General features: G+C 41.6%; 1 protein-coding gene across 1 annotated transcript; it reads right to left on the bottom strand.

Annotated features, from left to right (window-relative positions):
* Positions 1–28889: 28889 nt before the first annotated feature.
* On the bottom strand, positions 28890–102570 carry ARHGAP12 (Rho GTPase activating protein 12). Its single transcript, XM_059819137.1, has 17 exons — positions 101851–102570; positions 73351–73614; positions 66438–66578; positions 64736–64816; positions 56393–56518; positions 52666–52740; positions 49841–49902; positions 48138–48219; positions 41159–41260; positions 40710–40808; positions 38038–38140; positions 36946–37065; positions 34018–34116; positions 31842–31919; positions 30860–30994; positions 30474–30576; positions 28890–30045 (listed from the first exon to the last, which is right to left on the bottom strand). Exons 1-17 carry the CDS (start codon positions 102517–102519, stop codon positions 29871–29873), a joined length of 2514 nt encoding a protein of 837 aa, XP_059675120.1. The 5' UTR covers positions 102520–102570; the 3' UTR covers positions 28890–29870.
* Between the last annotated feature and the right edge of the window lie 38887 nt (positions 102571–141457).

The following is a 141457-nucleotide window of genomic DNA, read 5'->3' as shown; positions in this document are numbered from 1 at the left end:
TCGGGAGGCGATCTCACCCAGACCTCACTCACAGCAAATAATTTCCAACTTCCTAGCTAATTGGAACTTCCCATGTTCCAGCTTGCGTCCATTGCCCCTTGCTGTGCACCACTGAAAAGAGTCTGGCTCCCTCTTCCTTACTCCCTCCCACTAGGTAGTTGTAGACAGTGGTAGGAGCCCTGACAGCCATCCCTCACCAGGCTGAGCAAGCCCAGCCCTCTCAGCCTCTCTTGGTGCATCATGTGCACCAGCGTCCAACCAACTTGGTGGCCTCCACTGGGCATAATTCAGTATATCAGTGTCTGTTTTGTACTGCAGAGTCCAAAACTGACACGGTACTCCCAGTATGGCCTCACACATGCTGAATAAAGGGGAGTTACCACTTTCCTCAGTCTGTTGTTTCCTCAAAACTTGAAAACATACCTCAAATAGCGGGAGCAATAGCAGCCAGTGCTGTGTTTCTGGGAATGGGGACATCATAAACAGGAATTTTTAAAACAAAGTTACCTCTCCCTTTCCTGTCTCCAGCTGAGGCTTTCAGCTAAGCACCTGGGAGCTTCTCATTAGTGGTAGAAACCTGCTGGGAGCCACCTTTTCATGTCTAATTTCCCCTCCGACAGTTTAGGAGGGGATGCAGTACAAAGGGTAGAGCAAAGGAGCCACTTTTAACTTTCCTTTCTATACTTTATTTGTCCACAAAAGCCAAAGGAAAACTCTTGTTTAATGTCTTGGGAGCAAGGAATAGGAAGCCCAGGTGCTGTATTGTGTGTACATGATTTTAAAACACTTGCATTAATAACTTTATGATAATGAAGAGCAGTTTGTGCAAAGAGGAAATTCAGTCTGCTTTGCTCTCCCCTGAAGTGAAAGCATTTCTCTCTCTGCTGAGTGCACCTCCCAGCATCTCACAAACATATGGTCTCTTAGGTGTAAGTGATGCTCACCTGCTTTATTGTCTTTAGCAGAAAAGAACTAAATATATAACAGATGCTCAAGTACCTTGAAATTAATGTATTGTGCAAACAGAACTGTCATCGCACCCCTTGCAGTCACATTTTTCACCTGTTGTATGCTTGTTTACCTGTAGCTCGTTTTGACAATGTGTTACATGGTTCTTAATAGTTTGGAAAACTCCCAGTTTCAGAGCTGAGCTAGCATCTTATTTCCTCATAGGTGGCATTTTCAGATCTAGACTATTAAATCCATGCTTAAAAATCAGATAAATGCATTCCACTGCCCCCTTCTTTTTTTGGTTTTGTTTTTTTTTTTTTTAAATTGTGCTAAACTTATGCTTGGTAACAGACAGTTTGGCAGATGAAGGTGTTTAATCTTCAGACGGCAGAAGACTTGGTCCTTTTTGGTTTTACTTGGAATGGATCCAAATACAAAGTCTGGACCTGAATTTGAAGTCCTTGTGTTTCAGAAGCTCTCAAATCAGGCTTCAAGTTTAGACCATAACAAAACACAAACCGAAACATACATTCTGGGTCCTGACCCAGGTTTGTTTTTCTTTGTCCTTTCCCCATCACTTTCAGCAAGTAGGGTTTGAATAAGGATTTTTCCTGCTCTCATGTTCCTCTTTGCTGAACTAAAGCTGTGTCATGTCAGCAAGTGAGCAAGGTCCTCAGCACAGGGGCTTCAACAGGTCTTGCATGCAGTGAATTTTCCCTGTTTTATTAAATGTCCAATCTTCATAACAGAAGAAGAGGAAGGCTCACCCTGGCTTTATGGCCATGGCTTTTATGACCCTGTTTCCGATAGGTGATTTGTACTACAACCCTCTTCACACAGAGAAATAAGCAGGTGGCCCTTGGGTCCTTCTCCTGTGGATCGCTTTCCAAGGTCGCTACCATTGCTGAGATGGCAGTAAAAGTACTGGACCCATCCTCTCCTCCTCACCTGTTTCATGGCTGTCTCATGTTTAATAAGGCCAAGTACCAGATCCTGCACTTCGGTCACAACAACCCCATGCAATGCTACAGGCTTGGGGATGAGTGGCTGGAAAGCTGCCCGGCGGAAAAGGACCTGGGGGTGTTGATTGGCAGCCGGCTGAATATGAGCCAGCAGTGTGCCCAGGTGGCCAAGAAGGCCAACGGCATCCTGGCCTGTGTCAGAAACAGTGTGGTCAGCAGGAGAAGGGAAGTGATTGTGCCCCTGTACTCAGTGCTGGTGAGGACCACACCTCGAATCTTGTGTTCAGTTTTGGGCCCCTCACTACAGAAGGACATTGAGGTGCTGGAGTGTGTCCAGGGAAGGGCGATGAAGCTGGTGAGGGGTCTGGAGCACAAGTCCTATGAGGAGCGGCTGAGGGAACTGGGGTTGTTCAGTCTGGAGAAGAGGAGGCTGAGGGGAGACCTTATCGCTCTCTACAATTACCTGAAAGGGGGTTGCAGAGAGGTGGGTGCTGGTCTCTTCTCCCAAGTGACAAGTGATAGGACAAGAGGAAATAGCCTCAAGTTGCACCAGGGGAGGTTTAGACTGGATATTAGGAAAAATTTCTCGACTGAGATAGTGGTGAAGCACTGGAACAGGCTGCCCAGGGAGGTGGTGGAGTCACCATCACTGGAGGTATTCAAGGAATGTGTGGATGTGGCACTGCGGGACATGGTTTAGTGGGCATGGTGGTGTTAGTTGATGGTTGGACTTGATGATCTTACAGGTCTTTTTGAACCTTAATGATTCTGTGATTCTGTGTTCATGGCTGCGGGCTGTGCTGCACAGTGTGTGGCAGGTGTACTGCAGGGCTTACCTGCCCCAGAGCTTCTCTTGTGGAAACAAAGAGTTGGGAAGACTTTTTTCCTCCCTAGGTGTATAAAGCTATGATGGAAATGATGGGTTCATGGCTAGTGTGCTTGGTTTGAGGGTGTGCTTGTTGTATTATTGAATTTGAACACAAGGATGTGAGCATCCACATGGCAAAGCTATGGCCAAGTGATGAACTCCTGAGAGGTGCTGTGCTACTGAGGAATTCTAGGACATGTCAGGAGGGCTGCTGAGCTTCTCCACAGCTCTCACATAGGGCAAGACCTGCTAAGTGAGTTTCTCTGTCTCTCTGAACCTCTTTGGCTCCAGCTTTCCAGCTTGTTCTTGTATTGCAAAAGGAATGACTCCTGCTAGATGGACTAGAAAAGCCGCATTGCCCCCACCTTGGATGCTCACTGTGAGAGCACCTGGGGCTGGGACGGCCATGCCCAAAGCCATCAAGGCGTGGGAGAGCTGTACCTCTGCCTCCTGCCTCACAGACAATGTGCCATTACAGGATTTATAGAAGGGTACAGACAGCTGTGCCTGGAGAGATACAGACTGTTGCTCCAAGGCTGTGAATCTCAGCTGGAAATAAGCCATTGCTCTTACTGCAGGACTTCCACATCTTATTCTGGGTACATAGGGAGGCAGGCACCTGTCCTGGGTGTTTCCAAACTGATGTGCAGCATAACGCCACACCCTGCAGCTTGGTTTTCATCACTGCTTATTCATAGGTATTTGACTCTCCTCAGTCATACACTGTGTGGAGAGCTTAGGCATGTAACTCAGCGGGATGGGTTCTAGTTGGCAGATAAGGACTTAGAAACCTTTTTCTGTGAATCTAGTCCTATGTACCGAGTGCATGGTGTTGGCAGGAGTTCATTTCTCATGCCTACATGCTCCTGATCTGTAGCTGGCTAGCACTCTGCACTAACACACACTGGGGTCATTTTTAAGCTCTGCTGCAATTTTTTGAGAGCTGCTCCAAGGCACCAGTCCGACTCTGGGGCGCTCCTTCCAGGGATGGTGCAGAGGTTAGCTGTGTTAGCTGACTTGCCTCCTCTTGTACACTGTGATTGGGGCACTTAGTCCTCAGGACAAGAGGAGGTTGCCTGAGTCCTTCCCTGTTCTGCTCACAGGGGACACGGCACCTCGTCTACTTCTCTGTGCACCCAATGGATTGATCAGATCTCAGAAACGGTGCAGTCAAAGGCAGCTCTGCACCAGCTGAGTCAGCAGCTCAGTGACGAGCAGGTCACTGAGACAACACTCGGACGTAGTACCTTGAATGGGGAGCGGGAAAGATCTAACATTAGCGCACCCGTGGTCCAACTCCCTTCTCTTTACTTGCTCCAGTAGCTTCTTTGACTTCAGTGGGAGTATCTGGAAAGACAAAGTGAGCAGAGTCTGGCCTTTGACATAAGAGAAAGGGGTGGGTGTCTTAATCCCCAGCTTTCTCCTGCTGTTCTGTGTGTCGGCTGACAGGATTCATTTGCATGGCACGTAATTCCTCTTATTACTGGGTACCAAACTATGCTGATCTCATCTTAAAAAGCAGCAGCTTCCAGCATCAGTTCCTGCTGCCTCTGGCATGAGTTGTAAGGTGTCTAGTGGGCTCAGCAGTGTAGGTCCTGAGCACGGACTGCACAAGTACAGTTTGTGGGGGAGAAGGTGCAGATGATTGATTGTCTCCCTCCAAGCCTCCTCCTTTGGGGGCTCCTGCACTCAGGTGTGCCTGGGTGTCTCTTGAGGTATATTGGGCAGTGGACAAAGAGCCTGAAGTGAGACAAACAAATCGCAGCTTAGATACTGGAAGTTTCTCTGTTTAAACTAAATAAAATGGATTTATTCTTTTTTAATACTTCAAGAATACCTAGAAGTAACGCAGCAGCTGCCCAAGTCCTCATGCCTTGAAATACTTTGAGGATGAGATAAAGCAGAAAGTCTTGTATTGGTAATAGAATACTTTTAGAAGCCAGAAAAATCTGTGGGAGGAAAATGAGGATAATTCACTCTGTGTGTTTACTTTATGAAGGAGTTATCTAAGAACAACTCACCTTTGCAAAACTGTTATACTATATTACTGTCATGGGTAGTTAAGCTTCAGCCAATTTCTTTCAGGTCTGTAAGTTCCAGGCGTACATTAGGCCACAGAAACACCCACCTGTCTTGGCTCCTGAGCCTCACTCTATCTTTCAACTGCTTCAAGTTGCATCTCTCGTGGGTTTTTTGTGTACAGTTTCATTAAAGGCAGGAGACTCTGAATCCCTCTTGATTTTGAAGAACAGGTGACATCTTGCTGCCGTTTTGCAAGCAAGCAGAAATGTAATACCTCTTCACTATAAGAGCAGAACTGTAGAAAATTGGGAACATTCATAAAGCACGTTATATTCTGGCTGAACACAATTTTGATGGGTGTTTCTAAGTTCAAGTAACGAGGACATAAGTTAATTTGTCCCTCATTCTCACCTACAATCTTCTGCATTTTTCCAAATGTAGATCTCTCTGGCTTTAGTTTAACAATAAATTAAGGCCAACATTGGTCAGCTCAGGTTTGAACATCAGCAAAAATACACCTAAATGCAACTCTCTGCTAATTCTGAGGAGCTGCAGCTTGCAGGTGCTTTACTGTGTTGGCCTGATGTGATTTACTGGCCTGAAAACAATTTCATGAGCAAGAAATAATTAAGTCTGCTCTTACAGCATCAGCATGGGTTTAGTAGCAGAGCTTGGCCACTGAAATGCACAGCACCCTCTCATGGGAACTTGCACTGCTCCTCTACTCCCTTCAGACAGAGTAGTGCAATCATCATTTTCTTTGCAAACCTGGAGGCTGATTTTTCAACCATAGCATGTCTAATTTCCAAAATCCATTATGGTGCACCTGCAGATGTCAGTATAGCCTAAAAAATATATCCTTAAAAAGAGGGCTCCTAATTAGTGAAGGTTAAGCCATTCACACAAAGCTCGTGACTTTGCTGAAGACTTGGGGCTTTTGTAAAGGAAAAGGCTCTAGCAGTAAGTGACCATATGTTTCAGTCCACAAAATCAAAGCATCTGAAAGGAGATAAATGGGGTGGAGGCTGGAGAAAGTGGCTTGCACAGCACAGGTAGGAATGGGATGGGGCTTTTAAGTTTGTGCAGCAGTGGCTGTGGCTCTGGAAAGTGCAATCTTGACTTTCCTTAGAGGTGAAGCAGTTGTCAGTTGGTGACAGTTAGGATTTCTCTTTTGGACGTATTTCTAATAGGAACACATGCTGAAATAGTGTTTCAGGACATGTTACTTGCTTTTAGAATGCGTGCCCAACTGGGTCAGCCTGAACTGTTTCTGCCCAATACATTTGCAGATAAAATACGGGCATTTTGCATCGCCTTTGTATGCTTGTAGGAGGTTAAAAGTGGCCTTTAGGTGAAAAGCTGGCTCCTTTTCATTTCGTATGATTTCTGCGTTGGAGGAGAAGGCAATTACGGAGGTCAGGTTTCCTGCTCCACTCTGCATTTTTGGAAGAATAATGAAAATGGGATGGTTATTCTTATTTTGTAACTCAGAAAGTTAATCCACTGTGTTCAAGGCCGCTGCCTGCCTTGTGAGCTCATGGCTGTGTATCAAAAGTGCTTCTTTTATGACCAGCATGCAGATGATTGATAGATTATGGATGGGTGTGCAGCGGTATCACTAACCACAGCAGCTCAGGGGAGGACATGGGAAACAGGACTGCAAGGGAGCAGGTGGAGGGGAGGAAAGGGTGACTGCCTTGGCCACATGAAAAAGTAGTCAGGATGGCTTGATCATGCATCTTGCAGCAAGGAGATGGCTGTGGCACTGCACCAGCTGTGAAGCGTGAGGCATGGGGCTTGACGGTCTGCCAAAATAGCGGTCTTGCTTCTGCCGGGGAGGACAGAGTGCTTTGCAGGAGGGTTGCAGAGGCATTTGCTGGGTTTCCCCTGCAGCCTCAGCGATGGGTCCCCAGGCAGGGCTGAATTAGCTCTGTAATGTAAAGCTACATGTATTTACATAACTTTGCAGCCTATCCAAGGTAACCTTCCCCGGAACTGAGCAGCAGATGAATGTCAAATAACTTTCTTAAAAGGGACTTCACGCTAAGCTTTTTAGGAGCCAAGCTTATAGCAAATACCATGGGGATGTAACACAGCAACAAACAGCCTGTGCAAAGAGCCAGGACAGTTCAAGTGTGGTGTCTCTGGAGATTACTCAGAGGAAAAAGAAAGAGACCATATCTGGCTGAGCCCGTGCCTGGATAGGAAAATGCCTATGCGTGTACGTGTGTTACTCTTTCCATTCCCCCCCAAAAAAACAAGGGTTTTTTTTTTGTTTAAAGGTTGAGGGGTTGTAAAAATGAGTGTCAGTCAGCACCCCTGATACTGCCAGCAGCCTGCATGCTAGTACATGGTCTTCGTGCCCATGTAAATCAGTGCAGGAATGCCTGGTAAGGGTTTGCCTCATCTGTAAGCTCCATCCTGTGCCAATCATCTGGTTTTGGCTAAATAGGGCCCCACGAAAATGTGTGACTAACAAATGCCTGCGTGTCCTATTTATTTGTAGCATTTTGTGTCACAGGCCCTGGGCTGAGTTTGCCTGAGGCTTTTGCCAGGACAGACATTGCAAGTACCTGGTCGGGGTCTAAAATTATGCCAGGAGATCTCAAGACAGGTGCAGACACAGACCAAACGGGACCACACAGAGACCTAGAAGAAGGTGAGTCCAGGCGAATAGGCCATGGATGTGACTTCTCATCCGGGCATGGGCAGTGGTGCTCATCCATGAGTGTGATGCCCCAGAGATGGCTAAGGCAAACCCGTCTCTGCACCGACAGTGGCGTGCACGGGGGAGACCAATGCTCCCAGGTGTGGAGGCTGAGCTGGCAGAATGCACTGCCCCACCATCTGCTCTAGCCTTGAGGAGTTCAATGCCTGTTTGTTGATTAGCTTATCCCCTTAATCTGTGTGGTTTAATCCTATAAACGAGTACGTGCAGGAGCCAAAGACAGCAGAGAAGTGAAACAAAAGCTATTTATTCTACCCAAAACAGCAGTTTAAAGCTGACAGTGCAACAGTAAACAAGCAGTGTCTTTGACTCTGAGAGTTTGCCCTAAGCTGAACAGAGCTAACGGAAGTCGCCCAGGACCGGGTTTGTCTTCTGCTTTGGCCATCACCTGCTCATGGGACAGAGAGGAAACACTTTGTGGTTCCTTATGCTAACGTCTCTCCCCTTACATGGGAGGATACCAACGCCTGCTGCTCGCAGGCTGAGCTGAAGAATAAAGAAATGACTGTAGAAACAAGAATCTGAGTATGTCTTGTCTTGCTGATCTATTGCAGATGTCCTGGTTTTGCATATGAATAATATCGAGGTGTACATCAGACTCAGGTCATAACCCAAGCCTCAGGTCTAGGTAGGAAAGCAACACCTTTGCTCCCTCCTAGGACCCACTGCACCACCACTGCACTGCTCTTGTCAAGAGTTTCTGTGGTTGTGAGAAACTGGGGACCCACAGCATCCTTGTGCCTGAGGCTGGGGCAACAAAGGAGAAGATGTCAGGGGAAACTGAAACACCAGTTGCATAGTACTTCTTGAGCCCCAGGGGAGCAGCCAGGGCTGCGCTTGCAACTGAAATGATGGCTTTTCAGGAGCCATCTCAAATTCATCCCATAGGATAATCCCTGTCTGAGTTGCCCTGTTGCCTGTGGCTGATGGCCAATAATAGATGCTGAGAAGAAGAATATGATGAATATGTCTATATTGTAAGCACTCACCATTCATTCTTACCTGTCTGTCATTCCCTGTATTTGGAGTCCTCCTTGATGTCGTCAGTAAATTTCAGTTGAAGGACAGGCTCTGAAATCATCTTTTTTTCCCCTAAGCAACACAGTCTGATGGAGACTGGTGGTGCTTAACAGTCAGGTTTCTCTGGAAGTGCAGCAAATTAAGGAGGCAAAAGGATGCTAAGCTGCTGCATGGCCTTGCGTGCCTGGAAAGGGTTGTGTGATGCTGAGCTGCCTCACCCCAGCTGCTCTCTGGTGGTTCGGGTCCTGACTGAACCTCTAGCAGCTCTAGATCCTACCGCTCTTGCAAGCAAGCGTTCAACCCGCAAAGCTGCAGGCAGGCGAGAGTGAGAGTCCCAGAGGAGCACTTCCCAGCACGGGAAAAATGTGCAAAAGAGAAATTTCTAACTGGAGTGCTTTCCTCCTATTAGGTTTTCGAATAACAGATGTTTCCCTCTGACATCTCACAAAACCTCCTCTGTGAGGTTTTTGTTGCTTTCAAGACAGTTTCCAGTTAAAAGAAACTTATAAAATTGCCTACTGTTTAACACCTGTTTAATATCAAGGCGAGTGGAAACTCATGAAGCCTGTGCTAGCGCTAAATGACCACTCTCTAAACATGTCACTTCCAGTTTCAGTTCCTGCCGTGCTGTGAACCAGGACATGGCAGCGTCTTTGATCTCCGACAGGGATGGGGTGAGTGTAGGGATGTGTGCAAATACGGACCCTTGCAGGAGGGTGAATTTGCTGTACTGAGTGGTCTGGCTATGCCAGTATGTGTCTGTAGCAGCAGTCAGTCAGTCAGAAGCTTTAGAGGATTTTTCATAGTAGGTAATTATGGAATAACCTTACTAAGCCTTGTCACTCAAAACCTGTTTAGATGTTGAAATATATAGGCTTAAATACCATGAATGAAGTGGCCTCTTATTTCTTTAATGATATAAATATACAGCATGTTAACTTGAAGGCTTTTGGCACAGCAAGCCTGCGACTTTGTGGGTTATGCCGCAGGGAACAGAAAAACACTGTGTTTTCAAAATACAGTACTGGCATAGGAGCAAAATGACAATGTAATTGCTAATGTGTGCTTCGCTCTCCACTCATGCTTATTGACCCTTCCCAGCTCCATTTGGCTTTTGCCTTTTTCCTTCTTTGTAACTGGCTCTTGCTCACCTTGGTCTCCTTCTATTGCTGCATCTTAGGTACTGATTTCTAAGGCAAAATATGTCAAAACGTTTCTTTAAAACCCCATTTCAAGAGAATTCTTTTGCACCAATGTAGTTTCAAAGAGCACCAGCACATAGGAGAATACTAAATGCTTCCTAGCTAAGCAGTAGGGTGAATAGTTCAGTGTTAGTAGCCCTTTTCTTTGGATAAGTTTGTTTCAAAATTGTTGAATCCACAATCCATCTTCCCCCTCTCACCCAGTGTGATCTTCCTTCCTTGAGGGTGTTTTTTGTGTATGTGTAGGGGATTTGCAGTGTTAGATCATAGCCAGTGCAAAATTTCATGAGTTTTTGTATTGCCCTTATGCTGACACTTCACTGTCTTCCTTTTATAAATCAGCTAACAGGAGGCAGGATGCTCTGTGAAGGTCTCTCTAGCAAGAGACCCTTCCGAAATGCCCAGAAGAGGCAGTGAGAGAGTAGCAAAAGTCTCATGCCTTTCTGCATAAGACTTGTTATGTTGGTTTTGTTTTCAAATTGACCCTGTGCCTCGATACATCAGGAGACTGAAACATGCAGGCTTGAAATCCAGCTGTGCTTTGCCGAGGTTCCCAGTGAGCTCCAGTCTGCAAGCATCAGTCACGTCTTGCTCTGCTGGGAGCTGAAGAACTTGGTCTGCTGCATACCCGCTCCCAAGGTTCTTAGACAGTTCTCTGACAACCTGCCACGTCTAGACACAGTAAGGTGAGCTAAGGATAGCTTAAGATAAACTTCCATTTTCCTCTTCCCTTATTTGGACTTACAGCACAGTCTTAACTTGGTTAATTAATTTCTTTGGCTTGGCAGATTACTGTGAGCAGCACTGTGCTGGGATGACATTATAATATTAATCTCTCAGTGAAAGACCAATTTAGGGCTTTATGTATTTTTTGAGATGTTCCTAACATCTGTTAACAATTTGGGCACGACAGTTCATTTTGTTTTGGCAGTGGGTACAGCCACGATTCCAGTAATCAATAAACCTGTGATGGGAAGGGAGGAGGCCGGAGACTCACCACCGGCCAGCCACTGAGGAAACCCTGGCAGGTTGGGTTTTATTCCCCTCTGCTGCTGCTTCTTTGCAAGAACCTAAAGCCTAAGTGCTCAAAAAGTTTTGGGTGCTGCAATGCCACTCCTGGCAGCAGCCGGTCTTTAGCCATCTGTAATGTAAAGCACTTGTATAGCTCTGCTTTCCCTGTGATGGGCATGTGGTATCCATAGAAAAGGATAATCCAAGGGGGGGTTGCATGGCCTGGTACCCAGGAGGTGTATTGTTTAGGGCCATGGGTCCTGCCTTTTGGGGGGTTCATTGCCCAGACTTTTTCCTGAAGTAATCACCAAGGATGGGCTGAGAGAAAAGGCTTTTCTTTCCAGACCTGGCCAGAGGAAGACAGAATGTCTCCAGAGCCATGCTCCTGGTAGGAGTAGCACCAGTTGAAGAAGTGGGGTTTGAATGATAATTCCCCCTGTCCTGGGCAGCTATTGTTGCTCCCCTGAGCTCTGGTCCATCCCAGGCCAGTGGTGTGGCTGTGCTTTCCTGTCAAGGAGTCACAACCCCAGAGGAAGAGCTCCGTGGTTATCTAGAGGAGGGAGGAGGAACAAGCAGAGATGCTGGCTGTGTGGCCTGCGATAGAGGATGAGCACCATCCCTGCGGCTGTGGCCATCACATGATCAGCGAGTGGAGAGCATCCACAGCATGGAGGCCTCTGGTACCTTCTGAGACAAGCAAGGAGCTGAACGCTGGGCTCATCCGTGCTGCTTGAGTGCTCTGGTGGCGAAGCTGGAGGAAAGGGGAGGGAGGTACCAGCAGTACTGATACGGCCATGAAGTGATTCTTTGTTTGAAACTGATGTGTTTTCTGTAGGGTCTGAACTGAGTATAGAGCAAGCCTCCTAGATCGCATTTCTGAAGAGTAGCAGATGTAGAAGGGGAACGCCAGATTTGGGTCTTCAGGTCAGATTATGCAAGGCTACAGGTTCAGTTCAGGCCAGCCTAGGGTGTCATGAAGTTCAACAAGGAGAAGTGCAAAATCCTGCATCTGAGGAGGAATGACCCCATGCATCAGTATATGCTGGTGGCCATCCAGCCGGAAAGCAGCTTGGCAGAAAAGGACCTGGGGGTCCTGGGGGTCATCAAGTTGAACATGAGCCAGCAACATGCCCTTGTGGCAAAGAAGGCCAATGGTGTCCTCGGCTGCATAAGAAAAAGCATTGCCAGTGGGCCAAGAGAGGTGATCCTGCCCCTCTACTCAGCACTGGTGAGGACACACCTGGAGTGCTGCGTCCAGTTCTGGGCTCCCCACTACCAGACAGATACGGACATGCTGGAGAGAGTCCAACGAAGGGCCACAAAGATGATTAAGGGACTGGAGCATCTCTCCCGTGAAGAAAGACTGAGAGAACTGGGACTATTCAGGCCGGAGAAGAGAAGGCTTAGTGGGGATCTTAGCAATGTATGCAAATACCTGAAGGGAAGATGCAAAGAGGACGGAGCCAGGCTCTTTCCAGTGCTGCCCAGCAGCAGGACCAGAGGCAATGGGCACAGACTGAAACACAGGAGGTTCTCTCTGAACATCAGGAAAAACTTTTTCACTGTGAGGGTGACCGAGTACTGGCACAGGTTGCCCAGGAAGGTGGTGGAGTCTCCATCCTTGGAGATGTTCAAAAGCCATCTGGACATGGTGCTGGACAGCCTGCTTTAGGTGTCCCTGCTTGAGCAGAGGAGCGAAGCAGAAGACCTCCAGAGGTCCCTTCCCACCTCAACCCTTCAGTGACAGAGTCAGATTCTGACTCTGTTTCCAGCAGGGCAAAGCTCCAGTGACCCTAAAGCCATGGCTGCCAGTGCATCCAGGGGATGGTGGCACTGACCGTCCATTTGGACCACAGGACTCCTGTAACACTTCCGTGGCTCTTCACCTACCTGCTGCCCGAGTTACAGCTGTGGCAGGAAAGCTTCATGATGGTTGCTGGTGCAGCTTGAGTTAAATGTGCCAGCCCAGGGTTAGACGCAGGGTGGACGCTCAGGAATGTCCCTCTGGGTCTGTGTGTTTTGGTGCAGCCTGTAATTCTTCGTTCCTTTCTAATTTTTGTAACATGAAGAAAGCAAACATGGAAAATCTTGTTTCAATGCCCAGTTTGTTGTAAAAGATCAGGAATGTCAAGGCTGTGTAGCTGTAGTTGTTTGGAGGGCTGTAAAGGCCCTAGAGGACTCTGTGCTGGGTTAGACGTTTCTCCTCTTTCTTCTTAAAGCTTTTCCTTCTGCTTACTGTTGGAATTAAATAGAAATTAATTAGGAAGGGTGGCTTGCTAGCAAGAAGCACATCAGGAAATTTTTTAATTTGTAGGCTTTCTATAAGTAACCTTGTCTATAACGTTTCTTTGTGTTGCTTGTGGGCATTTCATTACCTGCCCCGGCCAGCTCCTGCCTGCCACATTGCACCTGGGGGCTGCGGGCCCACCTCAGCCAGCCACTCCTCAGATGACTTTTGCCGGTTCCGCTCAACGTGCATATGCCTAACATTGCAGACAACGTCTTTGGCAGAGTTTTGTGCATTTTTACTCTCTTTTGCAGGCCAATTTCTGCAGCAGCCATGGTCTCTATAAGCTGTAAAAGCAACACAGCGCCCTTCTTTCACCTTGGTTAGCTGTAGCTGACGTCATGGTAAATGCAATCCTCCCATGATCAATGCATGAGTTGCAGGGTGGAAGGATTGGGTTTTTTTTACTGAGCTGTCTTATCTGCAGAAACATTTCCTGAGTTACTCTTTCATCCTGCCTTGGAGATACATTCGTTTCCTGGTGTGGGTATTTTTGTTTTGTTTTCATTTTTTTTTTGCCTTGCTATTTTTATCCCTTGCTTCACTTTTACAAAGGTTTTTGCTGAGCTTTGTTTCCAGACTGCTCGCGGGGAAAAGCTCGCTTCTGCAGACGCTGTCTCTCACCCTTCTCAGCATTCCCCACCCCCAGTCTTAGCCTGCTGGGCTTATCTCCTTTTTACTCCATATCCCAGTAATTTAATATTATAGACAATCTATGATAGAGCCCAGCCAAGATAAGGTTATGCCAATTACGCAAGCTTTTTCTATAAATACATCATCTTGCTCTTTTAAGCAACTCTGTTATTTGAACAGGTGTGTAGATCTCGGCAATGCAGTGTGGAGCTATAAATAATTAAACAATTATTTTGACGAACAATAAAGACACACCTCTGACATTTTTGATGCCATGAACATGTTTCTCACAGGAGCCTTAATTTTTGCATACTTTAAATACAGTGAATATTAAATTCTCCAGCGGCCCAGTTACAGGAATCTTTATCTTGTCTATCCACACAGCTTCGAGTAGGGTTGTTGAGCACTAAAGGAAAAGGCACTCTAAAATTAAGGTTGCTAAAACGACTTTAATGTCTCCCTTACTGACAAATCCAGTCTTACTAACTGCACGGTGATGTCTCTTTTGTACAATCACCCATCCACCCTGGGCACCGACAAACGCTGCTGACGAATGAAAATGCTGTTGAGCAGATAGCTTCACCCCCAGCGCTCCGTAAGGCCCCGGCCGAGCACGGCTGCCCCCCTGTCCCCAGGCCCCCTTCCCGGGGCTGGCACCCCAGCCTTTGCCCCCCGCTGCCTGTGCCCCACGAGGGGAGGTGTGGGAAGTTGAGTTAGCGTCTCGCTGCCCCTCAGCTGGAGCACACTGAGATATTTTAGCTGGCAAACTCCAGACGGCATTTATTGCCTGTCTGCAGTCTGAGAGTTTTCAGAGGCTCAAGAATTGGCCAGATTTGGTCAGGCCTTGTGGAGATGGCAAAGGCCCATCACTAACATGAGGGTTATCTCTCAGCAGGTTTCTAAATTTCTGCCTCAAACAATAGACATGCTAATGCTCCCTAAGGAAGGGTCTGTCACCTCAGGGTCTTCCCCTGAGCTCCTTCTGAGGCCTCTCTGGGCTCCTCTTAAAGATTACGAACCAAAGCAGAAATCCCCCATAGCAAACCTTGCCAAACTTTTCCACTTTTGATGCTTTTATAATCCACCGGAAAATAGTCTTGTATTAAAGAATTTTGGACAGCCTGAACTGCTGATAGTTATAAATACTGCGATGCTTTGGGAAAGGGGTGGGGGGAGGTGAGTGGTACTTGCTGAAGGATGGGAAACACAAAATGAAGAGCAAGGGGAAAAAAATGGAAGGAGATGGGGCAAAATGAGAGCGATGAAAAAGGACTAAAGGCGAAGGCAGATTGTAGCTTTTTCCATGTATGGAAAAAACCCAGACCTGTGTCAAAGGTTGAGCTTGGCTGAAACACCCCTAAGCACCTCGCCTAACCGTGTCCTGCTCCCGGGTCCTGCAGCACACTCAGCCGGTACCAGGTGCTGTGATGTTAAAGCAGTATTCACCTCCTCTGGTGCAAAGCTCATTTTAAGCCTTGTCTTTCAGCAGAAGCTCCTTTCAACCGTCTTCTAACCAGGTAGCTGCTCCTTGGCCGAACCTGCGTACCTCCTTCTGTGGGGGTGAGCTGGGGTCCAGGAGGGATGCTCCCCTTCACAAGCATTTTCTGCATCTCTGTCATGCTCCTTTTTTCTTCCTTGCTCTTTTGGCTTATCATGTTCAATGGCAGACAGGTCTTATTTCCTCTTCTTCCCCTCCCTGCAAGCTGCTATTACTTTGGTGTCTCATCAAATACCCCTGTTAAGACTGGGCAGAACACGGTGGTGAGGTGTGTTTCTGACCGGAGCGGAGGGAGCTACGTGAACAAAGTATTTTCTGCCTGAAACAGTCCGAGCAGCACTGGTCAAGCCAGTGCCCACCTCTGCCTCACCACAGAAACCTCATCTGCTCAGCTCTGCACAGTGGCAGGGTGTCAGCAGAGACCTCTGTTAGGGACAAAGAAGAGGACCGAAAGCTCGTGGCAGCTGCGGGGAGAGGAAGTACCAGCCTCAAGTGATCCGTTTCAAACTTGATGCAGCATCTAAATGAAATGCCTCCCTACAAGAACCACTTTGTATTTCCGATCTGTGCTGATGCAGATATGGAGCTGATGCAGTACCATATTTCAAGCAGGTCTGCTCTCTTAGGCTGCCTTTCAAATATACCTTTCCTGCAAAGACAAAAGATGCTAAGAAGTAGGTCTTATGGCTGCCTTTCGGACTCCACTCTCTCCTGTATTAATGCAATAACGTCTAAGATGATAGACGGGAGTTCTCGGTAGATGTCATACAAAGTGTTCACTTTAAAACAAACAAAAACCAGTCCGGTTTTCAAACTGAAACTGTTATAGCTTGCACTGCCTCTGGCCCCAGGAGCTCTGGCAAGCCTAACTTCAGTGGGGATTTAAGACTAGACAGTGTTTAAATACAAACAGACAAGAGGTGCAAAATGTGGATCTGGATTGAGTGGCTGCCCAGACCTGAGACCCAGACTTGGGAGGGATGGAAAAATCAGAACTGGGTAGCTGCACTGATTTGTATGATCCTGAATCTGCTTTTCTTCCTTCATGACTTTTGGGGCCTTTTAAGTGTACAAGAATTTAAAAATAATGCTTTGGAATTGTCACGCTATTTTATTAGCTAACCATTTGGAACAGGTGGTGGTTATTTATGACCTTAATGAATCTCTACTTCAGAATGGGAGGACTGCATATGAAGCTTAATTAAAATTTGCAAAGAGCTTTCTGCCCCTGAGCCCCCCAAGCCGCTGGTGCAACGTAGGAGGGATGGTGCGGCATTGCTGCTGACCAGGGATGGTGGAGATGAGGTGTGGAGGGTCACACCCATCTGGGAGCAGTGGCAGCAGCAGCAGCACGCTCAAAAGCATCCCCATGGGGCTGCAAATGTGTTAACGTCAGAGCTGATGCTGCGTACGAGGGGGGAAGCTCCCAGGTAGCCAGTCCAACACAAACCTTCCAGCACCAGCCAAGAGCAACTTTTAAAAAACGCGGTGTTGTCCATGCACTGCTTTTATGCACTTACACATCATTGTGTGCCAAAAAGAGAAAGGGGCGAATTTTTAAAACATTCTCTATTTTCCATGTTTGCTCTGGGAATGGACAAATATTTCACATTAACTATGTTCTTCTGCCAATTTTTGTCATGAGAGCACGGTCTCCGAATTGTAGAGCCTGTGAATTATAGTGGTAAACGCTGTATTGCTTTGACCTTTTGAAATGTCTCTGGCATGATTGGCTGCCTGTCCTCCCCTTCCCCCAGAGGTCAGGCAGGTTGTAAATATAGGCGAAATGGAATAGCCAGATAATCAAATTGAACCTATTTCACTGCAGTGCGGTGCAATCACGGCACAGTGAAATTCCATCAGCATTGGAGGCTGCATTTCAAGTGCCATGGAAATCACTTTGTAACTGTCCACGCAACTTGAGGAGCAGTGTTTACCATCTGCGATGCTGTGGGCTCTGCTTTTTTAAGCCTCCTTTAGCAAAGAAAAAAAAAATCCCAAAGCCGCATAAAAAAGGAGGAATAGGCTGCCATTTGAAAAAAGCACATAATCTGAAAAAAAATTACCTTGACATATAGGATGATTGATAAGTTTTATTCGCCTTGGGGTTTTTTCCTTTAAAGACGCTAAACCGATTCCTCTGCTCCAGAGCAGATAACGGAATTGCTTGCTGCATCACCTGAGCTCACCTTCTTCAAAGAATAAAAGTACTTTAGTCATTATTTTAGCAACAGCATTGAAGTACAGTGCGTAAGCAGTGGTACAAAAAGCGCTATAATTCTCACTATGCATAAGGATGATATTTAGGAGCAATGTCCTCTGACCAAGTGAGATGAAAATCTGGACGTTGAAATCTGTATGGATGATTTTTCAGCAGTTGGAGCCAAGCGCAGCGCTGTGCTTCTGTTGCTTGCAAGCCCAGCGATGCTAGCAGTGGGGTAGAAGGGCATAATTAATGTTTACTTATAATCAGCATCTTTCTGTGCCAGCAATCATGGCAGACTGAAACTAAGCAGGGGAACCAGAAACCCTGCTGCTTTCAGCTGTCTGGAACAATAATTACACAGTGCCACGGCACCTCTGGGAGTCTGGCACCATTTATCCTCCCTGACTCTCGGCGTTGGTTACCTGCCACAGAGCAATCCCCAAAGCAACCAATCCCCAACATCATTTTCATACAAAAGGTGGAGAGAATGATAATGGCTATGCTATTGCTCTGCCTTCAGAAAGCTGGGCTGATGGCTTAATTGAGGTTAAAATAAGCTCCAATCAGAGAGGTAAAAACCTAACAGGGCTACTTAATCTTATATAAATACAAGAGAGATACAAGTGCATGAGGAGAGAATAATAACTGACTCTGGTAGGGTTTCTATGGAGAATAATCATTACCCAGGCAGTGAACAGATTGGACTAGGAGCAGGCTATTTAGCATTCATGCCCTGGTGGTAAAGGCTTTGAGCTGGAGGCTAATTTGAATTTTAGGATTGGGTTTAGAGAGAAAAAAAAGCCTCCTGTCTGGAGCAAAGCAGCATCATACTCATCTTTGCCCTAGACCGTGCCGAAGAAAATCGACTGACTTTTACTCTGTGACCTAAGTGTGGTTTGTCTAATATGAGGGAGAAGTAACTGCAGGACAGAAAGGTGTTTGGCTGACTCGGGAGCAGGGATTTGCCCTGCCCAGGCAGCGTCCCTTAGCCCTGTTTGTACCCTCCAGCCCCCCTCTACTCTTTGTAAGGGGGAGAAGGTAGCCCAGCCCGCCTGCCTTTCTTCAGCACCGCTAGGAATGCTACCAGAAAAATAAATGAAAAGAGAATTTATTTTTTGTCTTACTGTTTCATTCTCAGAGCTAATTCCCTTTAAAAGCTTGAAACTAAAATACTTACTCTTTGGCAAATCGCTTGGAAAGGCTGGCAAAACTCAGATGTTGTTAGTTATCAGACTTGTAGATGTTGGTCATCACTTTTGGTAAGTTAAATTAAACGTTAGATTTCAGAATTATTTGAAAATACTTCTTGCATGCAACAGCATTTCAAATACAAACTAAAATTTCAACCCTTTTCTGCTTTGTTTGTTTACCAGCTGCTCGCAAGAGAGTTTTCTGTTACAATTACTTTTTTTTAAACAGACTATGTGAAAAAATGCAATAACTAGCTAGAGATGTGCAGATCCTGCCAAAGTATGGTTTCTAGGCTCTGTTTTTCTTAGTGTGTGTTTCCCAGAGATGAAGTGATGTCTTTCCTCCATCAGCAGCTCGGCTGACACAATCACATACCAGCTGCAGCGGGGATCTGGCCTCTAGATCTGTAACTGGAGACAGATCAAGTTAGAGGCATGTATGATATTGCTTGTATTTGAGAGTTTCTTTATTTCAGTGTAACTTGAGATCCCTTCTCTCCTGCTACTTTTTACTTATAGCTTACTATTTGTTACTGTACAATTTCAAAATAATGTTACATCCATGTTTGCTACAAGCTTCTGCAATAATTTGCTTAATAGCTTTGCTTACACCTCCCCATTTTCCCGATCTTAGCTGGAAGTCCTTCAGCTTATGTCCATCAAGAGATAAAAATAAACTGTGGGCTGCAGCTCGGTGTAGCTGGATGCTCCATTACTGTTGTGAAGTGCAAGAGTCCTCGGGAAAGCAATGAAAAACTACCCCTCTCCAGGCAGTGAAAAATGTCAGGAGCCTTGCGGTCTCTGAGGCCTTAACGGAGAATAATTATGTTGTGAACAGATTGCTGTGTGGCAGAGACCTTGCAGCACTCTCAAAGGGGAGACTACGAGACCTTTTTAAAAGGGAGATCAAAGCCCTCGCACGGCACTTTTTGGGAGAAAGCAGGTAAGAATAAAGAGACCATATGCCCAGACCGGCTGGCTTCATTGAGGTGAGCGGTCCTGTGCCTTCCAGGATTACTTGCAGCCAGGAAAATAAAGGATAAACATGGCCCAACAGATAATTGGATGGGTATTTTTAACAGACCGAGCTGTGACCTTAATTCTGCTGGTAGCCAAGCCCCGCAAGACGGTCGAACAAACAGAAAAGGAGCGTGAGGTCTCAGGCAAGGACAGGACGTGGCCAAAATTTCCCTGGAAAACCCGCCTGTCCCGGGGCTGGGGAGCATTGCCTGACTTCTCCAAGCCAGTCCTCAGTCAAAGGTGACCCAGCCCACCCTTGGCCCGGGCTGTTGCCTCCTGCTTATGCCCAGAGCAGCGGGGACCACGGTGGGGTGAGCCACAGCCGCCCCGGGGGCCTCGCCGCAGGTTGTCGTGGCTGGCTTGGGGAGCAGCCGGGGCCCTCCTGCCCACGCGGAGCTGCATCCAGTGTACAACTCAAGGAGCGGGACAAGAAGGGGGCTTTTTTGCAACCTGGTACCATTCATGAGTGTGCTCTGCAGAGGAGAGGTAATGAGGACCACGACCAGGACCAAGGACGACTGATGCAATCAGGTCACGGCAATTCTGAAGCGATTTGTGCTTAATGAGTAACAGGGGCCAGAATTTGCTAGATATTTCACCTCCCTAGGAAAGAGTCTGACAGACCCCAGTTCATTATCCTGGGGGAAGGTGACAGCGCTGTTCTACCGGGCTGAGCAGGAGCAGGGTTAAGGTTGCAAAAAGAGGACTAGAGTGCTCCTAATTACGTGTTCCCTCTCTTTTTAGCATTCAGCGCTTTAAATATAAAAAGTGACCCTGTGCAACAGTACGAGGTGCTGTTGGCCAGCTTGGTGGGGAACAGGGCTTTGGGGGAGGGCAAAAAACTTTGCCAGGGTTTTTTGCAGGGCAGGTGGGAGGGGGCCCAGATGGTGGTATCAAAGGAGCAGTAACTCAATCACTGTGACTCCGCCGTCTGCTCTGCCCTGGGATATAATTTCCAGCTCTTCCAACTTCACTCAGCGTTTTGTGGCTTGATTGAGGAACACTTCATGTGAATGAAAAGGGAATCGGAGGCTCTGCTTTGCAGACCTTGAGCTATCTGTCAGGAAGCAGACCCGGGCACGTCTTCCACGCAGCAATGTACTGAGGGGACATCGTTACTAGCCCCCAAACTGCCACTGCATGGCTTCACAATATTGTCTTTTCAGGATTCAAGTTGGAGCTTTTTGGTAGCGTGCAGCATTTTCATGGGTGCTTGAAAATGAAAGGACATTCAGGCTTTGCCACAGTCTTCCTGGTGATGCAGGTGTAGTGCTGATCATCAGCTCAGGGTGAAAGAGTAATACAGAGGTACTTACTTTTAATTTGTCAGAGAAATCTGCTAGACTAGGACAAATCTGCTAGTACCTTATTTTTTCTTTAATCTCGGTTCTTAATGCTCAGAGACTTGATTTTTTGTACATAATTATAAGATGCTGAGAACCTCTCCAAGTTAAATAATTCGTTGTCACAACAAGCTTTGTCTTGAAAATTATAATCAAGCTAAATGTGTTCAGTGTTTTTGTCTCCAAAAAACTCTTTCAGCTGCCACGAAGTAGCTAACAGCACTGTCCTTCAAGTGTTGGCTTTCAAGCTGTGAATAGAAATGTAATTCCAGCTTTTCCTTGCCTCCCTGGTGGGCAGCCGGCGGGGCAGCTCTCCCCCAGACAACCTGGTTCACAGAAGCTACAGGTTAGGGCAGGACATCGTGGGTACCACGGAGACTCTGCAGGAGCCACAGAGGGATGCAGTACAGGCAACAAGCAGGAGAGGGGAACCCCAGGGTCTGCTCCCATTTGTGGCACCAGCCCGATCCAGGATGTTTGCAAGGCTTTGCAATGCGCTCTAGGGAGATAGCAGCAGGTTGTGCTGGGGCTGCTGCTTTTGGTAACAGCTTCTGAAAGCGATTCTTCCTCTCCCCTCTCCAAAGTCTGTATCTGGGGGGTCAGTGCATCCCTTTGCATTGCCCTGGTGGCAGCTGGGAAGGCAGCTTGCTAGTGCTGCTTCAGGCTACATTGCCCGCACGCAGATCCCAGCCCTTGGAGCAGTGCTTTCTGCCAGTGCTCTGGTCCCCGGTGCTTCAGCAAAGCTTTTGTTTGCACTGACAGTGAGAGCTGCAGTTACCAGGGGTTTGATATCACCCAAACCTGTCGTACTGGGAAAGGATAAGAGTGAACACTTCAGCCACATAGTCCTAGTGCGGCTGCACTTGATGGTTTTCACTTTCCTCCCTGTTACTTAATTAATGCCTGTTTTCCTTGCCAACACCGCTGAGTAGGCGTGTAAATCTTGGAGCACTTTTTGATATATCAGCTCTTAATCTGAGCTTTTGCTCCTTCCAAGGATGTGTCCCTACAGATGTCAAGCAGACCGATTGGCACACCTTTCTGCTTCAAAACCCTACCAGGGCAGGCATGGACCTCCAGCGTGCGGCGAGTGCTCAGCCTGGTAGCTACAGCACTTGACCTTAAGCCTCTCTGCTCTATCTAAAACAGGGCATAGGTGCCTAAGTGCTGGCTAATTGCTTTGGGAAGAAAAACGTGCCTTGATTGCCACATAGCTCTGGGGTTTGTAAGATCTCTCATCCCAGAAGTGACAGGAAACCAGGGATTCAGGGATGGATTCAGTGACACCCAGACCAGACCTTCAGTGGGAGTTTCCAGGACACACCAGTGGGGTTGGACAAGCCCATAAAGCAAAGGATGGGGACGGCCTGGAGTGGGGGGCATCAAGGGGTGAAGGGGAGGTAAAGACTATTCTGCAACTTCTTTTTATTTAATAGGTGAGTGCTGAAGGCATCTCCTTGAATGGGATGTGAACTCACACTTCCCTATCCCATGCTCAAATCAGTCGGCTGTGTGACATCCAAGGAAAGATTAAAAGGATTGAGTTTGCTTAGTCTAGAGAAGGGAAAACTGAGACACAGTAACCTTTTATAGTTTCATGGACTGATATCACGTGTGTAGAGATGCAGGGAACGCTAGCTCTCCATATACATTGCAGAATTGGATAAAAGCAATGGATAAGGACAGAGTAAGGAAAAAGATGAAAGTAAACTGCAGCAGGGGCTACTTAGATGTGCAAAAAGAAAAACTTTCTAAGTGGGAAGAGAGTTACATTCTAGATAAGACTGTCTGGGAGACTCTACCGTCTCCATCACTGGAGGTCTTTAAGAGCAGCCCAAACTGCTGCTGGGCCTGGGAGAAACACAGCTCTGTGTCTCCCAGCCCTGGCTTCTGTGTCTGCAGTCGCCTTCAGTGCCCCTGCCTACGGCCGGGAGTGCTGCCTGCCGGCTGTGTCCAGGCAGCGATGGGCAGGAGCACCGGGCGCTCTGGCAGGCTGCCTGCTAGCTCATTTCGCCTGGGTTTTGCCAGAGAGGTTTGCTTTGCTGGGCTGGTGGAGAGGCTGCGGTGCTGGGTGCCGTGTCCCATGGCAGGACGGTGCCAGTGGGGGCTGCTGGGGCCCGTTTGTGCCTGGCTCTGCTGCACCATGGCAGAGTGGCAGTCACCGAGCGTTTACACCACCTGGCAGTGGCTCATGGCTTTAAGGATTTCTTTGTATCTGGTGCGAAGCATTTTAAAGAGGGAATCCTTTGTGGCTGCAAGCACCCAACTCTTTTACCTCAGGCTGCGGTAAAGGAAGAGTAACTTTAACAGGATTTCATTGAGCTCGTGGTCACTAGTGGGGGCAGCAGCAGTACTTGGTACCACCACAGCCATCCCAGTCCCCAGGAACACTCCAGAACAGCGGGGCTGCGAGTGCTGCTGTGGGTGATGAGGCAAGTTTGCTCAATTGAGCAGCGTTACTTTAGGAGAGAAATGGGAATGAAGTTTTGGCCAGGAGAAGTGCTTTCATTTGCCATAGGGCATGAATAGCCAAGTAAGAACATGGAAGCCAATGGCTAAATGGAAGGCTACAGGCCAACTTCATTCATAGATTCTTTAAAACCAGAGAGGACCATTATAATTGTGCTGTCTGGCCTGCAACGTGCCACAAGCCTTAGCTCACGACCTAGCAAATTAGAAAGGCAGCAGAAAGGCACTAGACCCCACCTCTGGCTTGCACAGCATGGGCATCGCTTCTGCCGTCCGAGATTGATGCAGGCAAAATGGAGTTTGCCTTGCCAGCAACAGCGACTCTCAACGTTTCGTTGCGCTGCCTCCTGCCCTCACGAGATCAGGCTTTCTTTTTATCTCAGGGATGCAAAGAAAGCCCAGAACACATTAGGACAACCACCTGGGGAGTTAGTTATGATTTTTAAGAGCTAATGATGCCGCCCACTGTTCAATGTTTATAATAAACTGTCTTCTGCCCCTCTTAACTGAATTGTGTATATACAGGGGAAGAAGCTGTACCCGTGGACACCCTGGGCACTTGGCTTACTGCACAGAGCTGCTGTACTCCACGAATAGGAAAGGTGGACAGAAAGTTATTTATTTTCATGCGTTTGAATGGGGTAGGCTGGGAAGATCAGGCAAAAGAAGAGGACAAGTATGATCCTGGCCTATAGCTGCAGTGTTTTAAAGCAAACCTGAAGATTGTGCAGTCCTCTTGATGGCTGGCTCACAGCTCAGCCTACACAAGAGATAAGGATGGTGATTCAATGGTTGCATGGAATTACATTGCTTTCCCTCAGTCTCGCGCCAAATATAATGCCTAACTGCTTAGCCTACGTACACTTCTGCAATACAGGAGAAGAACAGGCACTCGGGGAAACAGGGGAACAGCACGCAGCCTGCTTTTAATGGTAAGGAACATTTTTTTCTTCTTCTAGTCTGTGATTTTTTTCTTTTCTCTTTTTTTTTTTTCTTTCTTTCATGTTATCATTTAGCATTAACACTGATGACTGCTTTTTAATGAAGTGTCTATGTCTGAGTGGCCCGTGTCTCAGCCTCCGCAGGCGAAGCAGCGCTCTGGGCAGAGCACAGCACATTCCAGCCCCCGGGCTCCAGGCTGCTGTACAAATAAGGAAGCAAACGGTCCAAGTCGGATTGACTTTCAGTGCAGCAGGAATAGCAGGTGGGTGGATGCAGGAAGAGGAGAGTTTAATAGGAAAAGAAGCCTCATCTTTAAAACTTTGAAGAGAAAACTTAGAGCAGGACTAGTATATCGGCGAAAACAGCACTTCAGCTATGAAACAACTATTTCATAGCAGGAAATCTGGTGGCATCCTTCATTGTACATAATGCTTTAAGAGAGTGCCAGAGGAGAGGCTCTACCTCTTGCACAACCATGTCTCCGTTTTTCTTCACAGAAGAAAGCTATGAAGTTGAGTGGGTCATGCGTGTGTGTTGGCAGGGCCCTTGCCAAGGCCAGCACCCACAGAAGATGGGCTCGCTCAGCCCCAGGGGAGAGCATCCCTGCAGCAGGCAGGCGAGCTTGGTGGCAGCACTGTGCAGAAGTGCCTGCGGACCAAGTGCTGCCCAGCCCAGGTTGACAGGAATGTTTTTCTTGGAAAAAGGTGTTTTTCAGTTCTGTTTCTAGGTTAGGTACCTCCTTTTACCGGAATGAGTAGCTAAGCAGGACACTTCCATGTAGAAAGCCAATAAGCCACCACCAGCTCAGCATCACACTCTTGGTAAAGAAAAGGCAGAGACCACTGGGACGTCGGTGGCCAGGTAACACACTGCCAGCAGTTTATTCCAGCCATTTGGCTGCAGCACACGATGAACTAGACAAGCTGACCAATGTTTAACATTTATCTTCCAAAGCCTGATGTAAAAAATGACAGCTTTTGGTTACAGTATTTATTTTTTTAGAGGACAGCTGTTTCTTTCACACTATGAATTAACAAACTATTCTGAGCAGATTAGTACCATACATGCAAATCTAAAGTGGTCGTGAGGATAGTTTAGCCTGGGGCGGGTTTTTTTTCTGCATACTCCCACTTTTCAGCTTCATACATTTCTTTCTTCTGGTTCGCTGGGATTGTAAGACAGGGCTACTTGTGCTCTTTGAGATCTGGTGTCACAAGGTTTGGATCTCAGATGGGGCACTCAGTGCCACCAGAATAATGCTGCCAAACTGAGAACAAGCTTATTTTTGTGCCGCACAGATGCTGGCTGTGCATTCAGGATTACGTTGAAGGAACATAGTTCTTGACTCCCATTAGCACTCAGGTGTTTGTGTCAAGTGAATCCGGACACAAGCTCACCACCGAGGAGCTGACACACAGGAGCTGCTCTAGAGAAGTCCGGAGAAAGGTGGGCACTGCCATTTTGCAATGTCATTTGAACTCCACCTGTTTACAGAGCAACTTACCCTTACAAAACATAGCCAGGCCTTCGTCTGTATTGTATGAAGTGGAAAAAGAAGAAAAAAAGAAAAGAAGAAAAAAAGCCCCCACACTCTTGGCAGCCTGGCTTTCACCCTAGATTCCTGCAGATTTTCTAAGTGACTGTTTCTTTGCTATCTTGCTTGTCCATCACACCTGCTTTGTCGGGTTGCCTTCGGTGTTTTGCATTTACTTATTCCCCCACTAAGGATCTGCTCTCCCCTTCCCTAGCCAACTACATTTTAGTGCAATAAGCCACAAGATGAGGTTCTATGAGAAATAAACCTGATGCTGTCCCTGCTTGTTCCACTTCGCAGTTCTAAGTTTGCCGAATACAACACAGATTTCTTCTTTTGAAAGAAAGTAGTAGCTAAGTACCTTAACAAACTCGAATCCATTCGCGGAAGTTGTAGGAAACCCTAATATTAAAGCTGCCATTTAATTCTCAAGGCAATAAAAAGGACCAAGAGGCCAAGTCGCCTCTGAATGTCTTTCATGTTGGTTTGTTACACAGTGTGATCTTGTTTTACAAGTGCTCTGTTTACAAGAATGCTGGGGGGGTGCGGGGGGGTGGGCACGGAATGTTCATTTAAGTCCCACAATCACATAGGGCTACTTTTGTAAAGGTCTGATCCAGTCCTACCAGCTGCTTGCCCACAAAACTTTGCAATTGTGGAAGCTAATTAAGATTCTTCAGAGGAGCTCTCCTTTCCCCGGCGGTTGCAGAAGGCCTCATTAGACATGCTGTACCTCCCCCTTTGCCCAGCAGAATGCCCCACTGTGCTTGGTTTACGTTATAGCTTATGAATTAACCGCCTGATTCTGAAAAATACTACTTTGGAGCTAAATAAAGCTGTTCCCTTTAAGGGGAAAAAGTCAGGGCTCCACATGGGAATAAATCAACACTGTATTACCTACAAACTCCCTTCTCTCTCACGCTGCACATTGAGGATTCACTTGCCACGATACAATGGGTTCAGTACAAAAGGAATTTCTGTGAAGATGGGGAGGAAAGCCTGGGCAGTACGCATGACCTACGCACTTGCATGCCGGCAGCTTTATCTACACACAACCGTGATTGAAAAAAATCAGTTTACATGAAATGACTGTGTATATTTGCCTTTTCTTTTTTGTGTGTACTTCTCTCCCCAGCTTTAAAGTGAAGAAACCCGTAACTGGTATAGATCAAGCACGTCTGAGAGTTGCTTGGTACTAATGCTGTGAAGCTGAACTACAGAGCTGAACACAGCTCTAGTGCCGGAACAAAATTTCAACTGACACCGATACATAATATTGGAACTCCAGTACCTTTGAGTGGTTATGGCTGCAAAAGTTTATATTCAGTCTTTACGTTGGTTTTAAAGCAGATTTAGTCCTGGTTTAAAGCCCAAACTGAGGAATACATAAATTTAATTATGTTTCATCTAATACAAATAGCTTTCCCCTGCTGTGTTTGTGCAAAAATCTGGTTTTGATTTTTTAAAAGAAAGCTAACTGCAGGAACAAGACAAGGTATTTCAAGCAGTGAAGAAACCCAGTGTGGTGACATAGTTTCAAGTTAGTAACGACAAGCATAGCGTCAGCTTGGACAGCCTCCTCTTCCTGAACGTTTTGAGTGTTTAGCTACACCTCTTTCAAAAGAATACTCTCCCCTCCCCAAACTAAAAATGAGAACATTAAAAGATATGAGAACTTCACTGCACAAAACCATACTATATATTGTAATAACAAAATGCTTTATTTTGGGGGAATACAAGTGTGACACCCTCATTATCAAATTGTTTTAAAGACATTCTTTCTTTTAAAAACGTAACACTCATAGAAAAGGTGACCGGTGGGTAAGCCCTCTCATTGAGCAGTGGGAATTCTTTTTTGGGATCTGACTAAGCTACAGCAACAGATTTCAACTCTGTTGATATTTTTTAGTAGCTTGGGGCACACCTGCCACTCGGCACTGCTTCGGTTTGACAGCCTACCAGGATGCTGACAACATAACGCAGAGATGGAGCTATCACAATTCTCACCCAGGTCGCTTTGCAACAAACCACAAGACTTCACCGTTACCACAAGAAGACAGTGAGAAAGCCACAAGGTAACTCATCTTCTCTTTTATCTCCGAAGACTTTTCATGCAAGCCCTATGCTCATGAAATTCTTGTACCACTCATCTGATTACATCTCAGTACTTCACCACACATCCCCCTTTGCTGTAAGCCAGAACTGTATTGTGAATGGTATACAACAGATCAAAGGCAAAAATACAATTATTTCCCCAACGTATCTGCTTTCTGTACAGTAGGTTCCAAGTAAGTTGGGATATGTTTTAAAGACCGCAAATTTATATCCATAAATTACTTCTGCCCTCTCTGAACCTTATGTTAGAATTTATGTTATTAAAGAAAGGGACTGGTAAGTTCCTAAAATCATCAGGTTATGAAGTAAGCACTCGTCTTTTAATCCAGCATGACAACTCTTTGCCACAAGCAGTATCCATGCTAAGCGGTAAGATACATTGGTCTTATTGTTTAAAGGGGGTTCACGTTGTCTGAAGTGGGAATGGCAAACTCTAAAAGAACTAACAGTTTTCTTTATTCAGGTTAGACATAACAAATATGTCAGATACAGCAGTTAGTCTAGAAAAACACATTTAAAAAAATCTTCAGCAGACCATGCTCCCTGTAACAAAATCTTTCAAAACCAATTTTACAAATTATTCTACATTAATGTAAAAAGAAAATCTTAAATTTAGCATCATGGATTCCATCAAACATCTATCTATCAAAACATGAGTTTCACTATTTGTAGATGTTAGAATTCATAATACATTTTTCTAATGCATCCTGTACATATTAAATAACCTAAAAGGCTCCTCTTGTAGTGCATTAACAGTTTAGCAAGCACACTCAGTATTTCTCCAGTACCATTTGCATTACAGTTATTTGCCCGCAAATGTAATTAACATCTAAAAGTGCACACAGTTAGGTCCCCCCTCCCTCCCCATAACCTGTTTCCCTGCTGAAACCCAGACATCCACTGGAAACATTATGCTACTGTAGCTAATCTACCCATGATTAGAAGTGTGTGACTAAAGTGTTCTTAAACTATACAGGAACTTAATTATATACAAGAATCAAAAGGACAGCCTGTATTTACATCAAGAAACTTCTTCTACCACAGCATTATACCAAAAACTCGATACAGTGTTACAGTTGGTATTTACTTAGGATTTTAGCTTTAAGTCAGTATAACACAAAACTTAGCTCAGGAAATACCCTGAAAAAATGAGCATGTTTATTAAATAGGACTTCTATTATGCCACAAGACAAATATCCATTGCTGGATATTCTTACAAGTTCAGTGTTTGAAATAGTGTGCTGTTCTATAAAGCTTCCAGGAAGGTTGCTGGGGAAAAAAGGAAAGAAAGAAAAGACAAAAAGGGAGGGGGCGGGGGGAAGGAAAAAAGGACAGCAGATATCAAGTAAGGAATTAGATTTGAATAACTAAACCAAACTGTTAGCACAAGTTTAAGACAGTCACTGCATGCAGAAACCCCTTGGAAAAGTGTCATACAGATCTGAGTAGGTTGTAATACACAAGCTTAAGATGTAACCTCACTGAGTTTTTCCATACCAGTTGGTAGAACTTTTCCCTATCAAGTGGAAAAATTTTAAGATTAAATTCCAGATTATCCAGTTTGAGATTAATAGCTTTACTCTCCAAGAAATCCAGTGTATGAACCTATATTACATTTTTCCAATGCTACTTTAAAAAAGGCAAACTATAAACTTTTCCATTCACTTTTTACATTGAAATCCAAAGTGTTGTCTTTAATTCGCATTAAAGTGGTCAAACATTTCTCCTGTTTCTCCCCTCCCCAAAAGTGCAAAAAACAAGTTGCTGCTTGGTCCACAAACACAATACATCATGTACAGCGAGAGATTTTCCTTCTGATGGAGTATGGCTGCCAACCCATCACTTCCAGTTTCTACTCCAAGAAAAATGTCAACGTCCAAAGATGGAATTCAATTCCAGCAGAATTAATTCTACAATCTGATTCTGGTATACTGTGTGGACTGCTATATTACCAGTCTCTTTCTCTGGTTTTAATAAGGTTGGACCAAAAACTATTGCTACACTTTGATAGGTCATTCGGTTCTTTTCTCCATTTTCTACAACTCTGAAAGAGAAAAAAATACACAAAAAGAAACTTCTCAGTGTTACAGTAATAGGATGACAGGAGAAAGACACAGTCCGAAGCAAATGACGATTCACAGTATTTAAGGAGTAGTCTTGTATTAGGACATACAGCTCCTGCGACTCCCCTGTCTACGGAAAAGTTTTGTTTTGAAATGCTATTCCTGATCCTCTCACAATCCCTTGAACATGAGGACTTGGCATTAAACATCACAACTATAATACACACTGTCTGAAGTCTGCTTGGTGCTCTGCAAGCTTGTATAAATGCAGACTGATACGTTGTTTTCATCAAGTCCAATATAGGCAAGAAAAATGCACTGGGAACAGTCTCCTAGTAGTTTTAATTGGATTATTTAGCTTTAAGGGAGGATCAGCAATACAAAGCCTTTCCTTCTACCTGCTACTTACCTCTTCAGGTGTCTAAAGAGTACCTGCATAGTGTCCTGATTTGGTTTTGGCAACTGTTTGATTAAATCTTTAACAGCATGGACACGCTGCCTTGGTTCTTGTTCTGCAAAAGGATGAGGTGTAGAAACAAGAGTTCAGTATTTTTGTTCAAAACTTTAGCATAAAATTTAACAGACTGGGAATAAAAGCAAACGTTTCGGAGTCCTAATATGAGATAAAATACTGCCACCTCCTGACCGGACCATGCATTACTGACAGGCAATTTCATGTAAGCCTTACAGACATTCATAACCAAAACATTCTTTTTACTGTTCAAAATAATTAAATGAATGGTACATAGTGAGCAGAACTTACACAAGAAGCACAGGTATGTTTTTCAAACTTACTAATTGCATTAACAAAGTCATTGAAGTGATTATAGGTGAAGAGCGGCTCTGGCAATTCTCTGAAAAACATCTTTAGAGCTCCTGTGATGACATGTATATCTTCCCATTTACTGTCATTCAAGTCTAGTTTCTCATCTGAGAGAGAAAAATGAATAATTAATGTTAATAATTTAACCATAAGAGCTTTTTTTTAAAAAACAAACCTAACTACTCTTCCGTACTTACTGCTTTAAAGACTTACTCCAGCCCATTCTCTGCTGGGATACAGAGCTGCAGCAGTGTAAAAGGGGATACAAAAACTGAACCACTACAGATGGAGATGGCCAAACTCTGCCTACTGCACTAGGTGCAGCTCCCCTACATCAAGGGCATTTTCCAGAGGGGAATAGGAGCTGCTGACATAACACAAAATTTACGGTTAGACCCTGTCAATCAGGAAACGAGAGGTCAGATTGCAGATAGGGCTACTGTCCTCTTCCTAGTTGCAAGCTGCCTATTGATTCCCACTGAACAGAACACTAAGATACAGCCACATGAAAGGGTTTTATACAAAAGAGTATGTCAAAGAGCAGCTAAGCACCCCATACTAAAAAGCAGTAGCAAATCTCACTAAAAAGCATTAACTTACAATTTTAGTGCTAGTGGAAGCTTCATATGCTTACTGTTTTTCTATGAGATACGAAGTTATTTTGTTTGAAATAATTCTCCCCCCTCAAATTCTATTACCACCTTTCTTCAGAACTATGTTCTAGCAATGTCTCTATGCTTCACATAAGACCAAACCTCCAGGATGCTAGGTTTTTCAAGTGATGTATATCACACACTAAATTCTGCAATTTTGAAGTAATTTTACCTTGAAGATGGCAATGATTTCTCATGAAAGACTGACATTATAAATTAAGAAAACTTTTTTCCTGAGCTTTCTATGAACTTCAACAATCTGAAAATATATGCAATTGTAATATAGTTGAAGGAAGCTCACCATGATTGACTGCAAATCTTAGCTTCTGTATCACTGCAAGATTGCCACTAACTCGGTATAAGCCGTCAACATCTAATCCTAAAACAAAGGGATAAATCCATTTTAATTCCTTACACATGTATAAATTCTGCAATCATTAGGCTGCTTCTTTATAGGTCTACTCAGCAAAATTAAAACCAAAAGAAACCCACCTTGTAACAAAGAACACTTGGTTCAACAACAACAAAAAAAGGAAGTTAAACTAGTTTTTTGGATGAGCAGGGTGTATCAGAGGAGGTTTAGTTTGCTGACACAGGTTTGGTAGCGTCAAGCTCAAAGTAATCTCTAAAATTTCCTACACAGTAGAACAGTAGTAATGAGGCAACAGCTCCAAGTTTCCCCAATGAGACTAGGCGTCTTGTTTAAGATACTCTTGGTGGGTGGCCAGGGGGCATATGGGAATCCAACATGCAAGAACCAAATGTTTTGTGGATATTCAATGTTTTTAATGTATGGTTAAGAAAAAACAAATCAAGTCATGCATAGAGATCATCTCAAAGTTGTCAAGTGACCAGGTTTGCACGGAGAAGGAATGATGTGCATGCACACTCATCACTACCCAACAGCCTACAAAACTAAAATGGGTAGCCCTTGCCTTTACAGTATTGCACACTCAACCAGAAGAAAACTGTGTCTCTGTGGTTGCTACTGCAGTTACTCAGAAGTGATTAGGAGGTAAAGAATTTAACTGAAACGCCACTTGAATGCAGTATGTGAGTCAGTGCCACTGAGAGGGTGAGTGTTGCCAGAATACCTGCAGTCCCTGTAGCTCCTCAAGGAGTGGTCTGATGCAACACAGCACAGTTACCAGCACCATCTGACATATCCCTTTTCCCCATAATCCACTAGTCATTCCTTTACAGAAAGAACTGATTGGAAGTGTATTGGCAGTAGGAAGAAGAGTTGGAGAAGCAGGGAAAAAGCTGTTCATTTCTGTCAGCTTCCCCTCAGGGATTTAAAAAAGGAAAACTTCACCACTATCTTCACTGCAGTCCTGTCTTTAAAATAAAAAAGAAATAAAAAAAAGAACAAAGCAAAATAACCCCTTTCTCACAAACTGCAGACCACAAATGCAATAAAGCCTGCTGTTACAAGCGAGGTGGCAGTTTGTTGAACTACAGTAAGGCAATGGAAGCAGTTATTTTTCCCCTCCCAGGCCCTAAGATAGCAGCATTGAGAAAGGACTACAGGCTGCAACAAAATCCTAAATGAAGTTCCCATGGAAGATGCCTTAAAACTCACAGGTAGTATTCCCCTGTAACACTTACCCTGATTCTCAAGAGAATGTTCTCAGATTAACAGAGTGGTATATATTTGAATGATGATTATGGAGATTCCATAACCCTCTCTCAGTCATCTTTTCCAAGAGATAGGGCAATGACAACAGCAAGAAAACCATCACAGACTACAGCCAAGTCAGGAGTCACAACCAACATATTTTCAACAAAAATGTGAAGATGTCCTTTACATCAGACAATCCAGAATGTCACATGTAGCTTTCAAACATATAATTTTCTCAGTTATTAGGCAGGACAGACTTATTTTCAATGAAAGCAAACAAAAATTATCAGTGTCCACACATTGACTCAATCTCCAGAACTGCATAAAACTCCACATAGCAATCGGTGTAACTGGCTGAAGGGCATCAAACTGGTATGACTTATCTTCTGGCAGTCAAAGCACATACAGAGCAGCAACACAACTTTTTCCTAGAAGTTTGTTTCAAGGAAGTTTTAATATAAATTATTTTGTTAGCATGCTTAAACCTTCCAAAAATGAACCGCCGCATTTTGACAGTCTCCCTCTTTTCACCTGAAGAAAGTGTTGATGGGCTGAGCTCTTCTATCACTTGTAATCCCTCTTTCCTTAGAGCCTTGCTGCCAGAAGGCTGTCCTGCCTTCTCCTCAGCTTGAAAAATACTGAAGCAGATCAATTTCTCAGATGTAATATCTCCTCCCCTCTCCCCATTTTGGAACCCACCTACCTCCCCACTCTTGAAAACTCATTGCTATCTACAGATGAAGGTTTCAGATCATTTTCCCTTGAAGAAATCTGCATCATTTTAAGGATTAAAACGTTTAAAATCACATAGCGTGGTGAGCAAGAGAGATTTGGAAACAAAAAATTTTCACCATACCATGTTCCTCAACATGCTCAATGCACAGCTTCACGAACTTTGGCACCGTGCTGTTTTCTCTTTGACACAAGCTGGTGAGATTGGAACCAAACACTTGATCTGGAACCAAGTAAAGAGACTGATTTACAGTGGAACAGGACTCAAGTGACAGAACTAGTTCAGGTTAAAACAAACCTCTACAAAGGGGAAAGGAACATTTTGAAAAGAGCGCTCAGCAAGAAAAAGCTCCCAGTAAGAAAGAGTGTCAGCAATTACCCAAATGTGAGTCTCTGAGTAAGGAATTTTTGCTACAAAATTATTTTAATCCATCAGGAGATACTTGTAAGAGTCATATAGTCATTACTGTAATGAGAAATTTAATGGATTCAAATATCCTGTTACACTCCATTCCTGTTCTGAGTTCACAATACATTTACTGCAATCTTTGTTAAAAATCTGAACAGAGATAATAAACTAACCAAAGTGAAAGCTTCTGGCATTGCTTGGGGAAAAACCCTGTAAAATTTCACCTTTCATTGCACCTACTGTTTAACCCAGCATTACATATTCATTTACTTTAATGTAGAGTCTTTAACTTCTAACATTTTTAAGCTCTGACATGGTAAATACATCCATTCAGAGCTCTGTGATATAATGGTTTATCAAGTAGGACTATGCATAGGCAACCTGGCTGCAAGGTTGGAATACAAATACAGATATTTATGGGCAAAGGTTATTTTGACTTTTTGTTTTCAAAGCTACACAATCCAGAGGGAGTGTTTTCTATCATAAACTGGAGCAAAAATTAAAATCAGCTTGGGGAGAGAACAGATTCTTGTAATGTCTTAGTGTATTTCAGCAACGTTAACTCCTCTTGTTCAGGTTATGTTATCAACAAAATCTCTCAGACCCATTTCTATGGTTTTCAAAGACGCCCAAATAATAATGACCTCCCCTGTTCAGACGCATGAAATTGAAATAGGGACTTGAGATAGAGAAGCAGAGTTCACACTCTTAAACAAAAGAAAGTTTGTGGTGTTTTTTTTTTAAAAAAAAATCTGTTAAATAAGGTATGTGTCTGTCTTCGCAGTATCTAGTAGATCTTACTGCAGAGCTTATGCAAGAGAGGAACTGTTCTTGCATAGCAAGATGATAGCATCTAGCCCATTTTTCATGTTTAGTAATTTAAGCAGATTCATTAACAACACTTGCATCTGACTACTGCTTTGGGAAATCCAAACAGCACACCAAACCAATTCTACAGTATGAAAACTGACATATAATGGCATTATTAGCTGTATGCGTACAAGGCCAGTGCCCCAAAACATCTCAGTCCTGCTGCTGCTACTCATGCAGCCAGCTGTATAAGCAGAATCAGTAACAAGAGATTGAAAAAGCCCACGCAGCAGAAAGCCAGGCCAGCATGCAGCTGTAGTAGGTAAAGCAATGCAGATTAGGTGGCACAAGAAAATACCAGCATGTAACAAACTGATTTCCTACAATTGCCTCTGACTTTAATAGTTTCCACATATACAGGAATAGTATTTTTTCCTCTCATCTTAAAGTAACTTTTGTTTTTCCGTGTAACAAAACTTTAGCACAGGTACTTCTTTGCTTAGTGCATGCTGTTTCAAGTGGGGTTTTTTTCTAGAACTTTTCATCATTTTTTACACTGGGTTTGCCAAGGTTTCCATTTACTAAGCTTGTTCTGTAGCAGCCACAAAAGTACACTGGGCTTTTAAATAAAGACTTCTGTATTTTTCATTCATACAATAAATGTAAAACTGTACAGCACAGATGCAACTTTTAAACTTTACACCATGCTTTTAAATAAAAACAAACTCTCCATTCCTTAACATCTTTATTAAAAATCCAATCATCAGCACGCATGTGTACAAATTAAACTTGGCTTAGCATTCACTGCTGCTAATGTTAGAAGTTACGTTACTGAGCCATGACATGAATACTAAGCTTTGAAGCAGAGAGCAAAACATCAAAGTTTGGGAATAATGCCTCCTTATCCCAAACAAAAAATTCATCATTTACAGTTAAATTATATTTGCAGATACACAAATATATCAAACACCACATGCAACAGAAGCACACCTGTTAAAGTATGTAGTTAGGCAAATCACAGTAGGATTTGGTCTGATATTTGCCTACCCAAACACTATTTGACCCTAGTAAAGCACCACCTACAAGTCGTGCTAAAGCATACAAATAAATAAATAAAGTTTTACAGTCAGTACCAAGTCAATAATTTACACAAACACATTAACTTAAACCTGTGCAAATACTGTTCTCTCAAAGCTTCTACAAGTGTGACAAATGGAAATCAATTCTTTCATAAGTTTGATTCAAGAATGTCTGTAAGACTCATTGTTTGTGAAATAATTTAAAAAAGGTATACATTCAAAAAAGGTTAGGGAAAAAAGATGTTTAAGATCCTTTAGCCTCATTCTGCTTTGCCTAAATATTTCATATCTTATGAGATAGCACATGATTGTCTGGTTCTACTCAGACTAAAACACCCTTGTGAAACAGATGAGCACATGCATTCAAGCTCTGTACCCAAAGGACTTTTCTTTCCCTTGTATGCACAAATTATCATCAGCTATCTGAAGTTTCCAGCTCAGAACAGCAGACCAAAAGAACTCTCTAGCTAAGAAGCACTCCAAGCCCAAACAGGCTCCTGGGCCCTCAATTTTCACTGCATTTTTTGCCTGTAATGAGCTGAAGGAGAGGACATTCTCTGTGAAGTTTAGTGGATAGTAGCAGTGCTCAAGAATGACAATCAATCACCAGTTCCACTACACATCCAAGACTTTTGTTAAACCAGCTATACACATGTGTTTTATTCTAACACCAGACCATTTTAACCCCATTTTAGACATGAACTACTAAATTCAGCTTTTCAAATTATTTCCCTTGTTAAAAAGGTTCATTTACCCTTAATGTAGCCTTTTTCACGGACAGCTTGTAACGTAGGGCGCCGGGTAAGAAACTTCTTGAGCTTCGTTTTGGTCTTTTTCTGATCTGTAGAATCTATATTGCTAGGTGCTTTCACTGCTGAAAAGAGAAATGCATTTAGTGTGAATATCCACAGAACCAACACTGCATTTATCTGCCAAGGAACCAACATAAAAAAAACATTAAGCTCAAAACCGCATAAAAATCCTATTCAAATTTGCATTGCATCCAAATTTTTTTCCTTAACTTTTTGGAACTCCTTGTAAATAGCATCCATTTTTCAAACCACCAAGAAACAACCCTGTCACAAAAAACTTCTAAAACCAAGTTTGCCTGTGAAACTAACTAAATGGTAGCTTACATATGTAATTGATGTGGAATTAAAAAAAAAAAAAAGAGAGAGAGAGAGAGCGCGCGCGCGCGCTATGTTTCAAAACCAGTCCTGCCTTTCATTAATTTAACTATTTTAAAAGAAATAAATACTTTCTTGCAAATTACATATAAGGCCTGGAAGTAAAAGACAGAAAATAGTCTGCCTGTGCACAGGAAGAAAATTCTGGGGCTAAAAGAAATTTAACTCTGAAGGTGTAATTAAAAATGCTTAGTTTCTCTAAATAAGCCAATAAAACCTCACTAACAACTTAAGTGAATAGTGCAAATATTTACAGATGCTGTACCACAGACAAAAAGCAATTCTAATCAGTTTTGAACGTGTAAAAGGACAAAAGGATCCTTATACAAATTCATTCAGAAAAATCAGAAAAAAGTCTAATTACTGCTGTACATTTGATAATACCTTGAAAATAATCCATTTCACTACTGCCTATTCCCTATTTTTCATGTGCCGTACAGCAGGAGCTAAAGACATTTTTTTTGGCCTTTTTTTTAAAGTATGATTAATAAAACATGGAAGAAAACTTACTAACTGGCACCAAGAAGTAGCATGAACTATATCAAAGCCTGTTTCCAAACTTGAGTAGTTTCATTTTTAACCGCCCTTCTGCATTCTGAAGATGCAAAAAATAAAAATTGGCATTGCTAAAATCAATTAATGGAAAATTTTCAACTCACAACGAAGTTTCTTTGAGTCTTTATTCTCTTTCTCTTTGTCTTGTTTTTCCACCCCAGGGGAATCTGGTACATCATCTTCTAATGCTTCATCAGACTCTACTACCTATTAGATTTAAAAAGATACAGTGGTCAGTTTACCAATTCATATAATATAGCACTAACAAACACATTTCCTGTAGACAGTTCTACATTTTTTCCCCCGTAATAATATTCAGTTGGTTCTTTCCTGAACTCTAGATGCTAAAAATACCTTCAGAGATAATACCATTCTCACTAGCACAGTGAATAACTTTGAAAAACACAATTTGATCATAAAACCCAATAAAGAAAGTTTTGCTGGACACTGAACAAAGTACAACCAGCCTTTCATGATAAACCTTCATTACATCAACCAATAAACAATATTAATGTTTTTTTCAAATCCAGTAGACAAACATCAGCTATTTCATTTACATGGTCTGATACAGAAGCACCTAATTAACAGGGTCTACAAAACACTTCTAGACCATTTGCCCTATTTCTAATTTCTGTAATTAGAATTTTCTGTGACAGAAAATAGAATTGCCAGTTGGAAAAATTCACCACTGTCAAAACATACACTGAATTCGTTCTGAGAAAGTAAATGCACCGGGGCCTAAAATCCTTGCCCTGTGTTATTGCTCTGTCAGCATATTCTCATTAAACAGAGTCAAGAGAAAATGTAGATCATGTAGTGCGGAGGCAGATACCAGAGTCTGTGAAACTGCCCACCTGCAGCCTCATACCTATACTACACACATGACTTCAGACATATCTGTAAATAGGAAAAGAAACTTCCTCTGGTCTCAGTGCAACATACTGCCTGCCAAAACTGTGTCTTTCTTACTTCACTTCTACTGAAGTGACTTGACTTCTATGCAGTTAGAAAAATCTGACAGTATAGTGTCTTTTGTTACAAGGAAGGACATTTTAAAAAATAAGGCAAGGTTGCGTACTCCAGAGCACTGAAAGAGCAGAAGCATGACTTCATCGACTAAGGGGTACTTTAACTTGAAGGGCCAACATCAGCTGTAAACAATCCTCATTCCCTGTTGCTTTTCAAAAGCTTTGTATAGCCTTTTTACATATCAAAGATCAATATATTCAACCGCCTGATTAACGTCCCCACTAAGGACCCCTCTGCCACTAAGGCCATTCGGACAGTGCTCTCTTCAAGAGGCCTCAAAGCTTTTTAGGACTGTTAAATTTAAAACACATGAATTGTTTGGAAAAATCACCTGGGATCTAGTTTGTATTACAGAACAAGTCTGATCTAATAAATTGGAAATTTGTGTACGTAAAAAAGAGCAGCCACTTCGTTCACAGATAGCTAATTCCTCTTGTACAGCATATTGCCACAACAGCAGCCTGAAGAAGCAAAGCGACCAGAATCTAAGCTGTACCACCTTCTTTTGAGGAAGGTTTCATCACACTAGAACTAGCCATAGCCGTCCTGGGAAAAAGACTCACAGTTGCTATTACCATAAAGTTCTCAAAATCAGAAGTTTGCTTCAGATCTGATGGATTTTTGTAGCCAAAGCTTCGGTGCTCCAAATTATCAGGTAGTGTAATAATGCATATTTTGAACTTTTCCCTTGTAATCTTAGGTCTTTTGGCTACCAGCTCCCAGCAGTAACACATCACTATTTGCTCCAGAGTGGTGATAAACTCTCCCTATTCCACCACTCACTTCCTCAACCTAACGTGTAATACCTCACTCTCAACTATATCTCAGCTTTTCCATCTTCATTTATATTTAAGCAAGGAAGAAGTGGCCTCAGTTGCATTACACGGGGCAGACAGGAGAAGGGTATCGCTGAGTGACCGCCTTGCCTGGTTACTAAGGGTTATGACATTTTCATACCAGGGAGACTAAACCATGAGCACTCAGAAAGAAACTAAACCATTCATATTAGCCTGCTGTGTTTGGGTGGAAAACAACCATATGTGGAAAACACTATTAGAGCTAAGAGAAATGAAGGCCACTGACTGACATCAAAAGCAACGTAAATGCAGCTTACGGGCAGCAGCCAGGCCTGTAACTATAAAAATTAAGAATACACATGAAGTCAACTTGATACGAGAGGAATATTTCTCCAAGACCTCCTCCAACTTCTTCTGAATTCAAAGATGGTAAATGTTGTTTGCAATATCAAGAGCAAATGCTTGATCATTTTTGTGTTGATTAAATAGTTGGCATTATGCTGTCTGATAAGAAGAGATAATACAGTATTTTGCCAGGGCTTTTAATTGGCACTTTAGTGCAGCCTTATGAAGTGAATAGCAGTATCACATGCTAATTATTTTATGTCATGAAGCACTCCCTTGGCTGTCCTCCCCCCTGTACTCCCTCTCTACCAGCCCTTTCAGGTCACTAAGACAGAACAAGGATTTGGCCACAGGAGGAAGCTCATTTCTGAGCTGGAGGTCAGCCTACATCTCCTGGTTCTTAATCCAGTGGACCATCCTTCATCTGCCACTATTAATTATATTTCACTTGTCACCACCAGGAACTGCCATAACCTCAACCTCCTGCCCATGCTCAAGAAAACTGGGAAATGAAGATGTACATGAAGCACTAGGAGTCGCTACATCAATTATTTTAATAAATAACATTACCTTGAAAATAGAGCTTTCACAATTCAAACACATACCTGATTGTTGATGGTATAGTTAAGAACTTTATACCATTCATTAATAAAGCTGTCATTATCAGATTGAATTAAGAGCTCAGTTCCTTGGCGGGTTTTTAGCTTTAAAGAAATAAAAACAGGTATCATTAGAATTGATAAACACACTAGAATTCAAAAGTGAAATTACCTAGATCAGATTAAACTTCTCCCTGACGTTACTTTTAGATGATATATAGCCACTCAAGAACACTTACCAGTGAAAACAGTAAATAACAACCTGCTTAAAATTTAAAAGCATATCCCATACAGACTTATTAAAAACGGACATTTCCTGCCAGTCCTAAGACATGTCTACATTTGAGCAGGAAGAAATGTAGAAAACTCAAAGTTTTTGATTTTAAGTTTAGAGGAAATTTCTTAAGTCATTAATTAAAGTACATATAATTCTGCATTTTAAAAAAATAATTCACCTCAATAACATTCTTTTTGCTGGATTTGTCCTTTGAGGCCCAGTCAATCAATGCCCCTTTGAGATCCACTGTAAATTCTGGCTTAGACTGATTGACACCAAACTTCTGGAAAAAAAGGAATAATGATGACAAAAACAAACCAAGAATCTCCTAACATGTACACAGTCTTGCAATCCTCTAAATATAACATACGTTATTTACAGTCTACACAACTTAACCCAAATACAGTACTTTGCCACCAATCAACGGGCACGATACCAGGAAAACAAAAACCACACACAAAACACTCTTTAAGCATGCCTATTAAAAGCTGCTCCGCTTAAAGCCCTTAAAATTCCTTAACTTCAAATGTCAAATTCCAGCAGAGCTTTTTTTCCTGTCACAAATGGTAAAAGTCTATACAGCATTTGATTGTAGCTTGATTTAGTCAAGATAGCCCCAAGCTTTAAACAAAACTGGCTAACAAGTAACTGAACAAAAAAAATCCATTCTGTCAGTTAATCACTGGTTGTACGTGAAACCAAAAATCAAACCAGAAACAGTAGCTTTGCTAGACAGGAATCACATCCCTCCTGCACTGAAAGAGCAGTTTTTACATTTTCGTAATATATATATATTTCATGTGTATACATCTATATTCAAATGTTTTCCCCCAACAATGCTTTTCACATTATTTTATATTTTTCTGTAGTGCTTCTATTGCAATACTGGAGCATATCCTAGCAAGCAAACAGAACTCAATTTCACTGTCTAGCTACTAAACAAACAGCAAATAAGCAAAGTGATAAAAAAAGCATTCATCCGACAAGTAACCCTTCAAACAATTGGGAGGAAAACATCAGGGAGCTATTTTTACCTACTACTTTTACATTTATACTAAGTATCACAGTTTTTTTAAATAAAGTACTTTTATTAGGGTTGCAACCTACACCTAGCTTTGAAATATCATTCCTCAAGGAAACTGATGCAGTGACCCATGGGGGGAAAAAAAAGCTCTAATTGTGAGTAAAGTAAGTAAAAAACGGAACAGGGGAAGCTGTAAGTCACTTGGTTGTAGGACAGAAATTTAATGCTGTAGTTCTAGGGGAAGCTTGTAGCATCTGATCCATCAGAAAGGTTCTTTTCTATTTCTTTAAAAAGTCTTTGATGTGCGAATGCTGTTCGTGTGACAGCTCTGGGGGACGTAAGCCCCAGGACAAGCTCCTTGCTGCAAACATGAGTTTTCAGCCTGTACAAGAACAGCCATATCCAAGGGGAAAAAAAACAGTTCAGAAAACAGAACTAATCTGCTGCTACTGATTAAATTCCCAGCATGGATGTTAATTAATGCTAATTGTGTTTTAGAAAGGCTGTTTACCACTGGAAAATCTCCCCGCCTTGAGTCCTAAAGGCAATTAAGCGCTGAATGAAAAGTAGAATCTTAACTTCTTTATTTTACCCGTGAAATATCAGAAGAGGGAAATATTTCTAATTTACCCAATGCCAACTAGCACTTGAAAAAAACCAAACCACTTTCTGCTTTGCAACTTAATTCTCAGATACCTCATCCAAGAACATTTCTTATTAATTGTAGTAGAGCTTTTGAGAAAGGCCCAGCTCAGCAGTGGAGTCCACAGGAACAGTCTCTGGGCCATTATGGCTCTTGCAGTTGCAGGCAGCTACGCAGCAGCTGCCTGTTTAAGAAAGATGCACTTAACTGCTTCACATAGAACCAAAGTGCCCCAGCCACACACTTCCTGACAGCCTAGAACAATCTTGCTGCATGTTGGACAAAACAACCAATTTATAGAGTTTGGCACTGAAATCAACGAACAACAACAAAAAACATGTCACTGCTGTTCTGACCAAAAGGAAAGCCCTCCAATACATAGCCTGCTGAACTCCCCGCCTGACAGATCACAGCACTACCTCAAACACCTTTGCACTCTACCCACGTTTTTGGCCTGGCTCCCTTCAGCATTTCAGAGGAGCACAGAACAAACTAAAACCCAGAAGCTAAATTTCTTAGAGGGGGAAAAAAGAAGTCTTCCCCTGCTCCTTTGCACGAGCAGTGCCCAAACTGCCGTGTGAGGTCCAAGGATGGGGAAACCCATGCAAACAATCCAGCCTCTCTGCAACGCTCCTCTGATATAGCAATGTATTATATACTCATCACAAACTTAACTTCTTTGTTCAAGGAAATTCTAGGTTTAGCATTCAGTCTCTCCTATGAGCTTTTTCCTGTCAAGGTTCTTTTCTGCTCCTGGGTGTACAAAAACAAGATGCCAGCAGCCATTTCCCTCCTTGAAAGCTGCCACGAGCAAGTCCTGTACAGCGCTGCTCAGATGCTCTTCACTAAAGGCAATAGAACCATACTGAAAGCAAGTAGGTTCTGTTGGGAGCAGTAAAAGGAAAACCTTTCCCTTTAGCATCTACTGCCACCTAGACATAAAGTCTGCTTTCTCGAAACAGAGTGCACTGCCAAGTCAGCACTGGTTGGGATAAATTCAATTCTTCCTGAGCAGTGACCTTATTCTTACCGGATTTCTCTTTTGAGCTGTCTGGGAAGTTTAGAAAGGACAGCAGTGTGAGACAGAAAGAAGGAGAGGTATATATATGGTGCTGTCAGCTGTCCTAGAGACACTTTTGACAGCTTTTTCTAGGAAAAAAAGTGTAGTCATGGAATGTGCTTATGATATTTCTATGGCAGAGATAACTTCTACTTTTTTGAAAGAAGGAGGCGGTGGTGTTGTGGTTAGTTCGGACATAGTCGATGCTGTATAGCTTAAGAAGTGCCTTGAAGATGTGTGCTGACATCAATAAATAGAAGGCCTTTTCAATCCGTTCAGGAGCTTTCTCCAAGTCCTGGAAGCCTCCACTGGACAAGCCATACAGTCTGTATTGTGATATATTCCAGCATTTTTTTGGAAACAGAACTGGATGTTATTTATGGGAAGACTTTGGATGTACAAATGACACCTGCCATTCTCGTAATTCTGTTTCTAATTAGAGTTGGGTAGACCGTTTCAATTCTTCCAAGTCTGTCTCACCCGCGCATGGACTGCAGAAATAGAGCTGAGGGTACAGATGCTCCTTTGTGGCTGGTAAGGGAGCTTCAGCACTTACAGCTTTAACAAAAAAAGAAAAATTATGAAGATATGCTTTACTGTCATAGCAAAATGATGGAAGTTTTTTGAAGCCAGACTCTGATAGGAGTATTTGCATTCCAAATAGTTTTCATGATAATCATCTGAGCTCGTGTATAATCAGCTGTGCAATACAGATGAACTGTAGTAATATACACATAAAACATCCTTGGCTATAAACACAGTAAACAATAGTTCGCCCAGATGAACCTTCAAGAGCATTTATTTCCTTACGTTTGAGAAGTTTACCCACTTTGGGTTTACCACCACTGTACTTGACACTGAGGACATGCGCCTATTACAGAAGGCTGACAGAATAATCCTTCTAAGCAGATACTATTCGCTGTGTTTTATGAAGCCCCATCACTAAAATTTGGCAATAGCTATTACAACTCACACCAAAGTTGTGAGACACCTTCTTTCAACTGGTGAAAATTTAAATTTCTGTGAAAAGACGTATTAAAAATCCACAGATTTCCTTATAGAAAGTAGCATTTTAAAGGATACCAAACTGTGTACACATTATCTGTTCCAGGCTTTCACATACATAGCAATGAATCTGACAGACAAAGAAAAGGCAGCTGCATCATTTTTAGCAAAAGGTTAATTGAATAAGGCTACAGTTACTCCCCACTACAGGAAGAATAAAAAAAATAAAGGTACTGCTCATCAAAACGGTCATCCCGCAAGTCCCAGGAATCTTAAATAAGCTCAAAACATAGTGCTTTCTCCACTCTTCAGGAAATACAAGCCAAGATACCAAAATAGTTTTAAACATCACCAACACTTTAAAATCCTCAAGAAGTCAAATTATTGAAACATTGCTTTTTGTGTCTTCAGCATATGAATTTTTCCATGAAAGCTTTAGTTTGATTCTGATTAGAGTGCTGAGAAAATGATACTAAAAACAATTACACAACCAGTCAAGCCTGTTTGTTTCTTCTAACACTATTATCATTATCTAAATTCCTCCTCATCCACCTTGAGCAACAAGCTACCATATTAGCTACCAATATTTTATTAGTTACTGATAAGCGACACTTCTATGCTTGGCATCTACACCTCAAAACATGACAAACTACAGATGCTTAAATTTTATATATAAAAAGAGTCTTACAAATTTACATCAGCTTTCTGTACGTGGCATATAGCCAGAACATCCTTGAGATCTTTTCATTTCAGCTTTTTATGCTTAACTCTTATATTTTTGGGTATTCCAATTATAGCTAGAATTAACCATCAACATGTACAACATTGTATCAAAGGCATCATAGGCACCTTACAAACATCCTAAATTAGCTGTGTTAGAAAGAATTAGACATAAAATATCTGTTAAAAAACTGACCATATCATGCTGTTTATTAGTCAAGACACTAGTGGTTCAAATAGTAGGCAAATTAGGGGTTATAATGCTGGCACTGGTGAACCAGATAGTCTTTCTACTTTGTTCCATTAGAACAATTACAGGATTATTGCAATACACTTGTGTTAATTTGCACCTTGGATGACTTTCAGAAAATAGCAAACGGGATATACAAGGTGTTATATGAAGTGACAAAACTTAAACCTTGGAAAAAATCAAATTTACTTTCAAGATTAGTGGCAAATAGCCTTACAGTGACAAGAGGCATGCAACAAGAACACATACAGTGATAGCTGAAACTTGGTCAGAGTTTACATAGGTGACAGCAGGTCGACGACTGAGAGCATTTTTCCAAGAAGAAAGCAGCGAGAGCAAGAGCTCAGGAATTGAGCCCCCTTGGCAAAATGACTTGATGAGAAAAAGGAAGAAAAGTGATGAAGTCACAAAACAATGCACAAAAAAAGATATGGTTTTATCAATCACTAGACGAATGCTAAACAAATACTCTTCTCATAAGATGAAGCAGAAATGTAATTCTTATCATATGTCAAACTGCTAGACTTGACTTCAGCTTATTAAAATACTGATACAGATCAAAGTTTGAGAGGTGAGGCGGAATTTTTAACACCTCAAAAAAAATTTCCTACACAGAAAGCAAAAAAGAACGTGTGCTGAATATTTAATTACATATTTACAAAGCCAAGTCCGAGTGTGCAGGTATACAACACAAAGTCCTTGAAAGGTGTTCTCCCTTAATATTCCCAGCTTCACTTTATTCTGTTCATACTGTTGATATTTATTTTGCTGACCCTACTCCAATACTTGACACTACACGTACCTGACAGTCTTGCACAGAAATATTGTGACTATGATACTTTTACTCCACTTAAATTATCACAAGAATTTATGCCTTTTTTTACCCACCAAATGACTGTACTTGGAAGGTGTAACACAACTTATACTAGTATCCCCAAACAATAAGCAGAGTTGCATGACTACCTTGTATGGATAATTCATTTGGGCACACATTCATTCATAACAGTATCATACATTCATAAACAGTATCTTAGTTTAGCACTGTGTGTTTTAATGATATCAACATATAGTTAAAGTAATGTTTTTTGATCTACAGCTACATTTGGATTAAGAGTATTAGTAGCTGTAATCCATGGTAATTACATTTACCTAGTGTCTCAATGTTTACAGATGGGAAAGTCAGTAACTTTCAGATATATACACGTTTCTATTCCTTTTTCTGTGCTTTGTCTCTGATGCGCATCACGTTCTCTTCCCCTCCCCGCATACAGTGTGGGCAGACCTCCTCAGGTCCACTTCCCACCAGACGGCGTAATTTACCTTATCTCATGCCTTTAATCTTTATACTTTTTCCTTCCCTTCTCTTTTCCTTCTGCTTGACCATCTTGCCCAACTTGACTCTTTCCATTCTCTTCTACCCCCAATGTTGTTATTTATCCGTCCTCACACATTTTTTTTCCAACCAGCCCTTCTACAGCAACAGAAGGGCAAAAAAAGGTTGTTTACAGCTCTGAAATGAACTCAATGCTTTGGAAAAGGATTGTCAATACCAATTCACTACCCAAAAAGAAGCACAGCAGGAGAAAGTGAGCCAAGTAGAAAGATCAGCAAAGCACAGCAAGAGAGCATGTATCTGTAAGATGCAATTTTGCTGGAATTCACATGATAATACACTGGAATAACAAATACTGAATCTGACTTCTCTTTAGTTGCTATAGGAGATCCACACAGTTTAATGTCAGACCTCCAAAAGTAGGCAAGCCGTAGATAAAGAACCTTTTCTGCACCTATTAATGTAGGAATGCAGCTGGATAAACATAGCCAATTACATTATAGTGCTATTAAACTAGAGATGATACAAAAATTTAATAATCATCATCTTCAGTGTGATTTTTTCTTTAGGTTTTCAGACATCAAAATAGATACAAATACTTGTCATGCACTATGCAGATAATAAAACAAAATATGGAATCCAGCAAGGCGAAGACTAAATGATAAGGCAACAATACTACATTATTCAAATAGTCAAACGCAACAAGCCAAGTGTCAGACTATTTTTTTTATTACATGTATCACATTCAAAATTACCTGGAGTTTATGAAAAAATATGCAAGAACAAACAAACTGTTTAAACAAACACATTAGTAAGGAACACAAAAATATTTGGCCTGGGGCAAAAACTTCAAGCTTACAGGGCACCTGAAAATCTTTCTCAGTTTCTTACTTATCAAATATAAAAATGTTTCTGAAAGACAAGAAAGTACAACTGGTCTTCTCCTCATTCTACATCGTAATCGTTACATTAAACTATTATCCTGCTAACTTACACACACTTACTTTTTCTAAATTATGCATGCATATCGGTATTTAAGCCCTACAAATACGAAGGCTTTAATTTATTGTGCTTTATGTGATTAAACACTTAAATAAGGGTGGGGGTTTTTCCTGAGCTTACCCAGCCAGTTCCACTTCCTTGGGTTTTAGTGAACAGCACTGATGAACCTTGTAACACTGCCCATGATGACATCCAATTCTTTCTGTAAATATTTGTAAACAAACATAAGATAAATTGACTTGAAAGTAGACATTTAAATTGTCAGTCATTGTTGCCCAGCTGACTTTCATGTTAATATACTTAATCATATGTATGGTCATTAGTGCCATTAGTAAATCTTAATTGCTGTCATATTTGGAGACGGGAACATATGTTAACAGTCCCAGCCTGACCATCAAAGTCTAAATCAAACAAAGCTAATTAGTAGTGGAAGCAGTTCACCAGGAGAAACACCATACAATTATAATTTCAAAGGGGCTAATGTGGAATGCTCAGCCTACCGTATACTTAGAAGATTATGCCAAAGTACTGCATAATTCTGAAACTGATTGATCATATCTAACTGGGATGCACGTGTCCCATGTTTATGTAGTAAGCTCATTTACACTGGCAATAAAATATTTGCTACACATCTAAAAAAAGCAGAAGAAGAACAAATGAGTTGTTCCAGCTGTCTGACTAGTTGCTTTTATGCCTGAGTTCCTGTCCTCATGAGGTTAAAAAATAAAAGTCTTGACAAGCCCTGACAATCTATTCCCATTGCCCAAACATGAATTATTATTCAACAGCTCTCAAAGTGACAGGATGGCCATGTTGCATCTTTCTGTACAGCAGCCCAGTAATCCAGATCAATGATTCCAACAGATGCAACATAAATGGTGAAAGTATACTGTACAATAGCAGCTTATATGAGCCACAGTCCACCCTTTCATACCAAGATCTTAGGAGCAGCTCTGAGGAACCAAACAGGGGGTCAGATGTGCTGCTGAGGTGTACTGGACTAGGTCAGGGTGGCTCTGGAATATCAACTGGGTGCTGACTACTTAATCCTCAGGAAAAGCATGTATCAAAAGCCTGGGAAACACTGAACTAGATATAACACAGTATTAGACCTAAAAGATTAAATTAAAAAAATTAAAAAGTAAAAAAGCAAAAAGTAAACCTAAATTAAATCTGAGGATGTGCCGCACTAACGCAGTATTTAACACTGACTCTTTGCAAAACACCAGAAATGTAAGTTAGACAGCATTAGTTGATTATACATTATGATTTATAATGTAAATGTCTGCCTGTGAGGCAGAGAAAGGAAGTTAGAAATGAGGTCATTTATTGCCTACAGGGAGACCAAAGCTGGGCGATACATTCTGCTTCAAACCCTTTACAATTAGAGTGAAGGAAGAATTAGGGAGCACATGACATGTACACTCCTTGAAAATTAAAGGAGATTAAGTGAAAGTCTGAAAGCCCCTCTTACACCAATTCTATCCAAGGAACAAGACAGGCTACAACCTATAGAGTTTCTCTTAAATAAATCAATCAATCCCATTTTAAAGAGCTGACTCATCATCAGTACACCTTCATGAAATCACTGCCCTGTGTGGAGCCCTGGCATACATGAGCCTCTGGCTCTCTGAAGTCCATTATCTTTAGCTCACTGGGAGAAACACATACTTTGGGATAAGGGAACACTGTGTCAAACCTCTAAGGCAAATCCAGACAAAAAGTAAGAAATTGCAAAACCCAGTATGCTGTCCTAATATAAAAAAGTCAGATACGTTACACAAACCCTTATGCACATGTATTTCTAAAAGTCCAAGACTTACCGAACTTTCTTCCCATTTTCTGTAATTTTTGTCACATTCAATAACCCGTACTTCTCTTGACCCTGTAAGACAGAGTAAGACATAACAAACATAAAAGAAAATCTGCCTCTATTACCATCACAGCACTGAATTCAATCCCCCAAATAATCAGTTTTTGGCAATGAGCAATCTTTGCCCATGTTATAACTTCACGAAACTGTCATAAGTACATTTAAATATGCAAAAATCAAAATTCCTCTGGGAAAGAGCTCATGACCATTCAGAGGGTAAAAAGTTTTTCTTCTCCAAGGCCTAGGTTCTTTGGACAAGCCAAACTAAATCATTTGTGGTACTAGACAGTGGAAATTTTAAATGTAAATTTATAATGATTTGTGTAATAGCACACTTGTGTTTGTGTCCTTTACTTAAAAAGGAGACGGCTGACAAACAAACAGCCTAAATTCTCTGACAAAATTCTTCTAAGGTATTCTAACATAATTGCGTATTTTAAATAAAACATGGTTGAAATGCATAAAAATATTAACATATTCATTTCAAAAACAGATGAGTGAAACATTTCTTTGATGTCCTACTTCTTCCTATCCCCAAGCAAAGTATTAGAATTTTAAACTACTTAGTTATGTCTTGCTGATGAAAATCATTTATATTGGTATGCCTCTGTACAATTTTGGAGATCAGTCACTGAATAGTGGAAAAAGAACACTGCTGAACAAGAAGGGCAAGTTTCAAATATTTGGAATTAATATTTCTAGTTTCTATGCAAAAATAGTAACATATAAAGGAATGTTTGAAAAAATATTCTAGGACAAAAAGGAAAACCATCAATTTATACCATTTGTGACTCTCAAGAAGAGGTAACAAATTCAATCATTTTCCTCTGTCACCCCAGACTTGTCCTACTAGTGAATGGAGCTAAAGGAATGTTAAATTAATTTTTTAAAATCAATTCCTTTTCAATAACAGCTTATAACAGTTCCTAATTTAAGAACTAAGCTATTAGTTGAAACTATCAACTAGGGAAAGGATCCAAATTAGTTTTATCATAACAAAAATGTCCTCAATTCTAGATCCAACGAAAATAGAAGATATATTCTCTCCAGCATTCTCCTCTAAATCTCAAATTTAAATGAACCATAACTGCAGAATACAATAACAAAAAGAAGTTTTTTTGCTGGAATACTGTGACAACACTTTTAACAAAGACATAGATCTGTTTTTCATTAATCTTAACAACTTTACCTACATGTGTCAAGCACAGCACATAAAATACAAAAAAGACATGTTTTCAAGGATAATAGTGCTTAGCTGGTGGTTCAGGTGTTATTTCAGTCCAATGGTAACTTACTCAATCTAATATCTCCATTGGGCTGGAATGCTTTCCCAAGCCAGTGATATATACATTATTTTCCAAAACTGGTATTTTCAATAGAAGAAATGAGTCACATCCCTCCCCCACTCCCCCCAAAAAATTAGCCCATTCTTTAGATCACTTTATTTGTGATCCATGCAGACCACCACTAACAGTCCTATGCACTGCACCCTTCTAACAAATCTTTGGCTTTAGTAAGTGAAACCGCCTGTCACCATCTTTCACAGTGACTGAGCAACCCATGCCCACTTGCTCAAATACATTTATGGTTTTAATAAATTACTCATGGTGGAACCAGTGGGAATGCTCCAGAGAAGAATTATTCAGAAAAAGTATCATGATGCCCTACTTAGCAGTAACACTAGGGGGTACTAATGGGAAAATTAACATAATCAGGGAAAAGGAAGTGGAAAGCAAGTTAAGGCTCAAAATACACAAAAATTCACCAGCTTTCTTTGTAATATTTAAGTCCCAGGGGACAACTAAAGAAAATATGTGGGGCTTTTTTCTATTATCTAAACCAGCAGTAAGTTCTTCTACAAAATACAATTTTAATAATTCAAGGCCTGAGCCATATTTAAGGAAATTAGAATATATGCAGCAGTAATTGCTCGTGTATATGGCTATCAACTATGCTTGCTTAATAAACAATGTTTATTTTAGTGTGGAAAACTGTTTGAAGAGTTGTAAGAATGGATCAGCATGAACAAGGCAGAGAACTATTCCTCTGTGTGCAGAGTAAGAATGAAACATAAGTTGTGCCTTTAATGCCCTGAGCTACCTACTAAAGGGCTGCTAAGGGCAAATATTTCAATGCTATTGCAGTACAGTTCCAGAATTTAAAAAAAGATTAAAACTTCATTTTTTGAGTTATTTCCCACTGTTTAAAAAGCAATGATCACATTTAAAATAAAAACTGAAGCAAAAAAATCTGTTAAACATTCATAACACGTTTAACAAGCTTAAGTCTTCCTCCCCAGAGTTATTCTGCTAAATCAAAACCACAGTTTATTTATGCCAGATCCTCTTTGTCTTTTCAAGGAGACTGAAACACAAGTAAGAAATAAAGATATCAAATACTGCAAACTAATACTGACTACTGACAGTGAGAGATTCTGCGAAGAGGGGGAGTTTGTTTCTGCTTTTACCTTCCAAGTTGCTAGGTCAGAAGACATGACTGTTGGATGAAGTTCTACAGAATTTGACGTAACTTTATTACACAGTGAATTTTTAACTTAATCTCCTATCACCAAGCTGTATTTAAACCAAAGACATTTACATTTTTTCTGAAAGCACAGTTGGGTGCAATGCATTCCTTTTAAAATGTAAAGCCTTCAAATAGTTTTATCCCGTTATTTTTTCTCAATAACAAGCAGGCTTACCATCAATTATCTAATCATGAATAGCCCGGTTTCTACAACATCTACTTATCTATTTAAACACTTTGCATACTGACTGTGGCTTGATGCTTTGGTGAAGAAGGAGAGGACTCATTTTCAGGAAAACTGGCCTTAGAAGCAGTTGATGATTCCTATAAAATTCAAATAGGCAACAGAAGTTATTATTATCTCTGTTACAATTCTTTTAATTTTTTTTAACCCTGAAGACACTTTCTCTCTATTTATACACACTCACACATTACAATAAAAAGGTACTTTTTTTTAAGCATTCATGATATTGTCAGATAGTTATTTTATAAACCTGCTTACTAAATAGTGTTCTTACAAGATTTACAGACAACACTCAAACTGGGTTAATTAGCACACATCCATTTGAAAAAATTATTAATACATACTGTATCAGCTTAAAGCAAAGCTTTCATCCTTTTTAAGGGGCACTTTTTTTACGACATTGCTATCAATGACATTGCTATCAAATTAAGAAGGACATTTATAATACTAATTTATTACAGGGCACCACGTAATAAATACCAAGATTTTAAAGAATAAATTATGTCTCTGTGTGGTTAGTAAATATAAGATTAGTACAATAAATTGTTATACATGTCGAAAAGCATATACCAGCTCTATTCATTTTTGTGAGTCATGATCATTAATTTCCTTAGAATCAAGCACTGAAATTTCTAGAGATTCAGGTTTTTGTTTTAAACAAAATGTTAACTATGAATCAAAAGAAGAGAGTACTGTATCTCTGAAAACGAGAAAGATTGCCCATCTGGAACCAAAAAAAAGGCATGTGCATTTCCTCTGAAGTAATGATTGCATTGCACAAATACACCACTTGAAAATCTGGTAAAGAATTTCAAGCAGAAGAAAAATGTCACTTGTTCTCTGTTACTTTTAACACATTTCTCCCCTCCCTCTTTTTAATTCCCTTGACAGCTCTCCCAAATTCACTTTGCTTTTCCAGCATTACATAACACTCTGCTTGCCCATGCTTTAAAATCCATTTGTAAATCTACCTACAGAAGTCCACTAGTTCTTTTAGTAGCATAAAAACAGAGAACATTAGCATTTCTAAGAACAGCCTAAATGTTCCAAGTTTTCAGATGTCCGGGGGGGGGGGGGGCGGGGGGGGAATGTTCAAATTAAGGAAATCAACATCCCTCCCAAGAAGGTATTTTTTCCTCTGCTTACCAAATTTTTTAGCTGATGGCTATATACAGATATGTGCCACAGCCAATAAACAGTTAACAAGTACATTTGATACCATCAAATTCTCATCAGCCATGGCAACCCATACTTTCACTCTGACACATTTCAAGCACTCTTTTGGCTGGCTTATTTTCATAGAATTGAGTTGTTTTTCCAGGAAAAACAAATAAGGAAAATAAAAAGAAAATAGCTTCCCCACGAGTTAGCGGTTAATATGCCTGTCCAGCTAAACATCAGTTGGTTTTGTTTCTATTTTATTCTGAATTTGAGATAGCTTTCATACACTAAGCAGCTCTGGAACAAGAAATCTAGTATTTGTGGTCAGGAACTATTCCCTTTTCACACACTAATTTAAAGCAGTATATGTAACAGTGTGCCTGCCAGTGGTAATAAAAATGGGTGCATCAACAAAATTTGTCTTTCCACAAAACACTAGTTTATTGCTCCACTACACATTTTTAATTTTCTGAAAGCATTAACATTGTGCTTCATATGAACTATACAGTCTCCTCAACATTAACAAATGCATGCTGCCTGCATGTTTTGAAGCTGTTAAAAGAACATTAAGCTATGACGTAGACTTTACAAATGCGGCTCCTATATACCGTTTCCTTTGGTTATTACACTAGACATATATACATTTGCATGTTTGCTTCACTAGGTTTAAGGTTGTGGTATTTGAACACTGTGTCTTGAAGAAAAGTAAACGGCTTCCCTTATCCAATGTTTTACAAGAGCTTCTTCATTCAGTGCAGCACTACATAAAGTTTGTTCCAAAAGAGACGTAAATCTTATGCCAAAAAATGAAAAGGTAAGTATTCCTTTAAAAGCAAGGCCAAAACCTTAAGCTATCTCCAACAGAATTGTTCATACCTGTGAAGTGTAAACTGCACATGAGGCTAGAAGTGTCCACTCAGCTTTGATTTATCAGGACTCCGTCTAGGCTGTCTCTCACGCAGTGCCACAACACACTCAGTACAGAAAGATGCATAAGGAGTCGCTGGGAGGGGAAAGGAGCAGTAGAGGGACCTCACAATTGCTCAAACTAAACTAATGTGTACAGGTGCAAAGTCTCCAGCCAAGCACGGTGCACTGCCTCCTCAGCACCACGTATGATATATTCTAAACTGACAGCTCAAAAGCTTAAGATCAAATCCAATAAAACCTATTCTGAGGAACTAAGCCAACTCATGACAACCCACTCTCCTACACTCCATTTCAACAAGGGAAGTCATTAAAAGTTACCAGAAACAACAGGTCAAGCAAGTAACATTCCAGGCAGCAGATCCGTTTTCATTACAACTACTGTGTTTTGTCCACTTAAGTTTGTCTTTGACATCTGTGATTACACAGGCCCACTTACAGGCTTTTCTCCATACTCCCAAATCTACATTCATTTTATTTTTCCCTGTATCTTTAGAAAAAGGGAGCTTTCAACACCATTTCCTGGTATCTCATTCTGAGTAGCCTGTGCTAAGATTTCAGCATTACAAAGTATTTCAGTTTCCATTCATCTTGGGACGGACTGCTGCGAAGTTACAGAAACCAGCAAGTCACCACCCTACAACACCCGTTTAGTTCCTCCCCACTCAGCTCACGTCAACTCTCCTCACCCACGGGCAGACTGTTCCAACACAAGCAGAAACGGCTGGGACAAAAAAAACCCAAAAACCAACCAAACTGAAGACAGACAGGCAGAGGGAGAGCAAGGGAAAGACCCTGTCTCCTTGCTGGCCTAAACAGCATGTTACTACTGTACAGCCCAAAACAGACTATCAAGAACATGCCCTAAGAACAGGCAGAAAACAGCTTTTGTTGTTACTGATCCGCAGCTCTTTTCAGACTAAACTCCCAACTCAGCCCTGGAGGGGATCAAAGCCAAGCGTTTCAGCACTTTCAGTACTGTTCTCTGTCCTTCAATAACAATATTACAACCCCGCTGTAACTACACACAACTTTTCCTGTTTACTTGAGATATTACAGTGCAGATCAACAGAACAGACATTAAAGGGACAAATCCACTATATAATACTACTACTTCTATCTTTAAAGCATTACTTCTGTCTTTAAAGCGTAATTTTTACTTTAGCAAATGCAACTTTTATTTCAATTCTAGGAATATTTCAGTTACTCATCTGCAATCTTTCAGGTGTATTCCTGCTTGGTGTTTCCTACACTTAAAACATTCAGGCATGAAATATCACCATACCTTACATGAGAACCTCACCCACATCCATAATTCTTGACTTCAAACCCTAATTACACTCCATAGCCTAAACTGAATTGGGAGATTCCCAATTCAAAGTAAAATAGCTGTACACACCAAACCCTGAACTAACACTAGTTAAAATACTTCAAGGATAACAAGAAAAGAGCTACTACTCACAAAGTAACAGTAGTAAAGTTATCAAACAGCCCTTGGTTTCACTGAATGTTATACACAATGGTACAACAGAATGAAAGAAAAAAGAGATTTCAGAAATTCATGCATAGTCATTTCTGTTAGATTAAACACGTCACATATCCGAAACAGTTGGTATTCCAGCATGCTGTTTAACTTGCTCCTACCTTATCGTTGGTGTCCAACACAATTGTGCTGTGCCTCCATTTTGTTAAAACTATTGGTTCTTGTAGCCTCCTGTCCAGACTCCTACTCTTTATTATATCTCTCTGCTGCTGTGGTGAAGCATTATACTAAAGAAGAGAAAAATCAAACTATAAGTAGAATCTAATTCATGCAAACAAGACCTGGACATACCGTTCATACACCTTAACAGTGCAAACTTTCAGATTCCTGATGTCACCCAAGGGTGTGAAAATTGCCTTGGTTTTATCTTGCATTTAGTCTTCAGAACTGCCCTTTCTACTGTAGTCCTCTCCGAGGCAGTAACTAAGACTGGCCTGTTGGGACAATGCTCTCCCTTGGCACATAGATGTTTGATTCATTGTGCAACAGATTACTGCTAGTTTTGCAACCAACCAGCATATTGAGACCCACCAATGAATTAGAATGAATACAAGATTTAAACATTCACTGTTCATATTGCACTGACAGTACTATACCACCTGTCCAACTCTTGTCTAAGAAAAGGAAAACCCTGTTATCCTGCAGTAAGGCATTTAGATTGAGAGTTATGATTGCTTGGGTACAGTTCGCTTTGATGCAAAGGTTTGGGATGCCTACGAGAAGAGACACGTGGGTGAAGACTTGCTTTTTCAGAATAATCACATCGAATTCTTTACAAAAGGATTAGCTGGTGTGGAATGTACATAAGCACAGAAAATAAACATTTAGCAGGGAATAATTTTAAGACTCAGCAGGGCTGTAATAGCCAAGGAGACAAGGGTTTTATCATAACATAGGTTTTCCAATAACTCAAGAGCATCCGAAGATGCACAGGCTGAGAAAATGTGAAGGCCATGAGAAGGACCCAGCATTTAATTAGATCTCAGCATTGCAGCCTACTTATTAGTAGCATTGCCATTTTAAATCATCACCATCAACACTGAGATAGCATTATAAAGAATTATAAAAATATTTCAAACAAAGTTTAATACTGAAAATACAAACAAGAAAAGACAACATCAATGTATGGGTTTGGGGTTTTTCTTTTAAAGTAATTAAAAACCTCATTCTTTCTATTCAGCATCAGAAGACTAAAATCTGCACATAGCAAGAAACAGAAGGCACCAAAGACAGAATAACCTAAACCTACACGTACCAACAAAGCATGGCAAGGTTTAACCCAAATAATGTAAATGCTAAATTTAAGCTAAATTGCATAACACAGTTACATTTATTGCCCAACTAAAGAATCAGCATTATTACTGCCATGGCAGACCCTATGCTTGTGTTAGCTTTGTATTTTACTATTAATAGAGTTCATGCTCCATAAATCAATAGATGCTTAAAAGGTAGGTGATAACTTCAGTGTTTCATTAAATTATTTCAATATGCACAACAGTAGTAAAATACTCCCAAGCAAATGGGTCTTGCAGTACTGAGAATAAAATTTGGCAGTTCATGCACAGACAGTAATGAATTGGTTGTCACTGTAGAGATTCACTTCTGTGATTGCACTGACTTTGTATTCGGTTCAGCACATTTACACTCACATGACCACTGCTTCCTTACAGTGGTGAGGTTTAAGAAACTCTGTTTGTTCCCTGTTAAAGCTGAACCACCATTCGTGCTGCAAGGAAACTAATACCAGCTTACCTTCTTGTTATGGAAGCATCCACTCAGCAGACTCAACCTGTGTCAGCAAGCTAAGCAATATGCAGCAAACTTGCCTGTATTACAACTAAAATTCAAACAATTTTCAGTGAAACTATGTCTAAATCACAGAAGGTTGTCACAAACCGTGTGCCTTGCAGCAGTTCTAAAGCATTTAAGTAAGCAAATCAAATATATTTCTTGCTATGAAACAGAACCATTTATTTCAGAAATATATAAACACACTTCAGTGACACTGGTGAATATTATTTATGGAAATCCTCCATGCACTTTCCATTTGAGTAACTTGAAGAATTTAAGTTTAAACAGTCAGAGACTTATTTTAAAGTAATTTTCCTTGAATTCAAACCTATATTATGAGTTGGGATATAGGCACAAGCCTAACTACAGGTGATCTATATTTAAACGGTGCCTTTGATACCATCACAAGCCACCAGGAGTCAACTTAACTAACAGACAACCCCATCTTGAAGGAGAAAGGACCTTTAAAGTAATACGAAATTCTAGTTTTACAAAACATTTAACAAGAAAGCAAAGCAACAGTATGTGGAGCTCATTAACAAAGTACTGCTAACAACTAAGAACACCGAGCCATGTATCTTAGCAGCTTAAATAATTTGCATTGGTGATACAATCAGTGTTAGCAAACTAACAAATCTTTAAAAGGAACATTTTACTTTTTTGCCCCATTTTCTCACAGTAGAGGTGTCAAGTGAACATTTTTCGCTCAAACATTTATGGGGTTGGGGAGGGTGGTGTTTGTTTTATTCATTACAAATAGTAGAACACACTACTAAGGGGAAAAAAGAGAAAGCTTGTGTATTTCTGGGCTCAATACAAGCCTCTACTTTTAAAATAAATGGATTGATCTGTGATGCCCAAAGAAAATCACAATGAGATACAGATACCATTTCAGACTCTGCATTATCCAACTGAACTAGCCATCCTCTAGACGGGGTACAGTCCACTGGCTAGAAAGAATAGAGAGAAGTAACCAGAGCTTTCAGCGACCAGGTCAGATGCCTACAGCCCTGCTACTCTTTGGTCTGCTGCACCATCACCACCTCTCCCCACTAATCCTCCTAATTCCAAAAGCCTTACAGAACAGTTTCAGGTCAGATTAACTTATTGACACTCTATAGGTTCTCCCACCTGCATAGCTGTTGTCTCTCCTACAGGTATTTGCAGGGATATTTCCCACTGTTTATCAGCAACAATAAGCAACTAGGTTGGGCTCTCCTTCCCTTGTGCAAAATCGTATTTTTACATAACTCTGAGCAGGCTTTCTATGCCTAAACCTTGGTGTAATCTTGAAGACAGAGATCAGACAAGAGCCATACAGTGCAGTAAAATAGACCCATTCCAGACTACACATTGCCTGGTAGGACGATCTCTGCAACACCATGTGCCTTAACATTGCACCCAAAGGAGATGTTATTGTCTTCTTAATTTTAAAGCTTTTGATAATGTAGCACAGAACTCCAAATGTGCACGCTACTGCTCCTTGAAAAACCTCCACAAATTCAAACTTGACCCATTACATTAACCCCTCCGGCACATCACCTCAGTTTGCTCCCCATTTCATTGGGAGCATCTCCTATCAGGAAGGGAAGACATGAGCAAGTTGTTCATACTCTGACTGCATACACCAAGTAACACAGACTTCTTGTAACAACTCTGGGCGTAGGGTAAGGAAACCAGTGCTGTAAATTTAGGTCACATGAGGTTATTTTCATTGCTGAATTTGCTCAATGCCTTCACCAGCTACTTAAAAGCCTCCTTTGCCTTTGTATAAAAATTTCTAACCCTCTCAACTGGCCAAGTGATTTATACTTAATTTTAACCTGATACACAGCATGGCTCAAGGCTCTGTCCTAGCCTAATTGTAACTGAAATAAATATGACACCTCTGAGTTATTTGTAGCAGTTGTCCCCATTCTTATGGAGATGACACAGATCTGTCAGCTTTAAGAAACAAAAAAAAGATTCTTCTTCGCTTGTGTTAACATCATCCTCAGCCAGATGAAAGGAACTGGGTGGGTGAAGGGAGAAAAAAGTGAAACTTGGTAAAGACCAGAAGTTAAGCATTTTACTCTGCCTTCTTGCAGTCAGAGATTAAAACAACAGCACTTAAAAATATTCTGAAATCTGAGTACCTTTATATATTCTACATTATTATTTCCAGTTGTTCCAATAGAATGTCTGAAATCAAAGATAAAAAAAAATTACAGTTGCCTCAGAGCAAAACCACTCTCCAGTGCTACTGCTGCCACTGGCTTCGAATAAACTTTTTGGTGCTGTGATTGACTTAACACCTGTTACAGGTTTTGCTTTTCTGATCAACTACATCAATTACAAACTTTTCTTTACCTACATAAAAGAAAAAAAAGATTTTTTGTCTTTTTAAGAATTTCATCCCTACCCCTTCCACTCTCTTTCTTTAGAGAAAGATGACTCCTCATTCTCTGCCATAAGACATCTGGGTGGCAGCAGTTGGAGGCATCAGCCACACTGAAAGAACAGAACCTATGGAGAACAAGGAGACCACTGGGACAAACAGCTGGATCTCAAATGTAGAAGTGACTGAAAGACACCTCTGTATAACCGACTTCGTTCACTTTGCTGTCTTGGACATCCACCACTTCACCTTCTAACCCTCAGGATCATTAAGACTGCTGATCTTTGAAGAAGAGCTCCAAGTCAGCACTGATTGCCACAGGCCCTGCTGCTTGCCCAAGCAAAAGCTGGGGGCACTTCCCCCCCCCTTCTTATTTGGGAGGAGGGGAGGGGAGGGGAGTGGGAACCACCAAACGAAGACCAGACCAAGCCTCTTGGAAACAAATACAGACATTAAAGAGAAAGAAAAAACTTGACTGCCTTCTCAGACGTATCTCAGGTTTGTCGTATCACCTGCACTTTCGTCCTTAACAAACCTCTAGATCCTCACATCAGCTGAGACTATTTCAACTTTTTCCAAGCAATCCCAAATTTTATAACAAGAATATGAAGATTATTCACTATTGCTAACAATACTGTTCAGTGCATTGACTTACAGTAGATAGTAGTGCCAACACACATGATGTGCTACCTCAAATCAAATAGCACTGCTCAGAACAATACCGGTTGACATCGACCATAAGACAACCAGACCCTATTTACACATTCTCATCTTTTTCTTTCACCATTTAGATCGCATAGTATCATCCTGATATTACCAGCATCATGTTTTTTGTAATTTTTCATATAGCGTTCTCTGACAACATAGCATTCAGGTCTCCAGCAGAAAAATCAGTCGCATGAGTATCAGAATTGAGGCCCCTGAGCTCCAACTTGATGTTGACAGTGCACAGAGTGAATTAACAGACTGCTAGTCTCATAAGACAGCCAAAAATGAAGCTTCTCTACCTAGCAACTCCTCTCGGGATACAGTGAGAGAAACTAATGCTGCAGGAACTTCTGAGAAGAGAAAGTGTAATTGCAATATCAGTCTGTAAATACCAACACCAAAACTATGAGTTCACCCCAGATGCTTATAGTATAAGCATTTTCTTTCAAAGTCTACTCTTGGATCAGAGAGCTCGGTCAGAGGATGGCCAATCCTCATGCTTTTATGCCAGATATCAGCCTAGGAAAACATTGTGAAAATCTGAGAGACCATTAATTGGTGTCTCAAATTTTTATTAGGTTTACCTCTCTTCCTCCCCTTTGAGCTACTTATTGAATATTTATTACATAGTTTTCTCTCGCTTTTTTGTGATTTTGATAATTACCTTTTTAAACTTTAGAAATTAGAGGCCAATTTAACTTTCCCCCCCTTAATACAGGTTTCTCATTTGCCTGAATTATAAAACTCATATTAGAAAACTATTAGGCTACAAACCTATTCTAGAAACCTTTCTCAACATCATTCAGATATTACTCATTCACTGCAGGAAATAAACATATTTTATCATAGTAAACTACACAGAAAAGAACTTTTATTTGCTGGTTTCCTTCTTTCTTTTTTTTTTTTAATAATTGGCAAGAACCAACAGCTGAATGTAGCAGAATGCATAGGAGAAAACGCAAAGTCTTTTGCAAGGTTTAGTACAAATTATGGTTGAAGATTATTATCTGTTTTGCAGAATAATTCAGTATGTTCTTCTGTTCCAGTGCAAAAAGCTGGGTCACACTCATCATGAGTCTTAACAGACTTTTCAGCAGTTGACAAAGCTACTCCATCCGAGATGTCATTTTTAGCCAGAGGCATTCAGCTGTTCCTAGATGTTATTGAAATATACATGACTGGAGGGCTTTCTATGAGACTGTCTAAAGTAATTTGTTTTGCAACTGCCTCCCCACCCCTCCCCAACATATACCCTCACAATTTTTAACACACATACAAGAATACTGGAAGTATTACTCCCGAGCATGTTCACATTTACAGTTATTAGCTCAGCTAATGTGCTATTTCCAGAAACCTCCAGATGATTTTTAGTTCCAATGAAGTCCAGATTATGAAGAACCACCTAACAAAAGTTTTCTCTTCTTTTTCTGGTTTAACAGCATTACATGACCATGCTATTCCATCACTTTATTTCACAACAAATTTTTGAAGGCAATATTTAAACTAAATACACTGGGGAAAAACTGACCACGAGTAGGTTTTTTTTCCTAGTAACTTAGTTTTCATTTACACAAGAGTTACAATGCTGAAGTCTTTCTACAGTTTCCTCTCACCATTCATGAGTTTTCCATATAGATTATTTTTCTTCAAAGCAGTTCTGTGGTCTATGTTGTCTTTCTAATTCATTTGTTCCTAAGCGCTTTTAGAACCAGCTTCAGTAAGATTTTCAACAGACTCATCTTTAATCATGCTTCAATTACGCACAAGTGTATGCTGTATGTTCTTCAGGTATATAGTTACATAAACTAGCTAAACCTTTTACTGAAAATATTTACTCTATTCCACAGCATTTAAAGTTAAAAGCGAAAGATTTCTGGAAATACATAGGCTCTTGGACCGTGAATCCAAGAGTCAATTGCTCATTTACTTCTGTTAAACTTGTATTTGCTGCCACCCAAAAATTTACTAGTTTCAAGAAGGAATTAAAGAGTACATTCTGCCCAAATGGCTCATAAGAAATAATTTTCAAGGAAAATTTGTAACAGCAATATATGACAATTTTCATAGAAACAAGAACTAAAGGTCACAAACACCAAAAGAGAAGCTATATTTCATTCTGTAGGTGGCTATTGATACAACGGAGCTCTGATATTTGTTTAGAACCACTAGAATATCATGCACTAACACACAAATACATCCCTTTATGCTAATATGCCTCAGGTAACAGTTCTGGATTATCTTCATAACTTACTGTAGTTGGATTAAAACCAACTTAATTCGCTATTTAGCTCAAATCCAAACCCAACCTATTTTAGTGGAAAGCAACTTCTTCACAGTCAAAACTTTCTGCATTGCAGAAGTCACATAATTAAGTACGCAAGACATTATTCCCCAAAATTAACTTCAGTTACACATACTGAACTAACAATTGCTTCTGGTAAAACCTGGTCTAGCAGATTTTCAGACTTCTAATTAATCTAATAGCTAATCAATAGCTAAGTAGCTTTTAAAACCAATAGTTAGAAATTACCTTGTCAGGTTTGTGTATGTTAAAAAATTTAAGTTACCTAACACCTTAGACCACCATCGGAGAATTCACAAAGTTAACTCAACTCTTCAGTGACTCAGATACAAATTTTTACTGATGTAACAAAACTGCCTAGTGTATAGACTCATTCATCAATTTCAATGTAAATATTTTCTCACAAATATTATCAAGGCACTGTCTATCAAGGTTGCTCCTTTCTAAGTGGAAGTGACTTAGGACACCGATTTTTGGACTGATGAAACAATAATTGAGAAACATGCTCTTTCATATACACACAATTCTGTGTGAAACTTTGGGGGTTTTTTTATGGTCACCTTAATATACAGGATTGAACAAACATCCTAATAGCAGGAAAGACGTATACAACTACATCATTTTGACAAATGTCCTATCGTTTTTCAAAGTGAAAATGAGAATTAAATAGTATTAGGTACATCCTCAGACTACCAAGTGTCCCCAGCTCTGTCACTTTCCTACAAATTCCTATTTTCATTACAAAATTAATAAATACCAGAACACACTTCTGGTGAAATTCTGTCAAAGATACCACAAAACTCTGCTGAAACTTTTTTTTTTTCCAACACCTGTTGAAAAACACCTAAATCACGAAATTTAGAAATCCATGACAGAAAAATAATGCATTTTGGAGGGTACTAAAAATAGACTACAGTTTTTCAGGAACATTTCGTAGTAAAAAAAATTATTTTTTCCTGTAGAGGTTTTCTTTATCACAACAAAAATCACAAGATATTATTCTGCAGCCTTGCATGAAAAGCTCAGTTCAGCAAAGATACAAGATCCTCTTTGACATCTGAATAGTCACATACATACATTTTTTATGTCCTTGAGTATATTTTCTTCTCTTCACAATCAGAAATTCCACAAAAACACAAGAAATAACCAAGTGAACTATGTAAGTTCTCTTGTTGTGAATAACACCCATTAAAGACCCCACAGAACATTTATTGAGGAGGAGGGGAAAGCCCCAAGTTGTCAAAGTTTCTTTTTTAGGTCACTCACCTTAGGTAACTCCCATTCAGACCGGGAACCATCAGCACTGTAGTAGTATGGTCTACCTTGTTCATCTGCATGTTTTATCCACTGTAGAAAGAAATGTGATGATAGGAAATGTAATCAGAGTGACAGTCATAACATAGTAAATCTCTGATACTTGGGATTTAAAGTTAATTTTTAATAAAGTGCCATCCACTTCAGCAGTGTCTAGTGCAAAACCTCCATTAACTAACCAAGGTTATTTAGCAATGAGAGCAACACAGTTTTCAGCTTCCTGAATTGGGTTCACTTATATTTTTGCCTTCTGTAACTCCTCAGAATAGTCCTGCGATATCACACAAGAGCTTGTGATAAACAGATATTTTTGAAGATAGCATATCTCACTCTTATCAACATTACGGTGTCAATTTAAAGAGGCACAATCTTTGAATCAGATCTGTGTAAGGATTTTATACATAAAATTACAGAATTACAAGAAGCTCAACCAGCAACTGGTGATAATTTAAGATATAATCGGACTTGTTGAACAACTCTAGTTTTAAAACATCAACAGGAACACGAGATGCAGTTCCTAAACAAATCATGACGAAGGTGATATAATTTCTGTGACTTCTATAACCAACTCCCACAATCAAAGCGGTAAAACTACAACAACTGTGACTAGTTATGCAGAAAGGAAAGAACTGTAATGAGCAAAAGTCTACAAGAAAATCGCACAAAAACATGCACAGAAACGCTCACAGCAAGACTCTTGGATCAAGCAGGTTTCACAAGATTGCCTTCCAATAAACTGTTTGTGATAGGAAACACTGTTTTCTATCAATCCCAGTTCAATTTTAAAAAAAAGTTTGCATATTTGCCAAAGCATAGGTATGTGCTCTACAGATGTTTAGCAGAAATAGATTAAGCAGAATAAAATTCCAAAAGTGACATAAAACTCAATTATTTAAAAGACTTCTTTCAAAAAAAACTTGCATACATCAACAGGAGAAGAAGAGGTGGTGCTATAATACTGTAAACAAACTACTGTTTCAATGAACACTTCTTGATGTTAGAAAAACAAAATGCAACTTCAGTGAACAATTAGAAAAATGGACTGCTTTACAAATATAAACAAATATTGTCATTTATCCTACATGGGAGAAATTTTTATGATGTGCCCAGAACCACAGTAAGTTGTCAGTAGCAATTAGGTAATCAGAATAAAACATAAATCTGCTGATACAGCTGTAGTTTAATTAAGGGGTTTGTCTACATCTGAAAGCAGTACTGAAAATCTCTAGTAAAGTAAAGGATGAGACCAATAAAGCAGCATTATTTTCAGTTATAAACCATCCTAACTGGAAGGCCTACGTAGACAAGAACAGCTCTTAAAAGACAGTAAGAAAAACATTATATTGGTATGAAGTTCATTGCTGAAGTGTAACCAAGAGGATGGGGGAGGGCGAGAATTAAAAGAAAAAAAATTAAGCATCATATGTTCATTTAATATAATCTGATACCCAACTGGAAATAAAGCTTTCTGAATAGTAAAGAACATACATACGAAGAAAAAGCCAGTTCAGTTCCTGAAGTTTCATGCGTATTTAAAAAACAAAAGGAAATACTGCTGAGGTATGCTTTTCACTTCTAGAAATGAAATCTGTATTTCTAACGGTGAATTAGTGGAAAAGATTTAGAACACGTGATGAGAAGAAGGAAAAAGTACCTTTTCATTAGTATAGTCATTGGTATATAAGGTTTGACCATGTTCATCCAACTCTTCTGACCAACCCTTTGGAGGAGAACCATACTGACTATCTGACTGGCTGTAACAAGAACTGTGGTCGTTTTCTTCTGATGAAAGACGCTACAAGTAGTCAGAAACATACAAGGCAGTTTTGAGAATGAAAGCGCTTTAAAATCTGAAAGATCAATGATTATTTGACTAGAAAGAGAATAGTAATAAATTGCAGGGAGTTCACATTTTTGTATCTTACATCAGAGAATAAGAGATGCATTTTTTACAGTACAGAAATATTTGATATTTCCTAGGCAATTTAAAATATTTTCAGAACAACTGGTTTGTATTGATACAATTTTTTTAATTCTATATACCAGATTTCAGCTACTCAAATTTAAACTCCGATCTTTTTGCCGATCTAAATTTTATTCCCACCAATTTACATTACTGAATGATGAAGACAGCTTTAGTAATCTGCATCGCCCAAAATAACTTGGGAGACCTACTATCCTGGTTTTCTGGCAACAACCCAGCATTCATAACTAAATCCTTTTCTTCCCTTCCCAAATAGTATCTGGAAAGACAATAATCGTTAAGGACAACTTGAATCCCCAGTTGCATCTTCGTAAGTCAATTTACAGTACTTGTGCAATGCATCCTAAAATATTAGGAATTTCCACTCTCCTTCCAACTCTGATGCATGTGACAAGGAGCAATGCAAAAGCAATGTTTTCTACCAGGCACAGCTAGCTGAGGTGTGGGATTATTTTCTGAAGGTAGACGTGAATTATAACGTAAGGAACAAGTTTGACGTGTAAAGTAGAAAAAGATTTTGCACACACATGTCAAACAATTTCTGTTCCCCCACATATTTTGTTCATCTCCTTGCTAACATATTGTAGTTATTAGTCAGAGCATCCACTCTGTGCATTAAAAAAAAAAAATCTCACTGCATTCATCTCCCACAACAATATCCCTATGCCAGAGTATACTGAGGAATTCAGTGCAGATTTCCTTTCACACTATCTTGGATCCTCGGCTAGTAGGAGGCATACCACTTAAGAGCGAACACCTCCTGCTATTCAGAAATGATGATAGTTTAATATAGACTACAATAACAAATATAAGGCTTTTTAAGAAAACTATAAAGCAGGAGAAAGGCAGAATTTCAATTTTAAACTAGAAAAAACCTCTCCTGAAAAGCTTAAATCTTACCAAAAAATATCCAGGTATCAGAAACGCACCAGTTTTTAAAAGTCAAGGGTTTTTTAGAGCCTACGTGTTCAGCAACATTTCCAAATTATTATTACTTAGGTTTTTGGTGTTACCTTTCTGAGTACCTTACCACTTGTGACACAAACTCCCTACGCTGACACAAACCAGCTTACCAAGCACAGCAAAACCCATGGGAAATTTCTGGGTCATTAATAAAGTAACATGAAAAATATAAGTGTCCTCTACAGCCTACAGAATGCAAGCATCTAGACTATGGATTAAACAATGCCACCTCTCTTTGCACGTGGGGTAACATGAAATTCCAAAGTGCCAATTTCTAAGCACCTGGGGGGGCGGCGCTGCAGGGGGGAAGGTCTTCAGTCCCATTTTTACACTTGAAGAATTAAGACTAAGGAGTTGGTAAGAGTGCTATTGGCCCCATTTGAACTACTGTTTTATAAGATAGCTGTATTGTATACACATATTTAAGATTACATTATGTTTTAATGGTTAAATATTAAAGTGCATTGACATTTGTTCGAAGTAGTAGACTTTGGACATTTTTATTATTACTATTAACAGGAATTATGACCTAATAACATAATGCATTTGTACTTGCCTCTTCCAAGCAACTCCTGATACTGAGGAAGCACTGTGCACATGTAAAACTAAACATAAGTCTTAAAAATGAAAATTCTCTTAGAAAAACCACTCTCGTTCAGTAAAAATGACTGTTAATGCGTCTATCTGTAAGGCACCCATGTAATAACAGTCTTGATGTTTCAAGGCTTAACTAAGCTCACATACTATACAATGTTGGAATTTAGCCTTTCCAGACCTAAACTTCATGAGTTGTTACAAAGTTTAACAAGCCAAGGCAACCCTTGTCCCTCAGCTAGTAGGAACAACTGCTAAAGCCGCATCAATAGGCAGCTGGACAGGCTGGATCGATGGGCTGAGGCCAGTTGTATGAGGCTCAACAAGGCCAAGTGCCGGGTCCTGCACTTTGGTCACAACAACCCCATGCAACGCTGCAGGCTTGGGGACGAGTGGCTGGAAAGCTGCCCAGCAGAAAAGGACCTGGGGGTGTTGGTTGAGAGCCGGCTGAATATGAGCCAGCAGTGTGCCCAGGTGGCCAAGAAGGCCAATGGCATCCTGGCCTGTGTCAGAAATAGTGTGGCCAGCAGGAGTAGGGAGGTGATCGTGCCCCTGTACTCAGCTCTGGTGAGGCTGCACCTCGAATCCTGTGTTCAGTTTTGGGCCCCTCACTACAAGAAGGACATTGAGGTGCTGGAGCGTGTCCAGAGAAGGGCAGAGAAGCTGGTGAGGGGTCTGGAGCACAAGTCTTATGAGGAGCGGCTGAGGGAACTGGGGTTGTTCAGTCTGGAGAAGAGGAGGCTGAGGGGAGACCTCATCGCTCTCTACAACTACCTGAAAGGGGGTTGCAGAGAGGTGGGTGTTGGTCTCTTCTCCCAAGTGACAGGACAAGAGGAAATGGCTGCAAGATGTGCCAGGGGAGGTTTAGATTGGGTATTAGGAAAAACTTCTTCACTGAAAGGGTTGTCAGACTTTGGAACAGGCTGCCCAGGGAGGTGGTGGAGTCACCATACTGAAGGTATTTAAAAGACGTGTGGGTGAGGCGCTTAGGGACATGGTTTAGTGGTGGACTTGGCAGTGTTAGGTTTACGGTTGGACTTGGTGATCTTAAAGGTCTTTTCCAACCTAAACAAATCTATGATCCTTTGAACAGGAGTTAGAGAACACTGGCCAAACCACGTTCAGCAACTTTCAGTTTAACTTTCAACACTCTTTCAGTATTAAATGTCTATAGGTTTTTTAGGTATCAACCATGCTTTTTCTCAGTCCCATCCCCAATTATACCACAGCACATTTCAATAAAGCCATCTTAAGCAGACAGCTGTCCTACCTTACACCTTGTAAGAACTTTGCTATGGCACTAATGGGAATTACAGAAAACGTTTCCCATGTCATTGCTTCTACTGTCTTTCTTCGCTTTTTTCCATCTACATGGAAAACTCTTGAGGTCAGATACCCTGCATTTAATAAAAAATGCATTTAATAATCACTTAACCAGTCTAGTTTTAAAAAGTTACTACTACTTCTAAAAATCAAAATAATAAGAAAGAATACTGACTAATTAAAGAAGCTAACATCCCTTTATTATTTTGAAACAAAAAAACAGGGAATGAAATTGCATCTTGGCCACATGTTTTAAATGTAGCTTTCAATTTAAATGAAATCCTGTTGCTTTTCTACAGCTTGCTGGTCAATTTGGTGGTCTCTACTTCACATTATGGTCTCCTAGCTAGGTATTAGAGGTTTGCCTTTCTCTGATATGATGACATCTCATTCCTTTTACAGTTCACCTTAATTGAATCACTTTACTATCTGACAAATTTCTCCCAGTTACTGTTAAGCACTCCTTCCTCAAATACATTAACAAGTCACTACCTCTGATAAATTTTATCTGTAATTCCAAAATCTTACACACTTTCCTAGAGGCCCTGTCAACAGGACTTCACTGGTCCCTCCCACCCCATCCAAAAAACTGCCATAACCTACAACTGGTTTTTTTGTGCCATATCTGTTGCCAGCTTCTTTGATAAATTAGGTACAATTTTGCCCCTTCTTAATTCTCCAATACAATTCAATTTCCTAATCACAAAGTTCTAAGACCAACTATAAACTATTTCATGTTATAATAATTACACATATATTGGAATATATGATCATTCACAGTTCTAATTTTTACGTCACCTTGCCATTTTGCTACCTAATATGATACAAGCTTGTCTGAGGACAAATCAGTAGAGATACAACTAGCATTTAACCTTCCTTCACATACTGTTTTACTACTAAATCTGAAGGAAATACGCATAACTCAGACTAGTGTGTAAAAGCTCACTTAACTTCATTATAATAAATTAAAACTGGTTTTACTAATTATTAAGACATATTTGCTCTAAGTCTTCATAATCAGACAAAATTTGGGGTGTTCTAGATTTTACTGTAGCTTAGGCTTGGATCTCAAACTCTAAGTAGTTTGGTTTAAGTACTCAGAGGGCATAAATGAAGAGGTGAACATGAACAGTGGAGTGGGAAATACACTCCCAAATGCAGAACAGAAAAGAAAGGAAAAAAAGGCAGCTTCAAAAATCAACACATGGCTGCTGGAAAGTGGATTGACATGACCTTGCTATATGTATCTCCCCAGACTCAAACTTTGACAACCCAGTCAGAGAGGACACAAATTACTTAAGGAACTTTTGCTACTGCAAATACAAACTTGTGTCTAGTTAAAGATTAATCAAAACATATATCACCCATTGGTCTTACAAAGACTGAAAACTTGATAGATAACTGTCTGAAGGCCAGTCTGTGATACCTCAAGCATCACAAATAAACAAAAGAACTGAGCTGAAATAAGTTATGGGCAATAAAAAGTTTTAAAAATTAAGCTTTCTGAACATTCAACCATGTGGTGAAGTCATGGTACAGAGGTATGAGTAAGAATCAGAGGGATCATTTGCAGATTGGGAGGAAGAATGATGACAATGGAAAACCAGTTACACCTACTACAAGGCGAGTTACTACTCAAAAAAGCAATCACCTTATCCAGACTAAAAACAGTCTTATCCAGCAAAAGGACAGCCAGGAGTAATAGACCATTGTCAGAAATACGAAAGTTACAGCCACAAACATTTCACCAGTTTACCTGTTGCTGCCACTAGCCTGTGCAAGAAAATCTGGCTGTTTAAATGCTTGTGGATGTCATGGCTGCTACAAAGGCCATTGCCAAAGGCAATGAAAGGGTTCCTTTTTCCTTTCCCTCCTGTTTCTGGCACTACCAGCCCAGAAGCAGACTTCTACAACAGGGCTTACAGCAATCTAAGGTATTTGAGCCGTCCACAATTAAATTTTAAAACTAAACATTGTAGTAGGCTCTGGAGGAAATCCACCTAAACTATATATATTTTAAAAGGGTATATAAAAGTGAAATATGTAGATTTCTTGATAAATGTTTGCTTTTTCTTTCAATCAGGAAACTGATTAACCTAAGTACTGTTTGAACACAAGAGCACTATTTTAAGCGTGTTTAAATAGTAATATCCATCTCACAACTATTCCTTTGCTTTATCTGAACCAGTGCCGTTCAGATAAACACACACTACTGTCTGGCTCTCCCTAGCGACTGGCTGCACAAAAATATATCTGCACCTCAAATATTAGCCCAAATCATCTTTTAATATAAATAACTTCATGGTAAGCTTCAACTCTCTTAAGCAAGGTCTGTGGCAAAGCTTTGCCAAAGGTTTTGCAAAAGCAAACGGTTTGCATAATGAAATAATCCATTGATATATCTACAGAATATGTTTATGGCCTGAATCGAATCTAGTCAAAAGCTCCTACAGCTAATTGCCAAAAGCTGGGGTGGATTTCCTCCCCCCATCACCATTTGCTACCCTTGGACCGAGACACTTGGCTAGGCGGAGCTTCTAGCACCATAATTTTTCATGTTCTCATCTTCTGTTCTCTAGGATATCATTCACAGAATGAAGAAAAGTATTTTCTCAAAGTTAACACAATTTGATAACAAAATATTGCTCCTTTAACTGCCCCTTCTCCTAGTTTGTTCTACAGCTATCCAAGGCAGAAATCATTGACAAGTGTTTAAATTCAAATCTTCTAAGCTAACAGTTAAATAAAATGCTGCAACAAGTTAGCCAGCTAAACTTGCTTTTTATATTCACTATGATTATTCCACCTCTTAAGAATCCATGAATTAAATAAAATTTGAGTTTGAACAGTTACATATGCACCTTTTTAAAAAAATAAACATTTCTAAAGTATGATAGAATATATAGAATTATTAATAGTACATATAAATCTAAGTACAAAAATCAAAATCAATATATTTTAATTTGATAGAAGCTTCAATTATGTCAGTATTTTTTGATGTGGGTAGAAAGTGCTGTAGAACTCCATTAAGTCTGGTTTTGACTCCAGAACTCTGGAGTTCTCTACATCCATCTTAATTTCTAAGTCCATCTTAATTCCTCTTTACAAAAATATTTTCCTCTATAAGAAAAACATCTCAAATTTAAATTTACTGCCCAGCATTAACCAAGCAGTAGCAAACACCTGTATATCCCCTGCCTTTGTTTTACTGTGTCTTTAACTGATATTGATAAAAATAATTCCCCTTGCCTTTTTCAACACATCCCCACAAATCCTGCTTCTAGAAGCACTGTCACACTCCCGCTCCTTTCCCCTCCTTCTCCCCCAGAAATGGGCCAAATACACTGGGAAAGGGAATGCACTCCATGTCAGAGAAGTTCTTATTCTATTGTCATTTATAGTCCTATGAGTTTCAAAATATCTTAATTTTCCTTTACCTTTAAAAAAGGCTGCAATACCTGTTGAGAGACTGTAAGGCATTTTTACAACTTGTAAAGTTCACATACACGGTTCACATACACATTCTTGTACACAAAAGCAACTGAAGAGCTAAATTGTTTACTACTTCATACCAAGAGACATGACCAAAAAGACAAATGAAGACACTCCTTGACACCTCGAAACTCAGCAATACCAAATTCCATAGCAAAACAGCATTCATATGCATTACAATCTCATTGCTTGGGATCTCACAAGGAACTACCTCATGATCTGCATGGCTCTGGGAATCCCCTTTATTAATGCTTGCATCTCGGGCCCACCGTGGAGGTTTCCAGGTTCGTTCCTGTGATCCTCTGTTGTAGTAATAACAGCGTCCTGTCGTATCTTTATGGGTTTCCCATTCCCCATTTATTTGGACCGGAGCACTTGTAGGTAGTGGTGGAAGTGCAGACTGAGATATTTTCAGTTCTTGTAAATTAGCATAAACTGGTGAATCAGGCCTCCCTTGGCTTGGTGGAGTAGTTGGCTATTGAGAGAAGAAATGTATTGTTAAAGAGCAAACAAATTTTAGAATGCTCCCTTATAAATCAGAATATATTACAGTAGTAAAACACACCAACAAACTCCCTTTTTTTGTTAAGTATAAAAGCACAAAGGACAGCCACAAGATGCTGGGGCATGAAAACATTAGATTGTTAACTATAAGGTAAATATTACAAGCTACATTTATTTAATACTGAAACTATTTTTCAGCTTTTCTCCAGATGACAGCTGATAATTATGTCTTACAGTGGATTTGAAATACACTGGAATCATCATCAAAATAATTACATGCTTGTCTTGTTGGAAAACTTCAGCTTCACAGTTCAAGTATTGTTCAGGAACTGTAAGTAATGTGATCTTGTTCAAGACAAGATGTAGCTTTTCTGAGATGCCACTTGTTAGGCAAAGATGGTTCCCCAACCTTTCCCCCTCACTGCTAATACAGGTGATGGTGAATGTAAAGCAGCACTTCTATCTTCTCAGCAAGATCTAAACAGACAGGTCTGCTGCAAAGACGAGCACCATGTTGTGACTAAGAAACTCTGGGAAACACCTGGATGGTTTACCTGTGTGCCTTTCCAAACAAATGCTTATTCAAAAATATTTTAGGCAATATCACCAAGTGTTCCAATTACCAGTCCCTTCTAGAAATTAAGTGGATATTCTTATCCACCTAATTTTATTCATATACATGCACACAAGTAGAACAACAAATACCTACAAGAAAACAAAACACTAATGACAATTTCTCATTAAAACATAGTTTGCTAACATGAAGGCCAGCAGAAAGCATGGTTAAGAGTCCATGGCACTCACTGAAACCATGAATACTTTCAAATAAGCTACTCAAGTGTTTAGGAGAGAAATACACTTTCAGATGTTCAAATTTTAAAGTGTAATACAAGTATATAAAATACACCATGCAGAATATAAGAGCATGTGTTTTCATGACAGCTGTGATTATGTGAAAGCAGCTTGTTATTAAACCAAATGGAATAGTTTTCTGGTAATGCACTGCCATCTCTATATTTTAGGGCACATTATTTAGGCACTCTAAAGGAAGGAAGTATGTAATTTATACCATCCCTTCCCCCTGCTTGGTTTTAATTCAGAAGCTCTGCTGCAGGCAAGTCCCTGTGCCTCTTGTTGCATCTTTCACAGGAAAAAATAACATGCTGCATTACATAAAAGACCTTTTATAATGTCCTTTTAAACATTAAAATCATAAGCTGCTAATCTAGGCCACATCTAATCATAAATTGTCAGGGTTTGCTCAGGCAAGACAGCATATCATACCACACAATCAGATATAAACTGATTGCACCATAGCTAGAACCAAATATGGGCAATATCCACAACCAAAAGGGAAAACAGCTGGAGAGGAACTTAATGAGATTAAAACGAGCATGGACTTGTTTTGTGCGCCTTTAAAAGAGAAAACATGGCTTACTAGATATAGCAAGTACAGATGTTTAAGGCAAACCACAAGGGGGGAGAAAAAAAAAAATTGCAGCACTGGAAAAATCAGACAGCCAAAACCAATTAGTATCCTCCTCTACCTAATTCAAAAGAAAAAAATCTGTTACAAAACTTGATGAACAGCAAAAGACTATTTTTCTACTATCCAAGTCTGTCATCCCCAGGTCGTCCTGGCCCCGTCCCCCCGCCTTTTTTTTTTTTTTTTTTTTTTGAGGCGGGTAGAATGGCTGCCTTTGGTAGAGTTGCTCTTGAGAACACTAACAGCATAAAGAATGCCACTACAAACAAAGCATCGCCCCACTGTCTTCAGAGATGAACCTCAACTCCCCAGGATGCTGGGAGAGTAAGCATAAGGTTTCCTCATTCAAGAGCACAGTTTCTTCATTCGTTTCCCAACTGGCCTGCAGAGCTGCATTTCCCACTTAAATCATCTTACCATTAAACCTCCAGACTTGTCATTTGAAGCAACAAAATACACCTGCACCGGGGAATGCACAAACCTTCAGGTTCTTCCTCTATTTCAAGGAAGTGGCAAAAGCAGCACCATCCAGCACCCTGGCTGCTGCGGCGGGAGGTCGGTGGCTTGCACAACACTCGCATCCTCCTAAAATTGCTCTTCCACACAAGACAATGAGAAGGCTTTGCTGTCTGGCCTGCATTTGCCAGTTGCTTTTTTGTTTTAATTAAGACAACGAAGTGCCATTATTAAAAGAACAGTTCTGTGTATTAAAAAAGTGTTTTCCAAATAGAAAGCCTGTGACACAGAATGCTTGATGTAGTTTTTAGAACATTTTCTCAAACAACACACAGGGATATGGCTCAGAGGTTTCACACTTAGGTGTTCAATGATTTCAGCATTCTCCAGATGAAACTGCAGGGCATGTATGTGCTAAGCCGATACGCGAAGCTCACAGCCAACGTACTGCCACATAACTCAGGCAGCGTACTAGTTACGTTTAAAACAGTAAAATGATACGAAAACGTGATGAGGGGTTTTCTTCTGAATGCTTAGTACTTCCAAACTCAATATACCGATTTCTGGTTTTCAAGGGAAAGCCAAAACTTTTGTCCTGAACAACAAACAAGACAGCTAACTGTCCTGCCAACCAAGCCTCCAGCTACTTTCACTCCCTGTTGCTCTCTCTTCTGTCAGATTTTTCGGGGAGAATTGCAAGATTTTAGAAAGGTACCTGTAAGTTACTACTTTCAGCGAAGCATAAAAAAATGCAAAGCCACCCATCTAACTACAACACACAGCTTAGCTCATAAGTACAATCTCTGAGGGATACAACTTTCTTATCAGGAACTATTTTAAATAACCACGCAGCACACAATACTACTTCCTCATACTTCGAGCCATGCAACGAGGTATGTCGTGTCTACAATAATGCTCAGTTCAACAGCACCCAACCTTATCAAGGCTAATTTTGTGAAGAATTTCTCATTTATTGTTGAGAAAACCAGCTTTTAGAAAGCTCAAAGTTTCCTGAAATTAACTTTAGTATTCTTTCTACACCAGTGTTGCAGGAAGGTCACTCCTCTCCCCCCAACCTGGGAAGGAGACTCCTGCAGAGAGGCAGGTCCCACTAGATGTCCCTGCAGAGCTCCTGGGCCCTGCACCACCTCGCTGTTTCTTTTAAGGTGACTGCTTTAAGTTCAAGACTGTGTTCTGCAAAAACCTTTAATAGTTTCAAGCCAAAGAGCACATTAATTTAATTGTACTCTTTCCATTTACCAAACCCGTTACTCATTACCAATGTATAAATCCCAATAGGTAAAGCATTACCTAGGTCAAAATAGTTTCTGACCATTTCCATGGCTGTTTTCCCAAAACCAAACATACGCAGTAAGGGAAACTTAAATATATGCTAAACACTAAAAAGCTCTGTATGCACATGCGGACTTCCAGCTAGAACTTCACTCCCTGAGCTTTGTTAGTGCACTAACAAGCTCCAAATGCTCATAAACATGGAATTAAATCTACCAAAATAGACTCCTTGTCTTCTCACTATCAGAATCACAAGAACGTGTCCTTCAACATGCCCATGCACGCACACACGAAATGCCTTATACTCAAAACATTTCAACATTCATTTACTATCTGATACGGATTTCAGACTTTTTCATGTTGTTTTCTCCTGCTAAGAACAGTGAAGGACTCTTGCTAGAAAAGCGATAAAGAAAAATTAGAAAGCAGAAATACTCCCGCGATGCTACAACTTGAACAAAAATTGTACAGCCCATTAAGCACTATGACAACCGAATGTAAGGACCTCTCCCTGAGCTCAGTAACACTGGGTATTTCAATACTTTAGAAATCTGCCGTATTTAAGTTCAGTCTCACAGAAAAGTCTGCCAGCACTAAATCCTTGCAAATTGATATGGAAGAGAGTTTCATGCAGGCAGGACAAAGTTTCCAGGATCAACACAAAACATTCTTCAAATAGGGACTGTACACACAGCTTTTTCAGAACATAGTTTTTATACTGACACAGTAGGAAGCAGATACGTGCCTTTAAATAAAACAACCTGTTAATCATTCATGAATGAACAGTCAACATTTTCAACAAAGGCCACAGATATGCTATCAGGCCTCTGAACAGTTGAACTCAATGCAATGAAAAGCAAACTTACTACTATACTTCAGAAGGTACTTTTCATTACTAAAATGCATATCAGCTTCTCAGAGGGTACCTTAAATTTTAATGTTACCTTATACAAATGGCTTTTTTCAGATGGCAGTATTTGTTTAAGTGTTCAAAATTAAAGCCAACTTTTTTAAAAGAAGTTTCAGTGCACTCCAACAGGGTAATCAGTTCTGGGAGAAACAGGGACTACAGATCTCTTCCCTGCCCACCACCTAAATATGCTTTTTGTTTATTTTCATGCAATGAGACTATACTGCATCGAGGATGCCAGCAACTAGAAGACAGAAAACAAAGTTTCCTTGAAACAGGCAATTATGTTTTTCCTTTTACAGCACTTAAATCCAAGACAAAAGCTTCTAAAACATAACTGCTTAAAGGACTGCAATGCTAGCCTGGAAAACATGACCTACCACACGTTATTTTCCCTCCTTTACAAATAAATTGCTTAGTTGTGTGCCTCTGTTTGCAGCTTTTCTTAGTGTTACGAACATGAAACTAAAAGCTTCCATTTCAGTAGCAGCATTCAGATTGCTGAAACTGGCTGCTAAAAATAAAAAAAAAAATTGAAACAAAGCAAATCTCATCTTAGTACTCTTTATGAAGTTACAAGCAACAGATTGTCCATACTTATGCAAAAGAACAGCATTACACTGAAGGAAAGCGAGGGAATACTGGCTCTTTGCAGCAGCAAGCCGAAGAAAGGAGAACAGGCACATCCCACAGCATCCAGAGACAGAGAATGAAGCATCCCAGTTCCCTCAACAACCGAGCTTCTTGCCAAGGAATTGCCACTGTCCTTTTAGGAAGGCCTGGGACTTCAATACCAGCTTTATTCGACAGGAATGATATAAAATAAAACTCAAAAAAACTCTACAGTTTCATTTTCACCAAGTGACAGCTTCAACTGGAATAATTAGCTCATCTCCTCCTTCCTCTTTCTGCTTCTATTTTTACAAACATGTTCTGGACCCTACTTTCTTTCTAACATACTCAGGCACATTTAAAACTTACTGTAATACCCAAAAATCCACAAGGGAGATTTTTCAGCAAGTCCTCTACTACCTCAGAGGTGAAGACAGCAAACTAATTTAACAAGCCAAATTGAAATGGGAACCCAAACAATTTTTTACGCACTAACCTTCTCCAACCTTAACTGGGTAATTCAGTCTGTAAGTCTAAGGAACACATAAAAATATGACAGTAAATATAAGCCTGTTAATAGTTGACCAGAAATTTCAGACAAGCTATAGTAGTGCAAATATTATTTAAATGCATTGAAGTTGTCATGTTCAGTTCATTTGCCATTATAAAGTGATAAGAAAAAAATAAACGACATTGCAAAGCAATGCAGAATTAAAATCATCCCGTACAAACCATTCAGATATATTTGCCTAGGAAAGGCCATTCAACAGTTAAATGTTTAAAATGTCCCCTTTAAAAATTAAGCAGATACACTCAAAGTAATTTTTTTAAAATGGATAGCCAATAACTTTCCATTAGATTGAAAACAGTAAAATTAAGCATCTTATTTACTTTCGCTAATTCCATCTATTGGTCAATTTTGCATTTTACTTACACTGAATTACAGGCTAAGCTATTACTTTCTTCTATTTCTGGAGATTTTTACATACAATTCATTTTAATATAAATACATCTATTAATATTTTGTTTTATGAAACAAAGAGGCTTAGTACATAGGACATCGTGTTCTGCCAGAATACGCTTGTGTTATTTCAGCCATTTAAGTTCCCTTCTGCTTTAGCTCTCCCGTAACAAAAAAAAGAGAATTCCCAGAGTTGCCAAAAATATAAATCTTTATCTGGCGACATTGTAATGCCTTATCAATTATAAAAAAAAATCTAGATGCATAGCAAAAGGTGTCTGTAACTAAATACATTCCCTTTTCTTGGTAGCCCAAAAGAAGTGACTTAAATTACTTTCATACTCATCAAGACAATGATTCATTAAATTGCGCTGCAAAGATCCTGCCACGCGGAAAGCCAAGAGGTGGCTGCTTCTGTCACATTCACAAGCACTTAGGATCAGAAGTGGGAAGCAGCTGCAGCTGGAGGGCTTTCTGGTACACAGTGGCCTGCTACGGAGGGGAGCAGTTGGCTGTGTCTCCGAGTACCAGAGACAACGCTCCCAGATCATCCATCATAAGTGACCGATCAAAAAAAATTGATGTAAAACCTTTTTTTCCCCACACGCTCTACAGATTTCCCATTCACATTTCTCTAGTGCTCATGACCATGTCAGTGAGCAAAACTATTACATAGGAACTTAGGAAGTTTACAGCAAAAAAAGAAATTATATAACTGATCGAAGGATTGCAACAGTGATGCAAATACTTTAAAAAACGGAAATAAGATCTTACAATGGGATCCTTTGTAAAACATGCACAAAGATGACAGTGTTTACCGTACTTGTACTTCGCCACTTGCACAATCTAGCTTCTCCGTTCCATAAAAAAGCTTTTGTCTAAGGTTATAGACAAAGCTGCTTTTCCTATAGTAGAAAATTTAAATACCATATGAAACACTTTACTTCACACATGCTTACACAGCAAGCTTACCCAATTAGGAAAGAGTGGCCAAAATTAACAATGTTGGAAAGTCAGCCAGTGAATTTCCTTCACTCCTTTTTTACCCTGTCCACTTCACTATATAAAAACACTGATACTTTCAACAGTCATGATGTAGTATCTGTAACCTATTTCAGAAATTTAGCCAGCATCTTGAACAACCTGGACATGCCATGCAATAGTAGATTTACAGATTTACTTTTCCTCCAGCTTCATGGAAGTGATATCAAGCTGGTTCTGTAATAAGGATGTTTCAACAATACTAGTAGAAACACCAAGTTTATTCTGTGTTTTAGTTTAACTGCTGTCAATTCTTGACCTCTGGTGAACCCACAGTACATGTCTGAATGCAGATTTGTGAAGAATAAAGCTGTTGGGAGTCATTTGTGATGTCTCTCAAGGATTATTTTCTATAAAAACTAAGATAGTACACTAAGAAAACACCAGAAAAACCTAACTTGCTTTCTCCGGTGGAAAACTGTCCTGTAATATGCCAACAGCTACTGCTTTCAGAAGAGCTGTATCAAAAGAGCACAAGTTCTTCAGTTGTTACAGAAGTGTTACAGCAGAATAACCAATACAGCAGAATAATCTCTTAGAGTTTCAGGAGTACTGGAGAGCCCTCACTTAGCAAGCCATTTACTGTTTTAACTGATTTAATGTATAGCCGTACATCTCATCTGCCTCAGAGAGGTCAAAGTTTTTTTTAATATATTATTAGCATCTTCATGGAACACTTCTACATTGTCACCATTACAGTATCATAGCACATCTAAAAAGTTAGCTCCTATGAAATATAATTGGGGGGGTAGAATGATGTTATTTGAACTCGTAATAGCTTAACGGTCAAGAAAAAGTTTCCATTAGTTTAAGTCACTTCAAACTGAATAGCAATTTTTTCTACACTTCACATTTTCAAAAGTACAGATCCTGTAGCATTTAAGTGTACTTTTGAGGGTCCAGTGCTTACACAAAGCAGTGTAAAGCTGGGCACCCGTAGAAAGTGCAGATGGGAAAGTAAACATCTCCTCTGATAAGATTCCCAAGTTACTCAAAAGCTACTGAAGTTTTATTACTGGGCAAGCTTAAAAGCCTAAAAGATAGCTTGAGTATCATTTGATCGAACAAAATGAAATCTACCTACTACCATGCAAGTTACCAAAAACACATTAACTCAGTAGAACAAAAACTGTAATATTCTACTATCTGAAACAGAAGGAAAAAGCCAGAGCCATTAAGAATTTTAAAATTATGTATGTGTATATTAATGGCTCACTTTACAAATACCAGAGTTTTTTTTTAAAAATGGAGAAAAGAACAATTTCGAAGAGAGTTCTAAAACACAGCAGTCATCAAATCTGTGTTCTGTCAGAAAGGGTATTTAATTCCAAACACTTGACAAGAAAATGCAGAACTCCCACACACAATTTACAGCTGTTGTCCTTTCACTGTGCTGTAAAAGCAGATTTCACTTGTGTGAAACACTGCTTCACTAGATGTTGCTTGTGGCAGCAAATTCTGCAAGCATTTGTTATGCTAGTATTTCTTTGTTAGGTGTTAGAATAATTTCAAAATAGCTTCTTGAACTTATAAACTGCAACGCTTAGAAGTTTTTAATAACATATGCAGCTGCAGAACATCACCAGTATTCAAACAGTATGAGCAATGCTAATGTATCAGCACGCTTACTGGTATATTGGAAATACATTATGGGAATAAATTAAGGCAGCAAACCCCAGTGAATAACACAGCTAACAGGCCTAGGAAGCAACCATGGTATAGTATGAAGGCAGATACTAGAATAATTTCTTGGCTTGCCTTACTAATATATTAACAATTCAGTCGTGCAACCAGTAGGCTCTATCCTTTCCTGAACAGCCAGGCAGCTGTACTTCACACAGTTTAATAAGCAGCTGCTACCCTCCACATCTGCTTCTCAGAGGTTTTTCTGAGTTTATTACTTGCAACTACTCTTCCCAAGGTACTGCGCTGCTCATGTGTCCCAAATCTCCACTCCTTGATTAGAATGTCCCACTTGGGAATAAACAGGCAATCCCTTCAGAAAACAGCCAGTGTGGCTATTTACATTAATTTCCATAAACATTATATTAAAAACCTGAGAAACAAGTTCCAGTACTGCCCAATTTATAAACTGAGCACAACATCTGAAAAGTATGTCCTAGAGATTCTGACTGGCTATACAATTTTGAAATATATGATTTGAAGAACCACATTTTACACACTGTCATGGTAGCTCTATACCTCTACAAACCAAAAATCAAATTGCACACCCAAAGTCTAGAAAAATTATGACACAACCTGGTCATCAAGTACTTAATTCATACTCTAACATAAAACAGAGGTAGGTTAGGGAAATAGGACTCTCAGGATTGTTCTTAAGTCTGTACATGTAAAGTCCTGATTGTTTCCATGTTTCTAATTTCAGGCAATTTTTTCAACAGCTATCCTTTTTAGCACATCAGAATATCTACTATTAAAAAAACCCCACCTCTTTTTTGCTCTTTTTCCTTTTGGAAAAACTGTTTTGTTCATCTTAGCAGAGAGGGAAGCCAAGAGAAAAGTAATTTGCCATTTTAAATGAGTTAGTTACCCTAACTCCCCATGCACACAAGCAAAGAATTTCCTTTGTGCAGAAAGGCAGAAGCCACACTGACACTTCTGCTTATACCAAAAATTCAGCAAATGCTTTTGCTAATTCAGTTCATATCACCAAATTAATAAAGCACAGAGTTCAAATGACTCAGCCAACAACTCAATGTTTAGAAAACAAGAAAAACACACAAATTTATTTCAGAAAATAAGAGACTAGTGATACAGTTTTAAGGCATAGCTAAGCTGGTCTATTGGCAACCTGCTACCAAGAGGAGCAACCCCATCTCCCTTCCCCTCCGTCCCCGTGATGCTGATGTGACCCTACAGCAAGCTAATGGAAGAAACTACAATGGCAGTAAATTAACCCCATTGAGACTTTAAAAACAAAAAACAAACACAAAAAACATATTTAGACCCTTTAGGTGTTTGCAGGTCACTGCAAGGTCAGTCAGAGATGCCTTTGAAGTGTCTGACTGACTTAGGAGGCAGGAGAGCAGAACCTTCTCTGTTAGCTCTTAAGGAGGTTTAGCTGCATCATTAAACCCCAAAGGTGGCTGGGAGGAGGAAGTATCTTCGAACATCTAAAACCGAACCAGTTATAGAGACAGTAATGAGTTGTTTATTTCTGCCAGGGACAGGGGGGAAAAAAGCATGGCTAAATTAACAAAAGTTACTTATACATGGAGAAAAGCAGGGTACAGGGAATGAAACCTTGCAACAGCCTTATCAGGAAAACAGGGAGCTTTCTTTGAAGGTTTAAGTGCAGTTTAGTCAACAAGTTTCATTAGCACTTTTGCGATTCTTGCTTCTGTGCCTGTGCAGTGAGAAGGAACCACGTTGGGGTTCTCTGTTTTTGTTACTCTCACAAGGTTCTATATAGCCTCACACATTGTAACCCCTCATCCTGAAAGGCAGCACATTCACATCTGAAGTTAAAAACAAATGGAGCAAGCTATTAAAAATGTACAGTAAGAAGCTGTCTTATTGTACAAGTAAGCCCAACATTTCAGTTGTGCACAAGTCCTTGTTTTTTCATAAGAAAAATCAACAGCCTATAAGAACAAGCAAGATAGTGCTCCAATCTCTATGGTACTAAAGGACATACCTGAAGTAGAAGAGGCCTCATGCCATCAAAGAAAGAAAGAAGTACCCCAAGTAGCTCAGACAAAGAATAACAAAGATTTTTAACCTGAATAAGGACAGCTCATCCTGTCACCTCAGCATACAGAACACAATAGTAGTATGTATGATAAGAGTGAAGAGATAAATACAATTTTGCTCACTAGCTTAAGTCCTCCAGCTGGAGTGAAAAAACTGATCTCTGAAGAAAGCGTTTTTGTTAGTATTTCGAGAAAAACTATTTTAACATAAAATATAACACATGCAATACTTTATATATGCAATATAAAATAAAACATTTTCCTCACAGCCACCCAAGCCCTTCTAACCCCAGGAAAAAGGGTATCCTACTGATGGCTGATACACCTGCAAGATAAAACCTGAGGATAAGCTTTACTCATTATGACTATCTCAGGCAACAGGTAAACCAAGGTAACTGCAAAATAAGCACATCTAGGAAACTCAGCTGTTGCACAGACTAGGGTGTTAGCCGCCCTCTTACCAGTGAGGCATTCAGCGATTCTGGCAATGCTGAAGGTCTTCCACCAGTCTGCAGGAACAAGCACAAGAAAATGCCTATCCCTCTGCAACTAGTATATTACCCTACAGAATTAGACAGAAAAGGGATACTTTTGCCACAGTTGTCATCAAATGAGATGGAACGGAAAGTGTAGTGAGGCAAAGGACTAGTATACAGTCTTAGCTATGCTGGACTGCTATGTCTGTCAATTTTTATTTTATTTTTCTTTAAGAAAAATAGGAACGGTATATTGTTCAGAGTGCTTATAGTCACTTCTGGCAAAGTTAAAGAAAACATATTACTAATATTAATTTTCAGTAGAAAAACCTGCGTCAGGTATGGTGGGAGTATCTTAGTCAATTTAAGCAAGAAAAGATGCTATATTTTCTTCTCCTCTGCAAACCTCCAGGGTATATCAGTACTTAAAATAAGTTACAACCCAGAACAGGTATAAAACATTCAGACACATACCAGTAAGGAAAGGGGAGATTCCACACCCACCCACTCCCCTCCCACCCCCCAAAAAAAAGCTGAGGACAATTTTCTTCGACATGTAGCAAAACTGACATGGACAAAGCCAGAAGCTTCCACCGGATCTAGTCATGCTTCCAATTTCAGACATTCCCACAGATCCAAGAGATGAGTTTTGGAGAACCAAGCTTCTCAGATTTCAGAAAAATAAGGACATGCCCCCATTCACTCAGTTATGTCAACCCCACAGTGGCTCCCGTCCTGTTCACTGAGGTGGTTAACCTGAAAAATTAATAAGATGCAAACCAAACCAGACAGGAAAATATACACAATGCTATAGTTTGTGGGATTAATACATAGATTTTTCAGAGCAGGTAAGTTCAACAATGGACAAACCCACTTCTGTGCTCGGAGACTATCACAAAAGCAGTGAAATCATCTCTATACTAAAAAGCTTTCCAGCACAAAATTTAAGCAATATCCTGATATGTGCCAGACAACTGGAAATGCTTGTGCTTCAATTATTCTTCCTTGACTATGAATTACTACCACTTTGCAACCCTCAGAAATGGAGCTGGTAAGTCAATTCCCAGGTACAAGTCGCAAAAAAAAAAAAAAAAAAGAGCAAGCAACCCACCAAACAAAACCGAAAAACAACAGAAAACCCAAACCAAAATGTTACAAGTTAGATGGCAAACCCCACATGTTTAATGAAGAGCAGTTTTACTAAGACCTGTGGCCATTTCCCCATGGTTCGCTTTCACAGCTGCAGCACTGACAGGAAACTTCAAGTCACTCATCTTCCCTGAGAAGTTGCAAATAAGCAGATGATGAAACAAGTTGAATTTTGTAACACAAAATAGAGGTCTTGCAAACTAAGTGAACTGGGCTTTGGGGCTTTTGCTTGGCTTTAAGCTTCTGAGTAACTGCAGTGCAATCTAAACTTCTGAACAGATAAATATTGAAGCAGTTAGTTGTAATTTTTGCAGTTCAAATATAATTTCAATGTGGCCATTAGGATAAAAAAAAAACCTATGGATTATATGCTACAGTAATTGAGAAAGAACCACAAAATAGCATCAGTGCATACAGCCTATAGTATATTTATCATATCTTAAATAAAAGAATTGGTGAAGGGACTAAGGCAGTGTCACATGGTCTAGAAACTTACTGTTTTTAAAAAAATAAAGTGTATGCCAGAATATTTAAAAAAAAAAAAACCAAATGGGTTCCTGAACAACCGAATAAGCCTATCCCCAGAAGCTCAGCACAGCCATCCTCCTTCAAAAGCCAGAACTAAATCTGAGTATCAGCTCCCCTCCAACAATCTTCCTTAAACGTAACAGTTATAGGCGTCACACAGAAAATTATTGTATGATGGTCACTGGTATGCGTTACAATAAAGGTGTCAGAACAAGTTCTAACGGTCCCTTATGTCCTACATGAACTATTGAGCAATTCAAGTTAAAAACAATTAAAAATAAATCAAACCTTAACATTCAACTAAGATTTTACAAAGGAAAAAAACATAAACAAAGCACTGAAAGTATCTCCACTGCCAGGCTAGTATGACTACTGTTGAATAGGAAGCCATATGGATTAGTGGTCAGCACCATGAGAATCAAGAGGTTACAGGCCCACTCCGTAAAAAAGCTCCCTGATTTTAAGAAATTAGGTGCTTCGAGAATTAGCACCTCATCAAGCTTCCAATAATCAAATTTAAATATATATTTTATTTTCTGATTCCTCAGATCTTCTTAATAGGAAGCAGCTCCACTGTACTTCCAGCTGTACAGTGGTACAAAAACTGCAACAAAAGAAGGTTAAATGGCACAGCGTGCCAACCAAGTTCCCCGTAACATAGTTCAGGATATTATTTGTTTTTAAGTACCCATTTTAGGGGGGTGTATTGATGTGAAAAAATTTATCGATTGGACTGATAATTATAGAATGGACTAATAATTAACATGGGCAACAGAAATATTTCCTCTGTTTCACTGTAACTTTTTCTACAACTGTTGGTATAAATCAGACTACGAAGTCACTATAGTTATCCCTGACTGTGATATCTGTGAGTTCTTTGATAGTTCAAAAAGAAAACAAAAAGAAAATTAGCCCGCTACCTAACATTTGACATCCTAAGTTGAAATTTCTCACTTAAAGCCTTGGAACTATCTGTTCAACACCGTGTTTGCTGCAGAAGCCAACTGTGTAAGTAACACGACACAAAAATAAAACCCCTTATTCCAGCTTTCTGTGCCAATTTCATTCCTTCAGACAAGTATCAACAACTAATTGTAATGAAATGTTTAACAGAAATCCCCCTGTCTGTTTGCAAGTCCTTCTCAAACAAAGTTTTCATAGGATGAAAGACCTCTTATGAAGAGCTGAAACAAAGAGGTACAGCCTGCTAGAAATAAGGGGGGGGGGGGGGGGGGGTGGAGATCAAGTATTTTGATATTTCAAGTGCAGGCTCCATCTCTGAAGGCCCGCTGTCACAATTAGATCAATCCAGCCAGGGTCTGCGAAAGATGTACTGATCATAAAGATGGCATCTGGTCTTCCCACATATGGTACTACACCCAAACTAGAGCCATTCTGACTATGAGCAGCACTGCTGGATTAAGACTGTAAAAAACTCTCTCGAAGTCTGGCTCCAGGAGTGAGATAAGACTCTCAGATATAAGAGAGAAATGAGTGAACACAGCTGTAAGTGAACCAGACCCTGCAATAAAAATAGGAAGCTGTGTTCTTTACCACGTCCCTGCCCACCACGCAGACTGCCCGTGCAGTCTGTCTGGTACCAAGGCGGGAAGCAGGGAAACACAGCGACCCCTCCCACTTCTCCCACGATTATAAGACAAATTCACAAATTATTAAAAGAAGTAAAATAAACTGACATAATTGAATTGGCTTTCTGCCATGCAATACCATTTTTCACTGCTGACAACTAAAAATGAAAATTGTCCCAATCCCTAGACATCAGAGATCCAGTCTGACTTATCAGTAAAATGAAGAAGTTATTAAACTGCCATAAGAAAATAAAAATGAATACTGCCTCTAAAGCAAAAGGCAGAGAGGAAAAAGAAAAAGTCAAATTCAGATATCCAGCACTAGCCCTCTCTGAAACTTACTGCTGATGGTCCAAGTGAAAGAGGCCACATTAACCTTCCATGCACTGTGTACCCCAGACTACAAGGCATGTCCTAAAATACTGGAGGCGGGGTTTAATTTAGAAAAAAAAACACAACACACCCTCACAAAAGTTGGGGGGGTTTTTGACTGAAGTAAGACTTACAAAGTCTTATGACAAATATAAAACTTAAGGGAACATGTTAAAATGGACTGATTATACAGATGCTTTTGTTGCCAGGAATCTATTTTGTATAATACATTACAAATTAAAATTATGTCCAAAGCTTTCACATAAGAAAACTTTCATTAGGAAAAGACACAAGTAAGTTACCAGCACTTAGTACACAGGAATGCATTTATGGTACTCTTGTTATACAGTGTGAGGGAGTTTAGAGAATGCTGTCAAACTTCATTAAGAGGAATGTTAAAATTACTAAAACATTCCAGGCTTTTTTGATTATGCTATGCAATAAAGCAAACCTATTAGCAGTACATTATAGCTGAGATGGCAAGAATTTAATAGTTTCGTGCTGATTAAGCAACATGCAGTAAGCGGTGCCCTGCCGCTTGCTACAGCAAACATAGCCCTCCCCCATGCTGCTGAATTGTAATTCCGTGCTCAGCATTCAGCGGATCAGCTGGAGCCACCAGCCTTTAGAGAACGTTCTCACTGAAACTACAAGTATAATAAAGTATTGCAGCACTATCTGCTAAGCTATTGGAAAAAAATGCCTTTAAGGACATGTATGCACTAAAAATCTCTGGGCTAAAGTATATAGCAAAGCTCCACACATGAAGCTGTTCTTGAAAGCTGACAGAAAGCAGCTGTTCAGCTGCCCACAACACAGGTTGAATGGAAGCTGAACTTTCTGGGAGTCTCCAAGAAAAATACATACTAGGATAAAGGGCGTGTTATTCTTCTACTATGGTCATCAGTAAACGATGCACCTTTAGATGTCTGTTGCATTTGTTTGATGATTTAGCTAAAGCAGAGTATCACAAACAAATGACATTTAAAGTATTACTATTTCTGGAAAAACGGTAATTTGCCATGAATAAAGCAGACAGAAAAACAAGTGTATTTAAAACTACTGTATACAAGAATACTTTGCCATTGATTTCTATGCTGTTTTCTAGAGACATTTCCGTTGAGCTCTTCTAAAAAGGTGAATTCTGGCAACTACAGGCATTGTAGGAGCTCCAGGTTCCAGGTCCCACGAGGGTCTGCAAAGTAGCAGTGCTGAAAGCTGATCAGCCAGCTGCCCAGAGAACTTTCTGCAACACCGCTGTCAATAAACAGAGCTTATTCTGCTTCATGACTGTTAAGACCTTGCTGTTCAGTCACATCTAGTACAACAGTTATATTAAAAATATAAAGCTTATTGGGAAACTTTAAATACCTGAATAGGCTTTAGGCTAACATTACTCCAAATGCTTTTGCCTTCACAAGAGCAGCAACTGAGTATATAGGGGGATTAGCTATATCTTCTAAATAACACTTACTGGAAGCATTAATAGCTGTGCGTTTTAGATTGCCATTGAAATGGGGGATTAGAGGATGGGCAAACAATCTGGCATGGCAACAGTACAAGAATCATAACAAAACCTACAACAAAGCTTCAAGGTACCATGATGCTTGCAGCCATCATTCGTATCAGAGAAACGCAGGACAAGACTTACAGGAAGGTGCTAAACTGCTAACCTCTGCTAAGAACACGCGCATATTTTACATTTTAGCATATAGAATCATCTATATTGAGCAGAAACTGAAGTTTTATGGCACCTTTTGCCAAGGCAGTACAGAGCTTTTTGGCCATACTGACATACCATAACAAAATGGATCTAGTAGCAACAAGAAGTTACAAAAAAAAAAATCAATTTAAAAAAGTCACTCTTGTCATAAAGCATACCTTTATTGAGATGCTTAGCATAAGAAATTAATATGAAAAGATCCCCCCAACTTGAAAAGGATTTGGAACAAGAAGCTGTTTGATATGTTTTTGATAGCTTGTTTCCGTAGGCTTCTTTCTGCACAGAAACCTTCCCTCATCACTGAAGCATACAGATGATACAAAAGCCATTTTCATACACTATTCATCATTTTTCACGTATGTAAGCATAATTTCAACTAACAGGTAACCTTTTAAACAGTTAAATTAAAATTAGGTGTTAAGCTCCCACTTATTCATTTAGCTCATTATTAAAATAGATTATCTAAAATTGCATTATCTTTAACATCAAAACTCATTTTCACCTGACAGGTTTCAACCAACAGTGAACAGATTAGACTTCCCTGTCTTTAAAAATCACCAGTCCCTGTACTGGATCATCCTTTACTAAATCTGCATTCAGATCCAGTATTCTCTCATGTTTACTGTGTAATACTGAATATAATTAGTGGGTTCCATGCCAGACAGCAAGATTTTGTAGAACACGCAAGTCAAAGTCACTGTACAACAACTCAGAGCAGAGACTGCAATTTAATTTCCAAAGGAGTCTTTGGTATTTTAGGATACTGCATTTCTTTGACATCCTTACTGTCCCCCAGTACCTTGGAAAGGGACATTCACCAGCCTGCCTAAAGCAAACAAACCTTAAGGCAAAAAGCAAAAGAGGGAAAAAATGTTTGGCATAAAAATAAATAAATTTCTTGTTTTTCCAATACTTTAGATGTGTTTTGTGCTTAAAACCCCTTTGACCAGGAAAAGTACTTCTGACTTTGGCCCTTCGGAAATGAAGTTCACAGATCCACTGGAAAAGCATTTTAAAATTAAATTCCCATTACAAGGTGGGCTCTTAACAGGACCAGAAGCTAGCTGTTTATGTATTGTCACCTCCAGTATACATATCTACTCAGCTGTTCAGTTTGCATGTTAAAGTTTACAAATAAACCATACAAATCCCACATATATTAACATCCATCGTTTGTATTGGGGGGGAGATATGAAGAATTAAGACAAAAATGGCACAAGTCCTCCTAAATTCAGATGATGCTGCCTCCACAATACATGTGCTCCAGCACACAACCAAAACTTTTAAGTTTTGTTAGGGCTGCTTGAACTCATGTTCAAGCTCATGTATTTTAGTGACTTAAGATAAAAAACATCTACTTTTACACCATGCATAACATTTTCTTCTGGTAATGAAGGATAAAGTAGAAGACAAGCCTCATGCCAGACAAGACATATACATACAGGAGGTTCTTGTATGTTTAAAATTCTGCCTTAAAAGATATAATAGGATGAATAAAATAAGTGTTAGTAGATGACACATTTATATAAGAGTTATTTCAAAATCTGAGCAAAGTAGGAATATTTCCTTTACTAGCTGTTTAAGACCACACAAAAAAGCCTGTAAGTAATTATGCCATGGTTCTTCTAAGATATTTTTTAATTCTCAGCTTTTATCTGAGGTAGAATAAGCTACATTCACTCCAATTTTAGCATCGTGAGTCCATCTTGCAAAAGTGTATAGAAGAGTAGGATGAATATTTTTAGAAATACATCCAATCCGCCATGCATAACTTCAAGAAGCTAGAGATTTTTTTAAGATCATTTTTGAGGTTTTTTTAAAATGCTAAAGGCAAGTACACAATTGTACTGTTAAAGACCATCTCAAAATCCCAGAAGTACTCAGCAACAGGCTATAAGTACTGCTTACAGCAGAACTAAGCAAAGCAATAAAATTCTCCCAGGAATCTCAAGCAGGTTGCATCTTTTTTCCCTTACAACTAAAACCAGACATATTTGTCCTTTGACTGTATTTCTTAGTCTGTTTCTCTCTACTTGCAGACAGTTTGTTGGCACCCAGTTTCAGGGCAGAAAGCAAGAAACACTCAGCCATGCATTTCTGCACTCTTTCTTCCCCTTTATTTCCCTTACACTAGCAAGAATTTATTTCATTTTTAAGAACAGCTATTTCTGCAACTCAGTATCCAGAGTAAATAAGTATACTTCCGTCACTTAATTTTGTGTTTCAAAATTAAAACAGATGTTAAAATAAAGTAAGTCTGAAACTACCACTTCAATAAAGTTAGATATTAAACCAGCATTTTGTTTTCAGATTACAGTTAAGAAGATACAAAAAGATTAAGTATTTGTGGAATTTTATTCACTTTACAACAATTCTGAGGCTGCACTCAAACCCAGATCCAACCATACAAGTACAACACAGAAGCCTGGTCCTCAGTGCTGAAATGACAGTTTAACATAATACATGGTGAAGCAAAGCAGCAGTTTCTGGACAGACAGTAAGGAGGCACTGCAAGAAGATGAAGTGAGAGCAGGATAAGCGTATGGAACTCCTGACACCACCTATGGACACTGTATTTAAATACAGCCCTTTAAGCTACAGTCTAAAACTTTATTCAGAAATCAATTGCAAAGAAAGAAATTGTCAGTGTAACATCTTACCCCACAACATTCTCTTTATTTGCTTTAATAAACAGCATGCCAATGATATGCAGCAGCTAGAAAGCACTCTGTCTTACAGCCTTCACAAATGCTGTATGGTGTATCATCGCACCATAAGTTTGGACAAAATCTGCTGAGGCTTTAGAGCTTTACAAAGCAAGAAAAGAAGAATAAAAGAGTTTAGAGCTAGATTTTAGCAAAGCACTTGGGATTTGGGTTTTTCTAGTTTTCCATTGGAAAAAAACCAAGCACAAATCCAAGTTTTGCTCAACTGATTGTTAACATAGCAACTTATGAACTAGGAAAAAGCAAAAAGGGATGCAATACAGTTTTTACACATACAGTTAACTGAAAAGTAAATGAACTTAAAAGAATATTCACGCCTTGGTGCATCACAACCCACAACCTGCTATAGGAACAAGTGCTCTCAAAGAGAAGGAACTGAGACAGGTCTCTCCTTGTGAGAAGAGCATGGCAGAATAATGAAAAAAAAACCTCCTAAGTTTTACTTCCCTCACCCTAAACATCCTCTCTTCTGAGGCAGTCACATGAAGAACGTAACGCTTCAGGTTGGCAAAGACAAGAGGAAGGAAAACAAGTAAAGCTGAAGGCTGTAGCTTGTTACTGCGAAGGCTGTGGTGGACGACCGATGAGGATCTGCCACGGGCACAAGGGCAAGCGGCTGAGCTCAGCAAGTGAGTGAGCAGTAAGCGGAGGGTTGGAAGGACCACACTGCGTGACAGCTGGGCCACTGGCAGGGCCACACTGCCTCTTCTGCGGGGAGCTCAGGCTCCAGCTCCCTGCCTAACCCAAGGCAGCCACAGAGCCCAGCTGTGAAAAGCACACCTCGGGGGAAGCGATGAATTCCTTTGGCATTGCTTGTGGGTGTGCGCACTAAGGAGTAACACAGGTTATGGTATGAAAAGTACAGGGCCTTAGGGTAGCACGAAGATGCCATTAAAAGTTAAGAGTGCAACACCTGGGAGGGAGGATAAGGACAAAGTCACAGCCAGGACAAATGGACTTATTTGGAGGATTAAAAAAAAAATTACAGTACTGATGAGTAGATCTCGAAGTTTTTGTGAAGGAGTTTAAAGTTGGTAGTTGCACTACATGAAGTGCAAATCAAGATCAAAGTGCTATCAAGAAACAGAACAGTGGCCCCTGACTTTTTGTATCTATATATAATTATATATCTAGAATATATGTATATACATACACACATACATAGTCCCCTGTGTCTAAAGCACAATGCAGTTATGCATGACAGCCACCTATTAGCTCTTTGAACTGGATGCAGATAACCAGGAATTGATATGGATAGTGCCAAGCATGTTTACCGATCATCAGCAGGGGGGGAAAAGCACCTTTATTCAATTTCAACAGGAAAAGCAGTCAAATCAAAGTCGCTCAAGAACCTCATATTTAGTGTTACAACGCTTTACCACAAGATAAAGCTTCTTCTAAATACTTAAAGAACAAACAATGGTTATGTGCAATGCAGTATAAAGTTTCTGTTGTAGCATGGATCATTTCTAAACAATATCCTGGCAATCTATCAAGCTGTCTAGAAAAGAAATGTGTATACAACACTAAGAGATATGTTGAACAACCAGTTGAGAGTCCAGAAAGTTTGTTAACAGTATTTTTGTTTTTATCAGACATAATATTTTAATAGAATATTTCTTTACATTAGCACATTTGTTGCAGAAGTCCCATCACATTAATAACACTAAAAAGGCAAGTGTGTCCTCCAGTCCATCAGATTTGCAGACTTCGCACTAGACTATTTATGACTATTCAAGTTGTAATAAAGGAGTACGTATGGGCTATTGACATAATTGATCACAACACCGCTTAAGCCAGCACCACTCCATCTTGGTGCTGTAATGGCAATAAATATTTGTAGAGCCAGGTGGTGACTAGAGCAGCAAAGTGATTATCATTCAGATAATCCACGAAGGCAAGAGAAAGATGGCAACTGCATACACTGGACACCACCAGAAAACGTACACAAAACTCTGGTCTTCAGCACTGCATTTGAAGAGAACACAGGGAAGCTACTTAATTTAACTAGATGATCCAAAGATCATCCAGAAGCCCCAGGCAAACCATTAAAAAAAGGGAACGATTAAAACTATGTTAATTAAATTAAATTCAAAACGTAGTATGTAATTTCAGATTTAAGATAGGAGCCAGTAAGTTCTAATCATGAATTTGATTACAAACAGAAGTTGAAGCCAGACAATGTAACATCAAAACCCAACATAAGCAATAAGTTCAATCCATTCAGCCAGCTCTTCAACTTTCAGCTATCATTTACAGAACTGTTTTATCAGATGGAGAACTAAAATTAATTGAAATATAGACTACAAACACTTATGCCAGTCTTCAGAGCATCATCGTACACAAGCTCTAAGTCTCTGTCAAAAGAGTTTATAAAAGAAAAGATAGGACAAGAAGACAAAAACTGCTGAAAGAGAGAAAAAAATACCAAAATACAATCTCTCAGCCATTTCAGCAGCAGTAATTACAATACCAACGTAAAAATCAGGAGTTCTCAGTACAGAGTACTAAATGTGCACCCACTAGCATGTAAGGTTTTTGCAAAGCCTTCACACAGGAACTATTCCACATCTCCGCTCATGTTTTTCACCTCTTCTATGCTATTTTCAGCACTATTATCTCCTTTTCAAGATGAGACAGGTCAGCAACTGCACACTATTTAAAATACAGAAATACCATGGAATTAGAGTTCTGCATTTTTGTTCTGCTCCGTTTCCTACTACTGACATTCTTGATGCTTGTTTGATTGCTTCTCTGCATTAACCTAGCGCTTTCATAAAACAATCTACTAAGAAGTTATTATCTTTCCCAAGAACTAACTCAGAAGCCATATTACGATAAACTAAATTCAAAATTGATAAATGTAATCTAACACTATGTTGTCCAATTACTCACCATCACAAAGTCCTTGAAAATCTTCAGTTCTTACTGTCCTGAAAGATTGTTTTGTCCAAAAGTATTGTCCTTTAGCATTAGAACAAACCCCATGTAAGGGCAAAACCTGTTTCTCTCTATCGTTTTTAAATCAAACATAGCTGGCAAGGCACGTCAGAGAAACATCAGCTGTTTGGGTACTAGATACACATAGATTTTACTTTCCTTTTTTTTTAAGCACAAATGTCTACTATTCCAGAGAGAACTGCCTAAAAAAAAAAAGAAAAAAGTGTTCTGCATTTTATTCTACCGAGTCATACGTTCCCTACCATTTTGTCACACTGCTGTGAAACAAATGATACTTTCTTTAGAATTCTACAAAATAACAGCACATTTATTCCACAGGCAAGCACTGCAATATTAAACAATTGCCTAGATAGTAACTAGGTAAAGACATACCACATGCAATTGTTTATGCAGAGTTATGTGCAAGAACAAGAGATGATCAAATATTCTCAAAAAGGTTTTTGTTTATTACAAAGCGATTTGAGTTTGTTCTATGTCTGGAGGTTCCTGACTTAAAACTGACAGAAGCACTGCCAACGGAGAACAAGCAAGTCCCCGGTATCTCCAGCTGCTTTCAGTTTAGACAGCAGTCAGACAAAACACCCCTTCCTTTTCCCAGAGCTGCTTTTCTGTTAAAGCATTTACTCCACCAACCGTAAAGATTCTGCTGTCACCCCTGCTGAGCGTGGTATTTTGCACCACTTCAAAAGAAAAGGCAGGTGGGACAGCAGGCACCAAAACTCATATTGCACACTAGAAATTACACCTTTCTAGATGAAAAACAGAAAAATCAATTCCATATTATGAAAGTTATTCCTTAAACACTGCAGCTTGAGCTTCATTTGAGCTAGTAAGCAGTCCTACTAGGATCAAAGGCACAGGTTTATGAATACAAGTTGATGCCTTGGAAGTTCCACTTTATCATTTTCTGTGTGAAATTAAGATAAATACAGGTGGAAAAATCAGAAGACTGTGTTGGCACTTGCAGAGTTTTAACAGTGCTCTAGATCCTTGTTTCAATTCTGAAAGCACAACACAAAACTGCACGTACCAAGCAGATCTGTAGCTTACTCAGCTGAGCGTTCAGACACCAGTATTAAAACAAGGCAGCCAACTAAAACCAATTTGTCTCCCAGGTTATGATTTTTCCTCAATTGCCTCGTATGGATAATACTTGGTGTTTTTTTAAAAAGAAGGTCAATCTGATTTGCAGCAGGGAAGTTCAGAGGAGCATACAGGCTGCAGGCAGTGTTAGTGGGACACAGCACCTTCTCATTCTAGGGCACCTAAATCCAGAATTACTCATTCAGACCGAGAGGGACAGCTATCTGCTAGCCGACTTACACAGTTGTTACATATTAAAAATACTGAGACAGCTGATCACAAACAGCACCACTGTAAAGTGAAACTATCCAGAACCGTTGTCACTGGGTAGGAAAAAAAAAAAAAAAGCCAGGAAAAGTATTCCATAAAGGTTCTGGACAGGCAACATTCAGAGTTACTGATGTAACTTAGAAAATGTTTCAAGCTGTTTACAAAGTAAGTTTCAAGTTGTTTACAAAGTTCTAGCAGAAGTTACTGGAATTACAAAACAAAATTGTTTTAATGTTTTATACAATTCCTTAAATTATAAAACTTGTAGTTCCTTGTCATTGAAAGTTATTCTTCACCTCATTATAATGGGCATATTTCAGCATTTAATATCATTAGAATAACAAATGCTGATTTTAAGTAGTCAAAAGATTAAAAAGATGGTACTTAAAACTTAATTCAAAATATTACATTATACATGCCACCGTGAATCTGCAAACATGCTCAGTTTCAACAAGAATAAAACCTCTTGTATACGGTGTGCTTCCTACTGGCAAATTATTTATTCCTTGGGCAAATAAAGGTAAGCAAAAATAGCATGAAATTTCTTATAATAGAAGCAAATTAATACTGGGCTCCATAAAACCAGTAATAGCCATTTATTTTAGAGGTTTAATGTTAGTATCAGACAAGGCAGTCTAATACTAATGATTTGCCACCAGTCTTTCAAATAAGTGACAAAGCCAAGAATGCCAAGATCTCCAGAAGACACGCTTTCACATCTTGTACAGAAACACAAAAAAATGAGTTTTCTCAATGAAAAAAAAGTTACAGCAATACCTCTGCAATTTCTGTGGGAAGACAGAATGATCTCTTTGCAAGACCTTTACTACTTAGAATTAATCAAAGCAAAACAGCCATCCTAGTGATAATCCCCTTTAGTGCTTCACAGTTTATGCAATAGTCAATTACTAAAGAGGATGAAAGACAAAACAATCTTTGCAAATAGGTCACTGTCTATATTTATAATGATTAAAACCAACCTGCTACTAAAAGTAACTTCTAATAAGCATAAGAAGTAACACTAAGACAGTGCACGTATTTTACTCTTAAATATACTCTATGTCTCCTATGACAGAAGAGGAGGTAACACTCATCAGAAACAAAGTTATTTCACATAGGTTATGCATTAGCATTGCTGAAAGCAGATTTAAATTTCAGTCTGTAATGACTTTATTCCAAAGTATCATCCCCATAAAGATAACACCTAACCATTCTTGACATGATCTCTGAACTTACCCAACTCTTTCCCCGTCTGCATGCCTTCTCTCTCAAAACTCATTAGCAGATTTTACCTGCCAACACTGCCCAAAGCTCCTTTTCAAGACCGCTTCTAACATCTTCCACTTTAGCTTCAACTTTGCTTTCCTGTTTAGACATGCCTAAACACATCATTTTTTTTTCTTCAAAACAATTACTCAGGGCTCTACTGCATACCGCTGGGACCTCCCATCTGCTTCTTTCAAGTATTCACAGAATCACTAAGGTTGGAAAAGACCTGTAAGATCAAGTCCATCTTCTGCAACAGAATTCTCCTCTTTCAAAATTTTTGTTTTCCCCCCATCCTGAACTCCTGAAGCATTTCATTCAATTCCAATTCTACCTGCAGTTACTGTCTCCACCAGAGATTTAAATCTGCTTAAATTGGAGCTTGTTTCCTCTCAAGCCCTACTTCCTCTAATTACCTCCAGCCATCCTACAGTTCAAGTCCAAAAACTAACATGTGATTCTTATACCTTATGCACCAGGGTTGTACCCAATAGTTGGAATTTCCTTGCATAAAGTGTCAAGAATATTCATTACCCAGTCCTGACCTATCTCTTGACCAGATCATTTGCTTACATCTTCGTTAACAAATTCTTCTGCTCACACTGTCACCTCTCTGTCCTCCACTTCATATAATATTTAAGCTGCTAAAAAAATCCTTCTTTTACGCAGTACTTTGGAGACTCTGGATCTTCCAGTATTTCCGCAGCCAGCAAGCCTATGAGCTGGAGACTGTACAGCTGCAGAACCTGCACTTCATTACTGGAAAGGAGAGGGAGGATAATTTTCAGAGAATACTGTAACCACCTCTTAGAAGAATCTCATAATAGAAGCATTCCTCTGCATCTCATACATTTGTATTCAGGATACTGAAAACACACTGAAGGTTGGGCTAGGGCTGAACACTATCACCTCAGTCCCCCCAAAAAATCACCTACACGGAAGTATTAAGGTCATTCTCGCTTCTAATCTTACATATTTAGGAGAAAACACCTGTAGCTTAGAGTTTATTATAATGCAGACTGCATAAAACTGAACTCCACAGCAGGCAGGGGAGGGAGAACCACAGTCAGTCTTGTGAAGTGAAATCCTGTTTGTGCGTGAAAGCCGGGAACTTGATGTTCTCACTACAGACTAAGAGCAATAAAAACAGCTTTCTGAGCCATTAATTTCTGCACAGCTGATTTCTACTAAACAATGCTCATTATTGAAAGAATTCTAAAAAAAAACGCACAAGGCTGTTCCAGTGAGAAGGCTGGCACTCTGAATATCTGGACTGAACTAACAGTGACATCAGTACTACTACTGCTTTAATCCCTATGACTACTAAATGTCAAATATTTTCTTTGTATTTAAAGAGCTTGTGATTGCGCATAATGAGATTAAGTTACTTCACAGTTTTAAAGTAAGACAACTCCAAGGCACAGTAAGCGTCCACACTCTTCTTGCTCAAGACTGCGATAATGGAAAGTTCTTCAGTAACATCAGTCAGAAATTGCCATGCTTTTTCCACAGCCAAAATGTAGCATTTTTAGGATTCGTAATTTTTAAGCACTGTGAAAACCCCCATCTTCAGACCTTCCATAACCCAGTGAAGCCTACAAGATGTGCATTGCTGCCCCACTCAAATACAAACTTATTAATAAGCTGTAGCGTTGAGTCAAACGTATTTGGGGGGTTGAGAGGGGGAGAAAAAGGTGAAAAGACTAAGTGTCACTGCATCAACAGCCACAAAGTCTGGTCAAAACTGAGCAGCAGGCCATATATTTCTTATTGTTTGACAAAAGATACCCATGTAACATTAACTTCATCTACTTTAGAGAAACAGATGCATCAAACGATACGCAACACAGTAGAGGAACTGTTTAACATACAATATAAACTTCAGTGTGGTGAATTATTTAAAGTAGAATATACTTTCTAAACATTCCTTAGTATTTTCGTACTTTGTTTGGCAATCGATTACAATGGCAGTAGATGGGCTACTACACATGCTTCTAAAATAAATATCTAATAATTATTTTATCCTTCCAAGTCCTAAGTGGCTCATCTCAACTACAGTGACCTAGGACACTGCTGTAAAGACAGTGCAAGAAAACTGATCAATCTCCACATTGCATAAGCAAGAAATTACTAAAAAAATAAATTAAATTAAATGTAATCCTATTTATTCCCTATTATTTGCAGGGGGTGAAGAAGTTGAAATAAAATGGTCATAAAAGATACAAACATTAGAGGCATGAAGTCCCATAACTAGAGAAACTCTGAATTTCAAAAATGAGGCCAAGAGTAGAGTAAGATATCAAAAAACTACTGATTCGGAGCATTTCAATAAAAATATATACATGACCTCATACAGTTCAAGACTACATAACTAACACAATCAATTTTCTATCTTTAAGATCTTCCCACACTCACTGATTAACTAAGCAGCTTTGTCTTAATTGCGTCTTATTAGCAAAGTACTGATTCACAGCTCTCCATGATAAGATTTTTATTCCTAAAGTTAGCATCAACTTTTATTTGAATACCACACTTGAGCGAGTTCCATTGGTACTCTGAATACATGCTGGCAAGTGGAATTCACTATCATGATCAGTTTGTCCCCAAGCGACAACAGTTTCATGTTACAGAGTAAGAAAGTTGAAGCGTAGGGAGCTTTTAACCTTAGAATTTTAAAATAATTTAACATCTCCCTACAGAAGGATGGGGGGATGACTTGGGAGAATTATCTATATACACACATACACATATTTATGTACGTATACATACATCGTGGGTTCAAGAACAAACCTAGAATTACAATAGACTAATTAACTTGGCTACCTGTACCAGAAGTGATCTGATTATCTAAGTCAGAGTGCTAATCTTTTGTTGGGGGTGGGGGAGACCTGTTTAAAAAAAAAAAAAATTAAGACGCAAGAGAAACCACTTTACTAAGGAAAAAAGGCCATCAAAGCTCGGTTTTAGCCTGAAGTGGGAGTATATCGTTCCTGAGATTCTTCCATACTAACAAACTCACATGTTTTGAGTTTTAATCCAGAGTAAAGTTGCAAGAAGCAGAATTGGCAAGGCTGAGTCTACAAATAATATAATCAAGCCAGAAATTAAACACCATATAAATCTTAACTGTACCATTTGTAAACTATTAAACCCACTAATCCATCAATTTACAGCTCTTATGCTACCTTTACACATCCTTAGGAAAACCTGACAGTAACTAGCACTATTATTTCAACAAGCCAAGAAGTGAGGAGTTACTGCAGTAGGCTCCCCTTCCTCTAGAAGACAATATAAACCAAATTCAGTGTCATCTCAAAACAATCTTAATAAAGAACAAAAGCATTTCTGTAACATTCAATCACAGGGTAACATAAATGGAATTAACTCCCAAAGCAAAGTATTTCTGCAAAGAATAGCACTATACAGATCAACTGTTTAGACTTCAATAACCAGTTCATGCTGAGACAATCATTTTTACTTAAACAATCTGAATTTATCAGAAAAAAAACCTCAAAATAGTACCAAGCAATTATGGCAATATGAAAAAAAAAAACCCACACAAATCTACAGGGACCATTTTTTTTTAGCTTACCTGCACTTGTTCTGTGGAGCTACTACTGAGTTCATCTCCAGACTCTGAATCTTGGTGAATTTTTTCTGAGCCTTCTCCTGCTGAATCACAAGACTGTTCATGCAAAAAGCTGGTCTTCTCTATTTCCAGGAACTCTGGACATGGGAAATGACCCATGGAGATGGTTCTATACTGACTGGAAACCTTGGGAGACTGCAACTCATTGTTAAGTTTCCCATTGTTTTGGGTAAGGTCCAGACTCAAACCAAGAGTTTGACCAGGGCTATTGTTCGGTCCCAGATTTTGATTGGCATCTCGAACTAAGCAAGACACTTGGACTGGCGAAGATTTCCCAAAACTAGAAAGCTCTGGTGACTTATTCACATTTTCAGTTGATCTCTGTAAACCATGTGTCAATTTCAAAGCGTTATTTGGCAGCATGCTTGGTTGCTTAACAGGTGGCATCAGCGCTTTTCGTGGTATTTCCTTCACATACTGTGCTGGCACATAAAACGGTTTGGAATTTTCATCTCTTTTGACCTGCCACCAGTCATCATTAGTCTTTTTCACTAAGATGTATTTCTCTCCTTGCTTAATCACAATTTTCTTGTCCTTGGCCTCATACTCATAGTCGTACTCCACTTCAATGTACAATTGTCCTGGAAGGATCTTCCCAACTTTATCAGCCATTTCTACTTGAAAATATTTCACCTTTTCAGGCAAAAGGTAAGCCACATTCTGTTTCAGAAGTGTTATTTTCCTGTTAATAATCAGAACTGTAAGAAAAAAAAATATGTAATAGATTAATTGTCTAAGAGCACTTCAGAGGAAAATAATTTCGAAAATAACCCTGCCTGTTCAATTTATGTCAACCTCAGACTAATAAATGGATGGAAAAATGCAAGATGTTCAGATACCTTTCTCAGTGATAAAACAGAAAGCAGAACAACTTACTCACTGGTTTAACTCTCCTATTCATACAAGCCTCCTGCTATCAAGTTGCTCATTAAACCTGTTGTTTCTGTTACTAAATAATGTTGATCACCGGGGACTTGGTAGGGGGACCAGTCCATGTCAATCTCTTGCTTACAGACAGGTTTAATTGCTTCATGGAACTGTGTTACTACGCTAGTTTTAACCAAAATATTCAAAAGGAGATTATTATTTGCTTATTTTGATTCCTCTTTCAGTTCAACAGTTCCTTCAGAGTGCTCAAAATTCCTTACAAAATCCCTTAAATCTTCCTCAAATGCTACACTCCTCTCACCACGTTCAGTATGGGCTGGCAATCCTTGACCCACATGCAGTGCACGCTCTACAGAGCCTGCTAACCTTCACCTAACTGGAGAAGATGACTAGGCAGCTACCCAACCCACGCTGGCTGAGACTGCAGATCATGTTGCCTCTGCAGCTAGCTGTTGTCTACAAAACACATGGTATAATCACTTTTTTATTTATTTCTTTAAATTGCTAGTATAACTGAAACATAGAATTTCATCTATAACCACGGTTGTATTAAATAAAAGTATTTAACGTTTCCAAGATACTTTGGTTTCAGTGGTTTAAATGCTGCATATTTACTTTGCTCTTAAGATAGCTTTTTGTGGTATTTACCTTACAGAAAACCTGATCTAACCATAAGTTTAAGGGATAAAACAGAAAACACAAACAAAAAAACAACAATAATGAAACAGAACTACGAACCAAAACAAAAAACAGATAAAAAATGAAAGGGTAATAAATGAAAATTTTGAAAAGGATTTTTAGCATCTTATAATCCAGACAACCACCATTGTATCCACACACATGAACTACAAGTTCTCTCTATTTAATCACGTAGCATCAATGTCACAATTCATGACTGGATAAGCATCAGTCTTGCCAACTTACCCTGAAAACAATATTGTAAATTAACATAAAAGATACGATTTCTTAATCTTGAAATCAAAGCATGTAAGCAGAGGGGAAGATCTCTAGCATTCAAATAGAACGTAGGAGAATTCAAATAAAATACTGCAACATTTAATCTTACAAAGATGAACGGATTTTTTTTTTTAAATGCATGTTTCATGAATGAGAAAAATTATGTAGAAACTTGCACCTCTGCAAGTTAAGACTTTGTGATGAGATTCGTAGCGTTTACTCTGCCACAGAGTGGAACTAATCCAATTCCATGCAGGCACACACACGCAGAGTGAACTAACCCTAAATGGGACTAAGGACAGAAACAACAACAAAAAAGGACTTCTGGGCAGAGTCCAGAAACTCCTATAATTTCTTCAATTTTTCTTTCACCATTTCTGCTATTTGGTCTGAGCCTTGGGGAAAAAAACAACAACAACAAAAAACCCCACAAAACAAACAAAAAAACCACCGCAAACATTTCCCACATAACTCGGTAGAAAAAGAAGCAGCTAAAAAGCTCAAGTATGATGCCAAGACAGAAGTGCCCATCTTTGAACTGTGTCTTTCTCTCTCCCACAGCCCATCCATCTTCTTTTACTTCCAGGAAGCACTTCCTATAGGTAACTCGAAAGTTACCATTGTTTTACAAGAGTCCAAATGGAATCACGAGGTCAGACTTACAATTTTACCGAGCACTTGGAAGAAGGAATGACAGTGCCACATTTAACAAAGCTGACAGTAGGAACACAAAGCTGACGCTAAGAATGCTAGGATTCTCGTGTTTACTCTCGCTACCATAAAATGGTACATTGACATTCACAGCATTATAGTCTGTTTACAGCCTCCGTACAAAACAACTTGCTTACCTGCTGTTCTACATAAATGGGTATTTTTAAGTGCAGCTCTGCAGTTATTCAGCAACTGTAGCAGAAGGTAAACATGAACAAATTGCAGCCATTCCCACTGTCTTCCTAGTTTTGGAAGCTCTTCCGCACAAATGTTATTTTTCCCTTGTTACTAAACCTGACTCCTCCCAACACTTCTTCAAAGCTGCTACCAACCCCTTCCACTGCTTCAAGGTCATATACTAGAAAAATACAAGTGTTGCTGAGTTACAGTCTACCTCTCTGGTCTGCTACCTTGGAAGCTGAAATGTAGAATGAGGACCTATGCACACCGTTTTTCCTTCTCCCATACAGAAACCAAAAAGAGAACATAAGCTTATGGTTTCCCACAGGGCTACCAAGTGTTTAAAAGCTTGGATTTTTCATTTCTCTTTTGCCAATTCTGTATAACTATTTACTGAGAACCATACTTAACAATTTTAAGACAGATAGGTTCAATAAGTTGTATTTTATGCTTAAAAGAATAACAGAATTTTGAGAAATACAAGTTAAATAAAATACAGTACCTACAAAAATAGCTCTATCCACTTCTGAAGTCAGTTTCACAGCCCCATCCCTTTCAAAAAAAACCACCCCAACAAAAATAAGCAGCACAATTTTTTTGTTCTTTCATCCAAGCTTCAAAATTATCAAGTCAATAGCAAACATTTGGTAATGTTGAACATACCATCAAAAAGAGACAGGCTGTGTTCTGTGTTTGGCCGGAACACTAAAACAGTTTTATAAACATATCACATCATCAGGATCAAGCAAGACTCTTAATTCTCCACCTCAACAGAGAGAAGCAGGAGATACCTATGGTATTGGTGGGAAATCTTTCTCAGTAAGTTTAACAAGTATCAACATTAACCCCATAGGTCTGCAAAAAACTACCATGGCCTTGATTTCAGATCCAAATGCATCAAGTTTTATTTTGTTTTAATTTTCCGAATGCAGCTGTTGTGCCACAAAAGGTAGACTGCCTGTACGCTATGCACAGCCCAGGGGATAGCTAATTGTAATGTCCTTTCAAGGGTGCATGTATCTGTCTTGCAGAACTCGGGCTGAAGAGCCATGGAAGCCTTGGCCAAACCTCTACTGTAAGAGGCTTAGAATAATTCAGATGTGAATGTGCAATATTGGCATTTGGAGCACTGACTTCATTGTGCTACTAGTCAACTACTGAAGTGATACAGCAGGTCAGACCTTGAAACCTCACCGTATTTTTTTTGTCTTTACCATTACCTGTAATGCTGGATGGCACCCACTTTGATAAAGAAGGTTGAAGAACCCTAATTACAGGATGATAAGCATGCAAAATCATTTACTTCCACAGAGGACATCTGTAAGCTTTAATACCATAAATAAAGTCTCAATACCTGATGAAGAGATTAGTAACAATGAATGGCCCCCCTGACAACAAAGACCTGAGAAAACTTATTCATGACTACCAAAAAACAGACTCAGGCCACACTTCTGGTAAAGTAAGACCCGAATGCTACAGGGTAACTGATTAAGGTGGGCCACATCCCCACGTGGAAAGATACTCCACCCTGTCACACAGCATCCGTGCTGCCCTGAAGAGAGAGGACATTCGTGATTACGTACGCAGCCCCGGCTGCTTGGCACCCGGGTGGGAGAGCCGGAGCAGCCCAGCACCCTGCCACAGCCGGGAAGCAAGCGAGGAGAGATCTTTCACTCCATCCCGACGCGCAGATCTCTTCGGGCTCCGATTTCCGATGGGAACCGTTCCCACCTCTTAACTCAGCTAAGGCTGAGTAAGGCTGGCAGCCCTCGGCGTTTGCAGAGGTCAGCTCCTCCCTCCCGGCCCGCTCCTCCCCGGGGCCGGGGCCGGGCCCGCACCGCGCCCCTCCGCACTCACGGCCCGGAGGGGCCTCTCCCCACGGGGGGATGCAAACATTTGCCTCCAGCTAGATTTCATGTACTTCCACACAAATCGGGACCTTTCCCAGTTAGACCCCACCGTGACAGCTTCAGCCCCCCTCAGAGGGGTTGGGTTTGCAGAGCTGCAGGTTTGCTCGGAGGTGGGCCTTCCCTGGGGCGGCTTAAGCCCTTCAGCAACACGGCCACCTCCTCACGGCGCTCAGTCTTCACTGCAGAACGATGCTCACTAACCTGATCTTGAAGCACAGGCAAACGGCCTTGAAAGAAACATGGTCCTAACGCACGCAGACCTGTGCATATAGGTATAATCACATATGAAGTGTCTATAATATGATCATATTAGATATGATCACCCCTAACTTCAGAACTATCCTAGAACTAAAGACCAAAAAAATCAGGAGGTACACAACAGGTGTTTCACGCTCTCTTTTGAAATTATCAGGCACAAAGTATTTTCTTCTGATCTTCTAGAACCAGGTAACTGAGACTTGCTTTTTCTTTGATTTTCCTCTCGGGAAAAAACCTTACTCACCATGGCTATGGAATTGTTACTTACTTTATAATACAAACAGATGGTAAGTTACTAAGAATGCCACTGAGGATATTAACCAATCGCCTTAAAATTCTTCGCGCGACCTTGTTCACGGTGTCCTACAAAGCAGCAGCAGTTGACTTGTGTAATCTTTTTCCATTTTCAGCATCAAACTTCACCCACTACTGAAACGAACCCTTCCGCCGTGCTGATACAGAAATAAACTCAATTACTGAAGCTAAATGAGGATGAATTCTTACCAGTTCAGGCCAGATGAGATACCCTGGCTACAGCTCTCCGGATTCTACGATTGTGCTTCTCCCTGGGCAGTTTTCTTAGGGGTTCAAGCCATATTGCATGACCACTGCTTGGGAGACTGGTCCCACAGTTACCTTGTCAGAATTCAACTCAATTCATACCTTTCTTCCCAAGGGGCACCACTCTTTATCCAGCACAACTAACTCCTCAGCTGGTATTTTCATACAGGCAAACAACCCTCACCGGTGCCTGTAAAAACAACCACCTGCAAAGTGGGCATCTATAGCATGCAAAAGTTGTACAAACATAAATGCAAAGATGCAAAGGCAAACAACAAATACAGACAAAACACAGACAACTTATAAGTTTTATGAAAACCAGCTTAATCCTTTCCTGTTTCCTCAGCGATTACTGCCACAGGTTAGAAATCGAGCACTACTCCCAAGTGAACTAGCTTCCCAGAGCTCACACTTCCTTGAAAACTAAAGGCATAAGAGGTGAGTCACAGGCCATTATTAAATGGTTAGAGCACTGAATAAGCGATGCATTTTAAACAACTGTCAGGACAACTTTCCGACCCACGCTGCAGCACCCCACACCTTAACGAGCTCCCAGCGCATCACCAGCCCACCTGCTCCGCGCTGCGGCTTTTGTTAAGTTGTTGACTCCAACGACCGGCTATAAATAGCGCTGCAAACCCGCACCGACTCACCCCGGCCAAACCACCCGAAGCTGCCGCGCTGAAGTTAATACCAGGGCGTCAAACCACCCGCCGCACCGGGGGGTGCCCGGGAAAGGCCGCCAAGGCGCCGCTGCCCGCCGCCTCCCTTTGTTTCCCGCCGCCCCAGCAGGTGAGCGGCGGTTGCACACGGCAGGTCGGGCGGCCCTGCCCGGCCTCCGCGCCGCCCCCGGCACCGCGGGCCCGCCGCAGCGCCCAGGTGCGGGGCTGCCTCCCGGCGGCGCCGCCGCCAACTCGGCGCTCCCGGCGGCGCTTGGGGAAACGAAGCCGCCGCCAACGGGGGCACCGCGGGGTGGCGCCGCCCAGACCCCCCGCCGGCCGCCTGGCACGGGAGGCGCTCCCGGCGGCGCCCCGGGAGAGGGCGGGCGGGCGGCGTCGCGGGGCTGGGACCGCCGCCGTGAGCCGGCCCGGGCGCGGACGTGCCCTCCGCAGGGCCGCTCTGCCCTGCCCGATTGTCCGGGCGGCGGCGCCGCCGCGCTCCTCCCCGCCCTCCTCCTCCTCCTTCCCCTTCCCCTCCTTCCCCCCCGCCCGGCCGAGAGGCGCGGCCCCTCACCTGCCTCGGCGGCGCGGCCCCCCCTGGGCCCCGCTCCGGTTACGACGACAGCGGCGGCTACCCTCGCTCACCGCTCCCCCTTCCCCGCCAGCCGCAGCCCCTGCGCGTGCCCGCCCGCCCCGCGCCGAGTGTCAGCTCCGGGGCACGGCGGCGTCACCGCTCCCCCGTCACGTGCCGGGGGCGGGGTGCGTGGGGCGGGGCCAGACGGAGGTGGTGGGGGGTGTGGCGGGGGGAGGGCAGGCGCAGCGCAGCCCGGTTCCCGCCGCTCCGATACGCTCCGGTCTGGTCCGGTCCTGCCAGCGCAGCGGCAGCGCTCGGGTCTTGCCCCGAGGAGCGCTGCGGTGGGCCTGCGGCGCGGGCCGGGGTCTCGGTGGGCGACGCACCCGGGCCTGAGCCTGGGCCTGCTGGGGGGTGCCCGGAGCCCCGCCTGCCCGGGGACCTCGCGCTTTGCGGTCGCCGGGGCTGCTGCCGGGAGAGCGTGGGTGGGCGCGGGCTTGCGGTGTCCGGGCGGGCGCGTTTGCCGTGGGGGGCCCTTAGAACCGCCCTCGGCAGCGCGCCCGGGGGCGAGTGGCGGAGCCCCGGCACCGGGCCCGCTGCGCGCTCAGGGGTTCCAGCTGCCCGGCCCGCCCAGGGCCCAGCCGGGCAGCGGGCTGGCAGGGCAGTGCGGGAGGCAGCACTCCGCGGCAGGGCCCGCCTGGGGCGAGAGGCCGCTTCGGCATCCCTCTCCCCAACAGAAGAGCTCCAGGGGCTGCAGCCCGACGAATAGTGCGGGTCCTGGCCCCCCAAGGGGGTGTTGCTCGTAGTTTGGTGAGCGTACAGGTTAGTCCATCCATTCTGCCGTCCATCTTTATTGTAGTCTGCTAGAGTAATCCAGTGCGACTGCCAGAGTGATAACATCATTTTCTAATTCACATGGTAATGTGGAATATCTCGGCCTTTCTGTCCGTGATAAAAAGAACAGATGGAAAACAAAAACTACACCCCTTCCTCGCCGCAACCAGGGGTCTGTCTGAGTGTTTAATAGTTGCGAACTGAAGAAACCACAATTTTTAAATAGTCTGACCAAAAAGAAATGTTAAGAAATAGTCCTATTCATTTTTTCCTTGTTAACTTGCTTGGTATCTCTTAATAAATTAGTAAAAGTTGTCAAACATCCAGTTTGGGAACATTTACGTGGCCTTCGCAGCATTTTCAGATTGTAAGTAATCTTATCTTTCCCTTTTAAAAAATGGTATCTAGTCCTGATGGTTGCAAAGATAACCTTGAAAGCGTCAACGGACTGCAACTGCTACAGTGGTATCTGAATGAATCTGCAAACATCCTGAAACAATGGCACTGAGATGTGTAAACTGTCTGCGCTCTATTAATCTAATCAAGACTAATGTTGGCCCTAACTTTTTCTCTGATTATTTTAACACATGGAAGAAAGAAGGAGACAGTAAAATCCTCAAAAGGTGGGAAGAACAGGTTTGCTGGAGGGAAAGAAAGGCAATGGGAAGAGACCTGAGGAGTGCGAGCAAGAGAAAGAAAGAAACGAGACTCTATTTGAGGAAAAGATAAAAAATAGCATCAATAGGTATAACTGAACATGTGGACACATTTTCATATTGAATGGTATTTCCAATATCGATATTTCCTTGATACCTCCTATCAGGTGGTATGTGACAACATGCGAGACAAGTAGTAAATACAGCAAGTACCTTAAAGATTTGCTTCTGTGTGTCTTAGCCCAAATACTTATGAAAAGGTCCCCTTGACACCAAGGATCATTTGGCTTTGCGCTGTCTGTCCACAAAACATCATTATTAAAATTCTGTTGATGTTGTAAGGCTGATACCACTGTCACACCTACTTGTTCATCAGTTATTCAGAGTCTGAAAAAACAAACTAGAGACTAGTATTTCTATTGTAAGGGAAACAACATCTTGTATATAGATGTCCATTATTGATCATTAAAAGGCAAAAAAAAACATGTAAAAGGCCAGTAGTTTTGTATTCATACTTATTCTTTTGTAGATTATATATGTGAAAAAGATACAGAGCAATTCATGGTGTTCAGTTGGATGTTTTTGTCTGATAGGATTCTGTCTGTATGCCCAGTTTCGTGGTAGAAAATAATATACTTGGGACACTTGGGTGTTTCTGAGCAAGCTGACTGCATTTTCCCTACTGGCATGCCTGAGGTATATATAAAAGCATCTCAAAAATCAGTCATAGTAACCACATTGTAATTATCCTTCCATACAGCCAAGGCTTCACGAGAGTGCTGCAGGATATGGCATTAGTGATTCAGTCTGAGGCACTCTTCCCTCTGAGTCAGTGTTGAACCAATGGCCCCACATAATACCAACACGCATAATAGAGCTGAAGGTGCCAGAAGATATGTAATTTTGAGTCCTTGCCCAAGTGCAGTCATAAAAGATTCCACATTACAAATGAACTGTCCAGCCCAAGTTCCAATTTTAGCATCTCTTGCGTATTCTGCCTGTGAAGGCTTTCTCTATCATTTCACTGGAGTAGAAAGAGTTAGAGTTCACAACCTTTACTCACCGTGACTTGTTTTTCCTGGAGATATAGGATGGCTGTCGTACTGACTACTCAGATGGGATTGTATGCATGCATTAGGTGGAAAGATCCAGTACACATAGTGACCTCACAAATCTCAGATTGAAAGAATTGTCAACTACAACTGCTTTATGTAGTGTATGTGAGCTATGGTAGAAACTACAGGACTCTCAATTCATGTATCTATTGCATTCTGAATGTTTTCTATCATAACTCATACACACAGACATCAATCTCTGTCTTTGTAAACTGATTCCTTATGAAAAGTCAGTGTTTGAACTGTGTCTGTCTGTCCTGTTACGCCTTATCTTTCAAAACCTTTGTCCAAATTTAACTATGTTTGCCAAAAGGGAGTGGTCTCAAGGGTAATTAAGCTCCCACAAGTTTTGTGAAAGCAGGCAGCCCTGTAGAGGTGCAGGAGAAGCCACGTAAGAAAGTGACATTATAAATAAATTGTGGAGAAAAAGCTGACCCAATACTTAACAGTCTATTATAAAACACAAATCTATAGGAAAAAAAGTTTCATAGTTCTGAAAATCCAGTCTTGGGAAAATCCATTTTTGGTGTTTGAATTAGACATACAAAGGATACTTTCTCTCCTTAGAGTCAAAGTTCTGAAATACCAGGGTCATGTGTATAAAAATCTGAGCCTATTAAATTTGAAGAGCAAAATCCCATTTTACTTTTTTGCTATTTCAAATCTCTACAGGTTCAGCTGTCCATTATTTTATGCCTCAGTTGCAGTAATTCTAGGTGCCTGTCATATTTTAATTAATTTGAAAAGCATACCTGGGATGGGACATGGCCATCCTGTTACTCATAATGCCAGGACTGAGGTGAGGTAACCAACAGAAATGTGCTGCTTAAAATGTGATCAGTATTAAATCCGGGTTGTTTATTCATAGTTTGCCACCTCCCCTTACCAAACAGACTAATCTCATTATGAACTATGTTGATTCTTTCTTTCGGAAATTACTGAGAAGGCAAACACAAAAAGCTTTCTCACGTCTAACAGGCAGATAATGCAAATAGCCACCTTGCTCATTTTTCTGCCTCCTTGGGTTTTCACTCCTTTTTCAGAGACTTTTTCTCTGTGTTTAGTCTTATAACCTCAGTAGTGATATGCGCTAGAGAAACCATTCTGAATTTAGACAAAGAAATGCACTTAATTAGAGCAAACAGTTCTGATATAAATAGAAAATATTTTTATTTTCCTTCAAATACTACTTACAAGTGTATTTTATAAAATGGTTCAACTTGCCTGATATTGCCTGGGGCATCTCCTGTCTGCTCTGCTCCTTCTGTCTTTTTTTTTTGACAGCTTCTAGGCTCTCACCTCTATCTAAAAATACTTTTACCACCTACGCATATACATACAATCGATTCCTCCTTTCTGTTCTTTCTCACTACTACAAAAGCACTTTTTAACGAAGTGCAGATACTGTGGGCTTTTTGCATGAAATTGTCAATTTACTCCCCGTCTCCTGACTCAACTAACAGATGAGCCATTTTTATTTATATAACTGTGCATTATAAGGAAAATCAATTGAAAAGGGAACAAAAAAAGTAAAGAATACAGAAAAAAGAACCCAGATTTCTCAGAAGTTCAGTGAAGAACTTCTTTCACCCTGACACTACAAAGGCATGTTCTCTGCCTTAAGGAGGAACTTTTATCCACGGTTCGGAGAAGATCATTTGGTTTACTGTGAAAAATTGGGGAGGAATTTGTAAGATTTTTTCATCTTGCCAGCAGATTATTTTTGTAAATTGTATTAGCCAGAATGGATTGTCGTCAACACGTGCTTTTTTACTTTGCTCTGTTCATTGGCCACACGGTCATTGTGGTGTTTAGTATTTGTATCTCTCTCTGTGATCATCCAATGGAAGGTGTGCCAAAAATTCAAATGTGCCTATTGTTTCTATTAACAGTCTCAGTTTGCAAGTAAAGAACAATTTTGTACAACTATCTGATTGTCAGCATTACCAAAGAACAACATGAGATTTGTTTTGGTCAAACAGATCCTTTAATTCTGCTCTTGCCAAGACCAGGCTCACTACTTACCGGTGAAGTTAAATTGTTTATTGCTTTTCTCTTCTTGAGCATAGTATTCTGAAATGTATCACTTCTCATTGAGCATGAAAAGATACCTCTGAGACACAGCAGAGAATTAAAAGCAGAGAAAGGTACCAAATAATTTTCTGACAGAATCACTAAAGCAGACAATGGGTAAAGGGGAACATTTCTTTGTGCTACCTCGACTTAAGAGATTTGCCTAAGCTAAATCTTAGTCAGCTCTGCACAACTAGTCGTGCCTTGATCTAGGCATGGTTTGAGCTAACAGACGGAACATACAAAAGGCACAATTAATCCTTTAAATAACAATATCCCTTTCCTGGGATAAACCTATAATGGAAGGTATTGATATTCAAAAAGCACAATGTAAATGTCCATTTATACCTTGGAAAAATCAAGGAGGGTACTGCACCAGTGTCTTTAACTTCTAAGTAGTTTATTTTTTGTCTAATGAAAAGAAAGGAATTGTGTTTACAGACCACTGATAAGCAGAATCAAAATAAATATAAAGATATTGCATAGCTGTGCAAAAAGAATGAAATAAACCCTTGTATGTTAAATGTTTTATTCGTATTGAAGTTCATTTTATTGCACTGCACAAAATTCAGGCTTAGAAAAGATACACGAGGGAGTTCCTGGTTTCCCAAATCACACAAGTTCAGAATTCGCTCCAGCGCAAGGGCCGGCGTGGCTCTGAGCAACACGCTCACTTCTGGGCGCTCTGAAACTGGAAGTTAAAACTTGCACTGCGTGTTGCTAATCCCATGCAACCGCAGAGGCTTCTCAAGGTCCGACAGAGTTACCAGTGGATGGTCAAAGTGAAGTTATGTGAGGTTGTCCAGTTTATACTGAATGCTATTTGTGAAGAACAGCAGAAATTGATAGACCAGATGGGATTCATCTCTGCTTAACAGGCATAGCTAAATGTCAGGGAAGAGATTCATCCTGCCCAAGCTTTTTGGGTATCTATTAGTATGTATCTGCATCTAAGGTAGATGTCTAAGCTCCCTGGATGTTTGGTGGAGTTGTGTTCGTTACAAAGTAGCCTGGAGAATGATTCATCTCATCTTAAAGTAGGCGCCCGTGATCAGATCAACTGCACTCTAGAGTCTGTTGATGTAGTTAAAGGGTCGAAATAATTGCTACTGGAATTGGTGAACACCAGAAGTTTTCATGTTCAAAAAGTATTAGACAAATTCATGAGAAAAAAATGAGTGACTTAGAATTTTAATTTTCAGCTGCCTGAAGTGAATTTAATCCTACCTATCCTCAGAAAAATAGACATGCATGTGTTATAGTTCAGTTTTTCTCTGAAATCTTTTTGTGCTATAAGCATGATCTTTTCTCTTAAAGATGTTGCTTGGTCACCATGGGGTTGGTCTTGAAGATAAGAGAGCTAGAGAGCAATCCTGATGGAAGAGGCTTCACTCTATGGATCCCAGTGATTCAGAAAAATGTTTCATCTGGTAACTGTGATATTCAACTCCGTAAACATACTTGCAAATCACAGTCTAAGGCTGTGGCCATGCTGGTAAACAAACGGGGCCACCCACTGTGTTAAATTGTTAGCATGCTCCCTGGCGTGGTATTGGCACATGGTTTTGGCCAAACTGACGCTCTCGATGTTCAAGCAGTTTGAGAATTAGCATAGACCAGAGACTGTTCCCGTTAGGCACTTTGGATGCATCCACTCTGGTTTTGAGGGTGAAAGAGTTTAGCTGACAGATGCTGCCAGTTCACCAGGCCAGAGGACAGCCGTAGCCTGTTTTCTTTACTAGTACAGGCACAGCTCTAGTGTCCAGGGCTGTCTATGTGACTGGGCAAGCTACTGCTGCATGAAATACTGTATGAGCAGGGTGGCTCTCCTATTTGAGCTGTGAACAGACGTGAGCTGGAAATTAGGAGGTGCTTTCTATTTTCATAATAGAAATAAGAATTGGAATAGCCAGTAGTAGCAAGGGTAAAATGTACTTTTTTTTATCATTCATCATGGAAGACACTATTTGAAATATGTGAGCAGTGAACTCCATCTGCTGTGAGATCCCTAACTATTTCCATATTTTGTATTTAGTTGAACATAACAAAGGTGAAGAGGGATTTTGATCCCTTTCTGTAAATATATCAGGCGAAACACCAACAGAAGCTTTTCTCTCTAAGCAAAATGGATGCAAATTGGCCTTTTTTGTTTTTAAAAAGCTCTTTGCCTTCAGGAGGGTGGAGATTTTTAATGGCTGCAGAGAGAGCACTAGAATCAGGAAAAATCTAACTCGTTTCAAGATGCTGTTAGATACATTTAGAGAAAAGATATGATTTGGTTGCTTCTGTCAAAGGAAGAAGGGTATGAAGGTCCCTAAATTCTCTGTGGCTGTAGCCATACCAGTGAGTCAAACAGGCCTGAGCATCTCTCAGACAGTGAGGCCAACCGGCTGAGAAGGGCCCACAGCCATGCTATTAAACACTTTTACTCTTCAAAATCTGGTGTTCGCATCTAAACTACCTATTGGGAAAGGTCTTATTGCAGGACCTGTGTGGGAGATGGCAAGCTAGCCTCTGAACAAAACCATGGGAAGGACTGTTCTAATAATTTCACAGTATAGATGATCAAGTTCCAGTGCCTGTGACCATGTTTAATTTACTAGTACAGATGCCACCTTTTATTCTTCCTTCTCCGGTTCCTCTGTTCCATTATTGCCCCTACACCAACTCTTCTTTCTTTAATTCTGCTTCGTAAAAGAGAAAACAAACCTTTTGTGCCAATAGCTACTGCAGGAGGAGTCAGGTAGAAGGTTATAACATTTCCATGACATGCTGTGTTTCTTTCTTTCAGTTCTGTGTTTTGCTTCTGACAAAAAAGTTATTTCAAGTCCTGGAGTGGGCTGGTATGAAGGAAACTATGTGCTGGCTCAGAGTTCCTAGTGATTTCAGCATATCATAGCCATTCCCAAGGAGTCACTGGAGTTCAGGGACCAAACCCTTTCCAATCCTCTCTCTCCTTCTTCAAATAGAGATATCTTCAGGAATCCAAGTCCTCATTTTGTCTTATGTTTGCTTTCCTGCAAGTTTCTTTGCTGGTTTTCCTTGCTCTTTATGTTTGCCCAACTGTTTTCCATTGAAAAAGGAAAAGAAACCCTGACAAGGTATTTCCTTGCTCTAAGGCTGGCATAGCAATAATGCTGTAGGTGACACAGTCAATGCTGCTGTTAGTTCTGTTGTCTCAGCTGCCTCTAGCCAGAAATGAGTTATTCAAGTTTTTCACTAGAGAGCAAACTATGGGAGAAACTCATAAAAAGGGTTTGGCTGGGTCTTCATTATTTGTATGTGTTTTTTAAATAGTAAATTGATATGTTATTAGAAAGAATGGAAATTTGTACTATTTTGGCTGGACCAGCATTGATTTACACCTCCAGCTGATGTGAAGGATGCCCTGGAATGTTTGGGCTAGCTCATAGCATGACTTTACGATTGCTCCATCAAAACAAAAGAGGGAAAAGAAGGACTGTGTATGTTAGCTGTGGCACTGCTTTGCACCTCTTCACCATAGCCGTTGTCTAACTACAGGCCTGTCAGCCTGACCTCAGTGCCGGGGAAGGTTATGGAGCAGATCATCTTGAGTGCCATCACGCGGCGTGTACAGGACAACCAGGAGATCAGGCCCAGTCAGCAAGTCCTGCTTGACTAACCTGATCTCCTTCTATGACAAAGTGACCCACTTGGTGGACAAGGGAAAGGCTGTGGATATAGTCTACCTCGACTTTAGTAAAGCCTTTCACACCATTTCCCACAGCATTCTTCTGGAGAAACTGGCTGCTCATGGCTTGGACAGGCGCACTCTTCGCTGGGTAAAAAACTGGCTGGATGGCCGGGCCCGAAGGGTTGTGGTGAATGGAGTGAAATCCAGTTGGCGGACGGTCACAAGTGGTATTCCTCAGGGCTCAGTACTGGGTTTTAGATCTTTTTAATATCTTTATCAATGATCTGGATGAGGGGATTGAGTGCACCCTCAGTAAGTTTGCAGATGACACCAAGTTGGGTGGGTGTGTTGATCTGCTCGAGGGTCGGAAGGCTCTGCAGAGGGGTCTGGACAGGGTGGATGGATGGGCTGAGGCCAATTGTGTGAGGTTCAAGAAGGCCAAGTGCCGGGTCCTGCACTTCACTGAAAGGGCTGTCAGGCACTGGAACAGGCTGCCCAGGGAGGTGGTTGAGTGACCATCCCTGGAGGTATTTAAAAGACGTGTGGGTGAGGCGCTTAGGGACATGGTTTAGTGGTGGACTTAGCAGGATTAGGTTTATGGTTGGACTTGATCTTAAAGGTCTTTTCCAACCTAAATGATTCCATGATTCTAATGCCTTTTCCCCCAGCCCCAGCCATTCACAGTGCTGGCACTCCCTAAAGCGTTCATGGAAACTTCTTACCTGTATCGCTGTCATTAAGCCAGTCCCCAAACTCTCTTATTTTTCATCAAAACCATTGATTTGTGTAATCACAGACTTCATTTGAAAAGTCAGGTTTCAGTTTAATAAACGCTTAACCTTTTAGTAAATATGTTGATGGCTTATATCTCCTTTGAAGCCTGTGAAATAAAAACATGTCCAATATATGGACATTTTAGCCAGTTCTAATTGGCTCAGACCCTAATTACAAAGTCTAGAAGCATTGTGCATACTAGGTCATGACTTTAGCAGTACATAATATGTAAGATCCATCCGCTGTTTTACGTAACTGAGGTCATGATATCTCCTCGCAGAGTGGGAAGAAATACGGTGCAGCACCTGCCTGCCCTAGCGAGAGCGTGACACTGTGTAGGACGCTGGTTTCAGTCAGGGTGAAACTATGTCCTGGAAGGGAGGAGCCCCAGAGCTCTTGCAAACAGCTGAGCCAAGATAAAAGCTCTTAACACCAAGGCAGGTTCACAAGGAAGTAATAGCAGAGCTGTAAGTATCTATTATACTGCTGATAAAAGAATACCTAGAAGGTGCTTCCAATTATGAAATAATAGCTATACCTTAGGGATGAATAAACTCCAAAGCCAAGTGAGAGGTGTTCACTGACTCAGAGTTTTGTTATCCTTATGTTTACAATTAATGACAAGGGAGGAGAGTTCTCAGGCTTCCTGCCAAGACAAAAAAAGTAAGGGGGAAAACAAAACTAAAATCGGGCCCCAACTTGGGTCAAAAGAAATTTAAATGTGAGAGTTTTAATGGCAAAACAAAGACCTTGTAGTTTAGTTCAAATGAAGCAGAAACTGGATTTAAAATCATGTTTACCATCTCCTCCAGATTACCATCCTAACCATGAGACAGTCACTCTAAAGTGGGCCACCTTCAGTCCCTCTGGCTGGCACCGTTCCAGGGTGTGGAAAATATATGAGCAGTCATTTCAACAAAGGATGTGAAAGCTTCTCAGCCTGCAGCACTCCTCAAGGATGGAAGATATCTGAAGCTCAGTCCTTCTGCCAGTGAAGATTTAATTATTAATGCTCACTGGAACAGCAGCAACAGGATTGCAAGCACCCCAGAATGTTTAATGGCATGGCGGTTAGCGATGAAGAACCAAGAAAGAGGTGGTGAAGGGGACTTCAATCCCCTTAAGCAGACACCGAACCTGCATCTTTCACGCTGAGAGTGAATGTTCAAAGACAAGCGGCTCCCTCCCCCAGCTCCGTAAGGGGAATACGGTGACGTTGCTTTTCCTTTGCTCTCCCTAGGCATCATCGTTCAAATGAATTCAGATCAAATTTATGAAGTTTTTGAATGAATGAGACCGTATTTGTTGTGATTTTACTATTCACTGGGAAATATATCATCCATTCCTACTCTTTACTTGTTTAATGGAAATTGTTCAGTGCATTAATAACCACAAGTGATCATTAAAAGAAACATGGTATTTATAGGCATCTTGTCTTTTGGTCAGAAAATAAAGCAAGACAGTTACTTCTGAGCAGGTCTCTCAAGCTGCGGTTTTCTGTGCCAGTCCATCTGGCACTGAATGATACGAAAGTCCTAACTCGCCTCCCCGCATCAGCTTCATCGTAACAGAGCAGTAAAATAAATGCAGAGCTGGTAATCTGGACCACATACTCCATGCATGCCACAAACTGAGTGTCTCATTAGGTGCTGAACACACAATAATTCAAAAATAATCATGAAACAGGTCGTTGCTGTGGAGGCTGAGAAGCTGTCACGCCAGCAGAAGTTAAAACAGGTCTGCTGATGCAGTGGTGGGTAAATAATAAAATGTTACTATTTTTTAATAGATGTAGGTCTTCAGCTGTTGCTCTTTCAATTACGTTATTATTAGGATCTCAGTCACATACCCACCCAAAACAATTACCCTCTTCAGTCCTTTTAATTTGCTTCTTGGAAGAGGGCAAGGAAGACATAAAAATGGAAGAATTGCCTTTTCTTGTAAGAGTAGCTCAGTATTTTCTGCATGTTTTATGGGTGGGTATTGCCCATTCTTCTTGCTTTATTATGCCTTTTTTTAAGAGAATGAAAAAATTTATTTTTGGAAACACGGTAAGAAAAATGTAACATCACAGTAAGGAGAACGCAGATCAAAAGTTTCTAATTGCAGTCTTTCATAAAAAGAAAAGAAAAAAGAAGGGAATATTCAGTGATACAGAAATGTTACAAAGTAGAAACTGAGAGAGTTTTTCACACAAACTAGAACATGATGCTTGCTGCCAAAGTCTTTCACTGAGGCCAAGAGTGTAGCAAGATGAGAAAACAAAAGGAGCTTTACACACGTAGCTGTGGAACAACGGCAGTTATAAGCGCTCAGGTTTTAGACCTGAGCATAGACCAGCCTTTTGTACCTCCCCCCAGCGAACAGAAAACCAGGGCATGTTGTCTCATTTGCTATTCCTCCAGAGGAGCTTGGGTTTTTCGGCTTTTAGAGACGGGATATTAGCACAAACAGACCTCTGAGCTGACAGCATGGGTCTATATTTATGTTGTGTTCTGTAATGCTGATAAGAATTTTGAAGCATTTAATTTTGACAAATGCAGAGTGTCAGTTTATCACATAAAATCATCACTTCTAGACACAAACGTGCCCAAGGAAACATCATTTATAGACTCCAGGTTAGCCAACCTGTGTTGTTCTCTCCTGTTCCCCTGTTTATTCTGGAGAAACACAAGAAAGTTAAACAGGTTTCCATTTGCTGTGACAAAAGCCAACCTCACATAAATTCAATGGTTTGCAAAGTGAGCAGGATGATTAACCATGAAACACAAGATAGAAATTCCTCACCAGTATTTTCAGGAGCTATGAAATAGCCACTGACAAGACAGTACCAGGATTTCATCCCTGTCTTTTTAAAGGTGCATCACTCTCACCACTTGCTGCCTGCGGTATTACAGGCAACAGTCGTTTTTAGGTCATGCTTCAGTCACGCCTTGGCATCCCATGTGTGACCAGGCACATCACAGCTGGCAGGACGGTAGCTGGGTCACCTTTGAGCCCGAAGGCCCAGGCAGGTGAACAAGAACACACTTCCACTGCTGGAAAACTTAAAAAAGAAAGGGAATGTGCAACCCGTCTCTCTTCTTTATTTAAAATCCCCCCTCCAAGCAATTATAGATGAATTATGCACTCTTCCCCTCTCCTGTGTATGCACTTTCTAGCTGGCTAGGTTTTAGTAATCTATTATTCATTGGCTTGCTCTCTCTTCCCTGCTTTTCCCCCCTCTCCCTGCCACCGGGATTTGGCAGGGCTGCTGGGGGGGGCTCCTACCCCAGCAGTGCGCAGGCCCCCCCCGCTCCTCCAGCTCGCCCATTATGGGTTATTGCCATCTGCTGGAAAACCAGGGAGGACTGCCAGAGAAACTCATCCCAGTTCCTGGAAGTAAAGTCAGGCCCCTTAAATTGGGCGGCTGAGCGGTGAGCTGGGGCTCGCTGCAGTGCAAGTGGCATCTTTGGGGGCGTTGGGGGACCAGGACACCCCCGGGTCTCTGCGTGAACCCCAAAGCAAGCACCGTGCAGCGGCAACAGGATTATTACGCAGAACTAGGCTGTTACATAGTTGGTAGGCTTTCTTTTAAATACAGATCTTTTCTGGTCACTTCGTTAGATATATAAGAAGACTTTTTTCTCCCAAAGGTTAATTAATCCCAAGCACAAGTGAGAAGACTCACACGTAAAATCCCCCTAAGCAAGCAGGTATTTCATGAACAGGTAAGATCTTCAATATCTTTCTTACAAAAACAAAAGAACACTCTGGAACTAGGGATGCACTCCGATTTCAGGAGCTGCTGAGCCTTTTTGCAGCCTCTGACAAACCACCTAATGGTCCTGCTGGGCCAAATGTGGGGAAAAAAAATCTGTACTTTGTAGGCTCCCAGGCAAATGACTATCAATATGCACTTTTAAAAGAAGCTTTTATGCTTTCATACCATGTATCGTTATGTTGAAGCTCAACTGCTATCACTGTCAAAGGAAAATTAATTAATCTCTTAATGGGAGACGAAGTGACAGCTCCAATTTGCTGTGTTACCTTTTATTCCTGACTGTACATTGCAGTCATTTACTATCCCCCAGAGAGGTGCTTTTATAGAACTATACAGATTACTTTTTATAATTCTAAATCTCCCTTTACTTCTTTACTCACAACTTCAAACAACTTTTTAATTGAGTTGTCAGATAGCAAAAGACTAAAAGTAAGGTACTCAGGGGGTTAATAATCCTGACCAAGGAAAATACAATGTAGAGGGAAGACAATTGCATTTACTATACAAGCCTGTGGTGTATCACAAAGATTTAGTTCATATTATAGATAAAATTGCAAAACAATTCCAAACAATACCTTAAAAGAAGGCGGATCTGACAATCCAAGCACTCACTCTGGAATAATTTTTAATTAAAATCACATGTTTAAATATCTTCGTTTTAGTATCCTGATTATTTGGCTTGGTGTGAGTGCTGGGAAATTTAGTAAAATTACTAGACCACAGACGGTGTTCAGATTAGCCTCCTAGGCTGAGGAAATCTGTCAGTCATTTGTCTCCAGACAAATCATAGTCTGACAAGATGATGTGCTGATGACTATCTATTTTCTGTAAATTCTGCAATTTTTCATTCTGTGATTGCACAGCAAGAGAAAGACAAATGACCTTGTTAAAATCAATGCGCTGAAAAGTAAAAGAAGCCTTTGATTTGGTCAAGATCATCTCTTATTATCTGGCACTTACAGGTGAAGGTTGAAACTTTACATACATTGATCTTTGAGCATCAGAAAAAGAAACAGGAAATGGATCTGCAGAGGCTGCAGGGCCTTCTCACACCGGGCTTTTGTCACATGCATTTCATCCATGGATTTATTCTTGTTGATTGACCATAAGATGCAGATTATTATTTTATTATCCACTTGTGTGCTGGAAAGTATATAATGAGGGAAGTGAAGTACTCAAGAGCTGCTCACATTTACAATCTATGCTGCCATGAACAAGTAATAGATATAACACAGTAAAAAGGTGGCTTCTGTGCTGAAGAATTAATATAGATAAAAGCAAAAAGTGGTACGGGGAGAGAAGAAGATGCTGTGGGAACTGGGCAGCCTTGCTGCTGCAACCATATTGTGTGACAAAGAAACCTATGGCAAAGTGCTCGGAGCTGTGGGAGAGCACTGTGCTTCCCCACTCACCTCTTCTCCTGGGGGGAATCTACGGCTCTGGGCACCACAAAAAATACTGCAGTTGAATGGCAGCGTTGGTCTTACTGCTTGGTTTGGGGGATGCTTCACTGGAGGGGTTTACTGACTTTTAGCAAGAATTAATCAACTAATGTACTAAGAGCACACCAAGCCTATCCTGCTGGTGTTCCATTTAGAGGTATGATTTAATTTTTTTTTGAGTTATTGATTTTAGAAATGCTTTAGGGTAGGAGGTAAGGGAATGTAATCTGTGTAGCTGATTCTCACAATTTTATTTGTGTTCATTTGATTTAGGGGCTGGCTCGGCTGATGAAGAGCTCTGCGATACCGGGGCTCTGCTCAGGCGGGTTTCTCCTTCTCTCCCTGCCCACCAGTCCCAGGGTGCCTTCCTTGCCCCCACTTACTGTGTAAGGGAGTGGTTCTGTCCTCGCACGCAATGCCCAGGGCTGGGGGGGCAGCGGGTGTCCTTCAAGCCTCTTCCCAAGCCCTAGGGGAGATCCCAGCAGGAACCTGCCCAGAAGCCAGAGCAGGGGGCCCTCAAGCCCGCTGCCTTGTGCTGCCAACACCCAGGAGGGGCTCAGAGAAAGGCTTGGCCGGGGAGGGCTGGGGACACCGGAGGAGGCTCAGCTGGGACCAGTTTCTCTGTAGGGAAGGGGAAGCAGCAGACGGAGCTGGTGGCCACCTCCCGTCAGGGGTTTCTCTACCTCTAACCCAGGAGACCACACAAGTTTCCAGTCACTCCTCAACATGCATGCCTTAGCAGTGCGAGGCTGCTGTAGGACACGGGTTTAAGACAGTGAAGACCTCTTGTTTACAGGTTTCCATTTCAAAACCTGGAAGGTTTTATATAGTAGGGTAGAGATTTTTCTGTCACCAAATCTAATCCAGGCCAATGCCACACCATAAGCTCCTAATTATACCATGCAGTACGATCCGTCTCTAATCCCTAATTATATCTTTGCTTGGAAAATATTTTGTCTCACTTCTGTCTCTTCTACATGGTCTCCACCTGCCCAAAGGATCCTCAGAGCTGCTAATAGTAATTAACAGGTAGATCTCAGCAGTTTCATAGAAGGAAATTGCAAATTCGCCCCCAAAAGTAATTCAGTCATCCGAAAACTGTTCATAAATTTGACCCAAATGGTTATTTCTAGGAAAAAAAAACCCAAACAAAACCATGATTAATTGTTGGTGACAATTCTCCCCACTACGGAGAGGGGATGCTGGAGGATGCTCTTGGCCTCGCTTGCTCAGAGGCTCTTCCAGTTTGCACCACTGAGAAACACTCACCCCTAGGCATGGGAGACTCCCATCTACTCCAAATGAAACCTCACCCATTGGGGAGCATTTAGCCAACGAGCAGCAATTACCCAGCTATTCAGGAGAGCATCCCCGAACAAGACATGATTTATTGGTCAACTGGACACAACAGCAACGCTTTGGGTCAGCGTGACATCCTGGCAGAGCCTTGTTATTCACCCAGCACAATGGGGGCACAGCTGCTTTCTAAGGGAGGACTTGTCAGCATGGCGCTGGCTGGCATCATCCTCTCCAGCTTGTCTCTCTCCTTTCTCCTTACAAAAGCTTTTATTCACATGATTTCCTGGAGACCTGCTGGGGGGAGGAGAAGAGCTGGAGGAACAACTGTCTTTCCCAAGGCATTTGGCCCCCAAATATATGGCTGTCTTCAACCCCTCTGGGCCAGCCCACTCCAGGGAAGTCTCCGCTGACCCTAAATGGCAGATACGGGTTTAAATTTCCCTTATTTTGCCATCTTTTCCACCTGCTGTGTGAGGTACTATTGGTGAGGGACAAATTTGGGTGCTTAGGAACAGATCTGTGTATGGAGCCTTTCCTTATTTTTGTTTTTATAAATGCAAGGAAAGAAAATGTTTTGCTTTTGGTCAGATTGGATGGTTTATGTGGACAATGCTTTTTTAACCTAAAAGAAACACCTGCAAATTTTACATACTGCTCACTCTGATCTTTGTTTCTTTGTTTCTTTTATTAACATTTTGGTTCAGCTGCTGAACAGAAAAATATCAGTAATTTTCTCAAATCAGTTCATAATGCTGGCATAAGGCTGCCTCCCTGTTCAGAATAATAATGGCATTTGCAGGCGTCGGTTTAGTGACCTGTGGAAAGTCTGCAGTGAAAATAATATTTGGTTCTTCTTGAGTCCTGTACTACTTCCACAAAACAAAAGAAATCAGTCGTCTGTGCATCAGGCCCTACTGCTGTAGCAGCTGGTAGAAGCTGCTTGATAATACTGTGTCAGGATTCAGAGATTTAGTAACAATTACTATGTGAAAAAGATGCAGAATTACATCAATCTCCCATTATTCAAAGTGGGAGCAGTAAATATTGTAAGAAAGAGGACCATTGGGGCAGAAGGTTAAATAAGCTGGTCCAGCAGTACCAGCAGGGCGTGGGGGCAGGTTGGAAAGCAGCATTTAGTTCAAAATGCTTAGGAAAAACAGTAACAGGCCATGAGGACTTTGGGGTATAGAGGTGGGAGGCTTTTGGTGAAAAAACAAGTTTGCTTTCTTGAAAATCAAAAAGAAAGAGCAGGAGCAGTGCTAATGGGGAAACTGGGGAGCTCACCACTCCCCTCCCTCTCCTCCCTCTGACAGGCACACAGTGCTTGCGCTGTCTGCACCGGCACCGAGCTCCCTCTTTTATTAAGTGCCTTAGCATGTTAAAAGCAGCGTGATTTTAAACTTCAGCTTCAGTGGGGACACCACTTCTTGTCCCCGCCTTGTTCAGTAGGCAGCTAGTCTGGCCTTTCCCTGCGTTCGGAGATGACTGTGAAAATGCCCCAACATTCACCATTACTGAGAAACCCCAAACACCGGGAAATCTCAGGTTGGGTTCCCAAACCAAACACATCTGGCAGTGCCCCTGTGCTGCTAGAAACCTTTGACAGGACCAGAGGATGAATGCGGTGGCATCAGCCAGGCAGTGCTGTCCTTCAGAATGTCATTTGCAATGGCAAATATTATTGGTAGGTGACTCACAAGCTTAGGCATTGCAAAGGTGCCTCAGATCCGGGACAAGTATTTTGGATGTGTAATAATGAAAGTAGGATACCCATGGACAAACTGTGTAACCCGGTGATTTCAGTGGACAGCATTGCTGAGCCGTGGGCACTGAGGCAGGCACAAATCAGTTTTGTTCGCCCATCTCCAATGGCACAGGCAAATCTGAGATCTGTTCCCCAAATGGGTAGGCAGCAAGTAAGGGCTGCTGGTGTTTGTAAACCTGTCCATGTTTGACACCAAGAGCAAGAAAACATGATCTTGTGAAGCTCTGAGGCTTTGAGCCCCTTGGGTACAGCAGAGCACAGGGCCTGCGGGGCTCTCCATGCTCCGTGTTTGAAGGAGAGCTGAGGCGGTCTCTTCCCAGGTGCCATCAGGGAGAGACACTCACCGTCAGTGTGTGCAATACTCACATAACCTGGTGGTGACTGCGGTAAAGGGAAGTGCTGCTTGGGCACTGCCACCACTGTCCTCTTCCTCTTCAATGGGTTGGCGGGTTGGAGCCCTGGGCCTCCTGTTGCATGTCGGCTCCCCACTCTCTGCGCAAGGGGAGAAGCTCATGAAGGAGGAAGGGGGATCTTGGAGGTTGCATAGCAGGAGGTTTCAAGCAAGGAAAGGTGAGCAGGAGGACCTCCAGTATTCACTGACTGGATGTTGCAGGGAGAGAGCTGGCTCTCATCTGGACTTCGGGTTACTTTATCACCCAGAGATGTGCTCCAGGACAGAGGAACTGCCATCTCTTTGGAGATCAGGTTGCAAGAGAGTTACTGAGAGTTGCAAACAGTCCCTCTGCCTGATGCTGCAAAATGGATTAATACTGCCCAGGACAATTTGTACAAGCTGAGCGGCATTTTTGGCACAGCAATTGCCCTAAAACTCTGGAATTCCTAATTCCCATCACAACCCTCTCATTGCATGACTGATACTCGGCATGTGACACAGCATTAATTGTGCATTTCGATTTGGAAGTTGCAACTAATTACTGTTGTCCTGACGAGTGCTTCTATACTTCCTCCTGTTTGCCCACACAGGGTTGGTAGGAATACATCAAAGATTTGATCTATCCGAGCCAGTCATTCAAGAAGCATAAAATTACAATGAATCTTAGGCAAGTAGTGCCAGCAAAAGGCTGAGGGCCAGCTGGAGGTACATACCCACCTCATGGTGTGAGAGTGAAATTCACACATGCTTTCGTCAAGTAAGAAGAGCAGATTTTGACATCCTGACTTGTTAACCCCGCACCTTTCCTGGCATCACACCCAACTTAGAGGTTTATCTAGTGAAATATATGACTATGAATAATACTCCTCTGAACAACCTAGTTTCATCATTTTTAAAGAGGAAGGGCGGCAGAGACTCCTTCCAGGAAGGAGCGTGGCAGCGGCGGGCGCCCACGCCTGCCGCGGGGCAGCTCGGTGGTGGCCGGGTGCCTTGGGGCCGGCAGCACGCTCCGCTGAGTCACCCCTCCTTGTAGCACCCAGGTGGCATGGGCTCCTCCCTGCTCCACACCTCCTCCTGCACCTCTGGAGTTACCAAACCATCCAGCAATTAAGGTTATGGCTCTCGCACAGGTGACACCCTGGACACTGTGGCAAACAGCCAGAAGCACTCAAAAAGTGCCTGCAAAGCAAACGCAGTGTCCCTAAGCACCTGTGTAGAGTCTGGTACGTGCCTGTTTTGCGACGGGAACAGCAAGGTGAGCCAGAGCCCTGCTACCCGAGACCCAAACCTCCCGTTCAGTCTCAACATGCCCGTGGCTGCCCGTGGCATCCATCAACATCCTGATTCAGGTTCATGCCGTGGCTGCTGCTCACAGCCACCAAGGACGTGAGTCACTGGGGAGCGAGTGAGCAGGCTGGCTCCCTTCAAAGCACAATGCCTTTTCCCGGAGTTTGGGAGTTGTGGGGTTTTTTTTCTTTTAAATTCCCTTTCCTGCGGGCAAAGTCCTGCCCTCCTTTGCAAGGGGAGGTAGGGAGAGCCGGGACACAGCTCAGCTGGCACAGCTGAATTGTACAGGCAGAGGCAAGATGCCATGTAGATCTGTTCCAGAGCAGTTTAAGAGGCAGACTAAGAACAAAGCACTTTAGCCTGAACACACCCCTGCCACCCCATCGCCTCCATCAGCATCTTAGTTATTGACATTAATTATTTAATGCCTAATCAATAACAGATATTCTATCTCTGCTACCAACATACTATGAGACTTTCAGAAAATCATTCTGTACCCCCATGTGTGATCTTTATGCAGAAAAGAAGTCTGACCTATGTGAAGTGTTTCATAAACTAAGAGCAATAAAAAGGTCTTTCCCCAGGAGCTGTTTTCCCTGTCTCAAGCAAGACTTTCCCAATATTTGTTTGTCTGCTTTTCATTTTTAAAGATAATTTAAAATGTTTAGCATTAAGAAGTGTCACTACAGAAACAAACTGTACAGACTCCCCAACATGTGACACTCTGTGGTAATCTCAGTGACAGTATTGCACATGCATTAGCACACACATCAAATGAAAATAACATTTTAGAGGGGAACATATTTCACGTCACTCCCCCACAAGAATATTTTAGAGGGTAGGAGAGACCTGCAGCTGTTTGGAAAGTATTAGTCTCATTGCAGAGTGAGTCAATATTTAGTGACATATCTTTTTCCAAGTAAACCAGAGTACAGGACATCTTCCACTTCACTGATGCTCTGGGGATGCTTATTCAGAAAGAGAGATGGCAGCAAGCAGCTTCCTGCCACCATCCCCCCTGTGCAGAAGTGGCAGCAGCCACCAATGCCATCTGACAGCGAGGTGCCCGAATTGCCGGCTGCCCCCTCGGCATGCCCCGGCACCAGCAGCCGGTGCATTGCTGCTGCCAGCAATGGCAGTACGGCCAGCCACAGCGTTAGGACGACACGCTGCATTTTCAGGGCGCTGTGTGCTCCTTAGTGAACGCTCACTGCGCTCCATCAAGTGGGCAGCATGTTCACAGCAGGGAGCCTGCAATGCAGGACTGTTGCCAACTCAGGCTCTGCCTTGAAAGTGGCCATATTAAATAAAACGTGAGCTTTTCTGATGCTTGGCACCAGGCCCAATCTGTGCTGAGTTGGTTTATGCAGCTAATGCCCTGCTGGGACAGGGTAGCTGCTCCCTTCCCGCCAGCCAGAGGGATGCTTGGCCGCAGCTGCTCTGCTGCATGGAGTGAGGGGATCTCCAGCCACAGCCTCTCCGGGCACTGGTGGGGCTGCTTGTGACTTCAGGCTGTGTGGGCTGGGGCTGCGTGTGCAGCGGAGAATGGCCCTGCCTAATCCCATGCTCATGGCGTAAATTGAATTATGTCATTTCATCAGTACAGGTTAGGGGCTGCCCTGCTGGAGAGCAGCTCTGTGGAAAGGGCCCTGGGAGTCCTGGTGCACAACAGGATGACCATGAGCCAGTAACGAGCCCGTGGGGCCAAGAAGGCCAATGGCATCCTGGGGTGCATCAAGAAGAGTGTGGCAAGCAGGTCAAGGGAGGTTATCCTCCCCCTCTACTCTGCCCTGCTGAGGCTGCATCTGGAGTGCTGTGTCCAGTTCTGGGCTCCCCGGTTCAAGAAGGACAGGGAGCTGCTGGAGAGGGTACAGCAAAGGGCACCAAAGATGATTAGGGGACTGGAACATCTTTCTTATGAGGAAGGGCTAAGGGACTTGGGTCTTTTTAGTCCGGAGAAGAGAAGACTGAGCGGGGATCTTACTAATGCTTATAAATACTTGAGGGGTGGGTGCCAGGAGGATGGGGCCAGTCTTTTTTCAGTGGAGCCCAGTGACAGGACAAGAGGTAACGGGCACAGACTTGGTCATAGGAAGTTCCATCTAAACATGAGGAGGAACTTCTTTACTTTGAGGGTGGCAGAGCACTGGAACAGGCTGCCCAGAGAGGTTGTGGAGTCTCCTTCTCTGAAGATACTCAAAACTCACCTGGACACATTCCTGTGCAACCTGTTCTAGATGAACCTGCTCTGGCTGGGGAGTTGGACTAGATGATCTCCAGAGGCCCCTTCCAACCCCTGCCATTCTGCGATTCTGTGATTTCAACCAGAGAGCATCTGCAAGGCTGCCTCTGTATCAAAGGATCAGCAGAACAGAATTGTCTCAAGGAATACTACATGCCCTTGGACAATAGGTAATGGCTTTAAACTGAAAGAGGGTAGATTTATATTAGATATAAGGAAGAAATTCTTCACCATGAGGGCGGTGAGACACTGGAACAGGTTGCCCCATCATTGGAAGTGTTGCTCCAGGCTTTGAACAACCTGGTCTAGTGGAAGGTGTCCCTGGGCATGGCAGGGGGGTTGGAACTAAATGATCTTTAAGGTCCCTTCGAACCCAAACCACTCTATGATTCTATGATTCTATAAATAAGAAATCCAAACATACATATGCATACATAAATTCACACACGTGTATGTGCACATGCATATGTATTTATATCTATACACATATACCTGAATAAATACTGCATACATTGTGTAGTGCTGTGAGTAGCTTGAGGTATTTGGTGTATTAGACAGCAGTCAGCTTCTATCTGATTTTAATGAGTACTTGTTAATGTATGTGTATTAAATGAATGCTGACTGAGCCAAAAACATACAAATTATCATATCAGTAATATATATAGAAGATAAACCTAACTCCTCTGCTAAATGCATTGCCCTGGTTTCCTTCTCTATCCAGTATTTTCAGGCTCCAAGCCTAGAAAACCATCCCGCTACAATCATCACACACAACTAGCTACAAACACAGACTAGAGTCACAGGGATGATTTAGGCTGCAATAGCACCCTGTGGTATTTAACTTTTCAGCTAGCATTCATAACATCCCAATTACACAGTGGACACAGAGGAGGTAGGTACCTACCTGCAAGATGAAAAGCCAGTGCAGGGACTGCAGCATGCCCCAGGCAGCCTCTGGAATAGCTGCCAGGGAGGGTAGAGCCCAGCCCTGCTCTCCACAAGGGCTTAAACACTTCTTTACAAATATTCTTTCTAATCCCATCTTTAAAAAAAAGAAAGGGGAGGTTTTTCAGCTCTTTGAAGGTATATAGGAAGTAGGAGTAGGGAATCCTCTCTGTAGACCCATGCATGAATCATGACTTTCTGTTTTGGTTCATTTAGCTGCTGTGTTTGGTTTTCATTGCTGCTACTTTCACCCATTGGTTTAGTGGTTAAAACAGTCAGCCAAGATGTGGGAAACCCTGGTCCAGCCCCTTCCTCCACCCAAGGGCAGTTGCAGGCTCTCCCTGCCCTCTCAGCTCAACCTGCTGAAGCTCTCCCTTTTTTGTACAGAGTCCAGAAATATTTATTGGGTCACGTCAGCGTGAGTCTCTGGGCTAGAGGTCACCACTCATCAGCAGAGGTGGAAAAGCCCTTTTCCATCCTCGCTCCTATAATTATCGAATACCAAATACTGAAATGTTCCCTGCAGCACATTCCCTGTCACCAGGACTTCCTAATCTGTGTGTAAGAGTGGTCAGCACGTTCCCTTGCCCCAGCTGGGAGACAACCTGTCAGATGTGCCCCCGCGCCACGACATCTATCGGGACGCAGGCCATGGGGAGGCACTGGGCTTCGCCCATGAGTGCTGGGGAGCTACGCACTTCTGCGGCAACAGACGTGTAGGGACTTTGATGACTTCAGGTGTGGAAAAGCAGGAGGTAACAGAACTAGATCCTTACAGGATTAGGGCAGGTTGCTGGGAGTACACCTAAATGTTGGGTTATGAAGTTGTCTCAGGCTCATCTTAGATGTGTGTGGTGATGTGTAATCTGCATTGCAGTAAAGAGACAACAGGAATTAAAATAAAAGGTGGTCTCACTAATCTTTTCTAAAATATCCGAGGTCTATATGAGTCCAAAACTTCCCCATAGATGCTGGATTTTGTGTTGATGATCCTGCCAATGATGCTGCCCATTGCTAGTAATGGCAGCAGGCAAACTCTTGCAGCTCTGCTCTGTTAGAGGCCCTAAGCTATGCTAATACAATAAAATATTGCTTAAGATGAAAGGCTATTCCTGGGATAACATTCAAGAAATGTGGGGACAGGGGAAGAAACGAAATTGAGGAAATAAATAAAAGCTCTATAAAACTTTATTCCTTTCCAGCCCAACACAACACCCTCTTCTCTGAAGAAGCCCCCTTGACTCTCCCCCAACCACATGAGACATTTTTTCTTTTAACTTCTCTCCAGCCACATTGGTTTTGTCTGCTCTTACAGATGTACTTTACTCTTCCATTTCTGTTCTCACTATATAAAATGGCAATCTTCTCACAGCGATGCACTCGACTGGCTAAACTGGAAGCAGGGCATCATGAAGCCCATCCTTAACCCCGCGGCAGACTGGTCCTTCCCGCTGACATTGTACCCACCACCTCACCTCACCAAATTTCTAAGCATCAAAGCAGCAAGGGACCTGCCTCGGCAGGGAGGTGCGCTTCAACCAGCAGAAACCGATAACAGCAGAAGTATTTTGCTACATCAAATCCTTGGCAGTGCCGTAACTACATATTTTTCTGATGGTTATCTCCTTCCCCGGGGTGCTCTGTGGGTGCAGCACAGGGGAAACATGTTTCACCAAGTCAGCGCCAACCCATGCCAACTCACCCTTTTATACAGCAGCAACAAGGTCTTAGCATCTCTTCCAGCATCTCTTCCAGCGACCAGCCCTTGGTATTACCCCGAGTGAAACGGAGACACAATTCACACTCTGCCACTGTCTGGGATGGGGCAGCGCATCCTTCCTCTCCCGTCCCCGTGCCTTGCGTTCCCACTTTCCCCCGGGCTCCGGAGGAACAATCCTCGCCTTGTTCCCACTCAGTGACCTGGCGCTGGGATTAACACGCATGAGCAGCTGCACCATCTGCAGAGGAAAAAAATGCCGAGGCTGTGGTCGGGCGTGAGTGGCTGGGGCAGAGGCATCCACCTTTGCCCCAGCCACTCACGCCCAGCCACAGCCATCTGCTGGGATGGATGGAGATTTAACATAACCCAGGAAAGACATTGGAAAAAAAACCCCAAACCCAACCCACCCTGGTTTTTGAGCAGGATGAAAAGAGGAGGCTGATCTATGGGGTTTCTTGGATGGGAAGGGCATCTGCAGGGAAAGCCTTGTGCTGCATTGCTGGTGGGGCTGTGGGAAGGAGGACTGCACAGAAGTGGGGGTGAAATAGGTGATATTTAGAGTGGCAGAGCCCCCAGATGACTTGTCCTCCAGCTGCGAGCTTGATTTCACCAATAATAATAAACATAGGCCCTTTGTGGGGTGCTGCTAAGAACCTCATCCCTGCCCTAGGCTGCTCACCCCAGGGAGACCTCCCGCGTCAGGAGTGGGACTTGGGGAACGCAAGCGCGAATTGGGGGAACACGCAAGGCCACCAAAACATTTTGCACTGATCACCAACCGGGGAGCTGATGGGAACAGTTTCTAGCACCTACCTGGGGAGTGGTGGCCGGCCCCAGGGAAGGAGCCTGCCCTTCGCCCTCTGCCATTTTCTCGGGGCTGGGCTCTCTGGAATTTCCAATGGGCTACTTTTTTCAGCTGCTGAAAAAATGATGTCAAGGGTTGAATCTCTAGTAGTTTTTTAGAAATATTGTTTATACCTGTATGTAGTTTCTTGCAGACCTAAAAAAGGCAGGCAGCCGCAGCTGGATATGACTTTCTGCTCTGGCTGGAGGCTGAGGGCGGTTCTCCACTTGCCTTGCTGGAAAGCCCTAAGGGAAAGCAAGGGAGGCAACAGCATCCACCCACTGCTTCATTTGACTGTCCCAGCATCACCATTTTCAAGTGCTAGCAGGATGCCGCTATTAGGCAGGATGAAGAAACATTGCTCCAAATGCTCTCTCAGAGCCAAACATCGGAGCTGGAAGCTGAGGGAAGAGCCATCTGGCAATGCAGGCCAGGTTACCTGCAGGTCCCCTGGTTCAGAGGTGACTTGTGCCGGAGTAGACATACCTGAGGAAATCTCTGATAAGAACAACTTGGTGGTGCCAACCTCACAGGGGTTTTTAGGCATCAGCGTGCACTTATGGAAAGTTACAATTTCAGTCTTTATCATTTCACCTTAACCCTTAGGCACATTTCGGGAGTGCTTCTTGCCCCTGAGAGCTGGAGCAAGCCCTGCTGCTGTGGGCAGTGTTTGAGACTCCTACCCGGCTGGGTAGCGGATGGAGGGCTGTGAATACGTGCTCCGTGGTGCCACTCCTCCAGGGTCCGTGCCTCAGCCTGCAGCCAGGCGGAGGATGGGAGCAATGCATGACCAGCAAAAAGGACTCTGGATACACCATGTGCATCCATGTTATTCTCTTTCATGAGCTTCCACAGCAGATGTAGCTGTCAAAAGATTTTGTTCCCATCCATTATTTACTGTATCAAATTAGAAAACTCAGAATTGGTTACAGAAAAAAGAGTTATTAGCTGCTCAGTAATTTAAATGATCTGCTCCCCCTTACTCCACACTTTTTGTGGAGTTATGTTGACATTTGAAAAAAAAAGTTCTGTTGCTATAGCTACCAAGATGAGCTTCCAGCCATGAGATTACGATCAATAAAACATGCCAGATGTGGCTCCAAGAGCTTTCATTAATAAAAAAACCAAGTGTGATGAGAATCTTTAGAAGAATTCTAGGGAACACGAATGAGATGCTTTTAAATAACTAATCTGATGAAAATAAAAAAGCAACTAGCACCCGTAAGATTTTATCCCAAACAGTAACTGAAGCATTGCTCTCACTGAGAATACATGCAGCAAAATAGCCGTTCAGAAACGTGCAGCAGATATAGTTGAGCGCAAGTGAAAGGGGAACCCTCTGTTCTAAGAGGCTGCCACCGGTCCTCCCCCTCCTGCAGAACTGCTGATATGCAGAACAAAACCCTGGGGTAAGTTGTAATAATGACGGCTAAATTCCCTGTCCTTGCAAAATCTCTCTGTCTTTGCAAGTTGTCTCAAAATATCAGTGTCTTGTTCCCTCTAGAGTATCTACCCATATGTATTATAAATTCAAAAGAAAGATGCATCCACTGTTGGACCTAAGGAAGGCCCACCAGCTGTGCGTCCAGTGGGAGGGGACAAAAGCAGCAGAGGAGAAGAAGAGAGGAGCCTCAGAGCCAGGTCTTGCCTAGGGCCGGCAGCTCCCTTCTCAGCAGCACGCCAGGGTGGTGAAGGGCTCAGATCACCCTTCAGGCTTCAACGGCCCTTAGAGTCTCTCTGCTGTGGATATCTGCTCTTGTCTGTTGGAGCTCCTTCGTGCAACAGTTTCCAAATACCTCTGTGTCTGGTTCTCTACAGCCTTGCCTTATCCTAGGTTGCCAAACTCTGACCAAAGAATATGACAAAGCCAAACTCCACCATTCGCCAGGCTGGCAGCCCAATCTCTACCAGCTTTATCAACCAAGCATATGAAACAAGGATCCTCTTCATCTCCACGCATACTTATGCTCCTGCACTCAGGTATGGATACAGTTCTCCTCCCCTGACAGCTCCTGCACGGGTTCTGGTTAGAGCTGGATGAAAAGTAGAAAGAAAATGTTTGTTAAAATTGACCATGCTTTAATGCTTATTTTTAGGCACTTTGGCTCTTTTTTGATGCACAATCTCTCATTTCCCGGTTCCCAGCTCATTTTCACTAGTGTGTCTCCAGGTTAATAAGCTCACTCCAAGCTACACAGCTGCTTTGAGTCCAATTTGAACACTCTGCATCTCTGATTAGCCCGTAACAGGCGAGGTACTTGTTTGCTGCCATATTGTCATTGAATTATCCTGTGCTGGAACTGGATGCCACTGTTTGTCACCATGGGAATGAAACATTAATTTAATGCTATCTGCATTTATTAGAGAGCAAGCCCATTGTATGGGCTGCCAAGGGAAACTGACAGTCCTCCACAATAATGAGCGTGGGGGGACAAAATCCATTTCTCATCAGGAATGACTCTTCCCGCCTCTCTCATGCTGCTCATGTGTCTGTGGATCAATGGAGACGAGTCAGCTGGAGATGAGAGAAAAACACAAAAATGTCTCAAAGCTTCACCTATGAGTGGATTTGGTAATGATTCACCCACTGCACAGGTCTGACTTTCTGCACCTTATATTGCTATTTTGCAGTTCAAATAAAGATGCCAAATTTTGTGACATTTTCAAGTATCTTCCTGCAAAAAAGTTGTTTAAATAAAGAGTGGAAAATGCATAGGAGAATATTCTGATACTTATTCAGAAACATAATATGCAGTTTTTCACAATATGTTAATGTCAAGATTCAATTGTATGCAGCTCTGTGGGATGGAAGAGGTTAACAGTCACCACTTTACATATTGTGATATAGAAAGACACACACAGGATCTCCTCCTGGTACACATCTTTGTGACAAATGGCCCTTGTTCTGCAAGACAGCAGTAAAGCTAGTTGGGTATTTAGCATAAATACGAAATCTGCAGGCTTTGTTTAAGTGACTTTACAAAGGTCATGCATCCGAGGGAGTCCGCAGTGATACTACACCTGAAGAAAGTCCATGGGGTTTCTCCTCACAGGCAGGTGATGCATCAGGACGGGCTGTGAACCAAGCGGCTGAGCAGCAGCCCTGCGGCAAGGGACGTCGGGGTTCAGGGGGACACGAGGCTCTGTGCGAGCCAACAGCGCGTGGAAAAGGCAAACTGCCTGCTGAGCTACATGGGGAAAGCCGGGCCCAGCGGACAGGAGTCAGCGTCCTTGCGTCCTCAGCGCTGGGGAGGCCAAAGACGGTTTTTCTGTTGCCTGGTGAAGTGTCCCCTCTGAAATCAGAGATGGAGAAGAGGTTGGCGGGATGGGAAGGACCTGTACAAAATATAAACACGTTTGAAGGAAGAAAAACACCCGGCAACTTCAAGAAAGCTAGTGAAGCTTCAGCCCTCTGACAAGACAGCTGCGCTGCGGCCCGGCTGCTGCCTGCCTGCCGGCAAGCCGCTTTTTGGGGGGGAGAGGGACACAGAGAGACAGGCGGGTGGGGAGTAACGCACAAGAGCCCCAGGCTGTCAAACGCAAACGATCCGAGCAGCCATTTGCGGTGATTCACGCCTGGAAATAAAAACAAACAGCTCTTTATAAACGGCGGACGCCTCCCCGGCCGCGCCGGGCCCAGCCCCGCCGCCGGGCCCCGCCAGCCCCTGGCGCCCCCTAGCGGTGCCTGCCGGCGGCGGCGGCGGCCGAGGGGCGCTGAGCAAAGCCCGGCCCTGGCACGCGCGCAGCGCCCGGCACCGGTTTTAGCTTCCAAACAGATTTAGGGCCTGGCTGCCGAGCTAGAATTTCAGACTAAGGGCAGAAAAGGGGCCCAAGCCAAGGGAGAGAGCGGGGATTTGGTAATCCGTCAGCTTCAACAACTGGATCCCTGGAGCCACGGTTCCCAATGCACAAGATCCCTCTCTCCCAGGGCAGCCTCGTACCTGTGAGGTCTTGGGTTAATAAAGTATCCACAGAATACTTTATACAGTCTGCAAGCGGTAGGTTGGCTTCTGGTTGTTAATATCTAGCTACGCATAGCTGAAATTTTATCCCTAGCTGTGCAATTCTGTTTTGACTACCCCAAGTAGTGACATGCCAAGTGTGGCTCACACTTCCTCATCATCTTGTTGGCTCATTGACCAAATAGTCCTTTCCTGACCCGCTAGAAAGACGTCAGCAACGACAGAGGAAAAACTCTTTGGTTTTTACCCTAAGCTGAATTTCAGACCTAGAAAGTGCCGCACACCGAACTTGAAACTCTTACTACTCCACAGCCGGGCCTGTATTTCTTCCACTTGAGGAACTGTGTTTCAGCTCCTCTCCCACTATGTGGCCCTGGGGCACAGTGCCTCACAGCGAAGAAAACAGACCTGTGGGAGCAGGAATTCCAGTGTCTTCCAGGACAAGCAGGCTGCTCCTTCCTTCCCCCAGCACAGTGACAATCGCTCATGCCAGGGTCCCAAGGTGGGCAGGGGGAAGCCCTCCAGTCTCAAGGGGAACGGCGGTGGGGGCCGAGGCTGGCGGCGGCACGACCAGACTGCTGCCTGACCGTTCGCCAGCGAAGGGAGCCGTGCTGCCTCTGCGAAAGAACCCACGGGTATGTGGAAACCCGACAAGGCACAGCTCTGAGAGGCCGTACGAGAGGGTACCCTCTCCCAAAGGATCTTCCTTCCCTCTTCCATCAGCAGCGGGAAGGGGGTCACCCTGCTGCAGCCCCCGCCGCAGCGGGGCCCCGGAGACCGCAGACGGTCAGCAGGCCACTGCACGCGGCTGACACTGAAAAGAGAAAGGCCGGGCGTGAGCTGCGGTTGAAACCAGCTTTCCTGGGCAGCAGACTAAGCTCTGTCATGGTTTCTGCTGAAGGGTGTTTCTTGCAGTAAAAGCATTTGAAGAATCATTTACACCCTCCCAGGAAAAGACCAGCACAAAATACTCTGCAAACACCTGCTTGTTAACAGGGAGCTGAACGCCCGTCTGAAACACCCGGGGTAGCAGCGCAGCAGACCCCCGGGCTGATCAGAACCGGACCTGTTGATGGAGGCGGTAAGCAGACAGGAGAACACCAACATTTACACTTTCCTGAGCTGATTTACTTTTTAACACACTTTTTAATGCTGCTACTGCTGCTGCTGCTGAGAAAAGGCACATCAAGCACCCACTGGAACAGCAAGTGGCTTCACAGAGATCTCCAGTATGGTGGTACCAGCTGTGGAGTGTATTCGTCTGCGGTTGCAGGAGACAATTTGAGACGACTTTTGGAAGAGGACAGCGGCCCGCAGGCACTCTTTACAGCAGACGCTGTGGAAGTAGCTCTCTGAAACACACACCTGGGGGCACCTCCGAGTCATTTCCACACCCAGTTTTGTGGGTTTAGGAATGTGGAGAATTTGGGTTATGCTGCTGTCCTTACTTGCTGGAGGTACGTGTCACACTTCCCTGGGTACCTTGGGTGGAGAAGGCAGTTGATGAATCCACCAGCAATACCGGTATGCCTACACGGTGTAGAGCACAACAGACCCTACCATGAGTATTCTGCTGAAACCTACACCTGCAGGGTATCCGGGTGCAGATATGCCACACCACGCTATGCAAAACCCCTTTCTTTTCCCGCTATAGTCATTAGCCTCCTATTTGCCTTTTCAAAGGTAAATAGGCCAAATATGGTTGGTTACAATAGTCTCATTTGCATTTAATTGTCGTCTTTTTTTTTATTATATTTTTTCTTCTTCAGGAAACTCTTCCTCTCGCCATTCCACTGGATAGCCTAGCTGACTGATACCCTCTGTGCCTTCAACTTTCGTAATGAAACTCTAAAAGGAGTTAGCAGCAAAAATTACTCTTCCTGCCCAGTCCCACTCCACTTGTCATTAACCCCAGCAAGCACTGGTTAAAGATAAAATGACGAACAGCCCTGTAGGGAGTTCAGGAAGATTCATCAGCTCAAAACTCCACAAGCAAAAATTCTGACATACCCATCAGTCTTCAGTAATCATCTTCCAGACGTGTTTTCTGTATCATTTAGCAAAGTTGGGTTACATACTTAAGTGACTCAAGACAGTTTTGCATGCAGCACGTTAAATAAAGTGATGCATTTTGACACTTTCTAAATTGGTTTTAAAACTTCTTGGTCCATTCAAGAAGGAAGCCACCCCAAGCCAGTCAACAGAACAAACTTGTTCTTTCAATGAATTCCTTAGCAGTTCATGGGTTATCAGTTCAGGTAACTGCAGTTTTTCCTTGTCAGAGATGTAATCGTATTTTTTTCTTAATTTCAGAAGTAATTTCAGGTCATGCCATTGCTCATAAGAAACTTCAGAGTGAAAGGAGCATCCCTTAGTCCTTGTCTGCAATTAAAAGGGTTTGAGTCTGTCATCCCCTAGTAGAGACACAGATCTATTCAAATGTGAGCGCTTCATGAGTGCAACTCAGCCATCTTCCATTAATAGGATACACTACAAAATATTTTATAGTATCAGATTAACTCACTATTGAAGCTTTACAGATGGAAGTTCTTCCTCCTGAGATCTTTTCTTTTAAATACCTGCACTGGCAGACTTAAATCTAGACCTCCTTCATGCTTTTATAGATATATTTATTTATCAAAGTTCTATAAATTTAGCTAAATCTTTTTCTGATACAATCATCTAGAAGATGATTGCAGCCTCACATAACTAGGTTGCTCCATAAAAAACACCAGTTCAATAGCACTCAGAAAAAGCAGAATCAACTGTTACAGATCACTGGGAAAGGAAAGCAAGTCTTGAGAAAGGGAGAAGAGAGGAGAGGTCAGGTCTATGAAAATCCAGGTGGCACAGAAATGTTGGAAAGGGATTAACCTCTCTGAAACAAGAACGTGGGGTCACCAAATCAGCAGAAGCCAAATTAAAAAAAACAAGAAGCAAATGGTAACTCATGGGAATTCCTTTCCAACCAAACCCAAGACAAGTTTACATGGATTCCCAAGACGAGTGTCCAAGCATGTGGATAAAAGGAGAACTTTGAGCATCACTATACAGACAGCTCACACCATACTCAGGAAAGCCCCTGAGGTGACTCATCTAGAGAATATTATTGAAAGGAATCGTCATGTTTGACTGGTTTTCTGGGTAACCCATAGATCTGGCACCTCTGGAGACAGTTTTAGCAAGATGAATTGGTCTGAACCAAACCAACCATTTGTTCTGTCAGACTGGCACAAGATCTCCATTTCACTTCCCTCCTTCACTGGCTAACCAGGAGTACATAAAGCACAAGAAGCAACAGCCCAAGCTGAATATACAGTAGGCAGCAGGTGCTACAGATGAATCGATACTTTTCAGAATCTTTAATCTGCAGCCTGAATTGCTGCAAGCAGGCACCCGTTGCTTCGTGCACCCCAAAACAGATAAAATGCCTTGTCATCTTAAAGTCTTTAAAATTGGACTTTAAGATGCTCAGCAACTAAATCAGATGCATATCATGTGCTCAAACCCTTGATCAGCTTCTATGCTGTTCCATTTAAAAGTTTCATTTTAAAGAAAAAGTGTGGAATGTAAGTGCAGCTATGATTCCTTGATTGACAGTAGGCCCGAATTAAGGCAATCTCCTCTAGTTCTTGAATTTTCTTTCGCTCCTGGAAAGAAGAAAGTATAGTTGTCTCTAACTTGGCTTCAACGTACTCTAGAATGCAGCCATAAAAAAAAAAAAAGAAAAAAGAAATCCCCTGATGAATAAGATGTAGCAATAATCTTACATAGCCAACTCCCAATTACAGCTAAGAAATAACTATATGTAGACATAGCTTAAGGAGAGGATGGTTGGGTTTGTTGGTGAGGGTTTTGGGGTTTGTTTTTCAGGTCTGTTTTTGAAAAGCAGCTGAATACCAAGACAGAGATCAGTGCACTGGAAACAAAACAGCTGCTTTGAGCAGAGGAAATCTCCCCTTTGAGAGAAAGAATACCCGCATCTACACCTTATGCCAAGGGAGAATTTTTCAAGTGTGTCACCTATTGTAACCAAAATAGATAGGGTGGAAGTTGATGTTTAAAAAAAAACCCCAAAACATATA

The sequence above is a fragment of the Gavia stellata genome, chromosome 6 (genome assembly GCF_030936135.1).
Source record: "Gavia stellata isolate bGavSte3 chromosome 6, bGavSte3.hap2, whole genome shotgun sequence".
NCBI lineage: Eukaryota > Metazoa > Chordata > Aves > Gaviiformes > Gaviidae > Gavia > Gavia stellata.
This window is presented reverse-complemented; position numbering and strand designations above follow the sequence as displayed.

Excerpts from the sequence above, each read along its gene's own strand:
- ARHGAP12 (XM_059819137.1), bottom strand. The coding sequence starts at position 102,519 with ATGGCTGATAAAGTTGGGAAGATCCTTCCAGGACAATTGTACATTGAA. Across the intron at positions 41,261-48,137 it reads AAGGAAGTGGAACTGGCTGG|TTTGGTGTCAATCAGTCTAA; the intron begins GTAAGCTCAGGA and ends TTTTTCCAGAAG. Across the intron at positions 37,066-38,037 it reads AGACTCAAAGAAACTTCGTT|CAGTGAAAGCACCTAGCAAT; the intron begins GTGAGTTGAAAA and ends TTCTCTTTTCAG.